The sequence below is a fragment of the Parambassis ranga genome, chromosome 1 (assembly GCF_900634625.1).
Source record: "Parambassis ranga chromosome 1, fParRan2.1, whole genome shotgun sequence".
Taxonomy (NCBI): Eukaryota; Metazoa; Chordata; class Actinopteri; family Ambassidae; genus Parambassis; species Parambassis ranga.
In genome coordinates, this window is record NC_041022.1 from 2,541,872 (window position 1) to 2,657,357 (window position 115,486).

General features: G+C 45.0%; 5 protein-coding genes and 2 long non-coding RNA genes across 10 annotated transcripts; 4 read left to right on the top strand and 3 right to left on the bottom strand.

Annotated features, from left to right (window-relative positions):
- Window positions 1-48,359: 48,359 nt before the first annotated feature.
- Window positions 48,360-50,536, bottom strand: LOC114437733 (perforin-1-like). 2 transcript variants are annotated; one of them, XM_028408608.1, is made up of 3 exons: window positions 50,507-50,536; window positions 49,890-50,413; window positions 48,360-49,699 (listed from the first exon to the last, which is right to left on the bottom strand). In XM_028408608.1, exons 2-3 carry the CDS (start codon window positions 50,411-50,413, stop codon window positions 48,514-48,516), a joined length of 1,710 nt encoding a protein of 569 aa, XP_028264409.1. In that variant the 5' UTR covers window positions 50,507-50,536; the 3' UTR covers window positions 48,360-48,513. The 2 variants fall into 2 exon arrangements, with proteins under 2 accessions (XP_028264409.1, XP_028264402.1); XM_028408601.1 differs by lacking the exon at window positions 50,507-50,536 and having other exon boundaries at window positions 49,890-50,438.
- Window positions 50,537-55,545: 5,009 nt separating this feature from the next.
- LOC114441207 (uncharacterized) lies at window positions 55,546-58,744 on the bottom strand. Its single transcript, XR_003671251.1, has 4 exons — window positions 58,628-58,744; window positions 58,373-58,438; window positions 55,750-55,875; window positions 55,546-55,655 (listed from the first exon to the last, which is right to left on the bottom strand). It is a non-coding gene; the product is annotated as an uncharacterized LOC114441207 (long non-coding RNA).
- LOC114441067 (myeloid-associated differentiation marker homolog) lies at window positions 55,653-57,174 on the top strand. The gene has a single exon (XM_028413864.1). The coding sequence runs from the start codon at window positions 56,057-56,059 to the stop codon at window positions 56,936-56,938; it is 882 nt and encodes a 293-aa protein (XP_028269665.1). The 5' UTR covers window positions 55,653-56,056; the 3' UTR covers window positions 56,939-57,174.
- On the top strand, window positions 58,137-84,281 carry LOC114440946 (testis-expressed protein 2-like). Of its 2 annotated transcripts, none has more exons than XM_028413666.1 (13): window positions 58,137-58,182; window positions 58,675-58,767; window positions 70,400-71,951; window positions 73,095-73,295; window positions 73,525-73,852; window positions 73,935-74,143; window positions 74,280-74,447; window positions 74,975-75,074; window positions 79,411-79,537; window positions 80,060-80,173; window positions 81,415-81,624; window positions 81,985-82,105; window positions 82,297-84,281. In XM_028413666.1, the coding sequence occupies exons 3-13, from the start codon at window positions 70,425-70,427 to the stop codon at window positions 82,444-82,446; spliced, it is 3,255 nt and encodes a 1,084-aa protein (XP_028269467.1). In that variant the 5' UTR covers window positions 58,137-58,182; window positions 58,675-58,767; window positions 70,400-70,424; the 3' UTR covers window positions 82,447-84,281. The 2 variants fall into 2 exon arrangements, with proteins under 2 accessions (XP_028269467.1, XP_028269546.1); XM_028413745.1 differs by having other exon boundaries at window positions 80,066-80,173.
- A 973-nt stretch (window positions 84,282-85,254) lies between these two features.
- ccdc40 (coiled-coil domain 40 molecular ruler complex subunit) lies at window positions 85,255-92,097 on the top strand. The gene is made up of 19 exons (XM_028420470.1): window positions 85,255-85,308; window positions 85,674-85,768; window positions 86,476-86,539; window positions 86,669-86,808; window positions 86,897-86,980; window positions 87,119-87,338; window positions 87,448-87,605; window positions 87,689-87,811; window positions 88,239-88,360; window positions 88,442-88,685; window positions 88,774-88,956; window positions 89,062-89,307; window positions 89,397-89,610; window positions 89,689-89,858; window positions 89,944-90,035; window positions 90,678-90,798; window positions 91,215-91,403; window positions 91,501-91,659; window positions 91,867-92,097. The coding sequence occupies exons 2-19, from the start codon at window positions 85,679-85,681 to the stop codon at window positions 92,095-92,097; spliced, it is 2,850 nt and encodes a 949-aa protein (XP_028276271.1). The 5' UTR covers window positions 85,255-85,308; window positions 85,674-85,678.
- Window positions 92,098-92,308: 211 nt separating this feature from the next.
- On the bottom strand, window positions 92,309-93,896 carry LOC114441151 (uncharacterized). The gene is made up of 3 exons (XR_003671247.1): window positions 93,590-93,896; window positions 93,157-93,312; window positions 92,309-92,742 (listed from the first exon to the last, which is right to left on the bottom strand). It is a non-coding gene; the product is annotated as an uncharacterized LOC114441151 (long non-coding RNA).
- A 1,409-nt stretch (window positions 93,897-95,305) lies between these two features.
- On the top strand, window positions 95,306-107,790 carry card14 (caspase recruitment domain family, member 14). Of its 2 annotated transcripts, none has more exons than XM_028416531.1 (20): window positions 95,306-96,283; window positions 96,499-96,636; window positions 96,712-97,037; window positions 98,006-98,164; window positions 98,249-98,368; window positions 98,543-98,668; window positions 100,563-100,712; window positions 100,804-100,899; window positions 101,932-102,032; window positions 102,346-102,401; window positions 102,557-102,617; window positions 102,697-102,916; window positions 103,009-103,135; window positions 104,610-104,850; window positions 104,936-104,999; window positions 105,070-105,190; window positions 105,277-105,441; window positions 105,855-105,970; window positions 106,051-106,166; window positions 107,038-107,790. In XM_028416531.1, the coding sequence occupies exons 1-20, from the start codon at window positions 96,070-96,072 to the stop codon at window positions 107,243-107,245; spliced, it is 2,925 nt and encodes a 974-aa protein (XP_028272332.1). In that variant the 5' UTR covers window positions 95,306-96,069; the 3' UTR covers window positions 107,246-107,790. The 2 variants fall into 2 exon arrangements, with proteins under 2 accessions (XP_028272332.1, XP_028272339.1); XM_028416538.1 differs by having other exon boundaries at window positions 102,700-102,916.
- Window positions 107,791-115,486: the final 7,696 nt, after the last annotated feature.

Here is a 115,486-nt window from a genome sequence, read left to right on the forward strand (position 1 = left end):
TGTAGTGGTGGAGGAAGTACTGAAGCTTGGTACTTCAGTAAAGGTATCACCCAGCAATGTCTATACTTCAGTAAAAGCAGAAGTGCTACAGCAACAATCCTACTTAAGTGAAAGTCTTAAGTACTTTTAAAGTATTAAAAGTACTCACACAGTGAGGTGTCTCTGAATATCAGGGTGGAGCCATGTTGATAAAGAATGAATCTTGGTGATACTTCTGTCTCTACAGCTGTCTCTACTACTAACTCCCTGCCAGCAGCTCTTCTCTTTGAGGCCCACTCAGAATGCTCTGATATACCCACCAATCATCCGAAAACTGATCAATCATGCAAGCGATCATCAGCTTCAGACCACACATGGTGTCTGCTTACTTTTGGTCACATTTTGTATCATTGTACACATCTAAGGACTCACTTCCTTTATAACCAGAGACAGGTACTATAGGCTGCCGGCCCTTTAAGATGTCCCTCCTTGACTCTCTCTCCTGATTGGCAGGTTAGCAGGAAGTGTTTGCTCCACTTCCACCAATCATTTTTGGGCCCTCTAAATTCAAACATGTCCTTTAAAGACGCTGACTCTCAGCTCAGTGGAGGCTGCCTCTGGATCCATGTTCAATGGTCAGGTTAGCTGCAAAGTATCTGTGGATGCTCTCATTCATCCAGGTCATAGACATTTCCAAGAGTTTAAGAGTGTGTCCAGCTGTCTTGGAACAGTTAGCTGCAGAGGACAGGAGGCCAGAGACAAACCAGCTAGCCTTGCTATCACTGGAACTGAGAGCCGGCTGATTGGTTTAAACTTCAGAGATAGTAACACAATCCGTATGTTTGTGCAAATCGAGGCGACATTTTGGAGACACTGTGTTCATAAAATGTAACGAGTAACACAGTAAAGCAGCGGTCCCCAACCTTTTTTGCACCATGGACCGGTATCATGTAAAACAACACTTTCACGGACCGGCACAGAAAAAAAATAAAATAAAAACAAAGTGCATAAACAGACAACTTACTCTTATGCTTAATTAGTGGGAGCCTTTGAGCTTTCTCAGCAATGAGGCGGTCCCATCTGAGGATAATGGGAGACAATCACACCCGAAGTGTGTTTCTTATGTCCAGTCCACTCCGTAATTTTGTTTTGGCCGTCATTAATTGCTTCTGTCCTTCTTGTTCATGTTTTCTTCTTTAAAAAAACTCCATGGCTTGTCCTTTAATGCAGGGTGCTCGGTCTCACAGTTTTGAAGGCTTCGTTGCCTCATTTGCGAGTCTGTCGCCACACATCACTCAGAGCGGACTTGGTGTGTGAGAATCACCTGTTGCAATAAATCCGTATTTTAAATAGGACTCCTGATATAGTCTTTTAAATGCGGGTTTCTTTTTCTTTGAAGGGGTAGGCTCCTCTTCTTCTGTCTCCTCGTTAGGCCTTTTCCCCTTTCCGAAGAAGCTCTCCAAAGACGTTTGTTTTTTATTCATTTGTGCTAGGTTGTGGGCTTAATTTTGGGGCCGTATCCCGTGACCGAGGCAAGCGTCTGGGCAGGTGCTTAAAGGCACAGGCGGATGAATCTGATCGATTTATAAAATGAAACAGCTTTTAGACTCAGGTAATGAATAATATATGTTTTGCTCAGTCTTTCTGTGCGGCCCGGTACCAAATGACCCACGGACCGGTACCGGTCCCCGGCCCGGTGGTTGGGGACCACTGCAGTAAAGGACCCTGTAGTACGGACAGAGCAGGTTCAGACAGTTATGAAAACTTAATGGATGCTTAATGGATCCTCCACATGTCAAACTGCTTCCGAGCAAACATCAGTGTTCTGTAGTCTAAGTGATAAGAAACTCCTCAGCACAGTAACATGCAGCTTAATGAGAGCATCAGTGTTCTTTAAGTGGGCCCGGAGCGTGGGACCTGCTGTGGAATTAGTGCTGACAGCTACCTGCCTCCTTTGCAACCTTCACGTCGCCGTAATGAATAACATGAAATGTTGTCGCCATCAAAGAGCTGCTGTAGTGCAGCGCTGTGATCATAAAACTGAGCAGAGGTGGCTGAGCAATGAAAGGAAGAAAAGTTCTCCTGACTCCATGCAGCCGGACTGACAGCCTGAAAAACACCAGCCGCTGCTGAGGATTTAATTGAAGTTTAAATTCATGAATGCAGTGTAAACAGGAACGAGCGGAAGGCTGTAACCTTTTGATGCGCTGCAGCCCCTCAGTGGGTAAACGCTCTGTATTCACACTGCTTAAATGGGAGACATTAAGCATGGAAATGAGGGCATGGGCTAATTGGTCCTATTAAAGCGCAATGAGGACCAGCGCTACTCGCTCTGACAGTCAACACAAACATTAATGAAGCACCCTGCGTCCCCTATCAGAGGGGCCGGCCATGTTTGCCTCAATTATCTAGCTTTATTTCAGCAGAGAGAGAGAGAGAGGGAGAGGGGGAAAAATCATTTAATACCAGGAAATCATCCAGCGGTGCCGTCTGCCGTGTGCACGCTCGCTCACTTGTACCATTCAGTTCAAATTGTCGACATGAAAGGAGACTTCCAATTGGCAAAAAGCAGAGGTAACGCAGATAACAACAGTCATTACTGACAAGCTTTCACTTCCCACAAAATGATTTCCTCATTTCTTTCTCCCCTGGTAGCAAAAGAAGGAAGAAGGCGCCAAAGCCCATCACATCTATCAGATTCCAGACTCCACGGTTCTCTTCTTCTGTTAAAGGGACAGTTCACCATGTATGTTTGGGGGAAAAAAAATCAACAATAAATGTACAGCAGTGACCAGAAACTAACAGAAGTTAGAAAATAATCCAGTCAGCACTGCAGAAATACAGCATAATACTGTGATGGGTAATATGAAAAAAATGAGCCATAGGTTGGGGTAAATGTTCTCAAAAAATCTGCATTAAAAGTCTCAATTTCAAAGAAAAACACCCAAAAATCAAAAATTTGAAAAAAATTACATTGAATAAAAATATTCCAGCAAATTAGAAAAGAAAATCAAACTCGTTACATACACTGGCTGACAGAAGTCTCTTGTGGTTTGGTGTGTGAAAACCATGATTTTCCCTCCACCAAACTTCTGTCTTCTGCAATATTTGATTTGATTGGGATGCTGTTCAATTGATGATTCATCAGAAAATTCAGTTTTCTGCCACTTTTCCACGGTGCATCCGGACCAAGCGGCAACCTTCGGGGCTCAAAGTTGAAGCCCATGTGGAAGTGTCAAAACGTGTAATTCACGCTGCAACCACTGGGGGCTGGCTCCAAAAGCGAGTAATTTCCCATAGACTCCCATGTTAAAATGGCCGACTTCACAGCAGAAAAGAACATGTTTACAGCCTGGTACAAAAAACCACTCTGGTCTCAGATGATAGGTTCTCTTCTAGTGTCAATTGTAGGGGGGTGAATTTTTTTACAACTCACTCGTTTCAATTGTATTCGGACTTAAAATTACGCATGATTATGGGCGTTGCCGCTTGAGTGACAGACGGTTGACGTATCACAGCGTGAGTTTCCTGCTTCCACGAACGCCCGCCCCCCTAAACCCCACTCGTGCTCCCCCTCTTTGTCCATATTTGGAGTTTTGGCGGACGTGACGCTGCCAACATGGCGACGGTCATCAACGTCCTGGAACCTCCCACCGAGCCTCAGAACGGCTCTACAGAAACAAACGGGTGATGTCACGGAAGCTCTGTCCATAGTTTTTACTGTCAATGATCCGGACACACGGCTGTGGGCCGTGGCAAATACAACACTCCTTTTTTGTTGTCTCATCTGTCAGGCCTGTCTGTCAACTTCCTAGCACTAATTCTCCTATGGAGACCACGGTGTGAAAGAACTCGACTAACTGTTCTTAACTGTTCTTGGTGTCCAGGCCTTATTTAGCTCTCCTGCAGTTAAATAAGGATTGGCCTTGGAGAGTCGAACCAACAATCAGTGATCTCGAGCAGTCGTCTCACAGGGTCTTCCTGACCTGGGCTTGTCATGAACATCACCAGTTTCTTCAGATCTTTTTCGTATCCTATTTACTTGCTGTTTAGATACATTAAAGATTTCTGCCGCCTCAGCAGCAGACTCGGTCTTCAGGCTCTTGATGATCAGCAGTTTGTTCTGTGGGTGAATCTTTGGCATGTTGTCAGAGCTCAGTTTGCTCCTCATATGAAGGTCTAGTGTTCTAGTGGTCACACTAGAGAATATGTTCATTACATCATTTGTCACAGGTGAAGCTCTAACATGTGATTGGTTGAGTCATATGAAAATGAGACAAGACTTTTGTCCATGTAAAAGCAGAGGCCATGGGCTTTACTAAGCTTCTAACATCATGGCACCTTTTGATGGTTTCTGTTACTAATGTGAAGTCTCTTGGCATTAAAATGAACCATTAATTATAACAAACAAGTGATAGAAATACAAATAATTAACAGATGAAGTTACTATGTGCGTATTGGACAAATGTCAGCCAGTGTATATGTATATATGTGTTTTCTCTGTTAGGATAAGTCATACCTACGTCGTACATTAAGTACATCAGAAATATGAGTTGAATTTTATGAAATCCAGATGAGTGAACAGCCCTGTGTGTGACTTTAGGGTGAACTGTCCCTTTAAAGGTTGCACTCGCAGCTTTTTTTTTTTTTTTAAGGCACAAATAGCGGATTCATTTCCATCAAAACCACAGAGCGGTGAAACTTTCAGCACAATCCCTGCGTTACACACCGGCCGAACCCTGAAATCACTTCCTGCATGGCTCCAACGTGACAATGAGGAGCCTGTAATCAGGCCGAACCAGCTACTTTCTGCTGAACTGTGTGGAACGGGGCAGGTGTAACCCTCCACCCGTACACCCACGCCCCCCCCCCCCCCCCCACGACTCTTCCCAACTCTATTTTTACAGCCTCTTGGGGGCTCCGGCTTTGAAGGGAAACCTATCCAGGGAAATTGCTTGCATTTTTCCCCAGCGAAGCGTTGATAGATGGACATTGACTGTCGCATTCCCTCTCTCGCCCATCAGGAGCTCAGGCTTCTCCTCTTCTCCACCCCTCCTCCATCTCTCTCTCTCTCTCTCTCTCTCTGCTATCTCCTCTCAGCCTCTCTGTGACATTCCAGTCCTAATAGGTGCTTTGTTGAAGTGCAGTGCAGGTTCTGAAGTTCTTGCTTTTCACAGAAACTTTCATTTGATGCTTTGAAATTTTAATTTCTTCTCATCTCTGATTTTTTTTTTTTGGCGCCACCCTTGCACGTCCACGCACCTTCCATTGCCGCCTTTCCTCCAAACAGTGGCATTCACTTCTCCTTGCATTGTGGTAATTGGCGTAGCACGGCTGGGGCTATTGTAAACATGGCTGTGTGAGACCGGTATAAAGAGGCACCAGGCGCTCCCCAGGCTAAGCTAGTGTGCGAGGCAGGCAGGGGCTGCTGCCTATTGTGCTGCTGAAGCCTTTGTAGATTTGCAGTGGGCCCCCTGTTTAATCGCCTTCTCATACACCGCCTGCCGACTCGCTTTGCATATTTAATTGCCAGGTAAAATCATTTTGTCGACAATCCGTTTAATTATTTGATTGTACAGTAACCGTAAAGAGTGAGCGAAGGGAAGTGGAAGGGATAAAGGGGGATAGAGAGACGGAGAGAGAGCAGCAGGCAGCGCAGAAAGAAAGGGGTCTGTTGCCAGAATAGACATCAAAGCTGTGCCTTGATGTTGATGTTGAATGGGCATTAATGGTTTCTGAAGGCAAGAGATTGCACAGGAAAAAAAAAAAAAAGCAAGAGAGAGAAGAAAAAAAATAAACCCTCCTTTTTCTCTGACAATCCCGCCAGCCATCTCAGTAAATGCATAAACATTGGAAACGGTGCCAGATACACAGACAGAGAGGCAGCGAGAGAAGCCACTTTCATTTCCTGCAATGACCGAAGGGCGGAGGTGAGACGGGTCAGGCTGGACGATCGGAGGTGATTAGGAAGCGACTGACGCGTCAAACCTTCAGGTTAAACCAACAGAAGAAAGTGCGAGGCCGCCCGCAGCTGTACAATCCAGACGTTGTCATAGCTGCCTGCTGCCACTTGATGGTGCTGTTCAAAACACGTGTTACAGACAGGAAAAGCAGTCGATCCTTACTTTGATTTTGTGCTTGATTTTCCTCTCTTCTTTTCTTCTTTTGTTTGGTGTCTCGTCATCTCATGGGGAACTGGCTGATCAAACTTTGGACTCTGTTAGCATTTAAGCTCTATTAGCTTCATATATTGCATGTGACACTCTGCTGCTAATTATGCCTATGTGATGCTAGCATTCTGCTAATGGATGCTTGGTCACAGCTGTAAAGAAATCTAAACCAGAAAGACGTTATTTTTAGAGAGTTATTTATTTATATATTATTAATACAATATAATTTGTTTTTGGACTGCCTAGGGAGCGCTCCCTATAGACAGGAAATCCAAACAGGTGGACTAGAAACATCCTTTGTCCCCCAAACCATCAAACTGTTTAACTAAGTCGGATCTATCTATCTATCTATCTATCTATCCCTTGTACATTGTACAGTCACCTGAGTCCACCTAACTCTCTGTTAATCCAAATATGGGTGAAGAGTTATATAAAAAAGGTTTTTCTGTGTCCGTGTTGGACATTTTAATGTGGAGGTCTGTGGGGATGGACTCACTTTTGGAGTCATTCTCAAGTGGACACTTGAGGAACTGCGGTTTTTCGGCACTTGCCACCGAGCATATATGGATGCCTCTGCAAGCGTCGAAGCTTAAAAAAAGGAGCCTTTAAAAGCTCAAAACTCGGTTCGCCAGCTGATGTTCCAGCTCTTTAAACACACCTCGAACCTCCCAACAACAACTTTGTTGACCAGGGGCTTCCATATTTGTCCGTCATGCATGAACATGTTGGGCGTGTTTTCCTGGAAGTGTATAATAAGATGGTGTTATTTAGTTATCTGTCATTATTTATGAAAAAAATAAGCAGTTTCCCATAATGCACTGATTTTTATCAGCAGTGAAGACAAAGCCTGTTTTTTTCGGTCTGTTTTAAACCTGGTATCTCCCTCTCATCATCGAGGAGTGCCAGATTTTTGTGTAAAGTCAGTAAAACCAGCAGAGTTATGCACCTGCATGCTAGTCAAGGTTATGTTGAATCGAGATATTCCCTCCAGATAGCAGATACACCCTCAACACCCACATACACCTCACCCTCACATCACAATGACAGAGAGACAAGATAGTTCAGGGGAGCTGAAAAAGATAAGTAAACCTGACAACACAGGAGGAGAGGAGTGAGACAGACAGAGGGGGGAGGCAGGGAGGGAGGGAGGGAGGGAGAGGAATCTCCAGCAGTGCCAGCCAGAAGAGGATCAAGGTGCTTTTGGATGAATTTCAGAGGTAAGCTGCAGTTAAAGCTGCAAGCTTGGACCGTTCACACGCAAAAGCCGAGTCCCAGCGCACACATCATGAAAGGCGAGACAACATTCAGGTGTTTGGTGACAGGAGTGCATCCGCCGCTCACGGTGTGTGTTTCCAGACTGCAGATGCAGCATCATCACTGCGGAGGAAAGTTGTCTTCTTCTTTTCATACTGTAGTCCACTAATCCACATGCATGCTATCATATCATTACCTCTGCACAGACAGCCAGCTCCGTAATACTGGAACACTGGAGGCTTTTTTTATCCTCTGTACACCAACACATTTCATTTGAAATGAGACACTGAAGATGTGAGAGAAGTCCAGACTTTCTGCTTTCATTCAAGGACACACATGTTTCGGTGGCTCATGTATAAGGTGCGGCCTGTTTCCTTCCTGTCACTTTATGACTTATCAAGCAGGTAAAAGTCCTGGAGGTGGTTCTGAGTGTTACTTTTGGAACATTTGGAACTCCCTTTTTCTGGTCTGAATGTCTATGCAAGTGAAGGAGGCCACCAGTAGGCTAAAAAAACACAAAATCAACCCATCAGAGAGACAGCAGAGACACAGGGAGAGGTCAATACAGCAGCGTGGACCATCTTAACGGGAAGGAATGAACTGCCAGGTCAGCAGCAGCTGGAGGACCAAAGAAGGCACATCAAGTGGAGGATGGCAGGATTCTGTCCATGGCGAAGAGGAACTCCTTTATGTCAGTTAACACAGCTTAAAACATAAAGTGCAAACCACTGGTCGCACTCAAGTGAAGAAGACAGATAAGACAAAAAAAATCACCTAAAAAAAGACACCTGCCCAGTTCTGGACTGAGATCTGGACTGATGAGGATGAACTCGTACCAGATTAATGGCAGAGAACCGTCTGGAGAAGGAAGAAAAACAGCTGATGATCCAAAGCAGGTGGTGGAGGCGTTGGTGTTACGACACGGACATGTACGTCTGCCACTGGAACAGGGTCACTGCTGGTTATTGATGATGTGACTGCTGATAGAAGCAGCAGGGTGGATTCTGGACTGTACAGATCTATACTCTGTGCTCAGACACAGACAATGGCTGAAAAACTGATAGAACACAGAGCGACAGCTACACAAGAGTTCCTGAAGGTAAAACACTGAGAGATTCTTCACTGGATGAGTCAGTCACCTGACCTCAACCCGACAGAGCTGCTGTTCACTTCCTGAAGAGCCAAGACTGAGGGCTGAAAGAAATGAGAACCCTTCTCGCTGTCAGTTGGTAACAGCCCAACTGACAGCTGTGCCTGTATTTGGATTAACTGGGAGTTAGGTTAGATTGACACTGATCCTCTAAATTGTTCTTTAGGAAACCTATAAATACAGTTTGTCCATCTTTATGTGCAGTCTAAATTCTGCACGCCTCATCGCAATTAGCAAACCTGGCGTGCATGTGACCAGCAGTCACAAAATTTTGCTATTATTATGATATTTTAAATTTTTTGTTCTGGTTTATTTAAATTTTAGTAACATTTATCACTGAGGAATCTTTTCTTTGTAGGAATCTTTTCGGGACGTGCTGATCGCCGCCATGTTGGCAGCATCACGTCCGCCAAAACTCCAAATACGGACAAAGAGGGGGAGCATGAGCGGAGTTTAGGGGGGCGGGCAATTGTAATAGCAAGAAAGTCGGCCATTTTAACATGGGAGTCTATGGGAAATGACTCGCTTTTGGAGCCAGCCCCCAGTGGTTGTGGCGTGAATTACAAGTTTTAACATTTCCACATGGGCCTCAAGTTTGAGCCCCGAAGGCTGCTGCTTGGTCTGCACACAGACAGGTCTGAGCTCTCTCTGCGTGTAGCCGTGGTTGTGCTGTTCAGAGAAGCAGGACTTTGTGTTGCAGTGAACAATGAGCCCACCCTGACAAAAAAATGTGGATGGACCCGGCTCAGCGTTCAGAGGTCAGGTATGACCATTTATTGCAGAAAGCACTGATTGTCTTAGATGTAGCTGCTGTTCGGAGCATGCAGCAGCTTCCTGGCCATCTCTGCTCTGATTTAAGAGCATTCTCTCTGGACAGCATTTGTTCATTTATTTTGGGCGCATCTATCCGTCTCTTTGCTTTTCTCTCTACCTCTGCCAGCTCCCTGTCAGCCGTGGACAGGCATTGTCTATTTTGTCTAACTACCCCCTGTCGGGTCTCAAACCACCCCCAGGGGAAGCCTGTATTCTTTGGGCAAGATACCGCCTCGGGCCAAAACCACTGTCAACAAGGGGAACAATTTGGCTGGCAAGGGCCATATTTACAGATTGGTGAACCACAGCTGCATTTAGCAGTGTTCTTTCGTCAGTAAACACCACAGGACGGTATCTTTGTCAGATCTCAAAAGGAGACGCAGAGATAGAATTATGCCGTGCGGTCCAAAGTCGGCCTGCGCCCACCACCGCTCAGACCGCCATTGTTTAGAAGTTCAGGACGGCCGAATGATCCGATAACACAAGTTTGTCATGGCACGAAACTTTGTCCACATTCCTCGGTGACCCAGTGGAATGCAGTACCTCGAAAGGCTTCGCCTGTGGCCTCAGTTTGGAGGCAGCCTGGTGTATTTTCAATCCATCTTGTTCTTCTTTTCTTGAATATCTCTAAAAATACAGTGATTAAGGCCGTCGTGGTTTTTCACATGAACGCTTGAATCAGGCTCCCTTTGGGCTTTTGTGCGCACACACACACACACACACACACAGTATGTTAATGTGTCAAGATATGGCAACCTTGAGTCTTGTTAACACGTTGGCCCACATTACACTGCGGCCAGCTTGGTATGCAAACAGAGAGCTGCTTTGGAGTTTGGGGTCAGAAAAGGCTTTGAAGCTAAACATACTCCTGTCATAAAGTTATATCTGGGACAGATGAGACCAATAAACCAGCACCAGACTGCAGCCCTTGAAGTCCGGTCATGAATTGGTGGCATAGACAAGTGGGGGAACTGAACTCCTCCACAGATACACGCTGCGATTCTGGTCGGTTACAAGTTGTCTCTTTGGTGTCAGGACTGAAGAAGCAACTTCAGATAAACAAGATGTGGCCACAAAGAAACTTTCAGCCTTATATTTCTGCTCTTTGTATAAACGTCATAATATATCTATCTATATATATAAAAGCTACATAATCTTTTCCTCAATAACTAGGACACAGAGTCAGAGTTACCAGGATCAGGAAGGTTGCTCTCTTTTAACCTTTACTGTGAACTGACCCAGTCTGCAGCAGGTTACTGCTGTTTGACAACCAATCCACTGGAGCTAAAGACACCTGGACTGTACCAGGTTTTGTTGCCCAGAGTCTATTTTTGACATGGCTACAAAGGAATAAACTGTGATTTGGTCTAGGGGGAAAACAATGGAAATAAACCACGCGACTCCTGGTCCTGCCTCGGTCTGAATGGGGTCTGACACCTAGCAGTTTGGAGGACAGCAATGACGCTGGATTGAGCATGGGTGCATGTGTGCAGTAGTCTTATCCAGATTAAAAGCTTTCCGAATTCAATCCCGCTCTAGCTGGATTGACTTTTTCCAGTCTGAACAGGGGTCACAGTCTGTCAAACGTTAAACGATCAAACTTTAATGTGAACACACACACAGCATGAAACAGTTGTGATACCAGAGAGAAAGGAAAACCCGGCTTTGTTCAGCTTGTCTGAAGCCCTTTGAGTTGAATGTGTGGTATAATGAATTTGTCTTGCATTGCAAAGTTTCACAGAATATGACACTCACACTTTATTTATACTGGTACCAGGCATTGTGTGGGATGTAGTTTGCTGTTATTTAACCACAGGAATTTAATGCACACCATGAAGTAACTCCCCCTGCACTCATGCACTTCTTTTTGTTTATCAGACGGGTCCTCTCAGAAAGACGTTTGTGTTCCAGGACGCTGACAAAGGACCTGCAGAGGCGACCAAACATTGTTGTCCGTACATGTCGTCTCGCTCGGGCGTGGCTGCGGCAGACAATATTGAACTGAGCTCTTTTTTAGGAACTGGGGGAATTTCTCTGCGCTTTCATCCTGAGACAGCCATGCAGCCTCAGTGTTGTGCCTCACACATACCTTCAGGTCCGCAGTCCGTTCCCCAGACGGCTGTGGGAAATGTGGTGAGGCCACTCTGGGTTTGGATGCTTCCCAGGCATCCACCACATGGATGAAAAAAAAAACAGAAGAAGAAGCAGCAGCAGCCCTCTGTCATGTGACAGGGTCATGTGACTAAGACATTTTTTACACAGAGGTCTTATTTAACAGTTCCATCTCTGGTTTTCTCCGCACTAAGAGTTTCCTCTGAACCACCTGGGCTGCGCGCTGACTGTTTCCCACCCTCGACGCTCTGCCTGGCAAAGCTCGGGGCTTAGCCGCCATTGTTTACTCTTTACCCACAGAGCCCAGCACCTGTTAGAGATTGAGCTGTACACAACCCAGCTGCAAGCCATTTTCATCTCTAACACCCAAGAAGATAACTACCCCCGAAGCACAAACGATTAGGCTAATCGGCCTTGATGATGGGAAGAGACTAAAGCTGGATGAGGAGGTAGAGAAAAAAATGGCGGCCTCCGAGGGGAAGCATGCCGTACAAGCTGATGGCGAACCACACAGCCTCCTAATGAGGATCGTCACGTATCTCACGTGCTGATCGGAGAGGAAGCGTCTGAGCGGCTCGGCCTGTCTGGTGTCTGCTCTCCCTGTCGCCAGCCTGTCCTTCTTCTCCTTTTCACACACAGGCAATTAAGTCTGTTTCCCAACGCTGTGATCCCCTCCAACATTCTTTGTTCTTGTTTTTTTTGTTGTTTTCCTCTTCCTTAGGCTTCCTCTCTCTCTCTCTCTCTCTCTCTCTCTCTTTCTTGCGGGTTGAGGAGGTCGAGGCTGGGGGCGGAAAAGAAGAGAGGGAGGAGGCGGGGGTACATTTCCAGCTTTATGACTAACCACATGTGTTTCTGGGTCTTAGTATTTACATGTTTCTCATGGAAAAGAGGGTGGTGGAAGAGGATGACGGGAGACAGACATATGGTTCTTGTTTGTTGGATTGAATTCAGAGCCGGACTGTTTGTTTCCTGCGATGAGCAGAGGGAAGTGCGTTCTCCTAATCATCTTCAAATTTGACTGCTCCTCGGGCAGCAGTCAGGCTTCGCCTTGAATATTTACATGAACATATACACAGTAAATAACAGTAATTGTTTTCATCCTCTTGTTTAAAGCAGGTTTTACTGCGTGTGTTTTCTCTCTCTGGCCCGGACTCGCTGGTTCACACTCCCCGCCCCCCCGCTGTAATTCTCTCCCTCGCCTTGGGCACCTCAGCTGCTGGCACTGCATTCACTGTTATAAAGCCTCCATGAGAACCAGAACCAGGTACCCTGCCTCCCCTTCTTCCTCCTCTGTCTCTGAGGTGGACCCACATGAGTCAGTGGTGGTCCAATTGCCTTGTAGGGGTGGTAGTGGGAGTCAGAGGGTGGGGGGCATTCCATTCGGATTTGCACACTTCTGGCTTGAAGTCAGCTTACAGAGTTTATATTTGTGAGGTGATTGTGTCCTAAAGATGAAGGACTTGATGAGAGTAATCTTGAATGTTTATTGCTTACAACATAAACTATGTGGACAGAAGTATGTGGACAGCCAGCCTCCATATGTGTTGCTGCCCTCCATGTTTCTGGTTCCCTGTCATGTCAAGCAGTCGTACAGTCTGATCAGGACCTTCAAGTTCTGCCACGGCAAACTTTGTAGGCACAAAGTTATAATTTAACCCCCCGTTATCTGCTCTAAAGCTGCAGCAGTGAGTCAATGAAGGAAGTTTGGAACATTTTCAGGACACATTCCACTGGTTCGTCCATAAAATTGATTAATCAACAGTCGTAAGCTGCAGCTCTAAGAGGTCCAGCTTTACTAACTAAAAACAAATCGTCACGCAGTGTCTATATTTACTGTTGGTCCAGCAGTCATGAAGCAAACAGATCTGCTCAGTGCAGACGTCAGATGTTCAGTGGATGACGGTGGACTTGTGGTCTGAATCTTGCTGATTGATATCAGTGTAGCAGTGTGAGCCAGGTGGTCCATCAGCAGAAAGCAGAGACCATCACATCATGCAGACCTCATTGCATATGAAAACTCTTTCCCTGTTTGGGCTGTTTTTTGTGGACCTGTCAGGTTTTGGATGTACTTCCTCTTTTATTTTGTTATGTGTTTTCTGTTTGGTCTGTGATCCCCTGTGCTCTGTGGTTTGTCCCTGTTCCTTTGACCTGTTCAACCTGTGCAAACATACAGGCCTTCTTCAACCATGTGTCTTTGCCAGATTGTTGGTGCTACCTTGGTACCATCCAGCAAACAGATCTTGTTTGTTGCTGTCTACTGATTCTTTGCCTTACCCCACTTCTACCGATGTATGATCCATTTGACTGCCATTGGGTTTGAACCCTGCCTGCTTTATTTGGATGATTGATGCCTAGTCGCCACCTGGACTGTTGCCCCTTTTCAGAGACTGTGTTTTTGGATGTTTGACCTGTGTCTGGCCTGTGAATTACAGTGTCTGGTTTGTGGACCTTCTGTTCCCTTTGGAGTGCTCGTGTCCTCTCTGCAACTGAGTCAACCTGTCTGTTGGGACATTACAGGACAAACTGCAGAAATCTCTTAGGATCCACCTCAGAAATGGGGGTTTGTGTCTTGAACTTGCCTCTGAGGGGTCTGAGGACCCAGCGAGTGGACTGTTTGGGCTGACAGCCTTCTCCTGTGTGGCAGCGGTGTCCAGCTGTCCAAGATGGGGGCCGCTTTCCAGGCTGTCTCAGGAATAAGGAGCACCTTCCACTAGGGATGTCACATTGTGGACTGTCTTGGTCGATCCCTGACTCAGATGAACTGCACATTGTCAAGACCTTTAGGTCACAGACTGCAGACTGTGGGAGGTAGATGTTTTTATAAGCCTGGCTTCGTGTGGAACTCCAACTTTTTACACGGAAAAAAACACCAATTAGAGATCCCAGGTGTTCCTCAGTTTGAAGGTTGTGTGATTTATTGCTTCCTCCTTCACCTACTGTACTTCATCTGTACTTATTTAGTTAATGATCCCAGCTTTCAGGGACATTAACAAGGAAACCTGCTTTGGTTTAAAGTTAAACCTGTTTTCCATTATCAGAATCAATACCTCAACTGGTCTCTTGCTGTGTCATTGTGGGACATCAAAGCCGAGTCAGAGTCCACAGAAGGCATTTGTTCTTGGTTGTTAGGGACTGACACCACTTCAGTTGGCTGCAGATGGTTCTCAGAGTGGTGTCATGTTTTTGGAATTAAGAAAAAAAAAAGTGTTTCTAATGAAATTATCAGTATATTCTGCACATACAACAAAACACAGTGCACTCAGTGAAACGGTATGGAGCCGGTGAGGATGGAGTTTTGCAGCATGAGATCATTTTATAAATCAGAACCTTCCTCTGTCTGCACTTCTAAATACTATCAATCATTTATTTAAAAAAAGAAAAGAAAAGAACCACGCTGACACGCTTGCGTCTGTGCACGAGCGCAGCGTTGTGTGTATGAGTTTGTGCTGATTGATTATTTGGTTTGGAGCATCTGGCTGAGCTACACGCACAGCTGCAGGAGCACCAGATCCACCATGACTGATAACAGATGAACTCGTCTCATGCTAACACACATCTGAAAACAGGTGTTTCACACAGTGTGACAGTCTTCTCATGTTGGATGTCAGAACTTCATTTTTGCGGCATAAGGTGCTTTCACAATAAAAGCTTTCCTTAAATAACCTGACACGTGTCACATGCAGACACAAACATGAGGACTTCTCTCACATATAAAGTAACTTAGTGGCAGACACACACAACAACACGGCAGTTATTAACAGTTTAAATGTCCATGTTATTGATATGATAACTATCTGGATGGATAGAAAGAAGTAAAAATAAATCAGATTTTGGCGCGAACTGTCCCTTTAAGTTTTAATCGGCTTCATGGATGTTATCAGGTGGGCCTCGTCAGTGGTGGTTGAGCTGTTGCTTTGGTTCAGGCTGCTGCTCAGATGAGGTCAGTAGATGCAGCTTCCTGCAGAGTCACACCATCCCATCTGCATTTGTTTTTCCAGCAGGACCACGAGCCTCCAGGCTGAGAAACAGACTGATGGAGCGCTGGATCACATCACCTCCACCTGCACCCAGCTGCACCCAGCTGAGACGGTCTGCATGTGATGGAGCGCTCGGAGAAAGAAGAGCAGCAACACGTGTCATCATTTAAAAGTGGATCAGGTAGAATGTTTTATCTAAACATCCTTAAAATCCTTAAAATGGTCACTTAACCTCAAGATGATCTGACTGGGTTTTGGTCTAAAGGTCAAAGGTCATGGTTCCTGTCTTGTACATAAAATATTCAGGAATGCTACAAATTTAGTGTCATTTATTTTTGGTTATAATTAAGGACTTTCCACATTAATTAATCAAGTATTAATATTATTATTGTTGTTGTTATTTTTTATATATAAAATATATATTATACATATTTATTGTTATATGTTATAATATGTATATTAATATTACAAGTATGGAAACTATAGTTTTAATTTTTTAGGTCAGTTAATGGATTAGCTGTATGTCACGGCGGTGTAGTTTAATCTGTACAAAATAATTCTATGTTATAAGTCAGAGGTAGATCAAGAAAGATCAAGAAACCTTTATTAGTCCCACAATGGGGAAATTGCATTAGGTAACACAAACCTGTGTAAATGACATGAGTACAGTATTTATATGACATGGAGGAAATGAGGCGTCTAACCGCAGCGTGTAAGCCCATCATCTTTATGACTGTGTTACTGTTTGACTCTGTGTGTTTGCACATTAAGCAGCTGCGCTGTGCTCAGTCCATCACTCGTGAGGACGATGATGTGTAAAAAAAAATAAAAAAATAAAAAAGTTTCTCCAGCTTCAACACAAACTTTTTATGACAACATGTAACATCAACAAGTTTGCACGCTCGCCTGATTTTTATTTACGGGACTTCAGTCGGTGGAAAATTACTGTACGAGACAATAGAACTATAAAGACATGTCAAAACGCAGCCGAACATCAAAGAGACGTGTTCATTCAAAACAGCCTGGTGCCCAAATGAGTCACAGACGTCTTTGAGGAGGGACGGCCTGCGGTTTGACGAAGTGGGACACTGAGAAGCCAAAACAGATTATTTATTCATGTGTTGATTTTTGTGGTTGTTTGCGTCCCTCTTGTTACACTTTCATTTCAAATGTCAGAGGGCCTCATTTGGGCTGAGTCAGATGGAAAGAGAAGAAGAAGATGTCAGTGTGTAGATGTGGGCTGTATTTCCAGAGGACGCTTTAATGTTAGCATTAGCTTTAGCTCTTAAAGCATAAGGGCCGAGGGGGTTTTTCTACTCTGATCCCGCCCCCTCCCACCTGGAGTAAAAAGGTGAGCGCGTGCAGCGAGCGGAGCTGGGAGGTCACGAGCGATGTGAAGGGCAGGATGTTGAGCGGCTGCTTTATTTACCCGGGTGTAGGCTGATGTAAACAAACACGGGGCTTATGCAAGCTTTTGATCTGGTGAACCGTGAAATCTTCTCGGTGAAAACAGGAAAATTAGGCCTCACTGTGCTCGGGAGGAAGAGGAGGAGGACGAGGAGGAGGAGGGGTGCAGCAGGCAAAGGCTCATGGGTAAAGATATTTAGTCTGAGATGTGGACTTCCAAGCTATTAAATGAACTTCCCCCTTCTGACTTAATTTGATACAGCTTATAATACTGCCCCCCCCTCCAATGTTGAACCCCGAGGAGCTCATAAGGATCGGTATTGGCAGAATTATTGTTCCCTCATCAAAGTGGCGGAGTTGTAATCGAGCCCTTTGTAGTTTAATTGTCTTTATTCAATGGAGGGTCCTCGTGGCAAAAGACCACTGAGCAGGGGCGCAGTGTGGATAACAAGGCGCCAATAACCAGGCAATTAGCCCGGCCTCGCTGTAGATGAGGCTCATAATGATAGATACGCTTCTTGTTTCCGAGCTGATCCTCATCACACGGACACATTCCCAGACTCAATTTTTGTTGACACTGCAATAGCGGCTCAAGGGGATGGAGGAGGAGGTGGTGGAGGTGGTGGGGGCAGCTTGGGTGATGAAAGCGGCTGGGGAGGGAGGAGTCGTTGGAGATGGGGATGCTTGAGAGACAGAAAAGAGAGTTTCTTTGCCCATGAGCTGCACTTTTAATTCCCCCCCCCCCTCATGTAGCTCCCTGGTAGGATGTGTGAGTTTGGTACAGAAGGTGAGCTCCCTCCCTCCCTCCCTCCCTGCCTCCCCCCCTCCCCGCTGGAAAAGCTTGTGCCCATGAGCGATCCATTTGAACTTCAGTGAGAGGCAGCCTTCTTGTGAGGACTTGAAACAGGCATCTTTGGGAGGCTGTTAGAAGTGCCCAGGCATGCCTTCTTTATCTGATGTGATGTGAAGCTCACTTTTGTTTGATGATTCCATACATAGATACAAACTGGTATCCTTGGCTGGAAAGGAGAGAGGAGGGAAGGGGACAAGAGGACTGACATCAGAGCGGCGGCAGCAGCACACCTGTTCCACTGTGTTTCTGAGCCCGGGGACGGAGACAGACGGCATTTAGAGCAGAGACGTACACCATACAAATGTATATATAATCAAGAAGCTGCACTAACATGGGACCCAGGGACGGATTATGAGTTAATGGGACCCCGGGCCCAAAGACTTCAGGGCCCCCTGAGACTTTGGCCCCTTAACCGATACAGTCGTAGAAGCAGCACTTTCACTCAGGAGCTTTTGCCGACACTGCAAGCCGTTTCAAAATTAATGGATGTCACATCTTTATTAGCGTCAACAACATAATCATATGTGTAAATCTAAGTTTGTAAATATAACAACCTCAGAGCAGACGCGTGGCAAATGTGCTGATGCTGATGAGTGAGAGGCTTAGCTGCTGTGTTGAGGATGAAGATGAAGAGTGGGAGAGTTTTTTTATAACCTTCCCTTGAGCTTACACCCTAATGAGGTTTGCAGTTTATATGTTCATGAGCGTTGCTAATGATGCTAATGTGTTAGCTCAGGTTATAGTCCGCTTACAGCCTATGAAGTAGAAGAAGAAATGTTGCTGTGTGGTTGTTCTCTATGATGATGGGAATACATGTTGTAGTTAACACGACATGTTGGCATGAGGTGTATGGTGTGAAGTGATAACAAATACAGTAATTAAAGAAGACTTTAAGCTTGTGATTTAACTAAAGGGGAGCTCAGCACACAAAGACCGATGCACCCACTGGTCTCTGGTGACCTCCTCGCTCCTCGAGACCCCTTATAGAGACCTTTTTTTTACACATGGCTCTGTGATTTCTTTGGGATTTTCAGGAAAACAAGAAAATAGTGTTCACATTAAAAACTCATCACAAATCTGCACTCACATGTGTGTCATCAGTTTGTTGTAGGAGGATGCTGTGTTGTTGTCTTGTCATGGGAAGGCTCCATTTTCACAGAAGATTTCATGCTTGCTTGTTTGTATCGTGGCCTGTTAGCTTAGCTGGAGATTTCCTCTTCACTCTACACATAATAATAATAATTTTGGCTCATTTTGCAGCAACCTTCACTTGTATGTTCTCTCATCACATCCAAAATCCACTATTTTTGCAGGCATTGTGTCATCTTGAAGAGAAACCTGTCAGACTCTGAGTGATGGAGACTTCACCATGACTCTTTCAACATTAGCACTGAGATGGTTTCTCCACCAAATGTGCGGCAGATGCCTCAGTGCTGCAAGATTTCACAGCACATTTAAGATTTTTATGGCCTTTGTCTGTGTTGCTGTTTGGATTTGTATGATAATATATCAAAGGTTTCCCAATCTGAGTTTGTTTGCCTCTTGAAATGCAGCCTTTGCCTGTGTGCTTTGTAAAAAAAACAGCAGCCCTGGGATGACAGGCATCATGTTAAAATGGCCAAGTAGCAGAAATGTCACCAAAAAGCGCATTCTGCATTACTTTTGATGGAGATCCGCCTTTTAACAAGTTCTCCTTTTAAGATCTTTTCATATCATAAAGAGAGAGAGAAAGGGCAGAAGACAGCAGACAAAAGAACCCAAACGCAGAGACTTCACTTCTCCCTTGAAGATGTTAAAATTAGTGTCTTAAAAAAAAATCAAAGGCTCAACATTAAACGCTGAAAGATGCTTGAAATGTCGACACTGCAGTGTTTTAGAAAAAAGGACATAAGATGAGAGATACTCGCTGCAGACTTTGGTGTCACTTCAAAGCCCTGACTTTAAGAAAGTGGGCTAATATAATACTGATGGGAGAATCTTCACCTGCTTCCGCTGACCTCGTCTGACAGTCCAGGCACAGATCTCCGGACGGCGCCTTCACATCGCGAGGCGAGGTTCTGGTGGTGGTGGTGCGAGGGTCGATGGGGGCTCAGTTTTGACGGGTAACCCCGGAGGTCGTCTTTGCTCTCTTGCTCTGCGATGGCCCCTTTCTTTTCTTGTTATGCTCCGAAAAAGATGGCCGCCTTTGAACTCCGCAGCAGCTATAGAAACGGTTGGAGTTCTTCCACTTTAGCGCTTGGCTGTCAGCGCCTCACTGGGCCATCGTGATGGGCCGGCATCATTAGACGCTGCCGCACACAGGACACACATTGACACATTTGCTGACACAGGGTATATAAACAAGGCCCGGTGGAAGTGTGTGTTAGTGTGTGTTTGTTTTTTTTGGGGGGGGTCATTTTAATTGGCTTGGCCTACGAACTTACGAGCATCAAAGGACCTATGAGCAGCAGAGGCCCGATGTGTTTGGACTACTGAGAACTCCCCTTTTCATGTCAGAGATTTAAGACTTTGCGAACAAACCGAAAGTTTCACATCTCTTGTTAGCAATGAATCATGCTGAATCAAGGACAAAAAAAAATAAATCTGCGGTTAAGCCTCGCATAGTTCACCAGAAAGTCGCTGCTGCCAAAGGTAAACGATCAAAGGTTACCATCTGCTGCGTGGCACCATTACGACAAACAAGATGAATAAATTCATCCGGCATTACTGGAGCTACTTGACATCTTCAGCCTTGTGTTTCCCGGCGAGCCTTCTGAATCATAAAACCTTTCTCCTCCCCTAATTTTTTTGTAAAGACTTTAATTTTCCAGTCTCTGCAACTTCAAAGAACTGACGAGTCCACATCCCTCCGAGCGCTCGGCGGATCTCCATTCTCTCATTCCGTCGGACCCCTTCAGTAAATATGTGCAATCGGCTCGCTTTTCAAACAGATTCGTTTCCCATGTATTTATTTTAAATGAATATTATTAGCTGGCCTGGCAAGAAAAGGTTCTTATGCTAATCCACAGGAATCGCAGGCATTTCCATTTAATGCCTACTTATAGGCCATTCTTTAACGACTATTTGCCTCACAGTCTTAGCAAATGAGCTCTGCACCCCCAGACTCCTCTGCACTCATAATTTCATTGGAAAGAAGAAGAAGAAGAAGAAAGAAGAGTCGCCCCCCCACCCCCCCAACCCAATCCTACCCCACCCACCCGTCCACCTCCTCCCGTTTTTCACTTTGATCCCAGAATGTGTTTTTGAATCTGCTGGTTGTGTATTCGAACATCAATGGAGCCACGGTTGCAAGTGCTTGCTTTCATTATTTTTCACAGAGATAAAACGAAACAACAGAGGGATGGGAGGGGACGCACGAGGGAGGGAGGGAGGAGAGGAGGGGAGTGGGGCCATGATGGGAGGAAATGAGGAGGAGAGGGGGTGATATGAGGTGACTGTCCGGGACGAGGAGTCGAGAGTTTCAGCCGGAGACACGAATCTGTGTCAACGTGGAGTCACGTCTTTATCAGACTGTTATTAAAAGCGCTGAGGCAGCTCAGAGTCTGCAAGCTAAACTCACCCCGGGGAATTATAGGGATCCGGTCAGGAGCCAGCCTCAAGTGGACACTTGTGGAACTGCAGATTTTTCATGTTGGATTCATTTTTTTCAGACCCGCCTGACACAATCAGCTCAGCTCTGCCTCTGCCTGTATTTGGATCAACCAAAAATCAGGCAGATTCCAAGGCGGCAAAGACCGGAGCCTCATCTCAGATGACCTCAGATGTTTTCTCCACAGTTTTTTAGTCCAAACCACGGGCCAGCATCCTCAAACGCAGACCAAAGCAACTTGTATGTTTTACGGTTACAGTGAAGTTGTGTATACATGGCAGCTTTAAAAATCACCTCGCTTGCCTTTGGCCTTGGCGTCCATCTTTGGATCGCTCCGGAGTCATGTGGAGCACAGTCAAGATGGTGGCACCCACTCAGAAGCGTGTGTGTTCCTTCATGTTTGTCTACAGTTAGGTTAGGAAAAAGATCTGAGATAATGCATGCATCTTCTGAGGACATCTGTCCATCTACCACAACCTTCTCCACCATTTTCTTGGCTACCAATGGTGACAAATCAGATGACCACAAGAGGTCATGTATGTACTTTAACAGTAATACTCACCTCTGTTGCCTTTTCCTGCATTAAATGAGAAGGTGTGTGTAAACGTTGAGTGTCGACCTTCACCTGGAATCCTCTGTCCACCTCCAGCGGGGCTTTTTGTGCCGTGGCTGTGCTGAAGGCAGCTTGAACCATCCCACCAAGGTATATAATGAGTGACGGGGCCTCTTTGATTCCTGGAAAGCTTTCATCTTCAGTCAAGGCCTCAACTGGTAGACTGCACTCTTTTCTCCTTTCCTGTTCTTCTCCTTTGTCTCTCGCCTTGATGTTTGATGGTGAAGACGGAGGGAAAAGATCTTTAATACAGTCCCCATTCGATTAGCCCTCTCCTCTGCTGTCCTCCTGTCTGTGATGCATCCGTTCTCTCCCTGTTTTCATGGCTTCATAATTGGGATACCATCACAGAACCACAGGAACCACTTCGCCTTTTTGTCAGTGTGTTCTAGAAAGTTAGGAACTCGACCTTTTTTTTTTTGCATATGCATCAGCGCAAAAAATCATTAGTGCTCCGGCTCATAACAACCCTCTGAGAGAGGCTTTTTTTGGGGGGGGGGGTTGCTTTAAGAGCACAGCGAGTCACTTGGAGGCGAAAAAAGATCTGCGAGATTTGTGGTGGAAAAAGAAGCAAACTTGAAAGGAAAACAACAAAGAAAGCATTTGTTCTTTCTCCGCGCTTGCACCCTCAGTCTAGGGTTCTAATCTCTTATTGTTTCAGACCCAAACAGAGACAAAGGAGTCGCAGATCAAAACAAATGACTATCAAGCTATCAAACAAGCACCACCCTGCTATGATTCCAAACGCTGACTGCGGGAGAGCGAGAAGAGAGTCGGAGTCAGACGGGTCGCGTATTGTTTCCAGTCACTTTGATGCAGAACTTAAAACGGGTGGCATAAAAAAAAAAAAATCAAACGTCTACCATGAAAGAAGGAAAGAGGAAAAAGAGGAGAGGAGAAGAGAGGGGGCGATGTGGAACATGGTAACACCGCTTGCATACGTGCACTTGCCTTTTGTTTCATTAGTGGTCCAGCTGATAACCTTTATTAAGCCTGATCTGGAATTAAACTCACGGACCAGCGGCGCTTTGAAGCTACGACCGGCTCTTTCTCTGTTTGTGCTGTAAATGCAGGTTGTGGTGTGAAGATAAAGCACTTCTGAAGGATATTAAGACTTGAAAGTCCCTCGGCTATTCACTGGTACATATTTGATGTTGTTCTTTTGCTCCTTGGCAAAATTAGCATATCTCTTTCAAAGACACCACCACCCCCCCCCCCACCACCACCACCCCCGCCCCTGCTGACAAATGTAATCCTCTGCCATCATGTGTTCACTAAAAGTCATAAATGATAGAAGTACATTGTGTACACCACTGACACATCAAAGTGCGATAACACGATTAGTGCTGATGACTCGAGTTTGTTTTCTCCCCCTCCCCTCCTCCTCCTCTTCCTCTCTTTCTTCCTCATCATTGTAATCAGCGGCCTCCTGTATTTTTGTCTCTTTCATCACAGCCACCGTTTCAAAGTCATCTTACCAGTTGTGTTGGGGTGACAGACCTTTGCCTCAGTTTGTTCACTTCCATCTAATTTTAGCACAGATCTGATCTGTGTGTGTGTGTGTGTGTGTGTGTGTGACAGCTCTTTCACATCCTGCTTCCCAAATCGAGTCATGTGCAGCGGGTTGCGAGGCCAAATGTGCCGCACTCTACTGTAGACGAGTCTGTAAGTTAAACTGCGAGGCACATTCTCCGGCTCATCACAGCGCACACATCAGTGACAGCCCCATTGTGATCTATTATTTAGCCCTCTCCGTATTTGATCACCAGCGCGTGCCGTAGTGATGATCATGCAGATTAGGCTGATTCTTCCAGCCGCCCCACTAAAGTCCCTTTGCTTTTTTTTTTTTTTTTTTGTGTCTTGTAAGTGCCGTTTGGAGCCAAAGTGGTGATTTTTCAAGAATGATGTGTTCCAGGAAGTGTGAGACACACACAGCGCATCAATAAGGAAAGCAGTTGAATAACCAATCATGTGCTGATGGAAGTGTTAGCATGGTTAGCTTAGTATCTTTTAAACACATTTCTATTGATCTTCTATCAGCAGGCATGATAAAATTCATCACAGTGTTTTTTTTTTTTTTTGGACATATTTGTCACGACCTGGTGTTTATTTATGGTTTTGGATTTCCTTGTTTTGGGTTTTTAGTTTGATCTGTGTTTAGTTATTGTTATTTTCCTATAGTTCTGGTGTTTTGTTTCCTTGGGTTTGTGTTTAGTTGTCTTGTCTTGTGCTTCCTGTTTTACTTTGATAGTCCCTGCCCCGCCCTAATGTGTGCCACCTGTGCCTCGTTGTCTTCCCTGGTCCCTTTGTATATAGTCTGTGTCTTCCCCTTTGTCTTTGCTAGTTCGTCTCGTCTGGTGTAGGGTTTGTTTTGTTCCATGTTTCGTCCGTGCCATGCCATGCCATGCCATGCCTAGATCCTCGCCTACCCCATGTACTTCTGCCTGACCTCGGGGTGCTCCAGGTAGTTGCCTTGTTCATGCCTTGTAGTTTTGCTCTTGCCTTTATGCCATTTGCCTGTTTTTCTGAATCTAGTTTTGCCACGCCAAGTGTGATTTTTAGTTTCGTATTGTTTTGCCCTCCTGGCCTTTAAATAAAGACTGTTTTTGACCTTTGAACCGCTCTGCGTCCTGCAACTGTGTCGTCTCCTCACACAAACCTTGAGAATATTAGGGAGGACGTTTTGTGTTCCCAGTCTATACTGTGGAGATGATCTCTTTTGGGGCCTTTTTTTTATCACTGAAAACATGTTTCATGGGTGATTGTGTCAAATAGAACATCATTAACTTCACTTGGGATTGACTTTTTTTGGGATTGTTGAGATTGATCAAATGTGAGCAGATGGTCTGACATGTCCACAGTGTGGCCTGGTGTCTTCTGTAGATTTTTTCTACAACTTTTTTCTAATAACTCCCAAAACCTGGACAAGCGTTAGCATTTTAGCATTCCAGGTCAGTTCATCACAAAGTTAATGGATGTTTCTGTGGTTCATGAGAATCATGAGATCTTAAAGGAAGGCTGACGGGTGGCTAAACTGCACTGCAAACATATTCAATATTGAAGTGTTTTAAAGCTACAGTGTGTAACGTCTGTCTGCCCCTGCTGGCAGTGAGAGTAATTGCACTAACACAGTCCACATGTGTGGATGATGAGTGTGGAGTTCATGAGATTGGTCACAGAAGGGGTATACTGTGCAATAAGAGCTATGCTAAGCTAGCTTGGACTCAAAATGATGAATGCTAGCAAACATGTTAGCATTGGTGTCCTGGTTGAGTGCTGTAGAGGCAGCTGAGGACCGTACTGCTCTTAGACATGTTGTATATAATCTACAATAGATGATGTAACTCTTATGACCGGTTTACACTGTGCGATTTTTAGCTGTCCCAGATGAAAGACGAGCATCGTAGGAGAATCGTGGAGATATCTTTGGTCGTAGCTCTGAATCGGTGGTCTTACGTCGCACTGTGAGACAGGTTCCACGGCGACCGTTGTCAGCGTCTTGCAACCAAAGACAAGCTGAGATAAAATTCTAGTGATGTCAGAAATTTAGGATGACTGTCTCACAGTGTGACAGCTGCTACGACCTGTCAGTCTGCATCCACGTCCTCCTCCTCCTCGCATGTTGACATACGACGTAACCTGTTTCATTCAGTGAATGGTCATCGTACAATGTGCACGCATCAAACTTGGCGATCTTACCAAAGTTTATTAGATTCACTTCGCATAGTGTGTCATGCAATGGTCACTAAAAACCGCACTGTGTAGAAAGGCCATTAGACATGTTGTAAATAATCCACAATAGACGATGCAACTCTTAGATATGCTGTAACTGATTAAAGAGAGTATTGTCCTGCAGCTGTGGATATAATTCTGTTTTGTTCCAAACATTAGCCTGGCGTTCTAGAGCTAACAGCGTGATGTAGCTCTTGATCAGTTTGTGTAACTCTCAGCCTGAATGCAGTTTTTTTTCTGGATTTCTTGAATATCTTTGAATCTCTCTGTCTCCATGGCTATGGTTGCTAACCTCTTGGGCCAGTAGGAGGTGACACTATTGTCACAAAAAAATGTGAAATTTCATAAAGTCAATGGGTGTACTCGTCATTGTGGCCCCTCCACTGGTCTGCGGTCACTTCTAGCCCCAAAAACACAAACAAGCGTCTGTCAAGATGCTAAATAAGAACCGCTTCCACTTACTTCACTCCTGTGGAATTCAAAGAGGCAGTTTGAGCGTCAGCTGCCAAACACACAGTTTGATGAAAAGACGACATTCTCTGTAGACTTTTATGTTGTGTTTGATTTTGTGACGGCATCGCTCATGAATGAAGGACTGGTACAAACAGACTCATGGTTTCTGGATGTCAGAGCGTCCTTGAATGTATCACCAGGAAGATTTGCATTTTGTGACATATGACTTGGTGTTGTTGTGTTGGAATGGATGGACGGACGCCAGGCATTAATGCACAGTATACACACTGTTTACATTGGTTTCCTTTGTTGTGCAGACTTTGTCTTTCATCCTGCTGATGATATAGATTGACTCGTATTTTCATCACAAACACTGACAAAAGACAGACGTTTAATTTGCACCATATTAAAAATAAAATCCATCTCTCTGTGCCAAATTTTGTAAAAAAAAATCTTCATTCCTTTTCAAAAAAAAGAGAAAGAAAAGAGGCAGTTGAGGTACTTTATTAGGTAAATTATTCCTGAGAGGGCTGAAGGGACACACCAATCAGAGCTAATCTCATTTGATTCCAAACATGAACGCTGCTCCCTTTAACCTTAACCACTCAGCTGTGCAATTGTTCACTCAGCAGAGAGAGCAACTCTGTGTGTAATTAGCGGAAGACCCTTTCATGAATGGAATTAGCATCATCTTTGTCCTCTCACCGGGAGTGTAGCCCTAATTATCCATCTGCATGTTCCAAAAAGAGGCCGTACACAGAGGCAGAGGAGGACAATCGCATCCTGGCCCTTCTGGTGGCCCTCGTTTGGCGAGAAGATTTAAGAAAAAAAGGCCGACTTTTGTCCAATGAAATGGGGGCAAACTCTTGAGTGCTAATTGAAGTCTGACTGCAGATGGGTCTCGTTAATTTTCCATGACCGGGTCACGCTGTAACCTTAGGCACGGCCTCTTTATATCAGTGTGTTTGTCTAAATGTGTGTGCTGAGGTCATTTTAAAAGTGTGTGTGTGTGAGGTGGGGGGGGGGGTCCGTATAGATTAAAGTAAGAATCCAGTGCTGGGTGCCGGCCGCAGCGTCCAGCCTCGCCTCTGATTAAAAATGCTAATGTGCCTCCTTTGTGCTTTGATGTGCGGCGAACAACGGCGGCAGCGGCCGTGAGACGACATAATCCTTTATTTGTCACCATGCAATGACGCCCAGCTGAGCGCAGCGACAGTCTAAACCAATCATGTCACAGGGAGCCGCCATGAGCCCCGCCAGCTAACTGCCCCCCCCCCCCTCCCCTCAACTTCTAAGGCTGCGCAACTCTAATTAGCTTCCCTCCCTCAACATGGTTCAGACGGGGGGGAACTAAAGAAGATGTGAAAGTTCTTTACAGTAAATGCACTCTGAGGCATCAGACACATGAAACATCGCTAACAAGTAGCATATCACACCATCAGGCTTTTCAAAATAAAAGCCCGAATCAGTGAAAATCTGCTGTTGAGACTTTTAAAGGACTCCAAGGTTGTTTTATTTTACATGCAGTATCAGAAGCCACCAGCTGAACCAACTGCCTGTTGTCTGGAAAATCACAAAATAACAAAGGCGATGGACACACGGGGCGTCCGAGCCGGCAGCCCTCCGTCTCCGTCAAACAGCTTCAGCAGTATTCAGACAGCACAGCCTGTGTTCTGTCTGCAGCTACATACTGCACAGATATAGAAACTCTGAGCAGGATCAGAGCTTTGTAACAAGACGAGTGATGAAACTGAAGCAAAGCTGCATTTAACATGACTGACAGGACCCTGACCATGATGCTAGTGTGACAAATTCATTTAAGAAATAACCAAATGAATGTTTGCGTCATGTTTCCCACTGTGTATCCAATAATAGGTGAGCAGTCTTCACTGAAATTATCTTCCACTATCATGCAGTGTTCGTCAGAGAATATCCCACCATCCTGGCTCTGATGTTTACAAATTACAGAAAATCTCCTCTATAAAAGGATGAAAGGAAATGTCTCCTGGCAGAGAAAAGATCCAAATATACACAACATGCCTGGATTAGAAACTTTACATCTGGACAACCAAAGCTGTCCTGAAAATAAAAAATAGGTGCAACATGTGCAGGTAGCTGGAGGTAGGTGTTCTGAAAGCTAACATATGGTCATATGTAGCTAGCTGCTGTTAGCATCATCAATGCTTCTCTCTGCTGTTACCAGGGAAGAAAATCTGACGTCTCACTTCCTGCTGCTGTTAACGTGTTGACAGACCCTCAGCTGTCAGAAGCTCCTCACATCTGGCTCGCCATGTTGGCGGTGTCATAGTCCACCTAAACTCCAAATGCAGGCAAGGAGGTGGAGCTGAGATGCAGCAGGTTAGGAAATGAACCCTGAAAAGCTGGTATAACTTTAACTAGAGACTTATCACTGTTCCAGGCTGTAAACATGTTTATGTTTGACTGGTAACATAATGGGAGTTTATGGGGATTGACTCACTATTGGAGCCATCCCCTAGAGGCTGCAGGGTGAACTACAATTTTCAACACTTCTATATGGGCTTCATGTGTTGTCTGTGGAGGTTGGTGCTTGTTTGTAACCTGTGTGTATGTCTAAATCTACAGTAATCATACAGAGGAGCCTCTGGTTACAGATATTTCTGTACAGTTCACCGTCCTCCGCTCAGCCACAGCCGGCTCCTCACGGGCGGCGGCGTTGTCACTCACGCTGTCAGCCTGACTGTGGATAGAGACTGCTTCACTTCTCAGACACTCACGTCCTCCTATTGTATTGCTCGCTTTTTAGAGTTTTGACCAAAATTTCCTGGCATGTTTACCATGTTTACTCTGCTTTCATCACGCCGCGATCAGGATGTGACACTGCCGTGACTCCGCTTCAAGACGTCTCCTCAGCTTGAAACCATCATCGTTGTCACACCCTGGCGATCTGTCGCTCAGCTGCACGCGCAAAAAGCTTGAAGATATTCTCTTCAGAGAGACGTGTGTGTGTGTGTGTGTGTGTGTGTGTGTGTGTGTGTGTGTGTGTGTGTGTGTGTGTGTGTGTGTGTGTGTGTGTGTGTGTGTGTGTGTGTGTGTGTGTGTGTGTGTGTGTCAGACAGAAAAGGGGGTGCAGGGATATGAAGTAGAAGAGCTTTTATCAGCCTCAGAGCTGGAAGTCTTTGAGGGCCTCCTCAGAAGCTCAGCATTTCTTCCATTGTTCTATTTCCATCCCTCGCTTCGCTCCTGTCACATGTAAAATTACAAAAGGCCTCCTATACCCCCCCACCACACCCCACAGACACACACCCCACCCCTTCCACTCATATCCCCACCCCTTTCCCCCCTATGTTCCAGCGTCAGAGGCACATAACCCACTTAGATTATTCTCAAAATACTTCACAACTTTACAGTGTTCCCGCCGCAAATTGGAGTTCAGGCAGAGACCTGGAGCTGGAGAGAGCTCGGAGTGTGAACTCACTTCGGTTTGAAGCCGATCTGATCACACTGAAAACACAACTGTAAGTTACAGTCAGACGCACACTGCGCACAGCCTATAGCACATACACCCTGTGAGCAAAAGTAACCGGACACCGTCCTGAACATGTTCCTGTTTCCAGACTCATCCATCAAACTTTCATTCATTGACTCATTGTGGCAGCTTTAGAGCAGATAATGAGGATTTTAGATGCACGACTGTCCTTCAGGTCCAGACCATCATAGTAACAGTTGTAGTCCATTATGAGTGAGTGCTCAGCTATAACATGAAAGCTGCTGCTGCTCGCCTTCTGCCCTGAGGGGAGGGTGGACAGACTCCGCTGCATGTCATCCTCCGGGCAGGACGGCATATTTACTGTACACGCCGAGGTGAAATCCTATCACAATGAGAGCTGAATCCGTCTCACAAACATGCACACAGTGATACCTGAAACCTTGAAAAGCCTGCCTGCAGGCCTGCACCCGCAAACAGGCGACATCCCAACCGCAGGAGACGGAGTCCCTTCCCCTCGCTGTTTCTATTATCCTGTATTTTTCCTGTCTTTGTCGTCTCATTCTTTTCTTTTGCTCTTCCTCCTTTTATTTTGCCCCCCCCCCCCCCCCCCCCCCCCCCCCATCATTCCTGCCCTCAGGTATGCAGTGACTTCAGGTTTCAGTGGTGGATGCAGGAAGAAAGGATTAGTTGGCCATTTCCCTAAACATAAACTGCAGCAGGTGTATTGGAAATCCCCCAGTCCTGCTTTGTGCAGCAGGGATTACCTTTGATTTTTGAGACACATCGCCTGAGAGCACATGAATGCAAATAGACTCTGTGTCGCGGCGTGCTAAACATGAACTGCCCGTCGCCAGAGGTGGAATATCTCCGGAGCGCACCGCTGCTCCTCCCTCCTCCACGCACCAACCCAGCTGATCCTCTGTCCGATGTAATCAAATATGACACCAGCTTGTGCAAACAGCAACTTGGCTATGTAATCTGTGCCATTTTCCTCCTCCTCCTCCTCCTCCTCCTCCTCCTCCTCACCCGGCTACTTTTTCTCCTTCATTCCTTCACTGGAGATAACGAGCAGTGATTTCAAACCATTCAGATGTTGCTGGAGAGAGAGAGAGAGAGCTTGTTCCTTTGCATGTCAGCGTGTTGTGTGAGGGTTCACGTGTGTGTGTGTGTGTGTGTGTGTGTGTGTCTGTGAGGTGAATAAAGGTATCATTGTTGGTTGCAGGTGTGTGCTTGTGCCGGGCAGGCTTCAGCGGAGGATCCCGAGAACAATGGCCCTCTGTTGGAGAACACACCTGAGTCAGAGAGGGGAGGTGAGAGGGCCCGATCGCAGTGAGATTACACAAGAGCAGACTTCATTAAACCTGAGGGAGGGGGGGGGGGGACGGAGAGAGAGAGATAAAAAGGTGGAGGAGAAGAGGAACGTGGAGACAGATGAGGAGAGGAGGTTACAGTGGAGGCACAGCAGGTGCAAGTTCACGGGGCAGCCATTTTGCACCCATTTACTGTTTTTTTTTTACAAGATGAATGTAACCCTGTGTGCATATCTGTCATGGATGGGATATGAAAGTAGCACCCAAATACACTGTATGGACAAAAGTATGTGGACAGCCACTCTCCATAGACATGTCTGCTGACCTTTATGTGTCTGATTCCCGGTCAAGCCCGTAGTAAATTTAGGGCCAGTGAGGTCAGGACAGGAAGCTAACAAACACACATCTAAGGCCAGTAAGTCAGTCCAGCTAGAGTAGGATTGAATCCAGATAGCCTTTAAGCTGGAAACATTCAGACCTGTTTTCAAATCTGGCTATCACACACACGTGTCCATGCTCAATCCAGCTTAATCCGGCTTGTTCGTTGTCCTCCAAATCACTAGGTGGTGCCTCGTAATATACAGAGTCCGTTCAGGCCGCGGTAGCACCGTGTGCATGCGTCGTGCGTTTTTTTGTTCTGTGTCGCTCGTTCTTTTGTTTTTTTCTGTTCAAAAAGCAGTTTCTTCCTTTGTAGCCCTGTGGAAAATAAATTTGGGGCAAAGATGTCATAGTTCGACGGTTGTTTACATACGGCTTTTGTACGAGACCCGGACTCTGTCCCCGTGAACCGGAAGTATTATGTCACTAGCCGGATTCGCTAGCCACATTTGCTTCAGACCTGAGCCACATTTGAGCCGATCCGGTTAGAGAGGTGAATCGAGATCTATCCGGATATATCCAGAAATGGCCCAAATCCTGCTGTAGCCGGATTCATTTCCCCAGTGTGAACAGGGTCTAAAGCCTCATGATCTGCTTTAAAGCTGCAACAATGAGTCAGTGAAAATGTCAGAATGCATTGATTGATTAATCGTGGCTTTTTCATCCATAATGTAAATGTTAAAGCACGCATGTTACTGAACGTGAGGATGGAGCGATCCACCACCTCATCCATCCAGTGACAGTCGAAGGCAGAGACACCGAGGCACCGACTATTCATCTGTATTTACTTGCGGTAAACGCTGGACTGAAGGGAACTCCTGTCTGAAGCTGAACGTTCATCCACAAACAGCTGGAGGAATGTAAGCATAACGCCGTGCTCCATATGGAGAGCGTGGAGCGCCAGCTCGTAAATGACAGGCGTTACAACAACACCGAAGCCGCGGACGAGCAGAGCGCGATGACATCACAGGAGACGAGCCGCGATTTACGCTGCTGAATGTACTTGATCACGCCGAGTCCTCTTCATGAGCTGCAGGTGACACACGTTCTGCATCTTATTGTGCAGCAGTCGGCTCTCTTTAACTCCATCTCAGACATTAGCCAGATGAAGCTAATGTTGCTGTGGTGATTGTTGGATTAGAGAGAGAATCTCATTCAAAGGATTCGCTCACTAATTCATGACATGTTCACTCTAAAGTTGGATAAGAAGGAGGAGAAGTGACAAGCTGACAAAAGAAAGCTGTATTGGAAAAACTTTGAAAGTAATTGCAGCCCTCTCATCTCCCTTCTCCCCTCCTTAAATCACACCCCCTCCCCCCAATCTCGCTCTGCAAAAGTTCAGAAAGTCAAAACGTCCCTTCTTTCACACAGGACGAATGTTGTTTCTGTCTCAGCTCCTCAAACATGAAACGCAAATGGTATGTAAATGTCGTCTTTGATTCTGTTTAATGTATCCAGGGTACAAGGTGCAGAGAATAAAAGAGTCTTCTCCTCTCTCTGCCTATAAAGCGTTACGCACACCTTTGCAGGACAGTGGCCCCCCTGCTGGGAGGATAATAGGAAGAAATTGTTTTGCTATGAGATGAAGTGATAAAGAGAAAAAGTATGATTTTTCAAAGACTCCGCCGCTCCTCTTCAGCATGGAGTGCATGAGAGGAAAAAACTGTTGAGTGCTAATTGAGTGATAGCTGATTGTTGAAGTGTTCATCTTTGATGTTTTTTTTTCTTCTTCTTCTTTTTTATGCTCATGTAAATGAAACATCAAGAAGAAGGAGGAATTTGTGAGAAATTAGGACAACGTTGGAGGATAGTTTGCTTGGATGTTTATAAAAGTACAGCTGTCTCACCAGCAGAGCGTACTCCAAGTATCAAAGCAGAAGTAGTCATATGGTTCCATTTATCATATAGAAAGTAAAGCTGTCTGTCTGGTTAAAGCTTCAGTGCAGAACATCTGTCTCCCCCTGCAGGCAATAAGAGGAACTACATGATACCTGTTGGTGCAGGCTTACAATGTGTTCAATTTAACTTGACCTGATGGTGTTCCTGTTGCTAATAATGCATTAGCACAACTGATAGAACTTCATTTTAATATTACTCAGGGTGCATTTGTGCCACTCTAATCAATGTTTATGGTCCAACTAGAGACATCACGCCATGTTTTTATCCCAGACCTGAGCAGTCCGTGTCGAAAGAAATGCAACAAATGTCTTTCTTGGAGCAAATGTTGTGGTCGAGCTGCATCAATCTGCATCAACCAGGTCAAACATCCTGGAAGTCAGACACAAAATCAGCAGAGAGAATGCAGGCGATTTTCAAAATAAAACACACTACATCAAGAGGACTTGTGACAAAGCAGCGTTCATGGTCTGGTTGTGTTTGTGTTGTTACAAAAACAATGATTTTTAATCATGCAGGTTGGTAATGGCTGGAAGCTACAGTATCAATGTGAAGTAAATTTGCAGTTCAGTTACTTTCTTACATTCAGCTAGCTTGGTTGTCAGAATAATAAATGGTGTAAACATGAGATCGCTGCTGTCATACAGCAAACTGATGCAAACAGAACAAGCCTCCCTCACTTCCTGCAGGTCCCTGACAGCAGGAGTCCATCACATGCATTACATGTAGTCTATGGTCACAGACAGGCGGCGCTCAGAAGCTAAGCTAACCTACAATGAAACTAAGAGAGCAGCAGGGACATCCAGGGTTAGAGTTTGTGAGTAATGTGAGGGACAGAACAGTCCCTAGCTAGCTGGCTAACACAGATTAACAATGTTGTTGAGTGTTTAATGAATTTACAACATTCATCCAACACAAGACCCTGTCTGTGTTTATCTTCTTTGCAGCCGTTCTGGCTGTGTAGGGAGCAGAGACCAGAGAACAAAGTGATCAGTCCCTGTTACTACCTGATCCAGAGACCAGCATGAATCAGGCAGCCTGTGTGTGCACTGCTGGCCGTTTAGGTTTGAATGCAGAGGAGGAGCACATTTGATTACCACCACCACCACTGGCTTCACCTTGTTGCTGCAGCCTGGTCTCTGTCATTGTTGTTGTTGTTGGCAAACTGCTGTTAGTGCACAGGAATGTGACCACAGTGATGGTCCAGCAGAGATTGACCTGAGATCTACTACTCATGACACGAGAGGGGCCGAGGGATTATGGATGAGTACAATCTGCCCCTCGTTTAGCCATCATTTCAGCATAAATGCTAATTTCTTCCAAAGATATAAAAGGCCTTCCCAAACACCAGTTTTCCATCAGTGCTTTATTACTGTGCCTGCTTCCACACCAACAAAGACTGCATGTGACTGGACTGGCAGGCCTGATCCAGCTGGGCTTGACAGCAGAGCACACATGAAAGAAAGGGATGGAGGGATGGAGTGGTGAGCGCAGGGAGAAAAGCGAGGGATGAACAGAATCACACACTGGGATCCTGCTGTTCACAGCGGCAGGTGCAAAGGGAGAGGGGGGGGGCTGTACAAGTGGTTCTGTAGAAAAAGAGCATGTGATGGGCTGAGGCGGGAGAGAGGGAGGGAGGGGTAACATATGGGTAGCATTCACATAAGCCAATGAGATGGAGTCGCTGCATGGGTTCCAATAAATAGAATCCCTGTTTGATTTTGCGCTACCGTGAGGCGTTTCATTAGGATCCATTGAACTTTTCATGACGCGATGGACTGCGAGCCGACACCGAGGGCAGCGGGGGGGGCGCACGCTGCCCGCTGAGTGAAGGTAAACAGGGCAGATAGCAGCGAGTGGCTGTCAATGCAAAAACACATCAAGAAATACCTTTTGACCAGGTGGAGGAGTTTTTTCAGATGGCACGCTGTAATTCTTTCATCCTCCCTCTGAACCATGTGCTTCTCTCTGCTCTCTGTTTTTCTGCAGCGAAATTTAGATTTAGATTTTAGATTTACTGTGCTGAACCCTTTAAAATCACAATGTTGACCTACATTACCACATTTGACAAATTACACTATTTTCCGGACTATAGGTCGCACCAGCCAAAAAATTGATATCACCAAATCTGAAACCAAGAACAGACATTTCATCTTGAAAGGCAAGTTATAACAATAGGAATAGCATAGAGAACAGCAGGCTGAGTAGTGCACGGTATGCTAACCAGTATTCGAAACACGGGGGAGCTAGGGGGAGCCGAGCTCCACTGAAAAGGACATGAGCTCCCCTGAAAGCCTACTTTGAGACCTGTAGGGGGAGCTCTGAAATGTCAGTTTTTGGGTCACAGGTTACATGCCCATTTTTCTGCACAGTCAGCTTCCTGAAATAAATATAGTGAAGTGTAATAGCATAGCTACATATAGCTGTCTGGAATTAGCGACCCATCGACCAATCAGAAAATAGAATTCCTTGTTGCCAGGTGAGGTCTGAGTCTCAGCTGCGTTCCATGAACGTGTGTACCTGAGTATATGTCCCATACCCAGCCAAAGGATGAAAAAAAGTGTGATTTATAGTCCGGATAATACGGTAATCTGGCTGTGGAGATGATGGACACAGAGACCAGAACAGATCCTCTAATGGAAGTGAAGGGATGGATGGTTGAGTTTAACTTTGCTCCAGTGCTCATGTGTTGACACTCATGAAGAGGTTTAGGTGTCACTGAAACTGCCTGATTTAGCAAAAATAATCTACTGACTAGAGTAGACAGGGTAACATCTGCCATGGTGGGGAGCCGCCATCATTACTGTCATTTTTTATGACCTTCATGTCACTTACTAGCAGTTACGTTTAAGCAGACCTGAAGAAGCCACTTGGGGGAGTGGCGAAACGTCTTCAAAAAACAATCCTTGAGTCCAGTTGCCTCGATTTAAACTCTTGGAAATTAAGTTTAAGCACTAAAACTGCTTTGTTAGGTTTAGGAAAAGAACATGTTTTGGTTAGAAACCACAAAGGTTCACAGTCTGAGTCAGTACTCACATATAAATCCTAGAAGTCATAATATAACTTCACTAAAAGGAAACATATCAACAGAGACCAGACCAGAAGAGCTTTTTGTGCCAGGCTGACGTTTTAACATGGAGGTCTGTGGGGATTGACTCACTTTTGGAGCCAGCCCTCAAGTGGCCACTAGAGGTACTGCATAGGCTTAAGGTTCCCACCTGGTTAAACAACAGTTTATATGATATAAGATGGTTAATATGAACTGTCTGTAAAAAGTTTGTCTTTGAGTCCCACATCACACCATAAAGAATCTAAATATAGATCTTTTTTATAGAAAAGTAGAAAAACGTGGGTTGTTCTGATATTTCAGATTCTGATTCATTAGTTATTGGATCTTTAAATAGGATAACTGACTGAAGCAGCGTTTACATCTCTCTCTGCACTCCCCAGAGCTAACTGGTGCCCTAACAAAGACTTTTCAAAAACCTAAAGTAGAGGAGGAGAGGGGTGGGGGTGGATGGGGGGTGGATGGCGGGTGGGCGGGGGGGGCCTATATATATGAAATTACAGTACATCAGTCTTGAGGAGATGCATCTTTCTTGAAGACTGGGCGTTGACAGACAACAAGAGAACAGGCAGGGGAGGATAGCTGAAGATCTGCGCCTTTGATGAGACATAACAATATCCAAATCCCCGACCGCCTCTTATTTAAGTTACTGAGGGCTCTAAAAAAAGGGAAGTTCTTCCAAAGTCGCTCAGAAGCTTGTGCTTTAGGTGAGGGGAGGGAACGGAGGGTGCAAGCAGAAGTAGTAGGGTGGGGGAAAGAAGATAATGTTTATGCATTAGATTTTCAAAGCGCTTTTTTTTTCTGCAAGGAAATTCAGATTCAAAGGTGTACTTCTTGCAGGAAGATCTAAAGGATTCTTTCTCCCTCTCACTGTTATTGCTTGAGTGACAAAGTCTCTGTGTAGCTTAGCCAGGACTTTGTATGCACATGGTATCTGAGCGTGAGCACAGGCCCTACACAGCTACAGTGTTCCCACCGAGGGGATTGAGTGATGTACGGCTGTATATTTTATATATAATATTTTTCTCTACGCTCAAGCGACACGTTTGACATCAAAGAGAACAGCGACGCTAAAGTAGCACCTCGGCTAGGCAATCAAAATGCTACTGTTACTACACTTAACTCCAGTCAGGCCCCGTCTGTGCTCGGCCTGAACCGCTATCGCTCCGAATTCAAACTCATCGCAGCCGTATGAACTGAGCTCTTTTTCTAAGTGGAAGTTTGAAAACTTCAGAGGCTTTGAAAGAGCTGAAGGAGCGCCCGGCTCTGTGTGTGTGTGTGTGTGCACGCCTGCGCTGGATAGTTGCTGAGCGCAGCACTCGTACATACGTGTGATTAAAAATTCAAATGAGCGCCTTTAGAATCGATGGAAGGCTTTGAGGCTTCGTAATGAGGCTGATATATGAAGTTTAAACATTGTAAGCTGCTGGAAGTGCCACCATAGAAAAAGAGACACAGAAAAAAAGGGGGAGGGAGGAAGGGAGGGAGGAAGGGAGGGAGGCACGAGGAATAAAAAAAAAAAAAAAAGGGGGAGGAAGATGTGTGGCTTTGATGCCGGGATATCACCGTGGGGCATGGCGGCTTGGCTGCGGCTGGCTGGTTACTGGGATCCGGAGCGCTTTTCAGAGCGTTTGCATCGTTCCCCAAGACACCATTTTCCAGCAAAAATCCCTCGCCAACAGTGCAGGACAAACTGGGAGGAAAGATGGAGGAAAGGTGGAGGGAAGGCGGAAGGAGACAGAAAAGTGAAGAGAGAGAGAGAGAGAGAGACAGAGGGTGGTGTTAGGCTCAAAGAAGTGGCTCTCTGTACACACCTGTCAATCAGATACACGAGAGGGAACGTAAGGTGTGCGTGTGTGTGTGTGTGTGTGTGTGTGTGTGTGTGTGTGTGAGGCCACATACGGATGCGGTCACACACGCTTCTATCTGTGGAAGCAGTGGGAGTCTAGTGCCACTTTGAACTTGCCTACCATTAAAAGCCTGACAGAGTTTTGAAGAGGCCCATTGAAAGGGAACCTGTGCATTTATGATGTAAATGTATTTTTCCCCCCAAACCCTTTCTTCTTCTTTCACCCCCCACTCCCTCCATTTTTTTTTTTTTTGACAGCCTTTGAAATTTGTCATATGCACATCCAATTTAACAGCCAGGAAAGATTCTTTGGCCCCAACAATCCATTCTCATATCGACTTGAAAGGAGCTGGCTGAATATTTTTCCTTGATTTTCTTTAATGTGATCATCACAGTTTCCGTCGCTCGGCGCGTTGGGATGATATTGTTTCAGTCAGATAATTTTCTGTCAGATTTACACTCTCAGCTCGTACAGATCCTTCAAAGGGAGAAAACAGGGGGTTCTTTTTAAAAGGACAACATCAGTTTCTTCCACTTTAAAGCAGCTGTCCTGACCTTTTCTTTTCATTTGCTGCTCCTTTAACTGCTCTGAAAACAAGTCTCAGGCTTTCTGTTATCAGGTCAAACAGCAAAGGTGGTCTCCATTCTGCTGTCAATCAGGTGTGCTGCCACTGCTGGAAGGAGGTCTAACAGGGAGCTGACGAGCCTGCAAACCCGTCACCAGATCACACACGGAAACCCACTGCTGACAGAGAGTAATGGATGGAGCAGTCAGCCTGCAGATCCCACCTTAGCCTCTAGGGGCTGGCTCCAAAAGTGAGTCAACACCCGTAGATCTCCCATCTGAGTCGACCCCCGCCCCCTCCAGCTGTCAGTGAAAGTGAAGGGGCCAGCATGTTCTTCCCTGCAGTTCCTTTAATGTCCACTTGGCCCCCACAGACCTCTGTGATAAAATGACTCATATTTACAGCCTGGTGTAAGAAATAGTTTGGGTCTCTATTAATAATTTCCTCTTTCATGCACAGGGGGACATTTCTATAGGTGGCAAAACCCAGAGGTTAAAAGCAGCTGAGCAGAAAGCCTGTGGGTGGGATCATGGAGGGGTTTGTTCCCCCTTATTCACAGTCTCTGGGCTGCTGGACAGTATGAGAGGTCACAAATACTTCCTGTAATATTAATATCTCCTCCTGTACTGTTGTGACACGCTGATACGGTCTCTTACTTACTCAAGAGTCTCCGTGCAGATGGATTGATTTGTGGTTTTTGGACTGGATCAAGTAAGCTCCCAGCTGGACGCAGCAGTGGTGGGATGAGAGAGGGGGGAGGGTGGGGGAGGAGGGGGAGGGTGAGGGTGATGGTGGGGGAGGAGGGCGGAGGGGGGTGTGTTGACATGGGAGAATTAAAGAGTGTTTGGGAGGGGCTTTCATGACAGCTGGAGTCCGACACTGCTTCACTTGCTTTCCCACCTGTCAGTAACCCCCCCCCCCCACACACACACACACACACATGAAGAAAGTTTATTATGAAGATATATGTGATGCTGACACACATGTGCTCTGAATGAACGGGGCCCCTCAGCCTGTGCTGCGTTCACATCTTCCCAGGCTAACCTCTCCCATCTGCAGGCTGCCATGGTGACTGGAATAACACATCCCGTCTCCTGGTGTTTAATGTGCGCGTCCAGCTACTGTAACGCCGTGATCAATACTGGGATTAATTATCGCCACCTTGTGGACAGACACTCTGCTCTGTGCGCCGTGTTTCTCCTTCCAGGAGCTGTTTGCCAGCTGCTCATCTAAACTGTCCATCGTCGCTGTACTTCCTCCTTCTGTCTGTGTGTTCTGCATCTTGCGCTTCTCCACATTCATCACGCCCACTAAATTCCGACCAATCACAGAATTGTTCTCACACACCACTGAGATAAAAAGTTCTTCCTGGGTCCAAGAGAGCTGCAGAACAGGCGCTCCAGGAACAAAATGATGTCATTTTGTTCCTGGAGCGCCGACAGCGAGAAGAAAGTTCTCTTTTCTCGTGGAGTATGGATCCAGCTTTAGCGACAGTGAGTTAGCTGTCACGTGACAAATGAAAGATGGCAGAGAATGAGACCTGCTTCTTCCACAGCCTGAGCGGCCTGGCTGTCACGTGACAGTAGAAGGAGGGCTCATTACTCCCGAGTCATATGAAAGATTAGTTCATACTGAACAAAATGTTCGTGACCGACACATCACTGGTCTGAAAACGTCTGGAAAGGTCTGGAAAGGTTTTCCCTGTGAGGTCGCTGAATGGTTCCCTGCACTGAACTCCTCGTAGGGAAGGGTTTCAGGCCCAGCCAATGAGTTTCCTCAATATGTTTATGGTTAGACAATCATATGTTGGGATAAAGAAAGTGAAAAATATCTTGATGTTGCTGCTATAATAACATCATATCCGCCATCATGGAGACTCGGTGCTGTATGTATGTGATAGTACGGCGCAGCAACATTCTCCAAACAAGTGCAGCAACACTTTCAGACATGAGATTCCTATTAGAGCTGATGTGTATCTTACTTCTTCGTTCAGGGACCGCCTATAGCTTGAGATAGATGCTTTGTACTGCACACACACACACATACAGACACACACACACCTGCGTGTTGTGTTGTTGTGGCTGTGCGTGGTGGCTGAGTCTTAATAAAGCCTAATCCCCGCCGTGCATCCTCTCTCTGTTCCACAGCTCCCGCTGCTCGTCTGTCTCAAGAGTGTCGTAATTTACTGTCATAGAACTCCTCAAACCGGCCACCACACGGCGCACTGAGGGGGACGGGAGGCTGGGTAACACAGATCACCGTCAAGAAGCAGGAAAAAAACATCCCTGCTTCCCCTTCTGGAAAAAAAAAGAATAAAGTCTTAAAAAATAATGGAGGGGGGGGTAGAAACGGTTTTTCACAGGCTCAAACACACACAGCGGTTCGCCCAGCTTTGTTTTGGTTTCTTCTTTTTTTTTTCCACAGAAAAGAAAAGAGGAAGGGGGAAGAATTGCTAGGTGGTTGTCAACGGTTGAAGCTAGAGCCGCACCTGGCGTCGTGCTACCGCTCTTTGATCACTTGTCGAGTGAAATTCCGCCACTGGATTAAAGTGAAGGAAGGGGGCAACCCGGGGTGGTAGGACTAAAAAAACAGAGCGACAAAGGAGGACAACAGAGACGGGACGGCTCGTCTGAAACGCAGCCCTGTCTTTAATGTCGCACGCGCTGCCCTGTTGGCTGTAATTAAAATCAGCGTGAACTGTTGAATTTGTCTAAAGCCGGACCACAATATTCACACCCTGCATGTGTCTTCGCTCCGGATCTGCATGTGAAGAAACAAACAGAATCCAAACAAAGACACGTCTGCATCTGCAGGCCGGAGAACCGGTTAACTGTTAAATGTTCAAAATTCATCAGGAACCAGAAAACACTTGTTGATAGTGACGCCTGTGGCCATTAAGTGAACTGCAGTTAGCATCCTGCCTCACTGTGTGCAGTGATTCAGTTGTTCAGTGTCGTACCGCTCTGTCGCATTGCATGTCTTTGTGTCACAGATATCGGATGTTGAATCAAACAAAGATGGCCAAAAACATCCCTCGTAGCTAAAGCTAGCTTGCTAACTGCCCCTACCTAGCATCACCGTTGGCTAACAACTCAATCATTTATCACACCTGCTTGGTTGTCACATGTTGGGTAAAGTGCACGCTGTTGGAAGTATAGACTGTATAAAGATGATCATTACAACTCCCTTAAACATCTGGATCGCCACCTACTGGCAAGCTGCAGTATAGGTCATCGACCCCGCTTTGACCTTACTTCTGTATACGAACAGGTAGAGGCAAAGGTGCGCCATCCTCTGTTTATAGTCTATGGTGAGAGCTAAAAATTGTTAAATCAGTGTTAAAACTAAAGCAAGGTAAGAATAAACCTCTAAACTCGGCCTAATATGGAGTTAGTGAGTAAGGCAGCTATCTTAAACTTAGCCACAGTCAGTTGAACTAGGATTGGTTTCTCTGTAAGATTAGCAAACACCAAGCTAGCCAATTTAGCGTGTCACGCACCGACACAAAAACATCTCATTAGCTTTGTCACATTAGTCCTTTGCAAACAAGCTAACCCAATTAGCATCTTGTTTTGTGAATCAGATGCAATCGATCGAATTTAGCAAACAAGCTAACATTAGCAAGTGTCGCACGGTGAGGAAAACATAAACATCACACCCGGCGTTGGTTTGTAGCATTGATTCACTGATGCAAACTGAATTAGCATATAGCATATAAGCATGCTATATATAGCATAGCATAGCATATAAAATAGTTCCCTTAAAAACACGCTTAAACATCTGTACCGTGTGCCACCAGTTGACACCCCGTGCTGTGCGACAGGTGACGGCCCGGCTGTGTGGATGCAAAGCAGCAGTTAACGCTCGTTCAGACATGCCAGGACATCCAAGCTAAACTGTTAGCGATGCCGAGTTAACACCTAGCGTGGGAGCCACGACGGAGCGCCGTTGCTTCGAATGGTGGGAGCGACCTTGAACGGAGCACAAGGAATTCCCTCCACTTGACAGCTGGCTCTCACGTACGCCCTTGACTTAGCATGTGCTAATGCTGTCAGAGAGATGTTTGGGGAAGAGAACTGCTGGCATGCTGATCTATGCTATGTTTGCCACAAGGCTAAGCTGAGCTGTCCGTGGCATGTACGGGGAGGTGTTGACAGGACTGCCACCAGTTGTTCGGTCCTCCATGCTGGGAGCGGTGCTGGGAGATGAAAGGGAGCGCAGAGATTTCCCAGGTTGCCGTGGGCAGCTACAGCAAATGGGTGAGTTGACGGTAGGATGGGCGGTAGTCATGGCAGCTGCTTTGACGGTGATATCACCATGGGGGTCCGCCGGGCTGCGCTAATTCAGTCATGGACCCACATACATCAGAGGATGAGGGTCCGTGTGTCTCATCGCTGTCTTCAGACCACTTTAATAAAGTTCCCCCACACAGCAGCTGTCAGGAGGATGAATGGGTCTCTGCAACAAGTGACAGAATTTACCTTAATCTCAAAACCACAAGTACAAGCAGAAAGAATCAAAGTGTGAGCTGCTGAGTGAACGGTGCTGCAGAACATGCTGTCTGTGACGCTCTGCTGCAGCACACACGAGCAGGAGCAGCTTCAACGTTATGGAAGGCCGACATAAATAGAATAGAATAGAACATAATAGAACAGAACAGAACAGAACAGAACAGAACAGAATAGAACAGAACAGAATAGAATAGAACAGAATAGAACAGAATAGAACAGAATAGAACAGAACAGAACAGAATAGAACAGAACAGAATAGAACAGAACAGAATAGAACAGAACAGAACAGAATAGAACAGAACAGAATAGAATAGAACAGAATAGAACAGAATAGAACAGAATAGAACAGAACAGAACAGAATAGAACAGAACAGAACAGAACAGAATAGAACAGAACAGAATAGAACAGAACAGAACAGAATAGAATAGAATAGAATATACTTTGGGAAGGTCCCTCAGGGAAATTCGCCTACCAGCAGCAATACAACACCGACAGTCAGAGCAAGAGTTAAATAGAATAAAATAGAACATAGAGCAATAGAGAGTAATAATGGAATATGGCACAGTAAAAATAGTACAGTAAAATAAAAGATGAATTATATACAACATTGCACACCAGCAACATTATTGATACACAGGGATATTGCACAAGTTATTGCACTTTACAATAATAAATGATTGCACTTGTGTTGTATCAGGCGGGCTGTACTCCTCCCTTCCTTCTCCCCCTCCTGCCAAAAGCAGAGTTGTAAAGTTTGATGGATCGGGGGACAAAGGAGTCTCTGAGTCTGTTGGTCCTGCTCTTGGGGAGGAGCAGCCTGTGACTGTTCAGGCTCCTCTATCAAATCATATAAATCATATAAAATCAAATAAATATATATTATATATTAAAACGTAATGTAAATTTTACTCTGGGCTCATAAAATCTTGATTGTAAATTGTGCTGTGTACATTAAATTAAATTATATTTATTGCCTGATTACAGAATATATTTTATTCTGTCATTTACCCGTCATTTATCTATAAAAAGAAAGATAAATGTGTGTCACCATCAGGCCTTACTATTTTTTTTTCTTTTTACAGTGTTATGGAATAAGCAGCAGCTTCTTCTGCAGAGTTCTTGGGCCTGCTGCTCTACAGCACCCCTCCTGTAATTACCACTCTGTGCCTGCAGAGGGCACTGATGCTCCAGCTGCTCAACATAATCTTGCTTTTAAAGTCGCCAGGAAGCCCTTAAAATGGGGATTAACATTTATGAGTAATTTCATTTTGAATATTTTGAATCTGTAGGTTAAATAAATAAGAAGACATGAAACATCTCATGCTTTATAACAAAAACTCTCACAGCCGACTGGATTCATTCATGAAAGTTTTCAGCCAGCAGGTGGCAGCAGCCACAGTTTACAAACTGCACTGAGTGATAAAGTGTCCCCGTCACACAACACCCATGGCCCGTGTGTAAAACTCACCATGATGCGTTCATATTTACAGACCTAAAGAAATCAAATAAAACCCTTTAAACTCATCAGTTAACTCTTCACTGTCTGAACCTTCGGGGTGGATGCAGAGGTGTGTTGTTAGGTTGTGATTACTTCATCAATCACTGATCTACACAGGTGTGAGAGTATGTTTTAGGGTCAGCAGGTATTCTCAGATCGAACTTGAAAACATGTCTTTGTGCATGTGTGTGTGTGCGAGCAGCCAGTCAGGGGTGTGGCGACCTCTAAAAGTCCTCTCCACCTCGCCTCGGTTCCATGGGAACCTGTGTGCAGCTAATCCCCCCCCCCCCCTCCTCCTCCTCCTTTTTTATTTTTTGGTTGGAGAGGGCTTCTCCAAACAAATCATCCAGCTCTAAGACCCGCTGCTCCTCAAGTGGGCTCCTGGCTCTCGTTGCCAAGCCTCGCCAAAAAAAGAAGAAAAAACTCTTTTTTTTCATATGTTACACATAAAACAGCAACCCACCGTGAGGCAAATCCCCCCGTCTCTGCCTCCTTTCTTCTAAGGAGAAAGGAATGGGGTGTGGATAAGCCAGACCAGCAGGAGACTGTCAAGTGGAAGAACTGAGATGACCTGTTTTGGAAGTAGGGCTGAGGCTGAATAATGGCTGCCAGTAAAGGGGTCATTGTTTGATAGCAGGCTGGAGGAAAGTGAGGATGGAGACGAGGAGCTCGGCGCTTTGATGTGCCTCCTGCTGCTCCCCTTTATTTTTACATTACAGCTGGTGCAGGATGATAATCTGTGAGTCCATCTGTATCTGACTCATTTCTGTCTGTCTCTTAGGATGCAGACTGATGCTGATGGCGTCCTTGTAAGTGATAAAGTGTTAGCTTAGCTTGTGTGTCGTCGCTTTGAGACGTCCTGTTCGGCTGCAGATCGCAGATCTGAGGGTGAGCAGCACTCAGGTAAACAGGTTGTTAGTGAAGGTGTCCAGTTCTAAATTTGTAAGAGTATTCATCCTATAGAGCAGTTTATCTGTGCATGTTGTCATTGCTCAGAGAGGCCAGCTCTACTGCAGCAAGCTGGATCCTGCCTCCAAACACAGAGGCCATCAGGCTGCTGCACAAAGCTGCACATATTGTTTCTGCATGTTTATACGGTGTAAACAGATACCCCGTTCACACTGGGGGAAAAAATCTGGCTAAAGCGGGATTCGGGCCTATCCAGATGTTTTTTTTCTGAGTGTGAACACCTCGAATCCGGCAGTATCCAGTTTGATTTCAATCCGGATCCAGATTGGCTTAAATGTGGCTCAGGTGTGAATGCAAATGTGGCTCGCGAATCCAGCTAGTGACACGCTGCTTCCGGTTAGCGATGTGCTACTTCCGGTTAGCGATGTGCTACTTCCGGTTCACGGGGCACGACACGGGACAAAAAAACGCACGACGCATGCGCAAACGCGGTCCTACCGCTGCCTGAACTGACTCTGTATGTTACGAGGCGCCACCTAGTGGTTTGGAGGACAGCAAACACACTGGATGAAGCCGGATTGAGTGCGGACACAAGTGTGTGCTAGCCAGATTTGAAAATAGGTCTGAACGCATCCAGCTTAAAGGCTGTCTGGGCTCAATCCTACTCTAGCTGGAATGACTTTCTCCAGTGTGAACGGGGCCAGACTGTATGTGCACATTCTGAATGTCTACCTCTGTGATAGTAATGAATAACTAATGCACTGTAAACACTTTAACACTTCACCCTCTGTACTTAGTATTTACACATGTTCCAAGTTTATTTTTTTCTTTCTAAGCTTCTAAGTTCATTTCTTTCATCTTAGTTTAGTGTAGTCGTGTACTCCTCTCCTGTGAAGGGAACTTTTCCATGGCTCTGTGTAACCTTTGCTGTGCCTGTCACTATAAACGTCTGGAATCTGGAATGTGTTTCCAAGCTGATGATGTTGTTTTATTGGTTTGTCATAAAATGTTAGAAAGCATTGATGGATGGACAAACACAGCCTCTCACAAGAATTAAGATTAAGATTAAGAAACCTTTATTAGTCCCACAATGCAATGCAATTCAGTGCACGAGTGATGATTGTTGATGGTTCTCCTCTGGGAGGCTTATTATTTTGGCCTTTTTTTCCTGATTATTTGAGTGTATTTGTGTGTTCGTGGTTGTTTTGGTTGTGTTTCCCTTGTGATTACCGTCCCCGCTCTGATTGTGTTCACCTGTACCTCGTTAACCCTTCGTCCTTGTGTCCCTGTAGCTCCTGTATGTTCCTCTTCTTGGTTTGGTTTGTTTTAGCCTTTGGACTCCTTAGTTTGTGCCTCGTTGTTATTTGGATTTTTTTAGTGGCGGGTCAAGCCTCGCCCTTTGTTGGACTCTTTACCTTTGAGTCTGCTTTTGGATCCTTTTTGACTGATGAGATTTTGCATTAACGAGCAGATGAACATGTTCTTTATCATCTGACCCCTTTACAGTCCACATTACAGCTTAACTCAAACACTGCTGCTTCAGTATGTTTGAAAAGTCAAGATGGTTGAGTTGCAGTTCATATTATTACCACAAGGGGGCGCTTGATTCATGTCAAAAGTGATTGAGATGTTCAGTGCAGCTGTTGTTCATCAGCAAAGACAATAAAAGTCTCCATATAAGATGAGACTCTGTCTCACCGTCCTCACACTGAGCTGGTCAGGATGCATCTTCACTTCCTCCTTTTAAATGCAGGTAATCATAATGGCGGCTGTTTATCTGCCGTCTGTCTTCTCCCTTCCGTCAAAACAGACAGTGGAAGTTTTTGAACTTGAGCTGTGTGACACCAGGGAATTGATGTGTATCCAGCGTCTATTTATAACACGGACAGCAGGTGTGCTGTTACACAGAAGCAGAGTGATTGGTCAGGATCCTCAGAGGACTCACACACACACACATATGGGGAACATACATACAGTGAAAACATGCATTGATGTAGAGTAATGTGTGAATACATCACACAGAGTGTTCATCAGCTTCAGCTCAGTGACACACACCATCAGCACATTAACAGAAACAACTGCACCTGCAACAACATGCAAACAGCCGTACAACCTGCGGCCAGATTATGTCTCAGCCACAGCGAGGTCAGAGATGAATCAGGTTGGTGGTAGAGGTCTGTGAAGCCAGAATGAGACACCAAGGTGAGAAAGATGCTGTGGTTTGTGGTCATTTGCAGCCTTAGTGCTGGAGGCAGTGAACAAACTGCAACACAAACTGATGATGACCGGGTGTTCACTGCACTGTGTTCAGCTCAGCGGGTCAGAACCCAGCGTGGCGTCCCACAGGGTTCTGTTTTGGGTCCACTGTGGTTCTCACATCATGAGATTAGAATTTTTATGCAGATGATGTTCTGCTGTATTTTAAACCTGATGAGAGTAACTGTGAACCTTTTTAACCCTGATAGATAATGTAGTTAAGTTATGTTTAACCCCTCGCACAGTAACAGGTATGTATCAGTTGAAACCCGTCTAATATTCTCGGTTCATGGCTTCACGAGACTGATCCAGGTGACGCCCACGTTCTGTTTTCAGCATATTTTAGGAAGAATATTTGGCATGATATTGGATTGTTGCCATAGTAATCACACAGATTTGGTGCATATAGAACAGATAAAAATGGTGATTAATTGGGACGTAGGTATGGACATAGTCATGCAATTAATTATAACTGTAATTATTAAATGTAAGAAGCACTTGGACTATACTGTACTGTATAAACATGTACAAACAGACCGTCACAGTGTTGATGCTGTAAATGCTTTAATAGAAGATTTTCAGACAGTCATAAAATAATCAGTGACATGTGTCTGATTTCATTTCAGAACTAAAAAGCTAGAATAAAGCAAGCACTATCAACTACCCGAGAATAACGAGACGTGATGTGACCCCTCTGGACCTCACAGCACTTGGTGGCCTGGCTGACTGACACCACACTGCTGGTCTCTACTGTTCCCAGCGAGGACCCCGTTTCTGGTGTGGAAGACTTTGGCCAGAGAGGAGCTCATGGGGGAGGGGATGTACTCCTGACAGCGATCGCCACTGAGACTCGGAGCGCACTGCACCTCGTAGGTGTAGAAGAAGGTTCCGTGATCAAACATGCAGCTGTCACTCCTCTTCCCACTGCGCAGGTCGACCAAACACTGACCGAGCAGATCGCTGTTCCAGTACGAGTCCTCGTCGTAGACGGTGAACTCCAGTTTGTTTGCCATGTTTATGGTGATGGGTCCGAACTCAAACTTCTCTGACCACTTAGGGTTGTCATTGTCCTGTATGATAGCAGTGCGTTTCACCTGGTCACCGTATTTAACCTCCACTGAGCCATCGGTCTCAGTAAACCTGTCTCCATACAGACCCTGAGCGTAAAGACGGTACACCACTAAAGTTGCCAGCCCTTTCCCAGCAGGACAGCAGTTTGACCTGATGTTCTGGTTACTGTTACAAACACAAGCACACGGATCTCGTTTGTCGCTTCTCTCTCCAATCACACAGCTTTCCGAGCACTTTTTCTGCAGCGCGTTTTTCTTGATGTACTTCTCCACCTCTTGCTTCAGGCCGACCCTGGCATGGTGGTCATAGGGCAGGATGTCGTGCAGCGGCTTTAAACTGTATTGGACCACGTCAGGTATGGTTTTTAATGAGTCGACCCAGCGGTTGAAAATGGACGGATCTGGATGACTCTGAAAGAGGACATCACCTCCATTAATGTTCCCACCAATGACCTCGGTGCTCCGCTCACTGAACTCGGTGCTGAAGCCCTGGTTGTGATTTAATGTCTTCTTCTTATTCCGGCAGTGTTCCATCATGGCTTTAATGGTAGCTGAACTTTCAAAAGTAGCAGAGGCCTCGACTGACAGACAGTCTTTGACTTCCGTCTCGGACAGGCCATTGATCGCCGCCTGGCAGGTCCTGACTGAAGTTATGGCCTTGATTTCACCTCCGAGATTTACCTGAGTGATGTAATGTGTGCCGAATGTATCGATCACGTTACAATATGCCGTCTTGGTCTGACATGAATATGGGGGAAGGGAGTTGACAGCTGACTGAAAGTCGTGACTCAGTGGAGGTTTTGTTGTCATTCTGTATCTGTGGAGCACAGAGATCATAATAATGTTTAATTCAGATGGGACAGTTCCACAGTCCTTTTTGAGAGGTCTGACATTTTTTGTAAGATTCTCCAAAAAAGGGTCTTGCCTTATTTCGCATTAAGCAATTGTGAATTGTGAGTGAAAACAGTCACAACCAAACTAAAATAAACTTCAACAAATACTCTCACCTGTAGAAGTTGCAGTTGACAGAATGGCGAATGAAGTTGTAGCGGTCTTGTTTGGACTTTGCCATGGCGATATTAGCCTCTCTGGAGTGGGAACCTCCGAGGCCAGCAGAGGCGGTGAGAGGAACATCGAGGTCGGCTTTCCAGTTGTTGGACACGGATGACAGCGAACTGTTGGCGAGCGTCTCAGCAGAATCACAGAGGGTGCTGGAGACCGATAAGGTGCACTTGGGGAGGGTTCTCCAGTCCACCACAGAAGCCGGGACCTTCTGTTTCTTTCCGTTCAGGTAGCCGTTGTTGAACATCCTGCATGTGCCGTTTCCAAGATCCCAGGTTTCTGTGTCGATGATGTAGGCTCCTTTCCTCTCCATCGTGACGATGTCGAAGCCTTCTCCACCCAGGTTGTAACCCGGGATGAAGTCAGCCTGTTTACACTCGACCGGTGAGCCAATGAATTTCATGCTGGAGGGACTGCATGAAGGACTCCAGGCCCAGCACAGGAGCAGGAGCTGCCACAGCCTGCACATCTGCATAGGAGAAACAAGAACAACAGCCTCAGTTTCAACAAACCTTTAATGCGACACACTTTGAGAGCTTTGTTACTCAGCAGTGTGTGCCACCTTCAGTGTCAACAGACGCCTCTGTTCACTGACTAACAGATGTCCACCTTAAAGTATAGACATCGAGGAGGTGGAGACTTCACATCTTTTATTCTACACGCCTCACATGTACCAATGTGTAAAACTATGTCCCAAAAAGGATTTCAGCAGAAGTCAGAAGTGAGCCCCACCGCAGCCTCACGCGAACTTAATATATTTATAGAGGCTGCTCTTTGTGTGAATGTGTTGCAGTGCAAAAGTGTTGGTTTGCTTTGAGGAGGAACTGACAGTAAAAGAAGTTTTAAAGAGGAGAAGGGGCCTCTGTCCCGTCTCGACCTGCCGTACACTGGACAGAGGCTGGACCTATGTCATTTACAAGCGTTAGGTCAGAGGTCAGCGCCTGCCTGTTGACATGTCTCTTGATGGTTTTAGGTCCCTGTATGTTGCTGCTTTGAAAATGGCAGCTTCTGGTTTCAAAACAGTTTTGTAAAAGTTAAATGCATTTTAATAAGGATACATGTGACGCATTGTTTTACTTTACACAGAGGGCTGTTCTGTCTGTTGCAAGGATGAAGATCGAATAAAACAAATGCACGAAGCCTATAGTGTGTGTGGTGTTTTTATATTGATAGAATTTGGACATTTGTTTATGATAATTCTAGCAATTGTTTAAACATCGAACAGTTTAGTGCTTTGCTGCCAGGCTGCAGACGGTCCGGGTTACCCGAACACATTTGCTGGCTGACACGAGCCCTGTAAAAACCCTAACCCACATATGTCAAAGTCAAGGGCCTTGACTAGAATTATCTATGGCCCCCGGGATGATATTTGATTAGTATTAGAACCAGCCCGCAGGCTGTAGCCGCCCGCTGGTGTTTTGCATGCACCAATACTACATTTCCCACAATGCAACGGTAACCCGCGAACTCACTGCAGTGCAGCAAGCGTACCATTTAAGAAGGCACCATGAAACGTCTAAGAAACACACAGACAAAGACAAGAATATGGACACGGAGCAAAGGCTACAGAAGAAGAATGTACAGGACATGTGATTCTTCTTTGAAGGCAGTTTGTTCTTGTCTGTGTGCCTGCTGAAAAATGTTTTCCCCATTATTCATTTAATCATTAAATAATACACTGTGTTAGGTCTTGGTTCAATAGGCTACGTGCAATCATTTCAATATGTTACATTGAATCAGTCCGGCCCTCGGCTTATAGCCAATTTGTTTTTTTGGCCCTCTGTGTATTTGACTTTGACATCCCTGCCCTAACCCAAGCACCGAGAACCTTCACCATGGTGCCATCTGAAATCTCGGTGCTTTCAGGAACACCTTTATTTGTGAAAGACAGTGACATTTTATGATAGAGAAATAGCTGACCGGTAAAATAAAAACAAGGTCTCAGTGGAGACCACGGGGGCACTCTAAGCCCTACGCATGCAATAAAACACTGATTATATGTTGGTATCCTTTAATACTACGACAGCAGTTTGTGTGTCGCTGCCAATGTGGAGGAGTGTGGACAAAACACACACACACATGGATGGGTCATTAAAATGCTGCTGTAACCAGCAGAGGCACTCGGGGGTAGGTGTGTTTACACCCACAAAATTAACATGGTTTATCATGAGGACTGGAAAGAATGTGTAACCACACCTCTGTCCACTCTTAAGACAGATTCACACACACACACAGTTTTCTAGCATCACACCTTTTTTTCAGATGCGTTTCTCTTCCTTTATTTTGGGTTTCAGTTCCTCTCTCACAGTTTATGACTCCTCTGAATCTCATCATCAAATTGCAGATTGTTGTGCCCTAAAAGTCCGAACAGTTTTAACCCTCTGAACACTGAGCCGGTTTTCACTGTGAGCTAGTTTAATACAGCAAAACACAGCCTCTATGGAAGCATGTGGTTCCATGTAGTCCACACAGGTGTTTACCAATAGTGACAAAAAGAGGAGCTTTCAGAGGGTTCAGATCAGCCAGGTACTCTCAGAGTGTTTGTCATGTGACTGCTGGTCCACTGTGAGTCAAACATGGCTTCCTAGCTGCGCTCTTTTACACCTTTAATTATCAATTATCAGCCAGTTCAAACACTCCCTGGTGTATTTATGGTTTTGTTTTCCTTGTTTTGGGTTTTTAGTTTGATCTGTGTTTAGTTATTGTTATTTTCCTGTAGTCCTGGTGTTTTGTTTCCCTGGTTTGTGTTTAGTTGTCTAGTCTTGTCTTGTGCTTCCTGTTTTACTTTGGTAGTCCTGTCCTCCCTGTGTATTGTCTTGTGTTTTACTTCCTGTGTTTTCCCTCCTTGTTGATCACCTGCCCTGCCCTCATGTGTGTCACCTGTGTCTCGTTGTCTTCCCTGGCCTTGTGTATTTAGTCTTTGTCTTCCCTGCGCTCTCGGCTAGTTCATCTCGTCGTTCAAGGAGTTTGTGTGTCTCGTCGCTTTGGGAATGTGTTCGTGTCCTGCCAGCCTTGACAAAGGGAATCTCCTGGTGTCTATGCCCCGCTATGCTTTGTATTTTTCTTCTATTGTATGCTTTCTTTTTTTCTAGGATCTATGTTAAGGACCTTGCTTACCTTATTGAGTTTTTTGCCATGCTATGTGTGACCCTTTGTCATATTTTTTGGACTTTGCCCTCCTGGCTTTAAATAAAAGACTCTTGGACTGCAACTGTGTCCTCCCACACCACAAACCCTGACACTCCCTCCTGTTTCTTTCCATGGTTTATTAAATATGTGTTATCAAATTGACAAAGTGGTTTCTGTAACCTAACTTTGAACCTCTGTTTCTGACAACAAAGCCTTGAACCAAACCTTACAGCAGGATTAAACAGTTAATAATCCCTGATGATGACATAGCTGTCTGAAGTTAAACTTCCTGTGTCACAGCAGCGCTGCAGCTTTGCAGATGCATACGAGCTGAAACCACTAAAGAAAAAAACCCTTTTATTTTGGAACATTAATCATTTTTTTTTCTTGAACCAAAACATGATGTTGCTTTTACGCTGTGCCTCGTTCTGCAGTGAAGCGTTTAACATTACAGCCATTACTGGTATCATCCTTATATATTAAGAATGAAGAGTTCTTCCAGTTTGTGCACAGTTACCTGTGGCGTCCATCTGTCTGTGCTACATTCAGTCTATTTAAAAATAACCAGGAGTTATTAATATTGGCTCTATCCTGACACATTGATGACCTCATGATGACGAGCTACATGTGGTATTGTGAGGAGGCGAGTGTGAAATGATGCTGTTTGTTTGTACATCAGTTCATGTGCATTAGTCATCTTCCTGTCAATGATTCATATTAACTGTGTGGAAAGTTAATCTGTGTTTACTGTCTTCCTCGTAGTTCTGTGCCTGCCTCTCTCTCTCTTTGCAGGTCTCAAGACCTGCAGTCCGGCCCCTGATCTCTCCTGTGCTCATCGACTTCACTAGCCCCTGCTGCTCGTCTTTGCTATCAAATTACTATTCCTACTTATGGACTGACGATATATATAGATATCTATTACAATATAATCACTGTTTCATCTTGCTGTCATGTTTGCTCTGTACTGTATCACGTTTGCTTCTCTCTCTCTCTCTCTCTCTCTCTCTCTCTCTCTCTGACTAGCAGCAGGACTGGTTCCCCCTTAAGCTGACGGGTCCTGCTCAAGGTTTCTTCCTCTTAAAGGGAGTTTTTCCTTGCCACAGTGCTCTTAGGGGGGTCCCTGTGAAGCGCTTTGAAACAATTTCTGATTGTAATATGCGCTATATAAATAAAACTGAATTGAATTGAAAGTTGTGTAGTGTCATTAGATGGTGTGTCACACTGAATAGCGCTAACAGAGCGCTAATTAGCTTAGCATTTACAGTAAAAAAATGAGAGGTCATCTCATTTAAATGATCCTACGTCCTACAAACACTTAAAATAAGGAAAAACAGGGAGAGCGCTGTGAAATTTGTTAGACCATAATTATATCCAACACAGGGTTAATGGAGCTTCTTTTCATTTTAGGCAGTAGGTTTGTTTAAATAGTAACAGGTTGTAAGTAAGTAAGGTTGTGTAACCACAGTTGGGAGCTTCAAGTTGACCTGGGAAGGCAGCTCAGGTCCCCAGACCACGTCGTAACAACCTCGCTGAGGCCAGGCGTGGCGCTCACATCAGCGGCTTCTAAGCAGGTGCTCATGGGTGAGCTCACCGTCCCTTTGAGAGGACGGACAAATTAGATACCTGACACACACACACACACTGTCTCAAAGGCCTCCTCTTGAGACAGTGTGTGTGTGAGACACCCTCTCTGTGGGTTGTCTGTCCATGTCTTTGTCCCCTATGTTCACTAGAAATGAAGAATAAGCTGAATTTAGTTAGTTAGTTAGTGTGACATTAGTAAACACAATTCAAACATCCATACACAAAGTATGACAAAACACCACGCAAATGCTTAAAGGTCAAAGGTCAACTTCGACCTAGTAGGTTGATGGATGCGCACGTAGCTGTATATTTCTATTAACTTCATCCACGTACATGTGCATGCTTCTTATTTTCTTCCCCTTTTCTATCAAGCAGACTGCCATGGTGAGCGCTTGTGTCTGTGAATGTGGTTCACTGCATTCACTCACGGTTTGAAGAAGTTCGCCCTCTGCTGATGTTTATCAGAATTACAGGCAGCATGATATCTCAAATGTACTTTTAATATAAAAGAACTACAGGAGGACATACACAGCGACCAATGACAGGAGAGGGGTCGTTTATTCATGTCATTTATTGTAAATAAACATTTTTAATCCAGGGAAAATTAGTGAATTATGAGATTATAATTATGCGATAACAGCTGTGACTACTGTTGTAGTCTCCTTATGCATTTTATGATCTGTCAAAACAGAGGTTTGTGAGCATGCGTGGGAATCGAGATACAGAGCAGGTGCGCCGTCACGCAGAGGCAAAGCAAGCGACCACTCTGGATCCTCTGAGGACTCTGTGTACAGTGCAGGCACATGCACTCAGACAAAGACATATACTCCTGCATGCACACAGTCAGGTGATGAAACTGCTTGGCACCCACGCTCATTTACATCTTCCTCCGAGAGTGGAGCAGATTCAAACCAACATCCTCAAAAAAAAAAACCACCTTGTATTAACACAGACGCACAGCTTCACACTCTGCCTCTGTCATGTCTGTGAGTTTATTACTGCAGAAAAAGGAACAGCGTTTTATGAGAATCGACGGTGGGAGGAAGATGGCTTTGTTTGCACTTGCTTTTTATTGTGGTCATTTGCACCTACCTTCAGTGAGACTGAAAGTGCACTGCTGCAACCTCAAAAAGGAAGTAGGCGCGGTCGACTTTGACAGCAACAGTGCCTCAAAGTGTATTCCAGTAGGTGAAGTTGTGCTCTGAATGTAAGATGAAGCTGAAGAACAGAAGACAGAAAAAGGACAGTTTTGTGTTTTTTAAGATTTGTTTGAGCTGAGACATTTTTCAAAACTCAAGATCAGCTGAACATTTTGGGATTTATACTGTTTGGACAAGATTTCTTTGAAACAAAACAAAAGGAAGCGAGTGCCGGATACCTCACGACCAAGACCGTGACGATGCCTGTGATTGTTCTGGAGGCCAAGGACTTCACCAGCCCCCTCTTCCTGATGCGGACCTGTGCGGTCCTGTCCAGCTGCACAGCCTTCAGCCTTGTGGCCTCGCAGCAAAGTGTCCTGGAGCCAGAGTCCAATACGTTCAGGGTCTTCTGTATGTTCACCTGGTGCTTCTTCTTCATCCTCACCCTCCTCATCCACATTCTGAGCATCATCCAGTTTCACAGCCTCATCCCGATATCCTGGAAGAACCTGGTGATAACGGTGGCGGTGTTAGGAGGCCTGATGAGCTTCAGTGCCTCTGTGCTTTTCCCTTGGAATGTCATGGACCGTCAGAAAGTGACGCCGCGCTGTGTGGCGGCTGCCGTGGCCTCCTGTCTCACCGTCCTGGCCTACGCCTCGGAGTCCTGCGTGCTCTGTATCCAACCTCATGAGCAAAGAGGCTACATGGGCAGCACGCCTGGCCTCCTCAAGATACTCCAGCTGTGGGGCGGCTGTCAGATGATTCCCCTGATTGTGGACGTGGCCCACGGACTGCATGGAGTACACGCGTGGCAGCTCTGGGCATCTGGTGCGTCATACAGCGTCTGTGTGCTCTTGTCTTTCGTCACCCTGGTAGTAATACTCGGTGACCTTGCAGGGCGATGCCTCCTGCCTTTCGACAGATTTTTGGCTGGCTTCAGCCTGATTGGGGTGTTGCTCTACATGTTGGCCACAGTGATTTGTTTTACCAAAATACTGCAGCTGAGGAACCCGGGACAAAGTTCCCCAAAAATTGGAGAGCTATTTATTATGGAAACTGTGGTATCTAGTGTAACACTGCTGGCTTACACAGTGGACCTTGCCTTCTCCATTAAGCAGCTGTGTGACAGAAGCCACATGTGAACTCTTAGCATGTAAACCATCAAATTGATCAAATTGAAAGGATTGTTTATATCAAATGTTTAAATCAAAAAACTGACCAGCATGACAACACTGGAGTGTTCTAACCCCTACACGTGTCTTATGTGACAGATGTATTGGAGTAGACACCTTTTTAATAATATATTGCAGTGGATGCTGAGGGGCACTCATTGTAATTATGTCATTATTAACTGAAAAATACAAACTATTGACTAACTACTGACTAAACATTTTAAACTATATACATATAATAAATGCTTTCTTTTATTACTGAAACTTGTTTTTTAATATCTTTTAAGATCTGTTGCCATTTACCAACACTAGGTGGCAACACTACATTAGTATGTATCCACCTTTTATAAGTCACAGGATTGAGTTCTCACTGTTGTCCTACACCAGGAACACATTCAATATTTATTTAAATATAATAAGTTATTGTTATATTATTTTTCTTAATTATAAAATCTCAAATCCAAGGCTTATTTTGGTGTCTGTTTTTAACTGTTCAGTATAACCTATGTGCACTCAGTGTTTCAAGTTTAATGTAAATGATTTTACATCTATGATAATAATAATAATAATAATAATAATAATAATAATAATAATAATAATACAATGATGGGGCTACATGTATGAGATTAAAAAAACAATAATAATTAATTGTAATAATACAATGATGGTGCTACATATAGAGATTAAAAGCTGTATTTAACCATGTAAATATGTAAAACTAGGACAAAAATCCTCAGGTTTATTTTCTAGAAAATACCATGTAATTTAAACACATTTAATTTACATTAAAAAATTTATATATAATAATATTTTTTTATATAATTTTTATATTTGTCCTGCACTAAAAAAAAGCCTAAATACATAAATAAAAATAGTAAAACAGGACGCAGCATGACACTATCTTACATTTTACACTGTTTACCTTCTCACATCTGCCTCATCTGCTCTAGGCCTGAGTAGCAGAAGTTGCAGAACAATCGATCGAGCCCATATCAGCCGGTTCATCCGCCTTCTCGGTTTCGATTGCTTTGGCCTTGGCAGTCTCCAGCCGTTTTTTCTTTAAGGAACTGAGTCCAGTTAGTCAACAGGCTGAGCGAGGAAACGAGCTGTTGAAACAACTTGGTACGTGGAACTGACAGCACAAAGGTTTCAATCCTTCCTAAAGTTTCAATTAGTTCGCTGTATCCAGACAAACATGAAGCCGCCCACACACGGTAAGCTAGCTTCTCTGTTTGTTTTTTTAAAAAGCAGTCTGCGAGTTTGTTGGGATAACCTCGACCAACGTCGGACTTCAAAACAAACCCGTCAAGCACTTTGAAACAAGCTAATTTTACTTTTCCAACCAAGTCGCTGTGTAATGGTTGATATTTAAGCTAATAACAGTGCATACAAGTGTCACTTCACCTTGTTGTTAGCTTGTTGTCTGACTTGCATCACAAGACAAGCTGGTTTCACTGCTCCGTGTCAGGTCTGCTAATAAGAAGTAAAACTGTAAGACACTTAAAACATTAGCTGAACAATTAGCATCGAGCATTTTTAATGCTAAATCCTGCTGGGAGAGCTCTTTATTCACCCATATGGTGAAGTTCCAGCCCATAAACAGTGCAAACAAAGGCCCGCACACCAGGCTTAGACTGCGTTCATAATGTTGTTTCTTACACATGTAGTGATTTCTGCATTTCTCTTGCTGGTGATGTGTTTCTCAGAAGCCTCCTGAGCATCATGGACATGTGAAACCTGACTCTGCAGCAGGCAGATGCAAGCCCCAGGCTGGATTTGGATGGCACTGAGGATACAAGGTAAGCACTTAGCCAGTAAATTTGAACTCAGTATTGATCTGTTTCCTGAGCTACAAATGACCTCAGCTGGGCGGGCGGGGGGCAAAGTCTAAGGTGGATGCAGAGAGATAGAGGAAGGACAAACACAGCTGTGAATTATGAAACCTGCACTCCGATGCTTCCAGAGAGAAAACAGCTGTCACACTCCGCAAAGAAAAAATGTCAAAATAAGGTGTTTTTCTCTCCACGCCTCCTGAGAAAACATGTTTGCCATCTATGTTAATATGCAAGTGCGTATTTGCTCTCCTGAGACCTGTCAACCTGTTTCCTCCTCAAGCACACAAATATCACAAAACCTATTTTATTTTCTGCAAAAAAAAGTGAAGATTATATAGAGAGAAACACACTCCGGGGCTAGAACAGAGGTGTGTAACCTGTTTCTTTGCACACATTGACACCTGAAGGTGTATTTATAATGTTAACGAACCTGCTGTGGGTTTAATCGGTTTATTGTAGTCTGTTATGGGGCTATAAAGTGCCTCTGAGATGTTGTTATATTGATGATTTATTAAAGGCTGCTGCTGTGTGAAAAGCAATACACACAGTTTTATCCTCAGGCTCATGGCAAAGACTAACGGAACATGTTGGGTTTCTGAAATTAAATGTTTGTCTTTCTCTTAATTCTCATTATAATTTAGCCCAACATCCTTGTTCTAGTTCTGTTAGATATTCTCTTTATAATCAATGGTTTGTGTTTTTACTAAAACTAAAAGCTTGTGCTGTGGAGTCCGTGGGTTATGCAGCCGTGAAGGTCAGATATGAGACATTTGACCACACTTGAGACATAAAACTGGAGGAATGTGCCACATCTGGATGGAGAATTTGTGCTTTGTGGTTTTCCAAAAACATTATTATTATTATTATTATTATTATTATTATTATTATGAGCAAAAGAAGAGATATGCATCTGGTTTGGAAGTGTGTGAAGAACCCAATATGTACCACTAGGGGTGTAAGAAAAAATCGATTCTGTGAAATATCGCGATATTTAATTTGGAAATACTGGTATCGATTTTTTGTATTACTACTATTACTAGTATTCAGATGAGGCTTTCCAAACAAGCCATCGCAATATACCCCGCCTTTGTTACAGTATCGGGATATATATCGTGTATCGTATTGTATCGTATCGCCAGATTCTTGCCAATACACAGCCCTATGTACCACAGAAACATTAGTTTAAATTACAATTTTGGATGATTAATTATGGCCTATACATGTTAGCAGTAGATTAAATGCATGGATTTATTGTTTTGTCCTAATAATATTTTGTCAAAATAAGACCACAATTTATTATTTTAATAGATATTCTCGAATTATATGGAGGGGAAAAAAAGCCTGTCATGGCATAGTCACTGCTTTGATAGCTGATACGATACAAACAATATCAAGTGTTGATTACATAGACATGTTTTTGTAGGGGATGAAAATAATGCATAGGATCATGAGAGAGAGAGAGAGAGGGAGGGAAAGGCGTCATTTTTGTTGTTAAAAGTAAAAAAAAAAAACAGCATTCTGACACCTGTGAGAAGCAGGAAGAGGATTAGGGTCGAAGCAGCAGGTGCAGTGAAAGGAGATATCACACTCTGACAGGTTTCTGCAGCACAGCCGGCAGCATATCTAAATGGTTTGGAGAGGATCAGGTCTTCATTTCCTGTCTCTAAAAATGTGTTTGCTGGGTGATCATCACCGTTCAGAATCACCATGGTTGAGTTTCACACTAGTCATGGGTCTTTGTGCTCTGCAGGCCAAACGGCTCCGTCTGCTCCCTCTGTAATGCAGTAAAACAGGTAGCGGCAGTACTTTAGGATCTTTTTTTTTTCTGTGTCATATACAAGCAGCATGTGCTGCTTATCGTAGTCGGTGCAGGCGTTGACCTACACCCACGCTGACTGTACATCTTGACTCACTTTGTGGCTTTCCCACCACGTCTAACCTCTTTTAAAGCTGACCTACCTGTTGCCCTTTGCACGCTGACACAGAGTTTTTACCACTGTGCCTGTGTATAAAAATAAAAAGGCGGCCTGCAGGTTATACTTTCCATGGTGATATTATCTGGATCAATAAAGCAGGGAAGTTTTGTGTAATTCATGAGGAGTTTGCTCTCTGTCATCTGCTCGCCTTGTGTGGCGTTTGGCTCTTAAACATGTCGTGGGTTTCAGGCTCCAGACTCCAGGCTTATTTGAAAACCTCCTCTTCTAACAGCATGACTTTTTAATTTAGTTAATAAGCGGTGGTTAGTGCCTTGCTTCGGGGGCTAACTTGCTCGCTGCCTTTGATGCCTTAGATGACTTCATTAGTCTGTTCATAGCCTTCACAAAGAGGGAACTTAGACAACCTTTAAACAATGCAAAGGCATTATGGTCAGATTATTGTCATGTGATTATGAGATTGTAGGCAACGGTGTTTTTTGTTGCACCAATGTTCGAGCCTTTGCTGGACATGTGATCTCAGGGTGTGTCTTTGTTTTTGTAGTTACTGTGACCCCAGTCACAGTGTGACCCTTTTCCAGGTGATCCAAAAAAGACTTCACCTTAAAGTGCACCTCACTGATTTGGAGGCTTTGGCTAGTTTCTTCTGGTTTGGAGACCCAGATCTCGTCCATAGTTACAAACTGCTGCAGTAAAATCTCTCAGGATCCACCACAGATTGTACCAGATTGTCTCTTGAATTTGACTCTGAGGAAGTTGTAGGGCCCTTCATCTGGTAGCTCGGTCATTTGTAGGTGGATAACGGCACTGGCACATTCCTGGAGATGGACACCTACTGAGTCGGTGTGCTATTAGATCTTGTTAGTGTCCTCCTGTGTAGTGACAGCCTTCCAAGATGGATGCAGACTCCACATTTGTCTACACCATGCTGGAATAAGGAGCACCCTCTGGTAGTGCTGCTGTCACCACGTCCTTGTGGTTGACAGGACAGCAGTGTAACTAGCATCAGTGTGCTTCGTCTATAATAAGGCGCTGCCACTCAGACTAGACGATAGGTGTGTTGTTATGTTGCCAAGCATCGCTTCCCCTGAGCTCCCTCCTGTTTTGTGAAGGCGCCGTTGTTACCGACAGGTGCTGCTCCCTGTCTTGTCCAGCCACCGAAATAATGACCATTACCGAGATGTCAGGAGAATCATGTCAGACTGCCAGCCGGCACTGATTCCAGGCCTGTGACGCCACCGTTCATCCCACTGCCACCTTCATCATAATCACTTGTTACCACAGGAAAGAGAGAGAGAGAGGCAAGGTGTGGGGAGGTGTATAAATATAGCCCGTCTATAAATACAGCTTCAGAGTTTCTCACATGAATCCGAGACATAATTCAGAAAGCTTCAGTGCGTTCTGTATGAGAGCAGAGAGAAACGGAGACAGCTTCAGTGATTTCATTGGCAGCTTTTAATTTGAGCCCAGAGGAATAGTGCAGCTGTCTGTTATGAGATTAAAGGCGCTCCTTTTTTTTACAGTCTTTCACCATTTCAGCCTCCACCGAGCGGCTCTCACACATGAAAACAATCCCGTCTTTTGTTATTACAGTTTGGCTGAGAAGTGCTTGGTGTAATTCCTTTCACTTTGCCCAACACTGATAACATTAAACGTACACTTATAGCATTCCAAGGTTCCATTTGGCTTATTATCAGCCATCAGCAAACTACTCCCGCTAAAAGAAAAATACATTTGGTTATATTTATAAATATATAACGATGAAGGAACTGCTAAATCATCAGTGTTGTGCTCACTGAATGTGCAGGCTTGCGGTCTTTAGTCTTATTTACGTGTGCCTCGGAAGTCTGCTGCTGTGGAACTGTAGTGAGTAGCGTGAAATGTAATTACCGCAGACAGATCAGACAGAGGTGTGGTGAATGAAGTCAGAAATACAGAAATAAATCCACAGCCTCATTCTGCAGGGAGAAGAACCTCCTCCAGAGGCTCATCCTGCTCACACAGCCTCATAAATGCTGCTGCAATTGTCTGTTTTACGTTTTACGTGTGTTTGGGAAGACTTATGAATGCATTATGTTGACTTTTGGCAAGTGGTAGGAACTATTTGGGGAAACAGAGGAGTCTTTGTGGAAGCAAAGCAGGAGGTTGGTGCTGCACCCTCCTGGGTTTGACCAGATGCAGCCAGCTGTGCAGACGGTTTCCTCAAAGGCCTGGATGCAGACAGTGGCTTGGCTTACTGCACCGTTCCCACGTCCTCTTTTAGGCTATGTTAGTGTAGTTTGACTGTATTTTAAGATAAATCTACATTTATATTTTCTACTTGTGCTAATGCGGTTTACGTCACCATGGTTGTTTTTTTCTCAGAAATATGAGCCATGACTAAACTGTGCAGTAGGTCAGCAGCTTATGAAAGGAGTCCTGTTTTGCCTTGATAGCCTGTGTGCAAAACAGTATTACATGGCTGACCTCTTGAGCTCAATAAACTTACCTCAATTCTTCTTTAACTGCTGCACATGTGACTTGTTGCATCAGGGTTACTGCTCACAGCATGGAGGTTAATAGGTGCACTACTAATGAAGGACTTTCCTGCACTGTTAAAAAAAGTCTGATTTATGACACACTGCTGCAGCCCAGCAGTTCATTCACAAATAATGAGGCCTTGTTGATAAGCTTAAGCGGTTAAGCGTGGAGTGCATTAATTAACACGAGCAGTGTCTGGGTTCACGGTTCAAAACAAGCTGCACCAGAGGGCTGTATTTGAAGTGATGGTGTTCGTCTGCCTGGTTGTGTAAAAGCAGCCTGAGTGTATTGTGAAAACTGACCGTCCTCTCTCTGTGTTTGTTAGTTAAAGCAGGACTTTTTACTTCCTTCTCTCAGTCAACGCTCTTGTCACATGCTCACCCCCACGGGCCAGTGTGCTCTCACTGTTTTGGGCCACAACAGCTGATCCGTTGCAGGCAGTCATTGAGCAACAAGGCTGCTCTGATTATTATTGGGAAAACAAGCATTACCTCTGTAATCTGAATTATCTGTAGCTTCAGAGTGTGGTCACTCTTGCAGGTATCTATCTGTATCGGCTGCGTATTCTGTCATGTGCAGAACCCCCCCCCCCCCCCCCCCGCCTTGTTTGTGTATAAAGGAACAGTGCAACTGAAACAAACTGGTTTGTTTATAGATTAGCACAGACACCTTTGTTGTCCTTCTGAGGAGCAGGAGCTTGTCAAACAGCTTATTGCACAGGTTAGTCATTGGATGATTCCCACACAGCTCTGGTACCATTTCTTCTTGTGTTGTTCAGCTGATGGCCGACAAGAAGCTACATTAGCTCAACGGCATGTCCAGTGTTTCAGAGCGGTGTTATGTGAGGGTACAGTAATGCAACCGTGAAATCTTTGGCATGCTAACCTTTACATGGACATCGAAGTGTAATGGCGTACCTGCACACTGCACACTCAAGGTATGTTTTATAATCTTTCATAGGATGAATAGTCTGTGCATACATGGGGAGAGCGTTTACTTTCTGTTGTTGTCATTGGTTTCTTAACAGTGATGTCATGGGACATAAACTTCATACCTGTAAGGAATCTATCTTATATAGTTAATGTAGTTAGTTCCAAAAAGCAATAACATAATCATATTTCTGTCAGTACACATCCTGCTGGTTACTGGTGTTATACTGGCTCCTGGCAGAGGAATGCTGGGAGAGAGAGTCGATACCCGCAGTGAGCTCACTGGCAGCGTTTCCATCTCTGCCTGTCTCACCAGTTTGTCAGCGTTCTTGGAACACTTTCAGTTTTGTCGGGCAGCCATTGTTTGGTTGTTTCCAGAACAAGAAAACTTAAAAGGACTTTGTGGAAAAGATGAACCTGTTTATCACTCCTGTCAGTGGTGGAGGCGTGAACATGGACGCACAGCCACATGAGGCGGCACACTGAGGTGATTTTTACAGTTCTACAGAGCCATTTTCCAGAAATATATTGATTTCTGCAGTGTTGCACTTAGGGTAGAAGAGAGTGACAACCAGCCAATACTCCGCGCAGGGTCCACCCGGAGGATTGGCTGATGTTTTTAGTGTTTTATAGCTTCCACAGATGATTCATATTCTTCGTTTTAATGTGAAACTGCCGAACTAATCGACTGCTATCGGATTGTAAAGAGAAGTTACACTAATTTAACAAAAAGTGCATCAGAATCAAATCTCCTACCCGACCTTTAAAGTGGAAGTGGTTCTAGTCCCTTCGTAAACAACATGAGTGCTGTTCTGGGATTATAATATGTCTTCCTATTTTTTTTTTTTCATTTGGCGTCAGCCATTTGCGAGCATCCTCTTAATGCCACTGATGTCATCTGAAACAGCAGTGTGTGACATTTGAGATTCTCTGAGGGGGCTGGCATGCAGGGTTGATATGGTGACTTGCAAAAAATGGCCTCAGTGAACACTGGAAACACTGTGGGAAGCTTTTACTGGTTAATTTATGCTTTTAACCGTCACGTAAACAAATGATTAAAAAAAAACTACTCTGGGTTTGTTTCACTCTTTATGTAAACACATGAATATAGTTTATAATTGTGTAAAGAATACGATGTTCCATGAGTAGCCTCTCTTATCAGACAGCAGCAGGTTGTCTGTGGTTTGTGTCTGTTTATCCACAGCTTTTAGAGCTACAGCATCTCATCCAGCCACGTCCAAACCAAAGTGTAAAGTAGAAGCAGTGGTGATCTTACTAAAGGTTGTGATATGGGTCCAATCGATAAGAAGTTTCAGTAACTGTTCAAGGATCTAACTTGTTTATTTTGCACAATTTGCCTTCTGTTAAGGACATTTATCAGACTGTGCATAGCTCACCAAAGGCTTTATTTACTTTTTCACCAACCTGCTAACTCAGACTTGTGCCACTTTCACATGTGAGCTCCTCTGGAGTGCCTATTCGCTCAGACAACAGCAGACATGTTCTCACCTACTGGAAATACGTGAGATGATGGGTGGTGCTAATTTAAGGCCTGTTTTTTTTTTTTTTTTTAACGCTGATGTTAGTACTGCATGTTTATGGATGCTGTGTGCCGGGGAGATAGTAGGAGTGTTAGGTGTATTTTCGCCCGCCGGAAGTCTTTGCAGGTGGCAGGTGGTGTGATTATTAACAGAAACATCCCCCAAATCACCTCGATCAGCGTTTGTGTGTTTACATTCGGTGTGGGATCCATGAGCGTTATGAAGTCATAAATCAATATGTCACTTGACTTCTCTTATTCCTGACGTGTTGCAGTGTCTGAATGACACCCCGTATGGTATGAGGCAGGCTTCCTTCCTTACAGTCACATTTCTGTGATGTCATGCAGCAGGAGGTCAGAAACGCACTTAACCTCCCATGTATGACATTCCATTTTTACAACATCAGTCACTGTGTTCGGTTTAACCCCAGTTTCTTCTTTTTTTTTTGGATATTTATTTTCATTTCCTCCAGTTAGGAACTTCCCACATTTCCTGTCACGACATTGTGAAGTCACCAGAGACTGGCGGTTAACCCCTTCCTGAACTTTGTGGATATCGGCGTAGAGAACAGCGAGCGGTCGTTCGATGTGCAAACTTTAGGCTTATCAGGCAGCTGATTGGCTGTGTTACTGTTTGCAGCGTCACAATCATTGAGTATGACACATCGTGACCCCAGTCATTAATGTTTAAGCCCTTTTTATTGATACGCTAACCCTCAACCCTAGGTATGTGAACATAAAGCCATCGTGTGTGTGTGTGTTTGCTGGCCTCCACGTTTGTGTGGATTCATCTGAATTTTCTGTTTGGTCGACAGTAATCAGAGGGAGGAGGGATTTTAAATTGCATCTCTGGCTCGTTAAAGGTGTTCTCCAGTTCATTTTAACAACACATTCAATAAACAAATCCATGCTCAGCTACTCAGTCCCTGTAATAGCTCCAATGAGGCGCCTACTGCTACATAAAGTAGAAGCGAGGTGTGAGCATGTCCCTAATGAGAAGAAAACACGCGGGTTAATGAGGCTGGCTTGCTTCTGTAATTAGCTTCATCGGCGTCGATGGCAGGATTGCCTTCTGCGCTGTCCTCTAACACTAAATGTTCACTGGCTCAGAGGAAGACGCCGGGGACACAAGACAAACAGGAGTCTTCATTCTTAGAGTGGACACATACACTCAACAAAAATATAAACGCAACACTTTTGTTTTTGCTCCCATGTTTCATGAAATGGACTTGAAGATCTAAACTTCATTCCAGATACACAATATTACCATTCCTCTCAAACATTGTTCACAAATCTGTCTAAATGTGTCATAGTGAGCACTTCTGCTTTGCTGAGATAATCCATCCCACCTCACAGGTGTGCCACATCAAGATGCTGATCTGACATCATGATTAGTGCACAGGTGTACCTCAAACTGCCCACAATAAAAGGCCACCCTGAAATGTGCAGTTTTGTCTCACAGCAAAATGCCACAGATGCCACAAGCATTGAGGGAGCGTGCAATTGGCATGCTGACAGCAGGAATGTCAACCAGATCTGTTGCTCGTGCATTGAATGTTCATTTCTCCACCATAAGCCGTCTCCAAAGGCGTTTCAGAGAATATGGCAGTACATCCAACCGGCCTCACAACCGCAGACCACGAGTAACCACACCAGCCCAGGACCTCCACATCCAGCAGGTTCACCTCCGAGATCGTCTGAGACCAGCCACTCAGACAGCTGCTGAAACAATTGGTTTGCATAACTAAACAATTTCTGCACAAACTGTCAGAAACCGTCTCAGGGAAGCTCAACTGCATGCTCGTCGTCCTCATCGGGGTCTTAACCTGACTCCAGATCGTCGCCGTAACAGACTTGAGTGGGCAAATGCTCACATTCGATGGCGTCTAGCACGTTGGAGAGGTGTTCTCTTCACGGATGAATCTCGGTTTACATTGTTCAGGGCAGATGGCAGACAGCGTGTGTGGCGTCGTGTGGGTGAGCGCTTTGCTGATGTCAATGTTGTGGATCGAGTGGCCCGTGGTGGTGGTGGGGTCATGGTATGGGCAGGCATCTGTTATGGACGAAGAACACAGGTGCATTTTATTGATGGCATTTTGAATGCACAGAGATACCGTGATGAGATCCTGAGGCCCATTGTTGTGCCATACATCCATGAACATCACCTCATGTTTCAGCAAGATAATGCACGGCCCCATGTTGCAAGGATCTGTACACAATTCTTGGAAGCTGAAAATGTCCCAGTTCTCGCATGGCCAGCATACTCACCGGACATGTCACCCATTGAACATGTTTGGGATGTGCTTGACCGGCGTATACGACAGCGTGCACCAGTTCCCACTAATATCCAGCAACTTCGCACAGCCATTGAAGAGGAGTGGACCAACATTCCACAGGCCACAATAGACAATCTGATAAACTCTATGCGAAGAAGATGTGTTGCACTGCATGAGGCAAATGGTGGTCACACCAGATACTGACTGGTTCTGAGTCCCCAGACCGCCAATAAAGCAGAAACAAAATGCACATTTCAGGGTGGCCTTTTATTGTGGGCAGTTTGAGGTACACCTGTGCACTAATCATGATGTCAGATCAGCATCTTGATGTGGCACACCTGTGAGGTGGGATGGATTATCTCAGCAAAGCAGAAGTGCTCACTATCACACATTTAGACAGATTTGTGAACAATGTTTGAGAGGAATGGTAATATTGTGTATCTGGAATGAAGTTTAGATCTTCAAGTCCATCTCATGAAACATGGGAGCAAAAACAAAAGTGTTGCGTTTATATTTTTGTTGAGTGTACATGGATATGGAGGGGCCCGGTGTGTTTGTTTATTCTGTTTCCATAGAGTTTAATTACCACACACTCACACTCACATACCTTATCACTAATCCTAATGTACAAACACTGCTCGGTCTTATGTGGCTTGTATATTAAAATGAAATTCATGTCCATCTGACCGTTCGCTAGAATGGCCTCATTGTGTTGGTGCTGACCGAAAGGCCCGTAGAGACAGAGGTGGCTGGCAGACTGCCTGACTGGGTAACGAGCTCACTCGTGACCCATGTGACAATGAGTGGTAAAGTGAAGTCTGTGAATGAGTGAGCCAGCATGACCTCATGCCATCTCTGTGGGCCCAGCCAGGAACAAGAACACGGTGCCAAATGTCGACAAGGCATTACCGTATTTCTATTTTAAAGCAGCAGAGGACGTCTCACAGATGCAAACAGAGCCGGGCAGAAATGTCCTACTGTTTAAGTCATATGTCAAATATGTGTATGTTTTATCAGCGATGGCTATTCTACTGCTATTAATTTGATCCGTCTGATGTTATAAATATGCAGATATTATTCATTTATCATTTAACAAGTATGTTCAAAAATGTTGAACATACTTTTTGTGTATTTACCTCGAGGCCTTTTCCTTCATTTAGCCAGTAATCTTTGCTCAGGTTTGGTTCTTTGGGCTCAATGGATGTTTCCCAAACAACCCTAAAAGTAATTCACTTTGGATTCCGGCCAGATTTTTTAGGTTAAAACCTCCATGTGACACAGTTTAAAAAAATTCATCTACAGACGTGCTTACTACCACATGCGAGCTTTCAGTACTCCTCGGTGGTTTGCTGTGTTTTCTCTTTGATCCTTTTTTTGGTGACTGACAGATAACGAAGTATTGGCCTGTTCCTTCCACACTGTTTCCAACCAAAACACGTGATGCATCAGGTTAAAAAGAAGTTGTATGTGTCTGTTTGTGTGGCAGACGATGATCGGTATCATTATGTTATGTTACATCATTTCATTTCTAGCCTTCGCCTGATGTCAGTTGTTTTTGGGCGTGTGTTCTTATTACATGCCAAACAGTAATTAATGCAAGTATTAATACAACAGATTTGTCAGTACCACTTTAAATCCCTGTCCAACAATCACGTAAAGGATGTGGTTTGTTTCCACGAGGCTGCTACAGCATGCATGATTAGTTGTTTCCTGTTTCAGCCTCATCGTCTCTGGTCTTGATTGCTCCTGATTAGACTCTCTTTGATTTCCACTGAAGATGTGAGTGTTATTTTGTGTCAGCGGGTGGTGAGTTAGATTTGGGATTCTAATCATTTGGCATTAAGGTGCCTGATTGCTGCTGAACTGAGGTCAGGTGTGACCGAACAGGTCGAGCGAAACAATGCTTCATTTTTACCCACAAAGCTTCGCATGCAAATGTTTGACTAGAAACAGGAAGCAGGGTTAATAAGACGTACACAGTCTGGCCTAGATTAATGGTTAGTGATTGAATCATGTATTGACATCAGGACCTTCACCCCTCTTCACATTCCAGCAGGGCTTGCACAGGGTGGCACGGAGAGCTGTTGGCTTCTTGGTGTTTAAAGCTATATTTTTTTCTGACGTGCTAGCAAGAACCTTTACAGGAAAATGTGGACATTCAGCGTCTCGCAGGTCCCCTTTCCCCTGTGTGCTGGTGGGATTTGATCATGCAAAGACAAAGAGGTGTTCCCTTACCAGCTTCCCAGAGGAAAACTGTATACCGCATTACTGCATGCGTGTGTCTCTGAGGTGTTCCTGCTAGATTTGTGAAATAAATCCTCACATCTTTCCTGCTATTGTTTTGAAATCATTCATTTTTAGCCCTAATTCGGTGAAATCTCCTTTCTTTCCGTGCAGACTGCGGCTCAGTGGGAGTACTGAAATGACCAGCCAGCATCCCAGCCATGCAAACAGCACTCACGCCACAGACAAACAGCCACCCAAGCTCCATGTCCACCGATCACTGTCAAAGGAGTCCATTACCATCCACTTCTCAGCTTTTGGGAAGGAGGAAGAAGAGGAGGAAGAAGAGCTGTGCAGTACAACTGTCTCGTCCACCCCAGCTGCTCAGGAAGACTCAAATATTGTGACAGCCTTGGAAGCAAGCGAGGAGATGTTTGAAGGGCTGCCACTGGAAGATGCAGCTGGGGACGGTGTCAGTGCTGAATCATCTCCCGTTTCTAGACATCACACTAACAGTTCTCCCACACAAACTCTGTCTTCACATGTTTCCGAGCAAAAACCTCCCAGTTCCTCACCGATTAAATCTCTGAGCTTCCCCTCCAGTGACAAACCTTTTCTCAGCAGCTTGGTGAAGTCTCTCTCCTCCGATGTGGAGTCTCGTGAAGGGAGCTCCTCCGTTCCTGCCCCTCCGTTGGTGAGGCACAGGCACCTCATGAAGTCTCTCGTCAAATCTTTATCTTCAGACACATCCCAGGACTCGTCTTCCTCCTCCTCCTCTTCCTCCTCCTTCACACCCTACCGTCTTCCAGATTCCCGTCTCAACCTGCAACTCTTTAAGCAGTTCACACAGTCCCGGATGCCGTCTGCCGCCACGTCCTCAGCCAGTGACTCTAAAACCGCCCCCTCCTCGCCGCTAACCTCACCAGACAACCGCAGCTTCTTCAAAGTCTCCGAAGTGGAGGCACGAATCGAAGACACCAAACGACGTCTCTCTGAAGTCATCTCTGAACCGCTCCAGCTGCTGAGTAAGATCATGGATGAAAAGAGCAGCAGCTTGGTGAGCAGCAGCATTTATCGGCCCAAAGTGCTCTCCGCTAGCGCCTCGGAGCTTTCAAACATCACTTCTATCAATGGACACGTGGAGAGCAACAACAATTACTGCATCAAGGAGGAAGAAGGAGGCGACTGGGAAGCTGACAGCCACAACAGCGGGGGCTCCGCCACAGCCGAGTCACCTGTCAGCGTCTCTGCTGACGCTAAGAGTCCCAACAAACCGTCTGTACTTTCCATGTCGTTAGACAAATGCTCCATGTCCGCCCTGGCAAAACAAGAGGATGAGGACTTCTGCATCCTGTACAGTGAGGACTTTTACATGGAGGGCGATGGCGTTGACAGGACTGAGAATGCAGGTCCTGGTAGTCAAACTAAAGTGCCACTAAGTGGTAGTACTGAACCATACAGTGATGATAAGCCTGAAAGTACTGAGCCGGTGCCAAGTGTCCCACACTATACTCTCATCATCCTCACTGTGCTGGTCTATGGGTATTTTATGTTACCTCTGCCTAGTTACGTAGGAGGAATGCTGCTTGGGATTGGACTGGGGTTTCTCTTAGCCATTGGTGTCGTGTGGCTGACGGGACCAAAACCTTCAGGAGGGGACTTCAGACATTCCAGACATCACAGGAGGCTGACCAGGTTGGACATCAAGGAACCAGAAATCTACAAGGTCAGTCGATATCTTCCTGCTTCATATCAGACGTGTTGTTTTTTTGCTGTGGGTTTCTCCTTCTGTATTTTGGCTGTTAAAGGTCGGGTAGGAGGTTTCATTCTGATGCACTTTTTGTTAAATTAGTGTAACTTCTCTTCACAATCCGATAGCAACCGATTAGTTCGGCAGTTTCGCTTTAAAACGAAGAATATGAATCATCTGAAGCTATAAAACACTAAAAACATCAGCCAATCCTCCGGGTGGACCCTGCGCGGAGTATTGGCTGGTTGTCACTCTCTTCCTGCTCTGTGCACCAGAGAGGTACGTGCATGATGGCCGAAGCCACAGACCGCAGCTCGTCTTCAGGTGATGCGCGTCCATGTGATTGGGAGGCGTGGCTTCAGGGTGAGCTCCGAGAGAAAGGGGCGTGTGTTTACTTTCCAAATCTGGCTGACTCTCACTGAGTTTTCAAAATCTCCTACCCTACCTTTTAAGAAATAAAACACATCACACGGCTTAAGGTTTTTAAGATAAGCCCCGCCTATCATCCAAAACCGACTGGTGGGGAATTCCAGGCTTTTATTTTAGGCCATCTGTGGGTGATACATGACTAAATTGTCATTAATGAACACGCAGATGTACTTGAACCTTCAAGATGCATTTTTTGATGAGCTGTAGAGAGACGTCACAGGATGGCCAGACCTGTCTCCTCTACACTTCTCATGAACCAAAACACGAGGCTGTAAACATGTTTATTGCTGCTGTGAAGTCGGTCCTCATAGACACAGAGGCCTGTGGGGGATTGACTCACTTTTGGAGCCACTGTTTGATTAGATGAGACATCAATAAAAAAAGTAAAGATAATAAATTAACCTATTAATGATGTACCACAAGGGAGTGTCTGTACCACACGATTAAAAAACAATTTGGAGGTAGCTTTCACACAGAGGTGACAAAGCAGAAAATAAACTGGAATCTGGATCCTGAGCTGATTTAAAAAAAAAAAAAAATGGTTTCATATGAAAGTACAGAAGTGAATGTGTGACATGCTGTTATCAGTGTGCAGTCGGGTGACCTTTTCTGTCACTGGGTGACGGCAGCACGCTGTGAGCAGACATGGAATTTATGTCCTTCATAAGAATCAGTATCTTTTCCCTGCAGGGCTGGATGAATGAGATCTTAAACTATGACCCAGAGACGTACCACGCCACTCTGACGCAGTCTGTGTACGTCCGGTTGGAGGGCTCCATCATCCGTCTGTCTAAACCCAACCACAACATCGCCCGCCGCGCTTCACACAATGAACCGAAACCTGACGTCAGCTACATCAGCCAGAAGATCTACGACCTTAACAACAGCAAGGTACGGCCCTACGCTACTGTGAAGGATTTCCTTATCCCCCTTGCTTTATGCACCACCCTCTTGTCTCTGCACCAGTAATAAATATACATTCTGCTCTTCTTCCTTTTAAGTTGCATACTGGTTTTCAAGCACAGTGCTCCACAGAAAGCTTTCTTCTGTCTCCTGCAATAGCTGTGGAAAAGTATTTTGTTTATATTGATTGATTTCTCTCCCGTCCATGTTCCCTCAGGTCTATCTGGTGCCTCACAACCTTGCCAGGAAGCGGATATGGAACAAAAAATACCCCATCTGCATTGAACTCGGCAGACAAGATGACTTCATGTCAAAGGCAGAAGGTGACCGGTGGGAAACAGGAGATGTGACGAGTAAAGCAGAGGGGACAGGAGGAGCACAGGAGCGAGGATCCTCCTCATCTTCTTCTTCCAGCAGAGACCTCACCCTCTACCTGTTTGGGAGGACGGGCAGGGAGAAGGAAGAATGGTTCCAGAGGCTTCTAACAGCCTCGAAACTCAAGCCGGACATGAAGAAAAGTTCTAGTGTTGTGGGGAGTAAGATGGGTGAGTCCTAAATATTTATTCACACACCAAAGAAACTGCTAAATCCGCGATGGCGTTATAATTCCTGTGCTGTGGTCCACAGCTCTGAGCTGCCACAGTCGCAGCAGCAGCCGCGGCAGTCTGGATGAAGCTTCCGTCTCCTCAGTAACACCAGGCGGTGCCAAAAGCAGGCCTCTGCTTGACTACAATGTCTACATGGGCTCTTTGCTGCCAAAACAGGTGGCAGTCAGCCCCACAGCTGCCAGCCCCGCTCTCCAGAGTCCACAGAGCAGCCCTGGGGCTGATAAGAAGGTGCTCATTTAACACGGTTAACATGCTTTCCTTTCTCCACAAACCCGACCTTATTGTGTTACTACAACTGTGATAACACAAAAAAATATCAAATGTTTTGATTCATCATTTTATTGCTGCTCTGCTCTGCCTTTAGCTTCAGAACACCACCTCAGCTCAGGAGCAGCCCAGAGGAGAGGACGAGGAGGAAACTGTTGCCTGGGTGAACGCGGCTCTCGGCCGTGTCTTCTGGGACTTCCTAATGGAGCCCTACTGGGCCGAGCTGGTCTCCAAGAAGATTCAGATGAAGCTCAGTAAGATACGGGTGAGTGCAATAAGACCTCTAACCCCCCCTGTTTTCCCTTCTGGAATAGAAGCCGAAGCGGCCACGCTCTCCATCCTGCTGACGACATGTGTCCGGCCACACACGGAGAGAACACACAGACAGATAATCTCTCCAAATGTCAGTGTGTGTCTCTGTGCAGGCTCCATACTGGGTGTACAAGCAGGGAGAGAGAGAGAGAGAGACAGAAACACTGCATAATTTCCATTATATTATCCTGACAATGTTGGAAGTATTACTTCATTTCCAGAATGTGCTTTAAGCTGCACAGAAATAGCCTGTGGAAATACTGAGTCGGCTGATTATAGGGTGTGTCATCAGTGTGTGTTTAGGCACAGCTAAAGTGACTGTATGACTTTATAACATGTAAAAATATCCAGATTTTCTCTGTAATTTGTGAGTTTCTACTTTGTAACTTTACAAGTTTAACGTTGCTGAATTATCTTCAAGGAAATGAACAATGCATGCATCGTATTTCAGCTCAGTTTGTATTTTCTTGTCTCTTTCAGTTGCCTTACTTCATGAACGAGCTAACCCTGACAGAACTGGACATGGGCTCGGCCACTCCCAGAATCCTCAAGGCATACGAACCCTATGTTGACAACAGAGGCAAGAGAGACACAACCCAGAACACACACACACACATTCGTTTAACCACTGCGCACGTTTGACTGCCGTTACACTGAGCACTCAGGCCCCGTTCACACTGGAGAAAGTCATTCCAGCTAGAGTAGGATTGAGTCCAGACAGCCTTTAAGCTGGATGCGTTCAGACCTATTTTCAAATCTGGCTAGCACACACTTGTGTCCGCACTCAATCCGGCTTCATCCAGCATGTTTGCGGTCCTCCAAACCACTAGGTGGCGCCTCGTTATATACAGAGTCCTTTCACGCCGCGGTAGGACCACGTGTGTGCATGCGTCATGCGGTTTTTTGTCCCGTGTCGCGCCCCGTGAACCGGAAGTAGCATGTCGCTAGCCGGATTCGCTCGCCTCATTTGCGTTCACACCTGAGCCACATTTGAGCCAATCCGGCTAGATCCACCTCTTGAAATCAAACTGGATACAGCCGGATTCGAGGTGTTCACACTCAGAAAAAAACACATCTGGATTGATCTGGATGCGGCCAAATCCTGCTTAAGCCAGTGTGAACGGGGCCTTAGAGACAAGGAGTATAAAACAGGTCTAATGTAAAATCTGCCTCTGTGCTGATGGTTTATTCGTATACAGGTGTATACAGGCTTTTCCTCAGGAGATCAGCTGCAGAGTTTCCTGTTTAAGCTTTGCAGCATGCTGAAAGGGTTCACCAGAGAACATTGTACTTACTCAAAAAATAATTTACTGAACTTCTGCAAAAATGTGCAGCTCTTTTCTCCGTTCTCCCTCTCAGCAGGCTTCAAAGTTTACTGTTCCAGCTGTAGCTATCTGACCAATACACTGATGAGGTCACAGGAAGTTGCAGCATTATCTAATATGTACTTTACATTTTTTAAGTTGTTTTTAAAGGTCGGGTAGGAGATTCTGAAAACTCAGTGAGAGTCAGCCAGATTACAAAGTAAACACACGCCCCTTTCTCTCGGAGCTCACCCCGAAGCCACGCCCCCCAATCACATGGACGCGCATCACCTGAAGACGAGCTGCGGTCTGTGACTTCGGCCATCATGCACGTACCTCTCTGGTGCACAGAGCAGGAAGAGAGTGACAACCAGCCAATACTCCTACAGGGTCCACCCGGAGGATTGGCTGATGTTTTTAGTGTTTTATAGCTTCAGATGATTCATATTCTTCGTTTTAAAGCGAAACCGCCGAACTAATCGGTTGCTATCAGATTGTAAAGAGAAGTTACACTAATTTAACAAAAAGTGCATCAGAATGAACTCTCCTACCCGACCTTTAATGTAGTAATTATTGATTATTAAAACCTCTATTATTGGCCCATAGTGACATCGTTCCAGCTCTACATGTTGTAGGAACACGCACATGTTTGGTGTGGCAGTGACATCATTTCCACTGCCATTACAACACTGTTATCTCAGCATCACACCCCATTAGCGATATTTCCTGCTCTCCACACACACACACACACACAGAGGTGGCTAAACACATCCTGACTCAAGTTAGTTTAGTGTTGTGTATCTTTACAGAACACCATAATCATTTCACAGTTTAAAACTGCTTTAATATCAGTGTAGAGAGCTGAAGTCATTCCACTGACTTGAAGTGTTTTATATTTTGTCTAGAAGAAACTCCAAGAACTACAAGCTGCCAGATAAAAGTCCTGTTGGACAAACAGTGTCAACTGTTGAACACTTTTGTAATCGCACACACACGTGGACCAGAGCGACTTGTTGTCTCATGACTCTGTGGCTCTCATTCTTTCTTCCAGTCGTCCTGCTGTGACTTGATCAGATCACAATACAGAGGCTGTGCCCTCCATCAGAACGACAGCTGTCATCCCTCTGCACTGAGGGCAGCTCTGTCCAGACTCAGCGGCAGCAACCAATTAGAATGCTTCTAATAATTCATAGCAGCAGCACAGGCTAGACATTTGAGTCAGAACGCAGTGGTGCCATCATTAGTCTGTGACGGCAGCCGTTCCCTCACTGTGCAGAAAAGGGAAAATAAGGGTCACTGTGACACACACACCGGAGCACAACATGCACTTACACCCACTGAGCCTGTCAGCTCGGAGAGACACGCCGTGACCTTTCCCCTCCTCTACAGCTGCTGCCAAACAGTGACAAACAGTGCTCCATAAGGATGCGTTTGTTTAGCTATGGGTGAATGTGGAGAAATCCTGGAAAATGTCTCCTAAGTAAAGAGCCTTGTTTACAGGAGTGGGATCTGATTGGCTGATGAAGAGCAGGCAGGCCTTAATAAGCACTTCAGCAGGTCTGTAGAAGGAGTAAGGGGTAAATCAAAGATTATGTGAGGGTTTAGCTCTGCACAGCTACACAGGGTGACGTTTCTGCTAACCGTGTTCTAGTTTTGATCACAGGCAGCTTTCATTTTCAGAGGAATTTGTCTATGATCATTCAGACATGCATCGAGCGCTCCGTCACTTCAAACCCGCTTTATTTTTGTCATCTCTCCTTACAGTCTGCGACACGTCGTCTGTTTCTGCAGCCTTCCTGCTTTTCTCTTCCCCTCTCATTCCCTTTCATTTTCTCCTTCCTCTTATTCACTCTTTAGTCTCGGTGTCTCTCTTCCTCCCTCCTGTGCTGTGAGTCACCGCCTCAGTTTTATCACTCCGCCGCTCATCTAACCCTGTAATGAGAGCAGGAATCGACTGCATCTCCAGCTGAGGCGACAGCGGCGTTCCTTGGATCAGTTCCAGGCAAAAAAAAAAAAAAAAAAAAAAAACGCACCTCAAAAGCCACTTCGAACCTGATCTGTGCACACGCCGCCTGGTCTTATTGATCGGATCTCAGCTTTAATTGCATCTACGTTCAGAAACGGCAACATGCATCGTTTTTAGACGTCAGAAATTTGAACAAAAGGCTTATTATCCATTGGCTGAAGCTTACTGAAGGCCTTTAGCTGTACTAATCCCTGCGCATGTTTCTGCTCTGCTCGTGTGGCCGTCTATTGTTAGAAAACGGACATTTTCAGTGCCTGTATCGGGTTCTGCCTTTACCTTGTCTGACCCTGCTCCTTCCCGGAACAGGCATGCTGAGTGCGGTGGATCAATGAACCTCTATAGCCGTGTATTGTCGGCCCGTCTTCTTGAGAAATGAACTCTGCGTGCTTCTGCAGTACACTTATTTGTTTTTATGGATGCTCTTTAATGCCCCCCTGCACATGTGAAGGCACACCTCACTATGTGGATTAGCGCAGCACTAACGAAACCCAGCGCCCCGCTCAAACCCCTGGCCCGACCAGGTTCAGCCCCCCCCCCCCCCTCCCTCGACAGTGGGCTCAGTGGATCGGTGCCTTGCTGATTGTCTGTTTTCGAACCTTCTCCTCTTTCTTCCTTCCTGGTTTCGTTTCTCGTGGTTCTCTTTAAGGCTCTTACTCGGATCATCTTTCTCTTTCTCACACCGGACTTATTGCATTATCGTGTCATTTAGCACAGCCAGCTGGTGTTCAGCGAGAACAGGATGCCTACACTGCTACTCTGCTCATCATTTGTCTTTTTTTTAATGCGGCGCTTATCAAAAACACACCTAACCATACATGTAGTGAATGTGCGCGCTCTTATGCGTGCATGGACTCATGGTTTCTCATCTACCTCCTCTTAATGACTTTCTTCATCACCTCATTCTCAATCTGTCAAACTCTACTGCCCTCTAGTGGTGTAAAAAAGGGGAAACCACAGCCAGGTTTGTGTGATCCTGTGTTGTGAACAAAAGAAAAAGATCAGACATCAGAGGCAGGCTTTGTTTGCTGTGTATATATATAATCCAGATTACAGCGCAGCACTCGGTCCTGCAGATGTAAAAAGCAATAGGCAAAAAGGGAAGAGGGAGAAACAGGCAGAGGGAGGCTTCGGTGATTCTGCAGCCAGTCCCTCCCCACTCGCCCCCTGCTGATATCAAACGGAGGCTGGAGGGGGGAGAGACTGCATGCTCTCCAACTGTTTCTCCTCCGTTTAAAGGACCTTGTGATCTCTCTGTCTTTCTTCACGCTCCCTTCCTCAGGTCTTTCCTTGCGTCTTTCTCATCTGAGCGAAAGGATCAAGAAAATAAAATCAGTCGGGGTCCCCGCGTCAGTGAGGCTTTCTATGGGGAGGGGAGAGAAGTCACAGAAAGGGCAACACAGTGAAAGAAGTGTGTGAGAGGAGTGAGCCTTAAAACTCATAGCTGTGTTGTTTCAGTTCGAGGCAGCAGCCATTTTGAGTCCTTTCCACCACAAACACTGCGGTGTGTTGTTGTTGTTGTCGTTTGACTGTATAGTTTCACTACTCTAATTCTCTCTCACATCAACATTGCTGCGTGTGCTTCTCAGGTCTGTGGTTCGACCTGGACGTTTCCTACAGCGGCTCCTTCCTCATGACCCTGGAGACCAAGATGAACCTCATCCGTCTGGGCAAGGAGGGAGACGGCCTCCGCTTCGGCGAAGTCGGCAAAGAGGGGTGAGACGGTCGAGCTCCATCACACCACACAAGCACGTTTTTTTCACTCTGTCCACGGCTCTGCTCTGCTGTCTGTTTCACGCCGTGTCTTTTTCTGTGGTGTTTCTGTCCTCCTCCCTCTCTGCCCCTTTGGATTCTACCTTTAATGCGGCTGTTAACTGGATTCTGTCCTTGGTGAGTGCTGCTTGATTTGAACAGGAGGAGGAGTAACTTTAGTTTGTGGGTTGTCTGATTTCCTGAACTGTACCAGTCAGCTCTTCATGTCACTCATCATTCGTGCCTTGATGCTTTCATCAGTGTGTTTCTTGTTTTCATCGTCCAAATTAAATCTCATTTAATCTTTAGTCTCACACTTAAACTACATCTTAAAGCAAACTAATCTGCAAGCTAATACGTACTAAAGCAACCATGTGTAGAGGTTCAGAGTGTGTGCATGAGAGTAGTAATACAAGCATGATGCATGAGTTAGTACAGGTGTGTGTGTAGGTATATTCAGTCTAATGTGTGTGTGTGTGTGTGCAGGTACAGGCCACGGACCTACTGCCTGGCTGATAGTGATGAAGAGTCGTCCAGCGCAGGGTCATCGGATGAGGAAGACTCCTCGGATCTCTCCAATGATTCTGCCGGAGCAGAAGGGTGAGAATGAGCTTATGAACATTACTTTATACCAGGGGGTGGGCAATTATTTGTTTTGCGAGGGCCACATAGACTTCCATAAGAAAAGCAAAGGGCCACATGTTTTCATAATAATAATATAAATTGGAGCCCACTGGCACAGTGTCTACCTTTATACATATGCTCCTGTTTCATGTCATTCACTGGTTCCTCCTCTGTCCTCTCTGTGTGTGTCCATGTCTGCTCTGAGTGTGTGCTGGTTGTATGTTGAAACACACACACACAGTGCAGAGCAGCACAGATGATGTGAAGATATTTTTACAGAAGAAAACCATTAGAGTCAAAGTTAAAGTAGAAAGTAGTTCTGAAAGTCGGGCAAGATCTGAGCTTTTTAAGAGCAGATGACGATGAAATGTGTCGGCTGCAGCACCGTGGTAACATCTGAATGCGCCGTGGAGTTTCTGTGTGTGTTACCGTACATTTCAGAATAGTCGCGCAGCATTTTTTAAGTGTACGCAGCACGACCGTGTCGCTCCAGAGAGTAGATGGGATGACGCAGTACAGCAGCGTGGAAGAGACGAGGAGGGTTGGGAAGGTGCCGTCAGAGTTCAACAGCTGACTTTTGCTGCCTTTGTTTACTATTGTGTGCACGGTCCGCGGGCCGCATTGAAGACGCAAGCGGGGCCGGGTGTGGCCCGCGGGCCATACTTTGCCCAGGTCTGCTTTATACACACTTCAAGGCCCATCATAGAGATTAAAATGTGTCGTTTAAAACACAAAAGTCATCACAAAATGACACCGCTCATCAAAGCCTGACCCTAGAAACACTTAACTTTCCACTTTAACTTTTCCACCACTTTATTCCATCAAAACTAAAGAATTAGTTGCAGCAATATTCTGTATTAAAAAATTCTGCCCTCTTTGATGAAACTAGCAAGGCAGCAATGACTCGGCTGTGATCAGCAGTCACATGAGAAAGATCGTGGAAGAGAAGTGTTTGGATCTGCAGGCTTTGCACAGCTGATGTGCAGAGAAGAGTTTAACAAATGATGAAATGCACGATTAAACAACTACAGCAGATAGATGTGTTAATTACGGTAATTATAGTGTGTTTACATTTTGTTTCTGTGTTTCTGACAAAGTGGTGTTGCTTCCATAGACATGTAGGACGTTGTGTTGTGCAGTGAACAACGAGCCCACACTCACAAAAACTTTTTTTTTTTTTTAAATCTCCCTTTTTCCTTTTTATTAACCACCCACAGTTTTGTTGGAGGACACAAACCCAGCAAGATCATGCGCTTCGTGGATAAGATCACCAAGTCCAAGTACTTCCAGAGGGCCACGGAGACCGAGTTCATCAAGAAGAAGATGGAGGAGGTGTCCAACACGCGCCTCCTGCTCACAGTGGAGGTTCAGCAGCTCCATGGAACGCTGGCCGTCAACATTCCTCCTCCTCCCACGGACAGGATATGGTATGTGTTTGTGCTCCACTCTGTGGAATGCTGAGTGACAAATAATCACATTTTCCTCAGAGATGGCACTTTACCCATAAACAGGAAAACACAGTGGGCTCTGTTGCAGACAACGGCCTTTAAGAAGGCTCCTGATTGGTCCAATTTTCTCTTACATGTCAACAAGCCACATACATACCTCAATTTCTAGATCATTACATCGAAACACAGTCAGGACATGTAAACAACTGACATTCCTTCTACATGGCAGCTCCATTCTTCATCAGTATAATTTACAAAGTGTTCCCTCACTGCCCCCTGGTGGTGATGGCTGCTCTTGTTGGAGGTTGTCAGTGTGTTTTGATGAATTTCCTGTCGCAGGTATGGCTTCAGGACGCCACCTCACCTGGAACTGAAGGCGCGGCCTAAACTGGGAGAGCGAGAGGTCACTCTGGCTCATGTTACAGACTGGATAGAGAAGAAACTGGACCAGGAATTCCAGGTAACACCAAGAAAGTGGCACCACAAATCTGACAGCAGGAACAAAACGGACATATAACACACACACACAGCTTAATTTGTGCAGTTTTTAATTTTCCATCTGGCTTAGCCGTCACCAAAAACCTTATTAGTTTGTAGTTTGAGATTTGTCTCCGCATCCATCCATCCATCCATCATTTTCTCCTCTCATAGAAAATCCTTGTGATGCCAAACATGGACGACGTGTGGCTGACCATCATGCATTCTGCCATGGACCCACGCACGGCCTGCGGCCCTTTAGTCGCCCCCTCAGCGGACTCGGAGCCTTCGCAGCCAGAGACAGACGGCACCGGCCAGCCGTGACTGTCGTCGTGGTCGTCGTTGTTGTTTACAGTATTTTTCCTAAAACTTATGAAGTCTCAAAATGAGAACTGGAGCCAAAGCGGAGAGGTCTGCTGACGCTACTGTAATGTAGTGCAAACACATTCCTGTAGTGAACGACATTGGAATTGTTTTACAGATGAAGACCAACGTAACACTAAAGACAAACTGTTGCTGCTCTGTGAGGTGGTGTTTGTTCTACCAGAGAGGATTCGTCTGTAAAGAGCGACGAGAAGAAGCAACTGAACATGTGAAGGGCTTATAGCTGTGGGGTGCGTTAATGAGGTGGAAAATTCATATATATAAAAATGTCCTATGAACACACTGATGTGGCAGCATTCACCTGAGACCTTACAGCCAGAGAGACAGAGCAAGTGGAGTTACAGCGTGACAGTAGGTCAGCTTTGAGTGTGAAAGCTGAGAATGGCCCTCTGATAACGGAGGAAATGACCTGGTCACCTGTGGAGCAGTGGAAGCCGACAGTCTGACTGATCACACCTGATCACTGCATCACTGCCACACCCGGACAGGACGTCAGGGTGTATATCACTAAACCACAGACTGTGAATAATGCAGCCTGTCACTCAGCCTTAATTATGCAAAAAATATCATTTTATCAAATAAGTCAACCCCTCTGAAATCAGTCATAAAACAGGACCTGATTATTTATTCACATTTTAACCTGGAGGTTAGACCACAGGTTGAGATTTGAGAGATTAGAACTGACTTTAAAGTCCATCATAGCATCACAGCACATCCCACGTTATAAATAAATAAATGTAAAATCATTTCCAGGAAGGCCATTCTCATCTTCTGCAGAGCCAATGTTGAGAAGGATGAAGCGCTCAGCGCTCGGTTACTTTGCCATAAATATTAAAGTGGCTTAATGTGAGTGATTTCTAACAGTATTGATTTGTGCTGTGACCAGACCTTTGATTGCCAAACCTCTTTCTTTTTTCTTTTTTTTTACACCACTAATGATATGTAGGACAGGTGTCACTCACTTCAAAGGCTCTGATCCTGGACAGGATGAGAAGTACGAGGCCTCTGAAGCTTCTGTTGAATGTATGTGCGGACATTTTTGCTTCCAGGCGTTGAATGGAAACTGTTCTTTCTTTTTTTTTGTTTTAACTCATATTTTGACCGGTTTATGCAAAGGATTGCACACATGTTTTTTTTTTTTTGTTTTCACTCTCGTCGCATATCCTTCTCCTGATATGTGACTCAGATCCTGGTGTTGTCATGAAGACATTGCTGATACTTAGTGGTGTTTATGTTGGAATTTAAATGATCAACTCTGCTTTAAGCGAAGTATAAAGACACTCAAGTGAAGTACAGACTTATACCATAAAGCTTCTATTGCCAAGAATGTACAGCCACATCTACAGTACCTTTGTGACCCGTCATACCTGAAGTCATACCAATTAGGCCTAAAGGTACGCTGTCTGGATAAAAGCATTATATTTACAGATGTGCGTTAACATTGTTTACAGCAGTTCCTGTGTTTTTTCTTGATCTCTTTGGATACTAAAGCACTGTAACGACTCAGTTTGTTGCCTTTCGTTCCTCTTTCTCTGGCCTTCGTTTAAATGCGTACATGAAGTGGGTAATGGTTTCACTTTTTTGTCTTTGGTATAAGCAGAATGAAAATGAATTTTTTGAGGATATATGAAGATTACGACATTGATGATTTGTATCTGTGAATTATTAATGAATTTTTAAAAATGTACATGTACTTTTAAGGCCAAATTCAGTGATTATTGTATGTGTGTATCTGCCTTATTTATAAAGCAAAAATAAATCTGTTATTGAAAGTGTTTTTGTTGTTATATCTTTAATACTTATTTTTCTATAGAGTCAAAAATAGTGAAGAAAATTTCAATCTTTCTATAGTTTTCAGTAATTTTTTTAGGTTTAAAAGTAGGAATACTAACCACGTGTAATGTTTACAGCGTGTGTTAGAGCAGCGGTCCCCAACCTTTTTTGCACCACGGACCGGTATCATGTAAAACAATACTTTCACGGACCGGCACAGAAAAAAACAAAAAAAAAAAAACAAAGTGCATAAACAGACTCTTACTCTTATGCTTAATTAGTGGGAGCCTTTGAGCTTTCTCAGCAATGAGGCGGTCCCATCTGGGGATAATGGGAGACATGACACCCGAAGTGTGTTTCTTATGTCCAGTCCACTCCGTAATTTTGTTTTGGCCGTCATTAATTGCTTCAGTCGTTCTTGTTCATGTTTTCTTCCATGGCTTGTCTTTTAATGCAGGGTGCTCGGTCTCGCAGTTTTGAAGGCTTCGTTGCCTCATTTGCGAGTCTGTCGCCACATCACTCAGAGCGGACTTGGTGTGTGAGAATCACCTGTTGCAATAAATCCGTATTTTAAATAGGACTCCTGATATAGTCTTTTAAATGCAGGTTTCTTTTTCTTTGAAGGGGTAGGCTCCTCTTCTTCTGTCTCCTCGTTAGGCCTTTTCCCCTTTCCGAAGAAGCTCTCCAAAGACGTTTGTTTTTTATTCATTTTTGCTGCTTGTGGGCTTAATTTTGGGGCCGTATCCCGTGACCGAGACAAGCGTCTGGGCAGGTGCTTAAAGGCACAGGCGGATGGATCTGATCGATTTATAAATGAAACAGCTTTCAGACTCAGATAATGAATAATATATGTTTTGCTCAGTCTTTCTGTGCGGCCCGGTACCAAATGACCCACGGACCGGTACCGTGCACTGTGTTAGAGGAGATCACCCATCAGGACTGGGCTACTGAGCACTACTGCGCATGCACCTCCAGGAGATGTTTGCCGTTGCCTAGTAACGTCGGTCAGCTGGTCCGTCAGAAGCAGAGGTAGGTGTAGCACTTCTGCTAACTGCTTTTAAAGATAACACTGTTATGAATGTGTGATTCAAACATATGATTGAAACAAACGTTTGAACCCTCCACCGTCTGTTGATGCTCTGCGCTCTGTCTGAGCTTCTTTCCCCGCTGAGCTAACAATCAGCGGACCGCTGCTAACACCGGTGCTAGCACGCTAATGCTAAGCTAGCTTGAGGAAAGTTGATAACTCTGAATTGAAAGGTTTGGTGTTTTCTGTACAGCTACAATGAAATATAACAAACACAACAAATAACACGCTTAAAGCAGGAGCACGGAGCTTTTAGCTTTAGAAAACAAACCTTGGTGTGAGTTATGCTAATCTATCTTCATGTCAGGCACAATGCAGAGCCCACGGAAAGAGGAGAGCTCCACCAGCCTGCAGGATGGAGGAAGCGAAGCAGAGGAGGAGAGTGAAGCAGCAGCTGCAGAGGTGTGATCAATAAATAACATACACCAGTAGTATGAAGTGTTCAATGTAGTTAAAACAAAATACTAACAGTTAAAAAATGAAATCAAAATACATGAATATTTTTAACCTCATGTTATTTTAATAACATTGGTCTGAGGCTTAAATATAAAGTATAAAGTTTAAATATAAAGCCTCTGTCGGAGAGTCCAGGTCCTCTCCTACAACAAGGCGGCCATGTTGTGGGAGAGGACCTGGACTCTCTGACAGAGGTGTGTCAGAGGAGGACGTGGTCCAAAATAAAGACCATACTGGACCGTCCCTCTCACCCGCTCCACACTGTGCTGACCAGCTACAGGAGCTCGTTTAGCAACAGACTCCGACTCCCACGATGCACCACTGAGAGACACAGGAAGTCATTCCTGCCCGTCTCCATCAAAATACTGAACTCTGAACTGTAACAGTCACTCAGACACTGCACATTCACACTGGTTCATTCATGTCCTGCTCTCTAGGGATTTAGATATTTATTATATATTTCAACTTCATACTTCAATTTATCTTTGATTCTATTTGTCTGTAACAAAAAGAATTTCCGCTCGGGGATAAATAAAGGAATTCTGGTTCAGATTCTGGTTCTGTTGTGTTAAATGTCTAAAATGTGGAACATCTGTCAGACCTGCATAGATGCATTCTCTCTCTCTGTGTGTGTGTCCCTGTGTGACTGACAGGTTCTGACTGAGGACACCGCCCCACATCCTCACCCAGAAAACTCCCTTGATGCCGTGCATGCAGGTAAGTCACACACACACACACACACACACACACACACACACACTGGATTAGGTCTGAGGAAATGTCTGCCACATATCATCAGATTGGATCAAATCAACATATTGATTTGTCTCATTTCTTGTGTTTCAGTCCAGGAAAATGTTGCTGAGGTGTCGCTGTCACCTCACAACTCACACCTGAACACATCGGTAGACATGCAGGAGCAGGAACCGGGAGAGGAGGAGGAGGAGGAGGAGGAAGAGGAGTTCCTTATTTTTAACCCTGAACACGTCTGTACCTCTTTCTTCACTATCTTCAGTATCATTTTGAATACACTTGTGCTGCATCACACTGATGCTACATTTGATGTGTTTGTAGCCGGTGGCCAGAAGGCAGCAAGCGGCTCTGAGCAGACACTTCAGCCAACAGCTGAAGAAGATCAACCTGGACATAAAGGAAAAGGTCGGCAGCGGATATTTTTTTTACCTTTGCATGTCCAGACACTGATGCTGTTGACCTGTATGAGAAATACGTCAAAATGTTCAGATGAGGATGATTTGTTGTCGTCTGATTGCTTCCTCTGTCTCTTTTGCTGCCCAGCTGGCAGCAGAGAAGGCTGACGCCGGACACATAGATGCGATAGGTGTGGAGGTGTTCAGGAAGCAGGAGCTGCTGGTCAGACTGCACAACAGGATGGAGGACCGTCATCAGATCAAGGCTGAGGTGGAAGCCAAACATCGGCGCTTTCAGGATCAGCAGGAGGCTGCGAAGAGACAACATTATAGCAAGACCAGCCAGGGCAGCGAAGCCCAGACCATCGGTGAGAGCGAGGCGCCCCCTCACTGTCCACTCTGATAATTACAACCAAGATTTATCACGTTAATGGTGGAAATGTGTATGAACTACACCTGCCCTGTATGTCCTGCCAGTGTCCCAGCTACAGGCGGAGTTAGACAGCGTGATGCTGCAGCTCGTCTATACACAAGAAGTCAGTGAACACCTGTGGTCTGAAGTCAAAGCCGTGAACACCATCAGGTGCAAAGCACGAGTGGAGAAGAGTCAGGCAGGACAACAGAAACATAAGCAGGTGCACGGGCCGGATCATTGGAATGTAGCAGACATTATGCTGTGCTTTACCGGTATTGATCAGGAACCCTCCTGTGTGATCAGGATTTGTATCTGGAGCGCCTGACGCAGGACATGGAGAGGCTGAGGCAGCAGATAGCCATGTGTGACGTTCAGGGCGGGGCTCAGGCGGAGGAGACGCAGGCAGCCAAAGAGGTCCTCACTGAGGTAAGTAAGCAGTATTTGTAAAAGAGCAAAGGTCATGTGTACAGGATAAGGCTGCAATATGGAAACCCACTGTAACAGTAAGTCACTTATAGCCGGACTCGAGTCCAAGTCAGTCAGTCAGGACTCAGGTCTCATCATGTTTCTGTGGGGTGTTTCCCTCTCAGTCTGTACACAGCAACATTCATCCCACTTTCACCACCACCTCCTGAAACAGGAAACCAAAAAACCTGTGATTCTCAGTAGAGCTTTAAAAATGAGGCAATATTGATGTCTGACAATCACAGAGAGAGAGACTCCCATTCACAAGGATAAGAAGAGAGTGGACGCAGGCTAGATGGCAGCAGAGGCAGCAGCTCATAGCGTGACACAAATGCATTCGGTGTGTCCAAACAGCATCGCTCTCATCACCGTCTGTGTGTCTGTGCAGGCGGAGATGGAACTGGAGTCGCTCCTGTTGGGTCGCAAACAGCTGCTGCAGCAGTGGAACAGCAGCCTCCTGGGCATGAGGAGGCGAGATGAGGCGCTGGGTGCGATCCAGGAGGCCGTCCGGTCAGAATAAATCCAGCTTTTTACACACGATGATGAGCTTCACACGCCTCACTCGTTCCCTGCCGTCGCTGATTCTTTCAGAGCTGCTGAGCACCAGGCCACCCTGCTGGACAAAGAGGCTGAGTCCTACAAGAAATCCATCATCGCAGAGGAGGACCAGTTTGAGACGGTGCATATGCAGCTGAACTTGTCTGAGATGGACGCCGCCAGCACCAAAAAGCTTCTCGGTCAGAAGCAGGCTCAGCATGAGGCCCTGCAGAGCCACTTCAGCACCTGCCTCCGCATGCTGCGCGAGACCGAGCGCACCCTCGCCACGCTCACAAAGGTAAGACGGCTACAAACTGTCCTCCTACAATCCCGGTCCGCTCGATCAATCCCGGCCCACACTCTGATTCTCTTTGTTCTTCCAATAGGAAGCCAATATACAACAAACCGAGCTGGCTGTTAGGAAGAGGCAGCTGGAGAAAGAGAGCTCTGTACATCTGGAGGTCGAGGACAAGATCATCGCACACATGCAGCAGAACCTCACATACAACAAGGCTGCAGAGTGCTCCCAGAGGCTCACCAGCAAGATGGCCTCCCTCAAGAAGGAGAAGGTCGCGATGGCACATCTTCCATATAACCGGCTCCATTAATCACGTTGGTATTTATGTGCAAGCTCATGACAAAGTAATTGATTTGCACCTCTGTTTCCTCTCCAGATGTGTAAGTTGCAGCGGCTGGAGAACGAGGTGTTGGCCGTGAGAATGGAGAGCTTGCAGATCGAACAGCACATGGACAGCCTGATCCTCGCACAGGAGGCCTTAGACGAGGAGATCGCGAAGTACAACGAGTCACTGACCCTCACCGAATCAAAGATTTCTTCACTCATTAAACTTATCAAGCAGAGGCAGGCGGCGGTCATCAACTGCCACGCGAAGATCTCTCAGATCACAGCCAGGACTGGGGTGAGAGCCTGCAGAGGGACCGAAACGCCCGTCAGTCCAAATGAATGGTGCATAAGGACAGATGTAAACATGGGTCTCTCTGTTCCCAGCAAGAAGACCTGAGTCCACTGCAAATCAAGGCACAGGCGGTGCTGACTGAGATCCAGGCTGTGGCAGCAGACATCAAGAGCAGCCAGCAGCTCTGGATGAAACGGCAGGGGATACTGGTGGGACTGACGCAGGAGATGCAGGCCAACAGCAGGGAGATCCTCAAACTGGAGACCGAGTTCACCATAATGCATCAGAAGAAAGTCCGCTTAGAACGTACGCAGCACACACACACACACACATGCTGTCAGGGAATTATTGCTGTAGGTCACCTATGATCTCCAACCCCACCAGGTCAGATGAGGTCAGAGAACCGAGACGAGACGGAGCTGGAAAAGAACTCCAAGACACTGAAGACGGAGCTGCTGAAGCTCAACACGCTGATGAGCAAGAACAGCGAGCTCCGCCAGGCTCTGCAGCAGGAGAACGCTCTGATGGAGACGGACTTCTGCCTGAGACTTAAGGCAGGTTAACGTTGATTCATCACTTTCAGTTCAGTTTGTTTTCTGCAGGTTTTTAAATGCGTTACCGTTCATATGACGTGTTCAGGAAGCCGAGCGGGGGTGCATCAAGATGCAGATGAGACACGAGAAGACTCAGGAGGAAAAGGAGAGGCTCCTCAACAGTCTGCTGGAGGCCGAGTCAGTCACACTTCATCTCTCTGTGTCTACACGTTGATCTCTTTACTGATATTTATCAAAGGCCCTGTTCACACTGGAGAAAGTCATTCCAGCTAGAGTAGGATTGAGCCCAGACAGCCTTTAAGCTGGATGCGTTCAGACCTATTTTCAAATCTGGCTAGCACACAGTTGTGTCCGCACTCAATCCGGCTTCATCCAGCGTGTTTGCTGTCCTCCAAACCACTAGGTGGCTCCTCGAAATATACAAAGTCAGTTCACGCCGCGGTAGGACCGCGTGTGAGCATGCCTCGTGCGTTTTTTTTGTCCCGTGTCGCGCCCCGTAAACCAGAAGTAGCATGTCGCTAGCCGGATTCGCTCGCCACATTTGCGTTCACACCTGAGCCACATTTGAGCCAATCCTGCTAGATCCACCTCTCGTGGGAGGATCTAGCCGGATTGAAATCAAACTGGATACAGCCGGATTCAAAGTGTTCACAAAGAAAAAAACACATCTGGATTGATCTGGATGCGGCCGAATCCTGCTTAAGCCACATTTTTTTCCCCAGTGTGAATGGGGTATTTGTCACATGACACCCACTGAGTCACTCGTGACTTCCTTGTTGTGATGAGTTGTGCATTGTTGTGTACACGTGCGACCCATAGGCGGCAGATCATGCTGTGGGAGAGGAAGATCCAGCTCTTCAAAGAGACTCGCTCTGCTGTTGACTCAGAGGTCGACCAGGGAGAGATCCGGACGATGAAGAGAGAAATCCACCGCATGGAGGTAAGCACATTGTGTGCTGCCTAATTCTCCATGTACAAGTTTTTTTTTCCAGTTCCCACATTTTAATTATTCAAGATCTTAGTAAGAAAAACTTCCTCACATCGAAATAAATGTCTTGTTGTCGAAGTCATGACAGTAAGTGATGAGGCCGAGGTCAGAAAAACACATGCAAACGAATCATGTGACGTCTAACAGCTCCACGTAGTTTACAAGTTTACACTGTCATAAAAAGCCTGTTAAAGTTATGGCAGTTTAAAATCTTAATGTCCAGGCATGGAAAGGTTCCAGGAACCATATGAAATGTACTTTAAGTGCCTTAAATCATACTTACATCATAATGCGGCATTGTGTTTTCTTAGTCGTCCTCCATCGTTTGTTCAATAGCTTAGAGAAGTGGGTAAAATGTCTCTTCGCAGGTGCGACTCGGCCATTTGATGAAGCAGCAGGAGCAGCTGCTGAGGGAAAGCGAAGCAGTGGTGGCGCAGAGGGAGACCATCGCCCTGCGGCGTGACGCCACGCTGGGAACCCGGCATAAGCGGACCACAAGGGGCGAGCTGAACCTCTGCATTCACGGCCTCCAGCGCAGGATCCAGGAAACACACAAGGTCAGACAAAGTGGTTTTTATCATGTTTTAGAAAAGTGCCGTCTGGGCAGAAATCTTATATATGCCGTGTGCGTGTCATCATCATCATCATCATCAGCAAGTGGCAGAGACTCAGCAGGAGATCAGGGAGCTACAGGGGAGCACGGCGAGTCTGAGTGACCGGCTCAAGCAGCAGAAGCAGCAGCTGATGGAAATGTGCAGCTCCAACTACATCATGAGCTCTCACTCTGCAGATCTGCAGGACACCAAAGACATGGTAAGAAGCTCAAACCGCAGGACAGCAGGCTGGAAATGCCGTTCTGTCCACGCACCACATTCTTCAACAACACCTGCTCTGTGACAGTCAGATGTGCACTCTCAGCGTGCTCTCAGTAGAGGTTGCATAACACAGGTGTGACAGGCAGCATAGTTTCCACTCCCACTCATCACGTCTTGTTTTCCCACCCGCTCTCATTCCCTGTAGAACTTGGCCTACCTGGTCACTCTGCAGAGCCGCAGCAAGAGGCTGCTTGGAGCGTGTGCGGGCCGCTACCAACCCTCCACCACCGCCAAGTCAGTGGAAGACGCCATGCAGAGCCAAGCGCAGCGCGTGAACACCATCAGCACCATCCTGGACCAAGTGTGCAAGGAGTTCCCCCAGCACCAGGGGGCGCTGCGCAAGCTGTCTCGAGCACTGGCCGTTAAGATAAGATAATCCTTTATTAGTCCCACGTGGGGGGTTGAGAAGAAAAAACAAATATAGAAAATAAATAAATAGAATGAACACAAGGTGAATGAATGCTTGATTAATTATATATATATATATATATATATATATATATATATATATATATATATATATATATATAAGAGCTGTAAAAAGTTATTGCACTGCATGACCAAGTTACAGGAGGTAGTGTGGCTCTAGCTGGGAGTGGATGTATTTCAATCATGAGAGACTCAGTGAACTGAATGAGAAAGATTGGGACCGCCTCAAAGGCTCCCACTAATTAAGCATAAGAGTCAGTTGTCTTTTGTTTTTATTTTCTGTGCTGGTCCTTAAAAATATTGTTTTACATGATGATGGTGCAAAAAAGGTTGGGGACCGCTGCTCCAAAGGAGCCGAGTCTCCTCAGGAGGTGGAGTCTGTAGAGTGCAGCTGTGTTGTCAGACCAGTCCAGTTCCTTGTTCAGATGAACACCCAGGTACTTATAAAAGTCCACTACCTCAATGTCCAGTCCCTGGATGTTCACTGGTGTAGGGCAGGAGTGGTTGTGCTGGGGCAGCATGTCCTGGATGAGTCCTCTGTTACTCCCTGTCGTCATCCTTGTCGTCATCAGAGAACCTCTGTAGCTGACAGCTGGGTGAGAGGTGGCAGAAGAGTAGAGTGTAAAAAGGAAGTGATGACAGTGAGTACAGGAGGAGGGGCGTGGAGACAAGAAATAAAGATTCGATGAACTGAGAGGAAAGAGTTCATTTAAATGTTTGGAAAATAATACTGACATTAAAATATAGTCTAATGAAACGCTGATACACATCGTTATATTTACAACTGTTTGGCTTCAGTCTGTGAAATGATTCAGCTCACCTTCCCTCTCAGGGTTATTTATTGTTTTAAGTGTAATATTAGTATTAATAAGTATATTATCTCTACAGAAAGGCTTGCATGCTCTGTAAGTTTACAATAGCACCAACTATTCGGCACACAGACGGGTCGATAAAGATAAGATGAACAGCGATGATGGGAAAGAATCAGTACATTTGTCATGCATACATGTATAATTGTAGCACAGATGTTCGGATTATAGTGAACGACTTCAGCTGATTCTGGTCGCCCTCTGGATCCTGAACCAGGTCCGTGTTCTCATTTTAACTGCAGGTGGATGTGAGGCCCTCTCTGGGGTGCAGCAAGACGTTCACATTTGGCGTCCTGTTGATTAAGGATGAAACAGCACCTTTTCATAAGGCCGTGCACTGCGCATGAACCAGGAGTGACATTACTCTGAACCCTCAGAATGACCAGAAAATCAAATCAGTGGTCTGAAAATCAGTTATAAAACAAAATAAAAGACCTGATTTACCACAACAAATATCAAAGATTTGAAACTGCACATGAGCTAAGAGCAGCAACATGCAGAATCTCTCTTGTATTTGAAGCTTTAGTTGTTGTTTTGAGGTCAAAGTGAGCCACACATCAGGAAACACACCGTGTTCGTGGTACAATGCTGTGGAACCGGCTTCAGAGTCTTCAGCGAGGACTTTCCACAGCACCCGCAGGCTCCTTCCATGTTGTGTACGTGCACAGGCCCTGGAGCGTGGCAGAGCATGAAGCTGACACACAGTTATTCAAACCTTCCTCACACTGCTCCGGCTCCTCCCACTCCACTGGTGATTAACACGTGTACGTGTTAGCTAAAGATAGCAGTAATAAACAGATCTGTCAGGAGGCGTCAGGCCACGTCACACGATTTATTACTTCCATATTAGCTGTGAAATAAAAATAGGCCTGCAGAATGTGTCACAGACACTGAAACAGATTTATTGTGCTGGACGCAGACGTCCCTGCTGGTTTGAACCATGTTTATAGCAACAGACTACAAAAAGCCTCCATCACCGAGTCAGGGTTCAACTACAAAGATCAGCTGATTATCCTTTACTTGATACTCAGTTCTGATTGGTCAATCACAGCATTCAGTGTGTTTATCATATAGTTTTGTAACAGATTGTTGTCATACATGGTCCCTGAACATGACCTAAACATGACCTACTGAGTATAATAATAATAATAATAATAATAAAGTCCTCTGTTGCAGGGCCGGCCCAAGGCATATGCAGAATATACGGTCGCTTAGGGCCCCCCAAGAGCACCAAAAGTCCATGATAAAATCTATATTTTACATTTTAAAAAACAACATTGATTAATACAAACAAGATGATATTACACATTCAGTAGCGTGTATTACACACAGTGCAGCCTATAGGATGATGAAGCATCTGATGCTGAGGTGGTGGTATGAAATTTTGCTTAGGGCCCCATAAAGTCTTGGGCTGGCCCTGCTCTGTCGCTGCCAACAGCAGCCCAGATCAGATGGAATGTCTCGGTATGCTGCTGCCTAACTGATAAACATCAGCTAAGCCAGTTATTTAAAAAATGTTTCACTTCGTGGCTACAGTTTCTTGATAGTTTCTTGATCTTGATCGATAGTTTCGCGATACCGCCACCTAGTTTAAAGCATGCAGAACACACAGACACACGTGTAGAGGTCTCTTTCTGTTTTCAGAACACAGAACTCTTTTTTTGTTTCCCCTTCTCATAGTCACTTTGAAAGTCAGCTGTTATGTTTCAACTTTATTTGCTTAGCATCTAATGATTTGAGCTCATAAACAGGGAAACCCAGTTCCTCGGTTCTTTCTGCCGCTCACACACATCCTGCCTGAGCAGCGTCTGTCATCACTCCGGTAAACACTGGACTGCCTTAAATCCCCCAGCCGGCCTGTTTTTCTTCCCACACTCTGAGGTCAGAGTCAGTCACCCTCATGAAATGTGTATCATTTCCCACAGGATGAGTCTTAAAGGGCCAGTACACTGAATATCTGATGTATAGATTGTTGTGATGGGAGTCACAGAGTTTACAGCCGCAGAACATCAATATTGACATTTTGTACTTAACTCTCCTCTTAACACAATTATGATATTATCTCCCACTTGTTCAGTGTCCAAGTGAGTGGTAATTAACCCCTCGTTGTTCCCTTGCTGCTCAGTCGATCATACATGTTCTATGGGGAAATTCCTCCTATGCTGCTGTCCTCACCTGCATTGTTGACAGAGGCCGGTTAGGTTACAAGATACAGCATTACCCACTACAGACACTTTTGTATACATGATTGGGGGGGGGGGGGGGGGGGCACTGATTTAAGCCATTTAACACGTCACAGACTGGCTTCTTCCGATGTGCACATTTCCTGTTGCTGTATCTGATTTCCTGTTTTACAGTAGGTTACAACGATAGCTTCTATGTTTGCACAAAGCCTTTACAGTAAACTGTAAATTCACCCACAGGAGCTGTGTATTATCTAAGAGCATGAGCAACCCTTTGACCTTGCACTGACAGCCCGTCGTAGCTACGCCTCCGGCCTCACTTCCTTCTTCAGAGGAGGACTTTGCACTCGAGCGCTTGGTGTTTGCTCCCCCTTCACTGCACTGTGTGTTTGCTTTACTGTGATTAGAAATGATTGTTCGTTGTGTAATGTTTCTGAGAGGCTTTGTTCTTTTACACCCGGTATGGTTTCAGTCATTGATGAAGTGGCGCAGAGATCTGATGTGATGTGGCTGATGAGAGCAAACAAACAGCACAATGCTGCGCGGCGTGTGAACCAGGTGGCGTACAGTCCTCTCTGTGTGTTCCAGCTCCCTTTTCATCGCTGTATGTTTGTGCCAACCCCTTCTTCTGCGGTCCTGTCCTACAGGTTTTCCTACACACCCACGCACAAACACATACATGCTTTGACACAAACACCCACAGCAGGGCGTGGATAGAGCCTGCCTCTTTTACTGCACTTTGCTTCTCTTCTAGTCAATCTGCTGCTGTCCGGCAGAGTGTGTGTCTGTCTGTGTGTGAGGGTGTGTCGCTCTCTCTCTCTCTGCTCCGGCCTGTGCTTTGTCGTTTGTATTTTAAACACACTCAGGATGGCGGTGGAGTGTGTTCCTGAAGGTCCTGACCTGAAGGAGATGGGTGAGGAGGAACTGTGGGACCTCATCAACGACAACCGCCACAGGATCTCCCTGAGCGTGCGGCCGTGCGTCCTGATCCCCTACCTGAGGCAGGCCCGGGTTCTCACCGAGGTGGACGAGGACGAGATCATCTCCTGTCACAACCTCACCAACCGCTGCATGAGAACCAGTGAGAGTCCTGATTCTTAATCTGTCGACTTTGATTTACTGCACCTGCTTCGTTGACACAGAGCTCCGAGTGTCCAGAGAGGACATTCCAGCAACACTTGCAGTACAAATATTTAGTTATGCCGCCTGGTTTAGAGTTCTTCCTCTCTTTCCCTGAATCAAATCAGTGTTGTTGCTTGTTTACTTTGATAATCCAGGATCCTCTTCTCTTTGTAGGCTACATGTTGGACCTGCTGAGGACCCAGGGGAGGAACGGTGCTGTGGCTTTGCTGGAGGGCCTGATGATCCATTACCCGAACCTCTACACCCAAGTCACAGGACGCAAGCCCAGTACTGAGCCCTCACGGTTCAGTGGTCAGTAGTTGCCTGCATTTTTTTAGTGAATATTCGCCTCTGTGGTGTCTGACCTGCTCGTCTCCTCGCACACAGGCCTGATAAAATACTCAGAGCTGACGGAGTACCTGGTCAGAGCGGTGACGGGCATGCAGAAGGAGCTGCAGGAGGCACGCTGCGAGGCCAACAGGATGACCACGCGCTGCGCCTCCCTGGAGTCAGAGATCGGACAGATCATGGAGCAGGATGAGAAGTCCAGGAGCCTCCAGGCTGAAAACGACCGATTGCAGAGACACCTGATCTCTTTGCAGCGTGAGATCACCAAGCTGAAGGACGAGAAGTGCGAGCTGTACATTCGCTTCACAGCAGCCATTGAGGAGAAGTCGGCCGTCAGCTCGCGGCTCCACGACCTAAACCTGCAGGTCAGTGATGGTCACCTGAAAACCCGTGCTGCCATCTTCCTCTTTCTGACGACACAAAGCTGTCGTCTCTGGGGGAAAGTCCTGAAAGGTTCAAGAGATGAAATCTGAGTGTTGTAGATAGACGTAAATGTAAAAGATTACACAGCGCCTCGGGAGGCCTGTGAACAGTTGAATAACACCCTTTGTGGAGACTCAGATGACAACACTGTTTGTGTACGCAAATTCTAGTAGAGAGCCTGAGCATGGAGTGAGTGGGACTTTTAAAGTGAGCCATGTTTTTCCTATGTAAAGTGGGACTTTACACAGAATGCCACTAAACTGTAGTGTTGTCACTGCTTGAGTGCAGTTCTTCTTTTTTAACCACAAGCTGTGTTGGTGTTGTCTTGGTGATTAGAATCCTGCCTGCGTCAAACCAGCAGGACGACACCAGGAAGAAAATGCACAAATCTCTCATAACATCAAAAAAAGTGTTAAAAGACATCACTTCCACATTATTTCAAAGATGAATGTCTCATAGCGAGCGCCCTTCATCTCACACGGTGTGTTTGTTTCCCTGTGATCATCAAAAAGTTTTGTTTGTTGACACAAAAAATAGGGATTATTACTGGATTATATCGGCTCTGATGGGTCTGTAGAGGTGTCAATAATCCAGATTTCACTTTGCACATCTCATAGTGTTTCATTGGCAGCTCTGGCACCATTATGCATGAGAGAGGCCTTCGCTGGATAAAGATATGTGCTGGATATATTGATCTTAATGGGTTAAATATTTGGCCTCTTACTGCTTTGTTTATTCTTAATCTGTACATATTTGGCAGACATTTACATTTTGTGTGCTGTCCTTCAGGGAATCTTACAAAAGTCACCTTTATTTAAAAATATGACAATAAAACAAATTTATGTTGGACATTGTTTTTCAGCAGTAGCCCTAGAAATATTTGTTTCAGTGCTGTCTCGTGTTGTTGCAGGTGTACCAGCTGCAGACTGACCTGCAGAGCACCCAAACGCAGAACGAGATCCAGAAGCGGCGCTCGCTCCGCTGTGTTTGTTCTGCGGAGACGCCGCAGCTACAGGAGGAAGTCAGGAGCCTCCGCTGCCAGCTGGCCAAGGCGGAAAAACTGGACCCAGTGAGCTTAACTGCTTAATCTTTCTGCACTGAACTGAGTCCAGATTAGAATGAGTCCTCACATTGCCGTCGTGTCTTCATCCAGGCTCGTCAGGACATCCTGGCTCAGGACCTGGCGGAGGCCATTGACAGTCAGGTGGAGCTGGCGGAGCAGCTACAGTGTTACAGGGAGGAGAACGAGCAGCTGCTCAGAGAAAAACAAGGGGTAAATGAATCAGAGAATTATTCACATCATTCAAATTCAGACAGACATCTGTAATGGAAAGTGCCCTTTAAAAATTCCACTGCTGCTCAGTGCAGCCAAATGGAAATATGTCATGAAAAAGCACGACTTATTAGAGCCATACTGTGTGTGTGTGTGTGTGTGTGTGTGTGTCAGCTCTTGGGACAGAAGGAGTGCCTGAGCCTTCAGGTGCAGCAGCTGACCCTGAACTGTGAAATACACCAGCAGAAGAACAACGTGATCCAGAACCAGATGAGAGAGCTCCAGACAGAGAGGGACCAGGTACCAAACCACATTCTTATGAAACCTCGGCAGCTCTGTGTTTATTAGATTTATCTTGGAACAGATCTGTTGTCAGGTTTTTTCTTCCTGTTTAAATATCAGGCTGGCACGAGAGCAGCGTTGTTGTTGAGAGTCTCAGGTATCAGCCGGCTCTCTTGGCTCTCGCTGCCTGCTGAAAACACTCCCTCACCTGTCACCACGGTGCAGGTGTGATTCATTCCAAACACCATTCAGGGTTTTCTTTGACCAAAGAATGAAATGAGAAATTCACACACACACACACACACACCGGCGACAATACAGGACGGTGATTCACCCGACAGCTCTGGGTGTAATTAGTAATTATGTGTGACTCACACAGAATCTGAATGATTGGTGTTAAGACACCTGGCTGAAAAAAGAGCTCTGATACTGGAGTCCAACCTCCTGAGAGCAGAATGTTTATGTTCCTCATGTCAGAGTGAAGAGCAGGTGATTGATAAGTCAGTGGCTTGTTGTTCATTTTCTTAAAGGTAGGGTAGGATATTTTGAAAACTCAGTGAGAGTCAGCCAGATTTGGAAAGTAAACACATGCCCCTTTCTCTCGGAGCTCACCCTGAAGCCACGCCTCCCAATCACATGGACGTGCATCACCTGAAGACGAGCTGTGGTCTGTGACTTCGGCCATCATGCACGTACCTCTCTGGTGCACAGAGCAGGAAGAGAGTGACAACCAGCCAATACTCCTACAGGGTCCACCCGGAGGATTGGCTGATGTTTTTATGTTTTATAGCTTCCACAGATGATTCATATTCTTCGTTTTAATGCGAAACTGCCGAACTAATCGGTTGCTATTGGATTGTAAAGAGAAGTTACACTAATTTAACAAAAAGTGCATCAGAAAGAAATCTCCTACCCGACCTTTAACAGCTTCATCCTGTAACACAGGGTCATGGGGGGCTGGAGCCCATCCCAGCTGTCAGTTGATGCGTTAATGTCAGTAGAAATGTTTTCGTGCCTAACATTTCGGTCTTAGCCAGAGGTGCTTCAGCTTACTTCTTGCTATATTTCTGCTCATTATGGAGAAAAGGAGTGTAAAGGAGTGAAAGTCATAAAACACCTGGTTATGTCTCTTTAAAATACATCATAAACTCACATTCTGACAGGCTTCAGGCTTCGTGCTGACCATGAGTGGTTCCAACCAGTCATGGTCATGTCACTAATAAAATCATGTTTCAGGCGTGACAACAGCTGAAACTGTTTAGTTTTTATATATAGATGAAACACTGTGTATCGACAGGCTAATTACTTGCTAGCCTTCTATAGCTTCACTGGCTTGTTGTGTTTGTTTGAAGATAGGTTAATATAGACTTTGATTGACAGAGAGCTTATCCAATCAGCGGCCAGATACTGTTGTGGCTCCTTTTAAAGTGTTCCCCTGAAGGATCTTCTTTCCTTCCACCCTAACGAGCATCAGACCTTCATTACAAGGCGTGAACACAAACAGAGTGTTTTTTACTTTCACCATAACTACTGACCGGCTCATGTCTGTAACAGGAGATGCGTTTCTCTCTCGTTCTATCATTCGCCATAAACAATGAGCCCTATGACTCAACATGAGAAATGCTTCAGGTTTCTGTCGCTTATTGTTTTGGAATTAGTCCACAGCGATGTGTTGACAGACCGGAAGCTGCCAGCCTCAGACGCCACCTTGACCACATCCTGCATACCGCACGCCCTGATGACAGCCAGCACATACAGCGATACCTCTTTATGAAATGTGCATATTCAGGTTTCAGTTTACAGGGCGAGTTTGTTTTTTTTTTTCCGTCACCCATACCAGTGTGCCTGTATTAACAAAGATAAGGGTGTGCCAATGTGCAAAGTGTTAACGTTAATATTCCTGTGCTTGTAGGCGTACCTGTACAGGGATGAGGCGCAGGCCATGATCGCCCGCGTCCTGGCTGAGAAGGACACCCTGAGGTGTCAGCTGGTGGAGCTTCAGGAGAGAGTCTTCAGCCTGCAGAGCAAACGTGGCGCCAGAGATCAGCGGCAGAGCTCCGATGTAATCCTTCACACACACACATTTCAGCACATGAACACAATGCATGCAGAACATATTGTGCTAATGCCTTCCTTTGTTTTTTGCATTTCAGAGCTCAGTGTCCAGCTGTGAGGAATTCCCGGGCAGACGCCGGCTTCGCCGCATGGATGCACTCAATCCCCTGACACTGAGTCTCAGCAATGCAGAGGTGTGTGAGGAAGCAGCCATGATGATGATGATGATGATGAAGAGTGGAACTGTATTTGAAAACACACTTTCAACACACACACATACGCCTTCATGAATGAACAATGGAAATATGAGGACTTGGGATAAAAACAGGAAGTGAGGAAACACCGTCATTCACATGCTGTTGGAAATAAATAAACATTAAAGTAATTAAATACTGAAAGACAAAAAGCAGAGCAAACAAATAGATCATAAATAATAAATAAATACATTTCCTAAAATCATCTAAAAATGTAGACAATAAATCAATGAATATAAAACAAACAATAACCGTAGAATATATTTTTTTCTATAATTATTATTACTAGAAAAGGACATTTCCTGAAGACAATGCAAGTTTGATTGCTGCAGCTGAAGCTTTGCTTCAAACGCTGATGTGAAGGATTGCTCTGAATTGCTGGAGAATCTGCAATCTGAATTTAATTTGCTGAAACACGGTTAAGAATTTGGAAAGATGAAGCTCTTCAATGTTAAATGGCTTTTGAATTTTCATTAATATTTTGAAAACGAAACATATTTGAACAAATCTGAATACAAGTTTAACAGCCCTTGAAGAGCTGAACAGAATGACGTCTGAATGGTTTCTGTAGCTGAAAGCATGTGGAACTAGTTACGTGTCAAAGGTGATGGAGGTTTTGAAGGCTCCTCCATAGACTCCCATGTTCAAAATGATGCAGCCTGGCAGCAATCAAACTAATTATTAAAAAAGTTTGCGTGAGAAAAGTGTCTGTGGAATCAAATGGCATCATAATCCCGGCGACTGATTCACGAGTACACAAATGTGGGTGGAGACCTGTTTCCAGGGTTAAGCCACACACAGATGCTCCCACACCTGAGAGAGTGCGGCTCAAAGAGTCCTTATTATCCACAAATTAAGTAATTAAGTAAAACTACTGCAGTGGGAACCAGTCGAGTGCTGACGGATTAAAGCACCAGATTCCTTTATTACTTGAATTCAGTCATGTTGTTGTGTTTGTGTGTATGTTTGCAGTTTGAAGACCCTGCAGCAACAAGCGTCCGATCCCGAAACGCTGAGCCACCGAGTCCAGAGTCCCTCCGCCGAAGAGAGGAAGCCCTGTATGCCGACAGCGGGTATGTCTGTGATTACATCATCATTTAAATGGCCTCCATCCAGGAAGGAGGACTGTGAGCGGCTCCTCACCCCTGCATTCCCCTCCGATGATGTTGTAGCATGAGTGTGTCGGGTTTCAGGTGGATTATCAATTTACAGGAATAAGAGAGGACTAACCACATGTCACATGACTCCAAAGTAGACACGAATGAGAGCAAACTGTAGCTTATAAAAAGGGGAAGAGGAAGGATCAATCCCATTCAAAGCACATTATGAATATACTTTCTTTCTTGTGTTAAAGCTTAAAGGGAAGTTTAATGTTTCCTCCCGTAGGCCGGAGACAGCAGAGACGGACTGTCTGCTGGACGACTTTGTCTTCCTTCCCAGTGGTATGTACAGAAGCCCTGACCTCCTTACAGTGAGCGTTTGGTGCTCTGCTGTTGTTTGGGTGGTATTTTATCAGTCACTGTTTAATGTTCAGTCTGTGCTGGGTGATGTGAAGTGACACATTAACCAATGATTAAGCAGCTTCTGCTTTGTTTAGTGCGGAGTGAAGACAAGCTCGCCTCCAGAGTCTGCTCCTCTGGTGGCTCCAGATCCTACAGGTGAGGCCGGAAACTAAACCAGACATGATCATTTCCCCTCGATTGAAATGTTTGCTAAACTCCTGTTCCTGGTCCTCAGCAGCCTGTCTCGGACCTCGGCCCCTCCCTTCCTCATGCGCTCCCGTCCCAAAGCGATTCGTGTGAGCGGCCGCGTCCTCGGCATCTCCTTCCAGGGCGCGGCGCTGCTCAGCCAGCTGGCTGTGGTGGGGGGCAATAAGACGGGAGTGTTTGTACACAAGGTGACCGAAGGCAGCGCCGCCCATACCGTCGGCATCACCCCCGGGGCGCAGATAGTGGAGGTAGGGGCGAGTGTGTGTGTGTGTGTGTGGTTATGGTAGTGATTCCGCCTGCTGTGGAGGTTGTCATGGTTGCTGCTGTTGTTGCTGTGCAGGTGAAGTGTGAACAGAACCAGAAGGCTCTGAGGATGGTGCTGGAGGATTCCACTCTAGAAGAAGCCATGTGGGCTCTAGGACAGGTCACAGGCATCTGTCACCTCTCCCTCCGGCCCAGGCAGGACGGTACGTCCCAAAAAAATCATACAGCAATAAACCTGCATATAAACACGTGCAAAAGAAATATAGGACAGAGCTGCAGCGCTCTGACAAAGACTTTATGGATTCAGTGATGTGATATTCAGGAAGCAGATTGTTTCCTTTGCAGTTAAATAGATGGCCGGCTGTCACACGATGCAAAACCCTTCAGTTTATCATATTTAAACACTAGGAAAATAACAGGATATAAATGTGCCATAACCACGAGGTCTTTGTTTTGCATCATTCAGAGTATTCAGGGAAAATCATGCCATCACATCTACATAGAGTGGGTGTTATTCCTGTTTTTTAAGTTCACTCTCTGCTCCATGGAGCCCGGCAGACTCTCAGGCCTCACACAGTGAGGACATAGTGCAGTTATAACACACACAAACAAGTGCTTTAGCTTCTACAGTCCATTAAAGACTCTCATCTGATTGTGTTTGGTACGATATGTGGGAGAAATAAACATGACTGTATGGTGATTTCATCCATAAATGATGGCAAAGGCCATTATTTATATGATATAAAGGATTTAGTGTCAGGGATTTCCTCCCCTCATGTGTTTTCTTGAGCTATAGTCAAGAAAACGATACAAGTCTAGCTGCCTCGCTTCAACCTTTTGAAGGTTCACTTCCCTCTTAAAGGTAGGGTAGGAGATTTTAAAGCTCACTGAGAGTCAGCCAGATTTCGAAAGTAAACACACGCCCCTTTCTCTCGGCGCTCACCCTGAAGCCACGCCTCCCAATCACATGGACGCGCAGCACCTGAAGACGAGCTGCGGTCTGTGACTTCGGCCATCATGCACGTACCTCTCTGGTGCGCAGAGCAGGAAGAGAGTGACAACCAGCCAATACTCCTACAGGGTCCACCCGGAGGATTGGCTGATGTTTTCAGTGTTTTATAGCTTCCACAGATGATTCATATTCTTCGTTTTAATGCGAAACTGCCGAACTAATGGGTTGCTATCGGATTGTAAAGAGAAGTTACACTAATTTAACATAAAGTGCATCAGAATGAAATCTCCTACCCGACCTTTAAGGCCTAAAATGTTTACACAGCAAGAAACTGTCAAAACATGAAGGACCGTCAGACTTTGGACTTTTCAGTGACCCTTGAAAGCATCTTAAGAATCCCTCAGATAATAAGCAAATCCAAGATTACACATCTGAAGATGACACAATTAAAAATTTACAATTCAAACAAGCCAACAAGAAACAATAAGAGCCAACAAATGAGCAGCAGTTAAACCACAAAAATTGTATTTTGCCAATTTGCTTTGTAACAACAGTTCTCTGCACAAAAGAGAAGCCATGATTGTGTGTTTCTATTGAGAAGCAGGACTTCGTTTTGCAGTGTAAACTTATACAGACTCTGAATAAAAATGTGACTAGATGGCAAATATGGTGAGTTGTGCATGATGTCGATGCAGCAGCTTTACTGTCCTCCTCTTCCCTTTCAGACTACGACGCGCTGCTGCAGCAGCTGCAGAGCAATGAGACGGCTTCAGGAGACTCCTTCTACGTCCGCGTCAACGTGTCGCTCTCCGCTGGCCTCGGTGGAACGCTGGCTGTGTCCTGCAGCGACATCCTGCACGTGACAAACACGCGACCCGCCGGCACTGAGGACGTGTGGCACGCCAGCCAGGTTCACCCCTGTCAGCTGCTGGACCTGCAGAGTGGAACCGTTCCAAACTATTACAGGTTGGTGAAGCAGTGATTTAAAAATTCACGCAAGTAAAATGAAGAAAAATCAAAAAGTCCTCACCAGTCTGACCGGTGTTCACAGGGCGCAGCGGCTTCTGATCCGAGCCATCGAAGAAATCAACTTTCAAACAAAGAAGTGCCAAAAGGTACAGATGAGCTTAGATATTACTGAGTGACGGCATTTCAGTGTCATGACTTAGTGCTGTCCTTCACCAGACTGGACGTGAGGTGGCCCGGAACAAACAGAAGGCAGTGAGGATCGTCAGTACGGGGCGCCTAGGCAGGAACCCACTGTGGGTCAGCGTGGAGGACGACAAGACCAGTAGCACAGAGACAGGTGCGGCAACAGGCAGCAGCTCTGTCACTGGGATTTGCTCTGAAATCTGTTGTAACACTTTTTTTTACGCTCCTTTCCCCCCGTAGATGCTTCATCTGCACCTAAAAGCTGTGTGACCCTCATGCCCTACACGCTGGTGACCCCACACTATCCGCCCGTCTGCAGGCCCATCCTACTCCTGCCCACTGTCCTGGGACGCATCCTGGACAAGAAGCTGGCCGGCTGGCAGGGCTTCCAGCTCTGTGAGCCCGGTGAGAAATGCAGATCACTGACCACACATGTTTAGGTTCAGAGGAGGAGGTGGCTGACTCTTATCACATGTTTTATTGCTCAGTCTCCTTCCTCTATTTCCGATGTTGTGTTGTAATGGAAGTACGTTTTGTCAGCATAGTAAACAAACCAATCTCAGAGTGGACAGAGTCACAGATTTTATGGGTTTGTTTGTTGCTGTAAACCAGGAAGAAGTGAATAAATAATGATTAAATAGACGGAGGCTATAAATAGCAGAACGTGTGTGTCCGTGTTCCCTGCAGTGATAAGGTAATATGGACTCTGTGGAAAAGTACAATCATCACAGGATGTGCTGAAGAAAATCAAATAATATGGAGCATGAGCTCATCCTCACATGCTTCTCTGCTGCTTCCCCCTCTGTCCTGTTCCTCAGAGGTGCTGAGCCCCACTGAGCACGCCGCCCGGCTCCAGAGGTCCGAGATCCTGGAGGAGGGCGAGCAGGGAGGAAACTGCTACACCCTGCAGGGGGTGGAGAAAGTCATGAAGAAGGTGAGAACATCAGGATGTGGTTTGTCACAGCATTGATGATGCTTCGATGGTTCTGCATTTTAAATCGTTTGTACCCTCAGGGGATCCACTGTGTGCTGCCGCTGGGTCTGGACTGTGTGCGCCGGCTGCACCGCTTCGACATTTTCCCCATCATCATCTTCATCGGACAGTCTACGCGCAGTGCACGCAAACTCAGGTATATTCTGCTTTTCTTCTATTTCTACTCACACTTGTATCTGTCGTGTTTTCAACTATTGGTATAAAACAAATCACAGTGTGCTGCCGTTGACTAGCAGACTTGACAGCAGCCTGTCGTTTGAGAACCCGTGCCCCAAGTCTGGGGTTCCTTCACATCATGCTGCCCCTCAGGGGTGCAACAAGGCTGTGTTTGAGGGCTCCTTAAAACAATGTGTCCTTGTCCCTGACAGGGAAAGATTATTCAGTGACTGTAAACTCCACCAACAGAACTACAGGTTGCTAGGAGACAGAGCCAATGCATCCTGACTACTGTCGGTACAGCCTGCAAGGTCCACGAAAAGCCACCTTAGACCATTTCTTTTAAGAGCTGCTGTCCTCAAATTGAGACACTCCAGGGGTTTGTGGGATCGCCTGTACAATCCACCCATCACCAGTGTGCAATGAATCCTGGGATACACTGGGTTACACAGAATCCACCCGATGCACCATTTGATACCAGGGAAAAGAGGACTGTGGAGGGTGCGGTCCACCTCCAGGGTCACACCAACAGTTCCTGTTCACTGCTCAGCATTGAGAGCTGTGCTGGTGGAGTCTGCAGTAATCTATTGTAAAAAGAATCTGCCCCTTGCTGAGCAAGGAATCCTGGGATATGAAGGAGGACGCACTTCAAGGAGGCTTTGAAATGGTCGCTGTCATACAATCGGTTTCCTCCCCAGGATGCAGTCCCTGAATTGAGACACGGACATCTGAAATGACATGCTGCTGTCAGGGTTGCTAGGCAACAGGAGCAGATTGAGATTGATTACGTTCTAAACACTAACAGGAAACATATATACCGCTATATAAACCTAAACTAAATGTTCCTCCAGGCAAAAGCTGCAGCGCCACGGTCAGACCGAGGAGCAGCTGCTGACGTGCTCGAGCAGCGAGGAGCCGCTGCTGGACAAACTGCCCTGCTTGTACCACAGCGTGGCTCCAGACACCTGGTGTGACCAGACGTCGCTGCTCACCAGCCTGCGCTCCATCATCTGGGAGGAGCAGAAGAAGATCGTGTGGGTGGAGCCGGACCTCTGGTGAAGAAGACAACATGATGAACACTGATGATGTAAATATGGTTGAATAAGCTTTACAAGAATTACTTTGTAAACGTGAGTATGTATCTGTGATACCTATGAGTAACTGGGTGACTGACCTTTTGTTGTGTTTTGGTTACTGGACCAGATTTTCCACATTGTGGTATTTGTTTAAAACAAACATGTGTAGTGTCCTGTAATGACACAGAGCTTTATCATTAGAACGTACTGTAAAGGCTGGTATGTACTGTATCTACAATATATTGTACATGGTTTCCCACCATGAGGACTTCTCCTTTTATACCCTATATCATATAGCATATTGTCCTATGATGACCCCTGCAGAGGGATGTGATTGTTGTTGATTCAGCCGGTTACATCAAATCTGTATTCTGAGTGTGGGGTTGATAACAGATGTTACAATTAAATAGTTTGTCTCCCTCTCTTCTATCTCTCTTCTTGGTGTTTATGACTTTATGGTCAAAAATATGACATCTTTGAATTTCTGTGAAATTTGTTATGGCTTAAATTAATAAATCTGTAGCAAAATGTTTGGTTTATGTTTATTTTACTAGTCTGTATGGACGGGAAGGGAAGTACAGTACAGAGTTGTATTTATCAGGACTGCACAAATATGACCTGCAACTTTTATATGGATAATAAATATAATATATATTATATTATATATATATATAATATGTATTATATATATACATACATTACATTATATATACACACACACACACACACATATATATATATATAATAATAATAGTAATAATTTATATTATATATATTATTAATATAATATATATATATATATATATATATATATATATATATATATATATATATATATATATATTATATATTATATTTATTATCCATATAAAAGTTGCAGGTCATATTTGTGCAGTCCTGATAAATACAACTAAATAAATTAATAAATTAATTGTTGAAAGATGTAAATAATATAAGCACTATATTAGGCCAATAGTGATCTCTCTGGACATACTACAATGTCCTGAAAAAAGTGCTTATATTATTTACATCTTTTAACAATTAATTTATATTATATATATAATTAATTTATATATATTTATATTATATATATATATATATATATATTTATATATTATATATATATATATATATATATATATATATATATATATATATATATATATATATATATATATATATATATATATATATATATATATATATATTTCTGAGGAGGCTCCGGTCTTTTAACATCTGTCGGACTATGCTGAGGATTTTCTATGAGTCTGTGGTTGCCAGTGCCATTTTGTTTGCTGTTGTGTGCTGGGGCAGCAGACTGAAAGCAGCGGACACAAACAGACTCAACAAACTGATCAGAAGGGCCGGGGATGTGGTGGGGGTGGAGCTGGACTCCCTGACAGCAGTGTCAGACAGAAGGATGCTGTCTAAGCTGCAGGGGATCCTGGAGAACAGCTTCCATCCTCTACACCACGTGCTGCTGAAGTGCAGGAGTACGTTCAGTGCCAGACTGATCCCTCCTAAATGCACCACAGAGCGCCACAGGAGGTCCTTCCTTCCTGTGGCCATCAAACTGTACAACACCTCCCTCTGAGACCAGAACACACTGTCTTGTAATCATATCCATATTGGATTTATTTAGACAAGATTTTATTGCACATGGTACAAGTTGTATTATATATGACTTTAGTCTTCACTTGCCAGGATTTGACTTGAATGTATATTAATGTTTAGAATTTATTAGGTTTTATTTTATTTTTTTTATTTTTATACTCACTACTTTACCTTATTTGTATTTCTGTCTTTTTTGAGTACACACGGAGCACCTGGAACGAAAGCAATTTCCCCCTGGGATCAATAAAGTATTTCTGATTCTGATTCTGATTCTGATATATATATAGGTATTTTAAGTAAAAAATAATTTATTTTTAATCCTCTTCTGCTACAACTGTAATTTTATTTTAAACATAAAAAGTCTACAAAAAAACTACAAATCATTTCTTCTTCTGCTGAAAATATTCTAGTCTTTTCACGCAGCTGCAGGAGAGCAAGTTTACCTCCGGCGCATGCGCATTTCAGACAAACAACAGGCACATATCCTTCGTCTCCACTAGGAGGAGCGCGATGGAAACTAAACGTTTTTAAAAAGGAAAACCTACAGCAGGGGGCTCGAAATACTTTGTCTGAACTTCTACTGGAGTTACAAGTACAGCTGAGCGATATCAGGTGAGTAAACTTACAGAACGGAAGTCTTTTTACAGCTAGCTAGCTCGTTAGCTAACGTTCGGCGCACACAGGCTATTGACAGTTTAGTAAATGTTTGCTAGCAGCTGCCAAGCTAACTGCCGCTAGCTAAAAGTTACAGCGTGTTGTTTGGATTATTTACTTATTAGTTAACAGAGTGAACATCGTTCTTTTCCTGTTGTTGTTGTTGTTGTTGTTGTGTGGGGGTCCGTTTCTCTACTTTTATCTGTAAGTTTAGACAACGTGTCACATAATAGTGACCTATTATTATAAGTATTTTTAAATGTTATGGCATTCTTTTGTTACAGAATCTAATTATGAGGCTTAAAATAACAATTATGACATAATGTATAATCGATCAGGAGATGTCCAGACCTCCCTGTGTTCCCTTAACTTTTCCTTGGGGACCCTCAGCTTCCTTTAAGTCAGCCAGGAGATGTAATCCCTCAAAGGGGTCCTAAACCAGCCTGGGGCAAATGTTTAGAAGCTTCCTCAGGGGCCAAGTCCACCTCATCTGACCGCTCTATATTTGGCCGAGCAGTGACTCTACATCAAGTCTTTTTTTTTTTTAGATCTCCAAACCCCTCAGCTTCTCTCTGGAGAAATCCCATTTCTGCCACTTGTATTCACAACCTCCGTCTTTTGGTCATCACCCAAATGTTATGATCAGAGGTGAGGACAGGGACATAGACCACCAGGTACCTCTTCGCCATCATGGCCTGGTACAGTGCATGCATCACTGCAGAGACTGCACCCAGTCTGTGGTTGATCCCCCCCCCAGGGACAAAATCATATTACTAATATCATCATAAGAATAAACCTTTTAATTCCTTCTCATTGTTATGAAATATTAAGTAAATAAATAAATAAATAGTCATTCGTTTTCTCTCGCTGACATTTAATCATTTTTATCAGAGGCCACAGAAAACAGACAGGAGTAGAACCTCCCAATAAATGTACTGTTGGCTTATATTTATATATCATAAATAGGACTGTATTTTATGTCATAGTCACTGTTTCTCAAAGGAAAAGACTACTCACGCATTAGGAATAGAGAAGAGAACTATAAAAACTATATATAAATGTTTTTATTCTCTCATCCTGAGGGATTGTAGCACAATATGAAAATCAGAATTACTTTATTTATATTTATGTATTTCTTATATAGGTGGTGAAGTATGGGAGGTGAGACAGATTTAAGTCATTAGTTGTTTGTTAACTTTGTAAATATATCTTAATTTAAATTGAGAATAAAAAGAAAAACAAGCCTTATTTATTGAAAGAGAATTTCAGAGCGAACAGTGCTGCTGTGACCATTAGTGGCCACTGGGGGGAGGCAGAGAGAAATGAATGCTGGCTGGTGGGAGTGGCTCAGAGTGGAAAAAACATGGTTCCTCCTGAGAGAGGAGGAGGGTGGGAGGAGAAAGAAGGGGACACTTTGGTTTCTGACCACAAGCTTCCAGCACCACTGTCTGTCATCACACTGTCGTGCTGCTTCGTTGGATGTTTCCCAGCTCTCTGGCTTTTATTGGCTGTGTGTGTGTGTGTGTGTGTGTGTGTGTGTGTGTGTGTGTGTGTGTGTGTGTGTGTGTGTGTGTGTGTGTGTGTGTGTGTGTGTGTGTGTGTGTGTGTGTACTGGGCAGCAGAAAACAGGGATAATCAATCCCCCCCCCCCCCCCCGCTCACTCTTTTTTTTTAATCTGATGGTGATTATTGACTGGATCTGAGGGGATTTTTTTAAGACTTCCACTGAATCAATTTCCTCTCTTGGAAGACGTTTTTGGCTCCATCAGGGTCCAAAACCCCCCCAAACCCTCCCTCCTGTTGCCGGGAAACCACTCCAGTGATTTGTGTGTTGTCAGAGTGCATTATAGACAGTGACATGAGAGAGAGAGGGAGAGACAGAGGGAGAAAAATGATTACATGCACATCTACTCTGGCTCCCTTCTTCTTTCTTGTACTGTCTCTGTATAAACACACACTGCACTGTAGGGCTTGATTAACATGCTTTGATTCCCCTGTCTTGCTCGCTCGCTCGCTCTCTTTCTTTCTCTCCTTCTCTCCCCTGGCATGTTAGATGGCTTCAGCTTCAGTCTTCAGATTTAAAGGAATGAAAAATATGTTTGGCAGCCAAACAGTTGGGAAGAATATTTGATGTTTAATTGATAGAGGTTGGGCGTTGGAGCAAAAGGATTGTTACTTGCAATTACCCTGAATCACTGTGTTTGTGTGTGTGTGTGTGTGTGTGTGTGTATTGTAAGTGCTTTCATGTTAAAGTCAGAAACGCTTCTCCCTGCCAAAGTCTTCCTCTAGTGATGTGAGCATAAAAGTGTCACTTCAATTAAAGCACAGACTCGGCTGCTCTGAATACATACATGTGCGCCTGCATTCCTTTGCAGGATTAAAGTATTAGAAACACTCCACAGAATGATACGCTACAGTCTTAATATCGCAAACCTGCAAGGTGGTTGGAAATTTTAGGAATAAAACAGCAGGATTCTGAATAATAAAAATACCCTCAGGTGTCTTTGACATCCACTTTTTACTCTAAACATAAAGAGACAGGGAGTTTTATTTTAACATAATGAGAATGTAATATCTCTCCCACAGGAAAACAACTTTTCTTACACTAGCCTTTGTCTATAATGTGTATAAAGTATTGTATATACTAATACATGTTTTTTTCCTATGTTCCCCAGCCATATGAAATTCAAACATGCGTTCGAGCAGTCAAAACATGACAGAACCAGTGGCAATAACCATGATAATAACCTTGACCCCGTCAGCATCAGAAGCCTGAAAAAAAACACAACTATTAGTCTGTGTGCTGTTTCATATAACAGTACTTCTGGAGGAGAACCGTACACTTATGTAAATAATTATGTCATGCAAACAACAACAATAACTACACAAGGGTCCAAGTCCACCATGACTTGTCTTTTGTAAACTCTTATCATTCCTGTTGACTCCTCTGAGGTGTGCAGGTTGTATAATTTAACCATTAGTTGTTATTGCTCATGAATCTTTATGTTTCCACAGTACAGTGTCTCCTGTTGTATAAATACATACTACTGCAGTGACACAAAATGATAAAAACTCATCGGTGTCTGAAGTCTAATTTTCTGCTCCATACAGAACAAACCACAGTTATTATGTGGAGCATAATGTAGATGGTTACTTTATCCATCCCTGAGGGAACATTCATAGCTCGAGCTAGACACACACACACCTGAGCTGTTTAAAGTCTGAAAGATGTACAGTTTATTATTATTATTTGTCATGAATATCATGTCTAGTTAACATTATTGTCTCACAAATCTCTTAATAGTAATAGCTATAGCTAATAGAATGTACTTTGTTCAGTGTGTGATGCTGTGTAGTAGCCATTAATTGTGCTTTTATCAAAATGTTTACGACATTATGACATCTCGGACAGCTGTCATTATGAGTTGTCTCATGACGTGAGTGCTTTCAGGTTGTAAACAAGGGAGGTTTTTTTTTTTTTTTCCAATAAATACTGTCCAGGAGCCTCACCCACCATCAAGCTGAGCAAAGGTCTCATTAGATTTAAACACAGAGCCTTTAAGAGATGAATTACAAGTTCATTTCAGTTATTTCAAATTTTAGCTGTAAGGCTTGACAACATGATGTCAGCATACATACACTCAGTGACTCGACATGTGCTGGCGTTGTTTTTACACCAGCTCATGACAGATCTCTCTCTGTTTGCGTCCTGCACCGTAACTTATCTGTTATCTTTTTGCCATTGTGAGTGACCTTTTGTATTGTTATTGTTGCATTGCTACTATTCAAAAAAAAAAAACCCCACAGCTTTAATGTTTTTGTTCCACACAGATAAGACTGGTTTTTTGAATGACCACTCTGAATGCCTCTCTTCTTTCTGCACGGAGCGCTGACCCGCCGATGACCTGTCACTCTGTGAGACATGCCACACAGGAGCGCCTGCGAACCCATGTGTGAGTCTCAGCAGGCGGTCAACCACACACACTCACACACACACACACACACACACACACTCACACTTCACCTGGAGGGCGGCCATACCTCTCTGTACCAGCAGAGATTAAGCCCTCTTTGGAGCTCTGCACAAAAGCAAATCCAGCACCTTCCATGTAAACCCTGAAAATATGCACGTCGTCTGGTGGAACAAGTTAGGATTTTTCTATGATGTAGTAAGAAACAAGTCACAAATATTTTCTTAGCCACAATACTGTAAGCTCGATCCCTTCCATAGCAGACCCTTAATCTATACATACTGGAAATGGAAATACTGCAAAATGCAGGTTTATATAATCAAGAAAACAAATGAAAACAACTGACCATAAACCAGTTTTTCAAATGAAAAACAAAAACGAAATTGAAAAAGCATGAGAACAGGTTAATACAGGATGGTTGGCGTCTCCATCAGCACAGATCATTAACCACAAACCTGTCTGTGCACATTCTTGTTCAGACCCACAGCATGTCATCAAAGCCTCTCATCACAAATGGTATCATAATAATGAACCAACAAACAATCATTTTAATCATGTCTGCCGTTTGATCAATTAATTGCTATACATAATCTTAAATGCAAATGATTTTTGTGATTTCATATGTAAATATATTTATTGTTACACACTTCAAATCAACACTGTGTGTGTAAATACAAAAGACGGAGCTCCTGTCACACATGATGTGTGATAATTACACATATGTTTAATCAAATCAGTGAAGAAGCAGAATGTGGGACAGAAATACCCCGTTCACACTGGGGAAAAAAATGTGGCTTAAGCAGGATTCGGCCGCATCCAGATCAATCCAGATGTGTTTTTTTCTGAGTGTGAACACCTCGAATCCGGCTGTATCCAGTTTGATTTCAATGTGGCTCAGGTGTGAACGCAAATGTGGCGAGCGAATCCGGCTAGCGACATGCTACTTCCGGTTAGCGACACGCTACTTCCGGTTAGCGATGTGCTACTTCCGGTTCACGGGGCGACACGGGACAAAAAAACGCATGCGCACACGTGGTCCTACGCGTGGCGTGAACGGACTCTGTATATTACGAGGCGCCACCTAGTGGTTTGGAAGACAGCATGCTGGATGAAGCCGGATTGAGTGCGGACACAAGTGTGTGCTAGCCAGATTTGAAAATAGGTCTGAACGCATCCAGCTTAAAGGCTGTCTGGGCTCAATCCTACTCTAGCTGGAATGACTTTCTCCAGTGTGAACGGGGCCTTATGAGCCCTACATCTGCCAGTTTTTATTTTTACACTAAACAGCGGTGCATCCAGTTAGAAGGGTTTGGAGCAAAGCTATGTTCACCAGGGTCGCTTCTTTTTCTGTCAAGAGGCAGGACTGACGGTGTGATTGAATGTACCTGCAGCTGCTTTCATGCAGGGTTTGTCTGTCCGTCGTTTTATCTTGCCTTGCTAAACTGCTGACACTTGACTTTCTCAACAAAGAAGTGTTAGAAGATGTAACCTGTAGCAATGATGAACACTTGAGGCAAGGACTCTTGGTCTAGCACAAAACCAGCTGTCTGTGATCACAGGCCCTTAACGTTGCTGCATTTTGTTTACTTCCTGTGATTTCTGACATTTGATATTTATTTTTTTTTTAGCAGATCCGGCTCAACAACAGAGTTCTGGCCATCACCATTCAGCGACATGGACGCGTCTCCTTCTCTGCTGTAAGGTAAGACTCCTAAACTCAGTCCTCCTGTGGTACAGCAGTGGATCGTCTCCAAAAGTCCACCGTGTGTGCTTCATTTTAGGATTTGTAGTTCATTAAAACGTAATTGTTGGTTTGATCTGCGCTTTACAAATGAGGGACAACAGCCTGTCTGTGTCCGTACCTTGACTTGTGTCACGCATACTTTCACTCCCGCCCTCCCCCCTCTATTCTCTGCCTGACAGTGAGGGTCGAGGCAGGCTTGAAGGGCTGTGAGTAGAGCCATTGTGCCCAGAGGTCAAGAAGA

Coding starts and splice junctions, on each gene's coding strand:
- LOC114437733 (XM_028408601.1), bottom strand. CDS start 50,419: ATGCAGATGTGCAGGCTGTGGCAGCTCCTGCTCCTGTGCTGGGCCTGG. Junction 49,700..49,889: donor GTCAACTGCAACTTCTACAG/GTGAGAGTATTT, acceptor TGTGCTCCACAG/ATACAGAATGACAACAAAAC.
- LOC114441067 (XM_028413864.1), top strand. CDS start 56,057: ATGCCTGTGATTGTTCTGGAGGCCAAGGACTTCACCAGCCCCCTCTTC.
- LOC114440946 (XM_028413666.1), top strand. CDS start 70,425: ATGACCAGCCAGCATCCCAGCCATGCAAACAGCACTCACGCCACAGAC. Junction 73,296..73,524: donor ACGACCTTAACAACAGCAAG/GTACGGCCCTAC, acceptor ATGTTCCCTCAG/GTCTATCTGGTGCCTCACAA. Junction 81,625..81,984: donor CCTCCCACGGACAGGATATG/GTATGTGTTTGT, acceptor TTCCTGTCGCAG/GTATGGCTTCAGGACGCCAC.
- ccdc40 (XM_028420470.1), top strand. CDS start 85,679: ATGCAGAGCCCACGGAAAGAGGAGAGCTCCACCAGCCTGCAGGATGGA. Junction 87,339..87,447: donor CAGCGAAGCCCAGACCATCG/GTGAGAGCGAGG, acceptor ATGTCCTGCCAG/TGTCCCAGCTACAGGCGGAG. Junction 90,799..91,214: donor GAGAAATCCACCGCATGGAG/GTAAGCACATTG, acceptor GTCTCTTCGCAG/GTGCGACTCGGCCATTTGAT.
- card14 (XM_028416531.1), top strand. CDS start 96,070: ATGGCGGTGGAGTGTGTTCCTGAAGGTCCTGACCTGAAGGAGATGGGT. Junction 98,165..98,248: donor AGGCGGAAAAACTGGACCCA/GTGAGCTTAACT, acceptor GTCTTCATCCAG/GCTCGTCAGGACATCCTGGC. Junction 102,618..102,696: donor GGTGGCTCCAGATCCTACAG/GTGAGGCCGGAA, acceptor CCTGGTCCTCAG/CAGCCTGTCTCGGACCTCGG.